Consider the following 121,896-nt stretch of genomic DNA (forward strand, 5'->3'; position numbering starts at 1 on the left):
ATCAGAGGAATCACCCCCACAGATGTGGAATGCTGAGCAGGAAGATCCTGGGCCACAGTGGGAAATATTTTAGATATTTAAAACTTAAATAGCACCCGATGGTTGGCTCATGACTGACTTTATAAGGCACTGACACCATTCTGGGAGTTGTTCCCCAAATAACTGATGGGGGTGTTTAGCACAGGGACGGATGGAAATGGCACAAATATCCAAGTTTTAGGAGCTGTTCAGAACAGGCCAGTGCTGCCCTCTGAGCAACCTGAGTGTGCTGGGGCCAGAAATGGTCCCTGAGGGATCCTGGCCCTGCCCTGAGCATTCAGTTCCTTAGAGTTTTTGGCTAAAGAGGCTCCCAGAGCCAGCTCAGGGAGCTGCTGCTGCCCCTGCCCCTGTTCCACATCCTCTGGCACCTTTCTGATGAGCTGGGAATTAACCCAGTCTTGGTAAACTGGGAATTGACCCAGCCCTGGAGAACTGGGAATGAAATCAGCCCTGGTGAACTGGGAATGAAACCAGCCCTGGGGAATCAACCCAGCCCTGGAGAACTGGGAATGAAATCAGCCCTGGTGAACTGGGAATGAAACCAGCCCTGGGGAATCAACCCAGTCCTGATGAACTGGGAATTAATCCAGCACTGGTGAACTGGGAATTAACCCAGCCTTGGTAAACTGGGAATGAAACCAGCCCTGGGGAATTGACCCAGTCTTGGTAAACTGGGAATTGACCCAGCCCTGGTGAACTGGGAATGAAATCAGCCCTGGTGAACTGAGAATGAAACCAGCCCTGGGGAATCAACCCAGTCCTGATGAACTGGGAATTAATCCAGCACTGGTGAACTGGGAATGAAATCAGCCTTGGTAAACTGGGAATGAAACCAGCCCTGGTGAATTGACCCCACCCTGATGAACTGGGAATTAAATCAGCTCTGGTGAACTGGGAATTAACCCAGCTCTGATGAACTGGGAATTAATCCAGCCCTGGGGAATCAACCCAGTCCTGATGAACTCGGAATTGCCCCAGTGCCGGTGAACTGGGAATGAACCCAGTCCTGGGGAATCAACCCAGCCCCGGTGAACTGCGAATTAAGCCATTCATGGTGAAGTGGGAATTGGCCCAGCCCTGGTGAACAGGGAATTAAATCAGTCCTGGTGAACTGGGAATGAACCCAGCCCTGATGAACTGGGAATTCCAGCCCTGGTGACCTGGGAGATGACACCTGGGAGGTGGCACAGCCCAGGTCCCACCCTGGCTCTGGGCTGGACCCGCAGGATCCCAGCCCCTGCTGCGATGAGAGGAGCTCAGGAGGAACGAGGTGTCACTGATTCTGCATCTTCACTCCTGCCCTCTTTATCAAAGTCGGTGTTTTTCTGACTAAAAGGCACTTGGATTTAAAAAGAAAAAAATTACAGGCTGCGAGGCAGGGGATTAACCCTGTCCCAGCCGCAGCAGGACGCAGAGTGTTTACATTTGGAGTTGCTGCCTGCAGTCAAATCAAACGCCTTTTGTGGGGATGATCGGTGTGATCACAGCCCCTGCACCAAGATCTCACTTTTAACCTGCAAACCTTCCTTTTCCTGCCTCCCCTCCCACGGGAATACAGAAAAAAAAATTTAAAAAAAGAAAAGAAGAGCAGTTTAGAATTTGCCCAAGCCAAACACACAGGTCAGGTGGATTAGAGCAAGCTCAGGTTGGCAAATCCCAAAGGGGAGCAGATGTTTTGTTTGGCGTCCCTTCCCGAAAATCCCACGCCATGAACATCCCATAATCCAGGGCAGACGGAGGGAGCCGGGCAGGGGACGGACGGTGGGCAAAGGCAATGCTGTGTCTTTAATTTTCTTTTCCGAGAGGGAAGCGAAGTCTGCAGAGCCATGACAGCCTCGCTTGTTCAGCCTTTAATGCGCGCTGGGTTTTCTCCAGTGGAGGGCACTCGGCGCTCCGCAAACTCCATCCTCGGCACCCGCCAGCTCCGGAGCATCATCGCTCTCTGGAAAGCCTCGGAATTAGACGAGAGCTGCCTCTCAGCACAGCTACAAAACACTTTAAACCCGACCAGCTGAATGGAATAAACCGAGCCTGCGGGGCTGCCGAGCCGGGCTCTGGCACAGCACGGGAGGCCCTGCGGAGGATGGATCGCGGTGCCCGGCCATGGCAAGAGGCAGCAGCGGCACAATGAGGGATGCCAGGCACCGCCAGAGCATCGCTCCTTCCTCCCGCAGAAGTTGGTTCGTCTCCATCGCCTGCTCCGGCTTTTCTTTCCAAAAAATCGCCACTTAACGCCGCCGCTCCTCTGATGACTTCCACAATGGCTCTCAGAGCTTAGAGTCCCTCCCTACCCCCCCCCCACACTCCCCCCATCCTTCGTCCTGTCTTCCCCACCCCCAACCCCTTCCCTTCTCCTCTTTTCCCTTCCCCTCGTCCCCCAAAAAATTCCGGCTGCTCCTCTCCGGGGAACTTTGTGGGGTTCCTGGCGGGCAGGGCTGGATGGCGGCGGGGCGAGCGGCAGCGACGTGAGGATGCTGATGGTTTAAAGAGGGGAGAGAAGGAGGCGAGGGGGAAAAAGCCGAAAAAATTTTTAAAAAGGGGGAAGAGAGAGGAGAAAACATCTGGAGGAAGGCGAAGGAGGACGCTATTGATGACAAAAGGATGGGTGAGTGAACTTTTTGTGGTTTGCTGGCTGGCACAGCTGCAGCTGTGGGGTGGATTTTGCAGCTGGATTATTCGGTGGTGGCGGCGGCGGGGAGGGGGGGGGGGGCAGCAGCCAGCGGCGCATTCCGCTGTGCCAGGTGACTCACGGCACTGAAAAATCGCCTTTTTAGCCCTTGTCCCCCCCTCCGGGCACACAAACACAGAGACACACACACCTTTCCTCCCGCAGTGGCACCCACGGGCGGCTTCCTCAAATCCCACCCCCGCACCTGCAGGGCACCTTTGGGGTCCCGACCCCCCCCCAAAAATCCCTGCCGGCTTCACATCCCCCCCCGGCACCGTTCGGGCTGGGTTTAGCACTTGGCAGGATGTGGGAAGCGAAGGGGAGCTGTTTGCTTAGGTGGGTTTTGAAGAGGCTGAAAAGATGCCCCCGGTACCTCTGCTACATCTCCAGCAGTCATTTGGCAGTCGGGGTTTTTTTGGAGTGTGACAGGTTTATTCCCCTCCTTCCTTCCTTCCCCATCCCCAACCCCCGAGTCTGTAACAGCCAGAACATATTTCTTTCTAGCTGGCTGCTGCTGGCAAAAAGAAGGAGCAAAAAAAAAAATATATAGAATTTAAATTACAAATCTACCCATTAAACTGTAAGGCATTCCAGATCAGGAATTGTTTTTGCAGGTTTAAAATTGGATTAAAGACCTGCAGCACCGGGTTGGTTCTCTGTGAGTGTGTGTGACAAATAATAAAGTGATTATTTATCAAGGAGATATGAGCCTCTGAAATATTTCCTGTTGGAAGAATGCATTTTCATTCTCAGCAAGGCTGCAACTCTGGGAGGCAGCAGCCCTAAAATTATTCCAGGCGTGCAGATGGGTGTTGGGGGTTCTGACACCCCCTCCACGCCCTCTCATAATTATTCAGGATTCCATAGATTCAATTATTACATATGTCCTCACATCCAGCGCTGCTGCATGACAAACATGACATCTTAAAGGCAAACCCTTAAAATCAGTCAGGAGAGGAGAATTGAAAGAGAAATAAAAATCCTCCTTTAAACTTTCTGGGTTTGCTGCTCTCTGGAGGTGTTGGGGTGGGTATTTTCATCATCTGCTGGATTAATTCAAATTAATAACTGTTTAGGTATTCACCTAATGAATTAAATGAAGTTTAATGGGTTAAGGTTCATTTGAAAGGAATATGTCTCCTACCTTTACCTGGCATTGGGGTCCTGTGACAGCATTCCTGGTGCACTTCTCTGCGTGGACAAACTTTGTTTCTCTGCATCTATTTCTATATTTTAGGTACATAAAACTCACGAGTTTTACTTAAACCTACTCCTAAACCCGAATCACTCAGTGCAAAAAGTAAAAACCTTCACTTAGTGCCTCGTTTTACAATAAATACAGGTTACAAAGGTGGATCCAAACTTCAGGAGAAGTAGATTTCCCTGTTTCTGAGGTAATTTTGGGGGGACTGGATTTGCAGTTGCTCTCCTTGGGGAGCACGTAGGAGCAGGAGCTCTGGCTCATTTCCTCTCCAGCACTCTGGAGCATCCAGCACAGTGACTTGACAAATATGTTTATTGTTCAGAGCTCAGCACAGAGCACTGAGGACACCCCAGCTCCTCGGAGAGCTGGAGGACAGGAGCACAGAGGGGAGGAACAGGCTCCTGGAGCTCCTGGAGAACCCTCAGGGTCATCATGGTGCTTCTCTTTCATTTCCCCACCTCAGCTGGGTCCTGAATTTGTTAATGGGGAAAATCCCAGGCTATAGGGTCAGAGAATCCTTCAGGATTTGCCCCATATCCTCCCATTTCCCACCCAACTCAGGATTTTCCATACCTGGGTCTACTCCTGGGTCAGGGGTCTGGAAATCTCAACCCTCATTCTGGAGAAGCTGCAGGCTGTACAGAGGAATTTTACCAGATTGAACAGCAGAAAGATGCTCTCTTTAACATTCAGGAGAAGCTGAACATTCTCCAACAGGGAGGCAACAGATCCAGAGGAAAAGAAGGAAAGAAAAGGCTGGAAACCTCATCCCCTGCTCCTCCTCTAACAAACTGGGTGCATGAAAAACAACCAGGGGAGTCTGGTGGTAGCGAGGGCCACCAGACGAGAGGAGGCCAGGCAGGCACTCCAAGGATGGAGATTTGCACCACAAAGAGATGAGGCAGGAGGCAAACAGGTTTGTGTCTCCCAAATCCCCAAATCCCAGCTGGGCTCAGGCTGTCCCCAGTGACGCGGTCATCTGGTCATTCATGACGTGGTCATCTGGTCATTTATCTGCAAGGTTTTCCAACCAGATGGTGATCTGCTCATTTATCTGCAAGGCTTTCTAATGGTGTGGTGACCTGGTAATTTATTTTCAAAGCTTTCCAATGGAGTGGTGATCTGGTCATTTATCTGCAAGGCTTTCCAGCAGTGTGGTGATCTGGTAATTTCTCTGCAAGGCTTTCTAATGGTGTGGTGATCTGATAATTTGTCTGCAAGGCTTTCCAACAGTGTGATAACCTGGTGATTTATTTGCAAGGTTTTCCAATGGCATGGTGATCTGGTCATTTATCTGCAAGGTTTTCCGAGAGTGTGGTAATCGGGTATTTTATCTTCAAGGCTTTCCAATGGTGTGGTGATCTGGTAATTTATTTTCAAGTCTTTCCAACAGTGTGGGGATCTGGTCATTTATCTGCAAGGCTTTCCAACGATGTGGTAATCTGATAATTTATTTCCAAGGCTTTCCAATGGCATAGTGATCTGGTAATTTATCTGCAAAGCTTTCCAGTGCTGTGGTGATCTGGTCATTTATCTGAAAGGCTTTCCGATGGTCTGGTGATCTGTTAATCTATGACGTGGTGATCTGGTTATTTATCTGCAAGGTTTTTCAACTGTGTGGTAATCTGGTAATTTGCCTGCCAGGCTTTCCAATAGTGTAGTAATCTGGTCATTTATGATGTGGTAATCTGGCCATTTATCTCCAAGCCTTTCCAAGAAAGGCGTGGTGATCTGGTCATTTATCTGCAAGCCTTTCCATCTGGTCATATATCTGCAAGGCTTTCCAATGGCATGATAACCCGGTAATTTATCTGCAAGCCTTTCCAACGGCGTGGTGATCTGGTAATTTGTCTCCAAGCCTTTCCAACAGCCCTTTTTCCCTTCGGCTCTTGCAGGTTTCCACGTGACCAAGCAGCGGGGAGGCTCCAGGGCGCTGCTGGGGCTGCTGCCCCTGGCGCTGCTGGCGGGGCTGGCGGGCGCGCAGCGAGCCTGCCCCAAGAGCTGCCGCTGCGACGGCAAGATCGTGTACTGCGAGTCGCACGCCTTCCGCGACATCCCCCACAACATCTCCAGCGGCTCCCAGGGCCTGTCCCTGCGCTACAACAGCATCCAGAAGCTCAAATCCCACCAGTTCGCCGGCCTCAACCAGCTCATATGGCTCTACCTCGACCACAACTACATCAGCTCCGTGGACGAGGACGCCTTCCAGGGGATCCGCCGGCTGAAGGAGCTGATCCTGAGCTCCAACAAAATCACCCACCTGCACAACAAGACCTTCCACCCCGTGCCCAACCTCCGCAACCTGGACCTGTCCTACAACAAGCTGCAGGTGCTGCAGGCGGAGCAGTTCAAGGGGCTCCGCAAGCTGCTGATCCTGCACCTGAGGTCCAACTCGCTGAAAACGGTGCCCATCCGCGTTTTCCAGGACTGCCGCAACCTCGACTTCCTGGATTTGGGCTACAACCGCCTGCGGAGCTTGTCCCGCAACGCCTTCGCCGGCCTGCTGAAGCTGACGGAGCTCCACTTGGAGCACAACCAGTTCTCCAAGATCAATTTCGCCCACTTCCCGCGGCTCTTCAACCTGCGCTCCATCTACCTGCAGTGGAATAGGATCCGCTCCATCAGCCAGGGCTTGACGTGGACCTGGAGTTCCTTGCACAACTTGGATTTATCGGGCAACGACATCGCGGGCGTGGAGCCCGGCACCTTCCAGTGCCTGCCCAACCTGCAGAAGCTGAACCTGGATTCCAACAAACTCACCAACATCTCCCAGGAGACCATCAACACGTGGATCTCGCTCATCTCCATCACCCTGTCCGGGAATATGTGGGAATGTACGCGGAGCATTTGCCCCCTGTTTAATTGGCTTAAGAATTTCAAGGGAAACAAGGAGAGCACCATGATCTGCGCGGGCCCCAAGCACATCCAGGGCGAGAAGGTGAGCGACGCCGTGGAAACCTACAACATCTGCGCCGAAATCCAGGTGGTGGCCACTGAGAGGTCCTACCAGGCCCCCAGAACCCCCCAGAGACCCGTGTTCATCCCCAAACCCACCGTGTCCAAACTGGAGAGCCACCAGCCGACGCCGGTGACGCCGAGCCCTTCCGCGGACATCCCGACGCCCGCGGTGGAGCCGGAATATGAGCACGTGTCCTTCCACAAGATCATCGCGGGGAGCGTGGCCCTCTTCCTCTCGGTGGCCATGATCCTGCTGGTCATCTACGTGTCCTGGAAGCGTTACCCCGCCAGCATGAAGCAGCTGCAGCAGCACACGCTGATGAAGAGGCGCAGGAAAAAGGCGCGGGAGTCAGAGAGGCAAATGAACTCCCCTTTGCAGGAATATTACGTGGACTACAAGCCAACAAACTCTGAGACCATGGATGTATCCGTTAATGGATCTGGGCCCTGCACCTACACCATCTCTGGCTCCAGGGAATGCGAGGTATGAACCATGAATCCTCCTAAAACCATTTCAGCTGCTGGGAAGGAGAGGTAAATGTTTCGAAGCTCTTGAGGTGTCTCTGAATGTGAGAAAGATTGATGAGATTTTGGGGTTTTGGGTTTTTTTTTTTCTTGCCTGCGTCGGGGTTTGCTCTGTGGAAGGTTCTCTGGTGTTAAATGACAACAGGCAGGGAAGGGATGGTGATTATTTTGAATAATTAAGACTTATTAAAAAAGCGATTAAGTTGGAGTCAACAACTGTGATAAAGGCATCTGGAGTGTTGTTGTCCTCCTGTTTGCACCCATTTGATGAGCTGTGGCTACAACAGAATCCTATTTTTAATGGACTGGTAGATGCAGAGGAGCTTAAGAGCCTTTTCTGGTTTAAAACTAAATATGGAAACCTCTTTTCTCCAGACGCCACATCAAATCTTGAGGGGTTTGTGGCCTATTTAATGATAAAGCCAAAGATTTCCTGCATTTTTGGTCTGGTCCAGGAGCAAACCAGGGGACAACAGGACTGCAGCAGGATCTTGGAGTTGTTTTCCTGGAGCCAGCAGGAACACGGAGGCTCCTCTGGACTTGAGCCTTTGTCAAACAGCATGTTTGGGTTGGGAGAAGGGGATTCTTGGAGGGTTTAATTGCATTTCAGTGATCAGTGGAGGCTTAGACAGCCCTGCTGGAGCTGATTCCCACAATCTTGATTTGACTCAGCAACATGGGGAAACGCAATCAGGAAAAGCTCTCAGCTCTCTTCTCTTCTGCTGTCCAGCTTGGCAAGGAAATTCCAAATTGCTGTGTTGCTCCACTGCTGTGGATGCAGGGGATGGGTTTGCTTGGGATGCTGCTGTTTGTTTGGAGCTGGCAAAGGAGGATTTGCACAATTCCACTGCAGTCCTGCTCACTTAATCCTGATTGTGACGTGGCACCAGGTGGGCTTGGCTTCCTTGGTTGTGGATGTTCCACCTGAGGGTGTTTCGTGTGCCTGTTGGAGTTTATTCCCCACAGGTTGTGGTTGGTTGTGGGAATTGTGAGCCCTGGATTTGGCGCCTGGGTGTGGTGAGGATGAGCAGGATGGGATCTGGATAGTTCAAACCCCGATGTTTTGAATTGAATTTTGAATTTTGAACCCAATTCTCTGACAATGTGAGAGGTTTCATATTTGGCGCCTGGAGTCCCCAGGTGGTTTTGGACTGTGGAGTTTAAGGGGAAGGAATAAAAATGCCGTGATTTGGAGTTGCTTTCTCTGGTGCAGTGCTGTCTTCAGAACAGAAAACCACTTTCCACGTGCCTGTTGGTGATGGATCAGCTCCACTCATGTGCCTGTTGGAGTTTTTGTGCAGGTTGGGGTTGGGATCTGCAGTTCTGGGATCTGGATTGTTCAAACCCAGTGTTTTGAATTGAATTTTGAATTTTGAACCCAATTCTCTGATAATGTGAGAGGTTTCATATTTGGCACCTGGAGTCCCCAGGTGGTTTTGGACTGTGGAGTTTAAGGCGAAGGAATAAAAATGCAGTGATGAGGAATAAAAATGCCATGATTTGGGGTTGCTTTCTCTGGAGCTTGTTGTCTTCAGAGCAGAAAACCACTTGCCACGTTCCTGTCATTGCTCCAGGAAAATGCAGAATTGGAGGTGTGAGGTTTGCTTTATTCACTTTTACAGCACAAGTGGAAAATGAGTGATGTTCAAGTCATTTTGAATTCCCCCTGTTTGTCACACCTGGTCTGGGAGGCTCTGCCCCCTTCACACTCAGGTTCAACACCCCTGAAGTTTCATTATCTTGAATAAATGTTGTTTAATTTGGTGGGAAACAGATGAATGTGAATGTGCACGTGGTAAATGAGAATCCAGGAAATGCCACCACCAACCCCGATGCGTTTTGGATCCCAGAACACAGGCCCGATGTTTGGCAGGCTGGAATTTGGATAATTCAGATTACAGCAGGCAATTTCAAGGTCCAGGAGGTGCTGTAACGTGGGGCCAGCCTGGTGTAATTCCCCCAGGGGTTTGTGGTTGTTACACACAGCATTAAACACCAGGGGACCCCAGCTCACCTGGATTCCAGGTGCTGTGGCAGCACCAGAACGGTTCCTGGGTTTTAATTTGGGTTAAATTACGCTGATGACAACAATTTCTGGTTTTTAACTTGGGTTAAATTAAACAACGATGGATTAATTTGGGTTAAATGAAATATTAATTAATGGACTGAGGGGGGTTTGTGGTGTAAATCAAACTGTTTGGGACACCCCAGAGCTGTCTCTAACAGGTCACTCTGTGTCCTTCTTGAGCTTCCAGTGGCTCTTTGCACACCAATAAAATCTGGAGGATGATAAAGACTTCAGGAGGTGGAAAGCAGATCATTGAAGGCACATGTAGCAACCCAAAGCCCCCACTGAAATCCTGTCTTCAGCTTGGATTTGACATTCTGCGTCTCCATAGCTACAAGGTTCCACTTGTAAGAGGAGAGATATTCAATGTACAGCACTTAAAAATGGTTTAAAAAAAAATCCCTTGTAGAGTCTTCAGCGGTGGAAAGGGTTTGTGTTTGGTGGAAGGAAAAAAAAAAATAGGAAATGGAACCTCTCTTTATTTCGTAATTTACCCGTGCTTGTGGAAAAACTATTATTTTGTGCAGGTGTGATGCAGCTCAGGCCCATCCCTCATTCCCTGTGCTCAGCCTCAGCTTTCTCCCAAAAATAGAAGCCCTCAGAGGGGAGAGGAGTGCCTGGATCCCTGTGTGAGGGCAGGCAGGCTCCAGGACTCATTGATTGATTGATTGATTTTACCTCTTTTAGCAAGATTTTCCAAAGCATTTTCTGCTTTCGTGGGTTCAACCCCTGTGCTGAGGGTCCAGGAATGGTGTGGGTTTGGGAAAAGGTGATGGATCAGCTCCATTTGGAGTGGGAAAGGGAAGGGAAAGATTGATGAGATTTTGGTTTTTTGGGGTTTGGTTTTTTGCCTGCATCGGAGTTTGCTCTGTAGAAGGTTCTCTGGTGTTAAATGACAACAGGCAGGGAAGGGATGATGATTATTTTGAATAATTAAGACTTATTAAAAAAGTGTCGGACTCTGGGGTGGGGTTTGGGGTCGGGTGAGCCAAGCTGGCACCTTCACAGGGATCAGTTGGGGTGTGGGAGCATCCAGCTCATGTTATCCATAAAACACTGATTTTCCAAGGCAGAAAAGGAGTGGAAGAATCCAGCTCATCTCATCCACAAAACACTGATTTTCCAAGGCAGAACCGGCCTGGGAATGATGCACTGAGGTATTTCCACAGCTCTTTTCTCCACAGCTTTAAAATTCCATGAGGCTTGGAGCATCCAGAGGTGGGAGCTGCTTTGTGGGGCTGCATTTCCCATTTCCCATTCCCTTTGTAGGGCTGCATTTCCCATTCCCGGCCCCAGGAATGCTCCCCTGTGCTGGGAATGGGAGCCCAAGGCAGGCTGGCTGCAGGCAGGAGTGGCTTTGGCAGCGCTGGGATTACAATCACTGACACCTGGGCTCTCTCTGCTCAGTCTCTTGGCAGGGCTGGATGAAATGACTGGATGCTCCCAATTTGGGCTCTGGCCATGCAGTTTAGCAGAGTGCTGCTCCCCCAGCCTGGGGTTTGCTTTGTGCATCTCCCTCCCTCTCATTTTCCCATTTATTTTGTGCTTTTTCTGGAGATCTGGAAGCTGTGAAAAGGGATTTCACAAAGCCAGCCACGGTGCTGTGCGTTTCGTGCGTGTCACACTCACAGAATGGCTGGGAAGGTGCTGTGGGGAGAAGGAAAATGTTTAAATGTTTCTGTCTCCTGGAAGGTCATTGCTGTCCCCTTTCCCAGGCTGGCAGGGACACAACAAACAAGAGGCAGACAGGTGAACAGATTTTCTGTGTGAACTGAGCTTTTTTGTGCGAACTGTGAGGTCGCTTTTTACACCTCTCCCTCTCCATGTCTGGCCGTACCCCACAGTGGATAAACAGCCACCTGTTTTTATTGTATATTTATTTGTTAAACTCACAGGGACGGCTCTGCTGTGCTCTCCACAGGGCTGGGTGTCACCTGCGCTCACAGCTTTTAAATCAGGCACTCAGCAAGGAAATCTGCTCCTTTCCCCTCTCTCCATTGGGAGGAGATGCATTGATAAATTGAATAAATTTACAATTTATAAATAAATAAATAAATAAATGGAGAAAATACAAATGTAATATGTATATAAATATAATAAAAATATAAATGTAATTTATAAATAAAGAAATAATTGATAAATTGAATTAAAGATACGCAGGCTTGGTGGGGCTGCTGCAGAGCTTCTGCTGAGCCTAATTTAAGGGAAATGTTGACATGCTGGTTTTTATTATTTATTTATTAAACATCATGGTGTTGACATGCTGGTTTCTCTTATTTATTTATTTATTAAACATCATGGTGCTGCTTGAAGCAAGAGGATAAACCAGAATAGTTTCTATCTCCAGAGAGGGTTGAGGGTGAGGTTCCAATTCCATTTTACATTGTAAAATGGAAATTTTACATTATGTAAATTAATTTAACATTAATGTAAAAATTTTACACTTTTAAAAACTCTTAAAAGAGCAGCGGTTGGGTTTCCTTTGGTCATCAGCTGAGCCTAATTTGAGGGAAATATTGACACGTTGGTTTTATTATTTATCTATTAAACACCATGGTCTTGACATGCTGGTTTTTATTATTTATTTATTTATTAAACACCATGGCGTTGACATGCTGGTTTTTATTGTTTATTTATTTATTAAGCACCATGGTGTTGACATGCTGGTTTTTATAATTTATTTATTTATTAAGCACCATGGTCTTGACATGCTGGTTTTTATTATTTATTTATTTATTAAGCACCATGGTCTTGACATGCTGGTTATTTATTTATTTATTTATTTATTTATTTATTTATTTATTAAACACCATGGTGCTGCTTGGAACGAGAGGATAAACCAGAACAGTTTCCAGAGAGGGTTGAGGGTGAAGTTCCAGTTGCATTTCTCTGACTCAGCATTAAAAGGGGCGCCCTGGGAGCTTTATTTCCCTTGGCATTGCAAATATAACCCCAGACTAAGGAGAGGTGTGATGGAGAGGCGCCACTGAGGCAGCAAGAAAATGCACAGGGGCAAAATTTCCCTGCGAAATTCTGTGTGTGAGAGTTCCCAAAAAGACGTTCCCAAAATGGAGCGGCCGCGTTTCCGGCGGAGCTGAGCCAGCTGTGCCTCCTGCAGCAATTGAGGGCTGCAGATTTGGGAAAAAAAAAAAAAATTGGAAAAGGAAATGCAGGAGGATGTGGAACACTTGTGAAACTCTTACTCGGTGCTTCCTCTGGCGCCTGGCTGAGAGAGGAGCTCAGCAGGAATTTGGAATTGTGGTTCAGGCCCCATCTTTGCCTGGATTTGCCCCTTGGAATTCTCAGTCTGCCCTGGTGGGAACTTCCAGCACTTGTAGAGCAGGAGGTTCTTTGTAATTTTTATTTTTCCCCATGTAAACTGTGGTTAAGATTTTCCTTTATGTTGTGTGTTGATCCAATCAAGGAGCAATTGATGGTGAAATATGGAAGAAGTGGGATTTTCCTTTATGTTATTTGTGTGTTAATCCATTTAAAAAACAATAGATGGTGAAACAAGGCAGGAATTATTTGTGTTTGGGCAGCAGCTGACAGCTCCCAGGTTTAATCACTGCATGGAAACACCAGAGGAATAATTTTTTGTGTTTGGGAGAACAAGACACAGCAAATAATCTCAGCCAGAGAGAGGAAATGAGACCTGAGGTGTGATTTCTTTGGAGGAGCTGGCCAGGGCAGTGGGGCAGCCCCAGGAATTCCCAGAATTTGGGAATTCTTTGGCAATATCCTGGGTTTGGGTGCTCCAGCTCTCAGCCCAGGGGTGGAACGGTTCAGCCCAAAGTTAGGCCAAGGTTAGGCCAAGGTTAACCCAAGGTTAAGACAAGGTTAAGCCAAGGTTAAGCCAAGGTTATGCCATGGTTAGGCCAAGGTTATGCCAAGGTTAGGCCAAGGTTAAGCCAAGGTTGTGCCTCCAGGCCACCATCCCCAGGACACTCAGTGCCAAGCAGGTCCTTCCACTCTCACCCACCCAATCCCCATTTTTCCAGGTTTTTCCACCACACCAATGCTGTCTTTGACGAAGAGACTTGAGTTCTGTGGTTTTGCTCATTTTCAGTCCGTCCTCATTAAAAAATCAGCTTTTCCTTCTGTGGGATGGCCCCTGAGAGCCCTGCTGATTCCCCCCATCCCTCACTGCCACATGTGGATTATCTTGGAACATGATGGATGCTTTAAAAGGAACCAACACGGCCGTCAAAGCCCTGCCCCGGCTCAACCAGCATTCCTAAATCATCCTGGGCCTGAAATGTGCTGCTTCTTAAATTTAGAACGACGTGATTGCCTCAAAACCTTTCCATGTGTTAATTAAATCATCATAATTGTGGTTTCTGGAGACTGACAGGTTATAAATAGTTTTCCTTCTCCCCTCATCCCGCAATAATTGGTGGGAATGATGGGCAAGCCAGGCATTGTTTAACTGTGCCTCTGACACCGCTCTTCCCGTTCCAACCCCATTTCTGGATTGTCCTGAAATAATCAGCGGTGTCATCCTCAAAGGCTGCTTAATTGCCAGGCGCTTCTCACATTGCTGGACGAGGAGAGAAGTGCTTTCCATCATTATCCCGTTAATTTAGCGGGAGGGGAGGTCAGGAGCTCCGAGGTCAGGGCAGAGGTTCCGCGTACGGGACGCTCTGAATAAACACAGAGATATTTTAGTCATGGTTTCACCCCCATCTATCCTGCCTTGTCCAAGATTTTGTGGAAATAGAACACAAAATCTCTGCTCTTGGTGTTCTGAGCTTTGTTTTCTTCTGTTGCTGCCATGGAATGGTTTGGGTGGGAAGGGACCTTAAATCCCATCCAGTGTCAGGGGCACCTCCCGCTGTCCCAGGTGGCTCCAACCTGGCCTTGGACACTTCCAGGGATCCACAGCTGCTCTGGGAATTCCATCCCAGCCAGGAATTCCTTCCCAAAATCCCATCCAAACCAGCACATGGAATCCTGGAATGGTTTTGGGTTGGAGAAGACCCCAAAGCTCATCTGGTCCAACCATGGGTCCCACAGTTTCCACTATCCCAGGTGCTTCAAGCCCCATCCAACTAGCCTGGCCTTGGGCACTTCCAGGGATCCAGGGGCAGCCACAGCTGCTCTGGGAATTCCATCCCAGCCCCTCTCCCAATATTCCTTCCCAAAATCCCATCCAAACCTGCCCATGGAATCCTGGAATGGTTTGGGTTGGAGGAGACCTCAAAGCCCATCCAGCCCCGCCATGGGTCCCACACCTCCCACTGTCCCAGGGGGCTCCAACCTGGCCTTGGGCACTTCCAGGGATCCAGGGGCAGCCACATCTCTAAATCCCTTAAAGTTTATGTCTCAGCTGCTCTCCAATAGAAGAAAATCAAAGCAAGGTCGCGTTGACTTTCATCAGAACCCGAGCACTGCAACCAGCCCTTGAACCTTTGAAGATCCCTCCTGTCTGTCCGTCCCTGCCCTCCCCTCCACTTAGAGGGGTGCCCTGCCTTTCTCTGGAGCAGGGCTGGGCTTTGGCTGCTGCTGCTGCTGCATGAAAGGCAAAAGCAGAATTGTCTGGAGCCTCGGGGGCCTCCAGCTGCGCCTGTTTTGTTCCTGCCATCAAAGCCAGCCTGAAGAGCTCTGCTTTGTCTTGGGGAGGCATTAGCACAAGGCTGTTTAGTGCCTTTTAATCCTCCATCCCATATTCAGATGCGAGACAGACTGACTTGGAGCCACTCAGGTGCTGCCTCATCCCCGGAGTGAAATCGAACGATTTCAATGGAAATTTCGCCGCCGTTTCTTCCCCCCAGAGTTATAATTTTCCTTCTCAGAGCCTCTTAAATCACACGTTGGGCTGCTGGCTTTAAAAGCCACATCAATGTCACTTGTGAAGGCAAATGAAGGCAGAGCTTGGTCGCTCTGCACTGGGAGCACAAATTGTACAAATCAGGAAAGGAAGGAGCCCACCAGCGGTTTTGAATTATGAGAAATTTGTATTTGAAAACAAAATCTATGGGTATTTTCTTTGGTGCCATTGCGTTGTTGAATATATTAAGGGCCCCAGTGTGTATAAATTCCTCAGCAATCTGAGGAATTGATTAACCTCTCTCTAGTTATGATTAGCTCCCAAATTTATTCTATTAATTTTCGAGAGTGAGGTCTGGACGCCGTTGTTTTGCTGTAAAAGGTGAGTGACTGGAATTAATGTTGCCTCAATCCGTTTTCTGTGCAGGTGATAAGGAAAAGTAGAGGAGAAATTTCATATTTCCCTGATATTTTGCCATGAGTTTCATAAAAGTATTGGTGTAGTGAAGGTGTCTCTGTCCATGGCAAGGCAATGGCACTGGGTGGGCTTTAAAGTCCTTCCCAATCCAAACAATTCCAGGATTTTCTGAGTCTACATAAAAAATGGAAGTGGAGAAGAGGAATTTCCCCACCTTGTCCATCCAGGGCCACCCAAATGACAAATTTTGCTTTTTCCACCACCACTGTTTCTAAAAGGTGCCTCCAGAGAGTCACCTGAAATCTGCCTTTTACTTCGAGCTAGAACAGCAGGTTAAATCACTACTAAGGAGAAAAACCAAGATCCAATAGGGGAGAAAAATATTATTCCCTTTGAAAGTGTGTCAGATAAAAAAAATTGAATGGATTTTTCTCCATTCCCAGCAAGAGTTAAATCCCTTTTTCACCAGGGGCTTGGGGAGTGGCAGGACAGGTTTAATCTCAGCTATGCAAAAAAAAGGAAAAGCCTTTGAGTGATTGAACTATTCCACGTTCACTCTTTTGAGTAATTATCAGTATTAACCCAAATTAGCAGCCTACAGCTCAATTCAGGTCAAAGGAAATCAAATAAATTATAAACAAAACTCATAGAAAACCCCATAACTTTACCCCTACCCCATTTTTTTTTTTGTAATTTTATGGTTTTTACTCTCAATCTCTGGCTGTTATTTTTCATCCTGATCTCATGGCCAGGTAAGACAAGGCAGGGGCTGGCCTCAATTCAAACTGAGAGCAGCAATTAATTAGTGGCTGTGTGTACATTCTGTAAGTGGTTTAAGGAGTACTGGTTAAACATTGATGAATTTTAAAGCAGGATAAGCACATAAATAAGAGGTCACATGTGATTTCTGATCATTTCTTACAGCGGTGTATTAATTTTTTATTCATTCTGGAGAGCTGTTTACAAACTGCCTGGCACCAGCTGCAGTCAGAAAGCAAATAAAGCCCTCAGAAAAGGAAAAAAACCTCAAAAAAAAAAAAATTTCCCCCCATCCAGGGGCATCAGGATGAAGAATTCAGGGAAAAGATAATGGGGTGGAGCTGAGTGGGAGCTGAGATTGAGAGCGGGGACTGTATATATAATATTATAATATATAATATTATACTATATATTATAATATATATTATTATTATTATTAACATTATATATTAATATAATAAATACTCTGAGACTGAGAGTGGGAACTGTGGGACCTCTGGGCCATTCCTCATTCTCAATCACAGAATATTTATTATATAAATATATGATATTAATAATTATTTATTAATTTTATTAATGTATTTATTATCAATAATTATAATAATAGTCGATTATATTAATATATAATGAATACTTTTAGATACAGATTTATTATTATATATATTATAATTATATATATTACGATTTAATATCATAGATATATATTTATATGATATATTATATTTAATATACGTATTATATATAATATAATACAACACAATAGTCTATTATATTAATATATAATGAATACCCTGAGATATATATTTTTATAATAAACGTATATTATAATTTTATATAATAATAAACATATATTATAATTTATTATAATATATTATATATATTTATATTATATGTTATATATAATATAATATAATATAATATAATATAATATAATATAATATAATATAATATAATATAATATAATATAATACAATGTTACATTACATTATATTATATTATATTATATTATATTATATTATATTATATTATATTATATTATATTATATTATATTATATTATATTATATTATATTATATTATATTATATATAAACTATGTAATGTATTAAAGTATAAATATAATCATAAATTTATAAATTATTATAAATATAATTAAATTATATATTATATTATATTATATTATATTATATTATATTATATTATATTAGTACAAATTATATATTGCATTAAGTTATAAACATAATTATAAATTTATAAATTATTTCTAAATTTTGGTTTACTGAAGATTTGAATTTTTGGGTGGGTTTTGGGTTTTTTTTTTCTTCCTTTCTGCAGCAGTGAAGCACAAAGTTGACCAGGGTTGGGCAAGCACCCAATGGCTTTTGGCTCTTCTGGGCTAATTCATGTTGATATAAGGAACCCTCACAGCTTCAGGACTTTATTATCCGCTGTTCAGAGGTGCTGAGAAACACTCGAAAGCCCAGAGGAGCTTCTGATTTTCTGTCAGATCAAGATTCTGACTGATCTTACCCGGCAAAATTCATCTGCTGCCTCCTGAGCTCGCCAGCCCTGCCTCGGCTCCAAAGCAGGACCCTGCAAAGTGCCAATAATTCCTCTCCTTTTAATCACCCTGTGCTTCCTCCCGGGCCCCAATTTGTGAATTTTGCTCCCCGATGAGATCAGCAGGTACCACATTGAATGGATCTGAAGGGGTGTAGTGATCCTGCTCCGAGTTATGGTAAAAAGGATTTCAACCTGAAGGCTCTGCTTAGTTAATGAGTTAATGATAATGCCTGAGCTCATTACACCTCACAGGAGCTGTACAAACATGAACTAATTAGTACCCCCAACTAATACATCCTATTATGCACTGTAATTATGCATTGCTATCAGAGCTGGAGGAATTATTCATTGAGAACAATTTACCCCACACTTTTTGCCTTTTTTTTACCCCCTTTTCCTGTCGTGGATCTGTTTGCAAAATATTCCCAGGTGTGGTTGTAGCTGCTCCAGTGGGAGTAAAATCCCTTTGGGATTCTGAGCCATCGCTTCCCCTTTTTTTTTGATCCCTGAATGGGTTGGGAGGAATCTTAAAATCATCCAGCTCCAACCCCCAGGGCTGGTTTGGGGGCTGTTGTTAATTTTGGGATTATCATTTATTTTGGGATTTTTGTTTTCTCATTTTCTGCAGGTTCAGGTGAGTCAGGCCCCCAGAGCAACCCTGAGTGGGAATTCATGGCTGAATTCTCTTGGAGGGCTTTTCCAACCCCAATAATCCCAGAAATTGTTACCAATTGTTATCAATTGTTGACTATTACTTATTTTGGGATTTTTCTTGTCCCATTTTCTGCAGGTTCAGGTGAGTCAGGCCCCACAGCATCCCCTTTACAACCCTGGGTGGGAATTCATGGCTGAATTCTCTTGGAGGGCTTTTCCAACCCCAATAATCCCAGGAAATTGTTATTGACTGTTATCAATTTTCAGGGGCAAAGTGGTGGGTAGGGAAATGCATGCAGAAAAATGGAATAAAAAATCCAAATCCCACTAAGAAGCCAATCCATTCTGGTTGTTTATTTGGAATTTAATGTAATGAAAAGCTGTATATATCTCTGTATATAATATAGATATCTATAGAGAGATATTTATCTATAAATAGGTTTCTATCAGGAGGGAAGTGCAGTCTGTCACTGCTTCTTCTGCAAATGTCTGTGCACTCAGATTTGCTGTTTAATTGTTGCTTTCCCAGCACTTTTAGGAGCAGGAGGGAGATTGGAAGTGTTTAATCTTGGAACAGACACGACCGAAGATGAGGCGTGATTGAAGAATTCTCAATAATGGCTGATTTCAATGAGAGTTATTTGGAGCTCCTCTCTGTCTTGCTGCTCAGAAATTAGGAGATAGTGAAACTGAAAGATGGGAGAAAAAAAAAATAAATCAGGAAAAAATACTTTTCTTTATAGAGAAATAAATCTGGGGGAGTCACAGACATGAGATGTCCACGGGCTGAGATTTCCTGGCTTCAAAAAGAACTGGGTAGGAACAACTGAAAATCCATTGGGTGATGCTTTCAAAATATATAAATATATTTTAGAAAACATGTAGAGATATTTTAGAGATTGTAGAGATTTTAGAAAACATGTAGAGATATTTAATGAAATGTCAGTACCTATTCAAAGAATTATTTGCAGCTTGCAATGGACGCCTCCCTGCTCATGGTAGGAGTTGGAATGAGAGGGTCTTAAAAGTTCTTTCCACCCCAAACCACTCCATGAAATGATGATTTATGATATAAAATTTCATTCTTTGAGTTTAACTTTCAAGATACGTAGAGATATTTTAGAAAACATGTAGAGATATTTTATGAAATTTCTGTACGTATTCAAAGATTTATTCCCAGTTTGTAGCGGTCAACTCCCTGCCCATGGAATGAGAAGGTCTTAAAAGTTCTTTCTACCCCAAATAACATCATGAAATGATGATTTATTATGTAAAATTTCATTCTTTGAGTTTAACTTTCAAGATATTTAAAGATATTTTAGAAAACACGCAAAGATATTTTATGAAATGTTTGTAAATATTCAAAGAACTATTCCCAGCTTGCAGTGCACACCTCCCTGCCCATGGAATGAGAAGGTCTGAAAAGTTCCTTTCCACCCCAAACCACTCCATGAAATGATTTATTATATAAAATTTCATTCTTGGAGTTTAAACCAGCCTCTGATCATGAGGAAAAAGATGATTTTTCTCATCTGGGAAATTATTTTTATTCCTCTGGCTGTCTCTTTTGGCTGCTCTGAGGGAGCTGAAAAGTGCCCGGATCTGAAATGTTCCTTTGGGTGAAACAAGGCTCTCCCTCCCCAGAAAACACCCCAAGGAGCGCATCCCTTATGGAACTCCTCTCCTGTCTGCCATATTCACACTTTTTGTTAACAGTTGCTCGGATTTTGGTCTGCTGCTCTAAAAATTCCACCCCACCATCTCCTGGATGGAGCAGAAGGCTGAGGAGGGGAAGAGCTGCAGGGGAAGTCTCTCCTTGCCTCGTTTTTTTTAAAGAAGAGGAGGTGAAAACACAAATCTGGGCTAAATGCAGCCTGTTAGTCTGGGAGAGCTCTGGGATCACTGTGGTGGGCACAGCATCCTCCAGGTAACCACAGCAACTAGGAGGGGATTCAGAAAATGCCACTTTTTTTGCCAAAAGAGGGGAAATTATAAATACCTGCTTCCCAGAACTGGTCCTTGTAGTGGTTTTAATTGTGTTCCAGTTAAAAATAAAAGAGTTGTTAAAAGGTTTTACTGAGGAAATAAAAGGAAGGACCACTCGTGTCTCAGGTAGGAATTTTTCTGATCTCTGTGTTCAGCCCATCCAGGTGTGCTTGGCTGGTTGATCTTCAAAGGATTTCCAAGAAGAAAAGTCATTAATGGAGTGGGTTTTGTGCACTTTTAGGATTAATTAAAGCAGGTCTGGTGGGGGATGCTGGGGCAGGATTCCAGTGCCTGGGAATATTCCTTCCCCAGGCCCAAGAAACAACACCTGGAATCTCCTGCCCATGAACATGGATGAGCTTCAAGGCCCCTTCCAACCCAAACCATTCCATGATTTTATGATTCTTTGATCCTTTCGATGATTCTTTGAGTGGGGTTCACTGGGGGAGATTCCAGGTGGGCTGGGGCTGCTGCTCTCGACTCTTTAGGATTTCAGCTTTTTTATTTTCATATGTTTGTAATCCTGCAGTTCTTTAGTGCATAACTCTGGACTCCACACCCAGTCTGAGCTGCTGCTCTCCCATTTTGGGCAGACACAACAATTCCTCTCCAGGATTTCAGTTTTATATTTCCATACATTTATAATCCTGCAGTTCTTTAGTGTGTAACTCCGAACTCTACACCCAGTCTGAGTTGCTGCTTCCCCATTTTGGGCAGACACAACAATTCCTCTCCAAAATTTCAGTTTTATATTTTCCATACATTTATAATTCTGCAGTTTTTCAGTGTATAACCTCAAACTCCACACTCAGTCTGAGCTCCTGCTCTCCCATTTGGGGCAGATACAAAAATTCCCCTCCAAAATTTCAGTTTTGGGCAGACACAACAATTCCTCTCCAGGCCTGGCAACCAAGGACACCTCACTGCCTCAGGGCTCAGAAATTAAACAAAAGTGAGTTGGGGGCAGCAAACTTGGGGTAAATTACTTCATTACCCGAAGCTTTAATTAGATTAACCCCCAATATTCAAATGGACCACACTATTAAAGCATGAAAATCCCTTTGTCCATTTTGGGTGTAGCCCCTGAGGGATTTCTCTGCTTTAAAAGTACCTGAAGGCCCTTCAATAAATAAAATGCTTTTTATTGCCTTGATTCTGTCTGCCTCTGTTTTTAGGCAGTCCCAAAAAGGCATCACTCTCCTGCATCCCAGCCCAGCTGCTCTGGCTCCGTGTCCCTGGAGATGATGTTCCTAAATGCCTGTTTCCCTGACAACCACAGCCTAACAAATGATTGGTCAATTGATAAATATTTTTAGGATCGAGCACAGTTTATAACCTGCTGCCAAATTTCCCAAGGAATGGGATACTGGAGAGCTGAGCCTCAGCTTTGCACTGACTCTCCAGGCCTGTCTAAACCTAAATTTCCTTTTTTTTGGTGGTTTTGTGCTTCTTGGAGCCATCAAAGCCAAGTGGGTGCTAATTAATGCCAAATAAAAACCAGCCTGGATTCTCAGAGATGCCACGGCTGGCTCCTTTCTCCCCCCAGAATTATCCAAGGGATGTCACAAAGGGCTGCTCCAAACCTCCATCTCGGTTTCTGTGGTTGAGATTATCCTAAGGTATTAAAAAGTGTTTTTTTCCCTGCCCTATGACCAAAGAAGTTGAGATTCATCAGTTCTGCTTTTCAAGGTTTATTTTTCTTAATCCATTTTTATGACATGTTTATTAAAATATTTATAATTTTACTATATTATAAATTATTAAAATATATTGTAAAACAATATATTATAAAATAATAATATATAATATATTTTAATAATATAATATAATATAATATAATATAATATAATATAATATAATATAATATAATATAATATAATATAATATAATATAATATAATATAATATAATATAATATAATATATATTTATAATATATAATAATATTTATAATTATATATTATTTATTAATAGATTTAGTATATTTATTTAAAATAATATATTTATTTTCTCCTATCTATCCCATTCTTTCTCTGACCTGCTGAGATCTGTCCAGCAGGTCGGGTTGTGGCACAGCCCCAGCCATTGGGTTGGTGTTAACTTTTTATGCTAAAAATTACCTGTACTTTATTTACAATAATTTTCTATTTACAATAATTTTACTTTTTACAATAACTTTATTTTTACGATAATTTTCCAATACCTATCACCTGTGTTTTACTGTGGAATTTTCAGGCAATCCCAACAAGGCAAGAGACGAGGATCTGACTCCATGTTTTAGAAGGCTGATTTATTATTTTATGATATATATTATATTGAAACTATACTAAAAGAATAGAAGAAAGGATTTCATCAGAAGGCTGGCTAAGGATAGAAATGGAATGATAACGAGGTTTGTGACTTGGACTCTCTGTCTGAGCCAGCTGACTGTGATTGGCCATTAATTAGAAATACCCAACATGGGTCAAGCACAGATGCACCTGTTGCATTCCACAGCAGCAGATAATCAATGTTTTTCTTTTCCTCTGAGGCCTCTCAGCTTCTCAGGAGGAAAAATCCTGAAGAAAGGATTTTTCATTAAACGTGTCTGTGACACCTTTCACGTCAGGATTCTGAGCAGAGGCTCCTCTCCCTTTGAAGGCCTCGTCTGGGTGTGTTTTTCAGGGATGGATTGAAATCAGGCACCCAAGAAGTTTTTGCTGCCGGTTTGAAGTGAGCCAGGATTCCATTTGAAGCGAGCAGAGGAGCAGCAATAGTCCAGCAGGGAATTCCGTGAAGGGAATTTGTGTGGAAGGGAATTGATTTCCTGCCCGTCCTCCACTCACAGAGAGAATTCTTGCTGGTTCTGAAACAGCAGCCAATACCTGTGGGGTGAGCTCAGCTGCGTTTGCCTCTTTTAGATGAAGAGACACAAAAGTTTCTTTTATTTCCCTGAAATCTGCTCTGAAGGCGGCACTGGAGCAGCCCGTGGCTGGGGACATAAATCTTCATTTGCATGGAGAGTCCTGGAGCGCCAAAGCCAAAACTCTGGAGCTGCTCTGGTGATAAATGAGGTACATTTGGGGAGCTGGAGGAGCAAGTTAACATGTTTACCTCCCAAAAATGTGTCCTGGATGCAATTCCTCATTGCTGACTGCAGCTGCTGGCCAGAGCATCATTTCTGCGTGTTCCCGTTGCTGTTGGAGCTCACATTCCATTGATTTCATTGCAGATTCTGTTTTATTCCCTCGCTCTGTTATCAGGCAAACATCACTAAAAGGATGAACATTTACAAACTCAGAGCACAAACCAGCACAAAAGCATCTGTCTTAAGTGGGAGAGAGCGGAATAATGTGCGTGACAACAACAAAAAGAGATTTGTCTTGCTGAGAGCTGGGCCGACTCTCATTTGCCGTGTGGGGAAATTATGGCAGAGATTGTGTTAACACTGCAGGGCCCTGCCTCAGATCAAATCACAGAACACAAAAATAACCCCGGAGCTGCCACCAACAGCAGAACCCAGGGGACCTGAGCGCACAGAGCAGGACAGAGGGAATGGCTTCAACCTGAGAGAGAAATAATTGAATATTGGGAGGGAATTGGGGATGGAATTCCCAGAGGATCCCTTAAGTGTCCAAAGCCGGGTTGGATGGGGCTTGGAGCACCCTGGGATAGTGGAAGGTGTCTGTGGGAATTCAGGAATTCAGGACATCCCTCTGGCTGTCCTGGATTGCTCAAACCTCTTCCAAGGAGCTCAGAGATCCTGACACAGAGCCCAAAACCCCTGTGACTTTGGTTATGACCCATGGAAAAAATTACAAACCTTACATGAGGATCTGCAAGCCGCGAAAGTTTAAGTAGAATGATAGTGAATTTATCACAGGGTGAAAAATAGATTTTTGGGGTTTTTTAGAATGGGGGTTCAGGGGGCAAGATGTAGGAATCTGGGTGTGTCCAGCCTTTCTCCTTCTTCTTCTTCTTCTTGGCCTCCATCTTCTGCTGTGATGTTGGCACTTTTGGATTGGTTTAGAGTAGAGACAAATTGTCTAACATAGGTGATAGGTATTGAGAAGATATTGTAAATATTGTACATGTGATTTTTAGTATAAAAGGATAACACCATCCCAAGGACAGGCAGTGTGCCTCTGTCTGTCTGTCCTGCTAAGCTGACCTCAGCAGGACAGGAGAAAGAATTTTATAGATAAGGAACAACAAAAAACCTTGAGACTGAGAAATGAAGAGCTCTGACTCCTTCTTCAACTTCCAGGCTGGGAAAAGAGATTTTCTAACACATCTCGGGGTCACTCTGAGCAGCAGAAGTCCTGAGAGGTGTCCAGAGGTTGGAACTGGTCCTTTCCAACCCAAACCATTCCATGGTTCCATGATTCTCAAACCCAAACCATTCTGTGACTCCATGATTCACAGATTTGGAAATTAAGGCCTCCAGCCGTTGGAACTGGTTGTTTCCAACCCAAACAATTCCATGACTCCACAGTTCTGCAGATGAAGGTGTCCAGAGGTTCAAACTGGCCCTTTCCAACCCAAACCATTCCATGATTCCACGATTCTCAAACCCAAACCATTCTATGACACCACAATTCTGCAGATGAAGGTGTCCAGGGCTTGGAACTGCTCCTTTCCAACCCAAACCATTCCGGAACCCTCATGATTCTCAGATTTGGAGATGGCACCAAGCTGGAGCAGGTGTGGATCTTCTGGAGGGCTCAGCAGAGGGACCTGGACAGGCAGGAGGGAGATGAGGGTTTCCCCCTGCAGAGTCATTAATTATTTATGTTCCAGCTCTTGTCATTAGCGCTCGCTCTTGACTCGGGTTTCTCTTTAATCCAGATCAAAAACCGGAGTTCAAAACCTGCTCTGAGGGAATTTATTTAGACTTGAAAAGAATGTGAAGCTGCACAACAATTTTTATTTTTTTTTTTTTTTAGCAGCGACTTCACGCTTTTCCCTTCTCCCGTCTTTTCCTGCTGCTCCTTGACCAGAATTTGTGGTTCCTCTCACAGCTCTGTGTTCAAGACTTGACCCCAGAGCCTTGTCATTGCTGTGTCCCCAAAAGCCACCCTAAATCCACTCAAACCCATCTGGTAGATGAAACATTCCTTGTTTTTCCCCAGCTCTGTGTGCAGTCCTTTCCACGGGACAAAAAGAGGCGTGAAATTCATGTTCTGTCAGGAAGATAATGATGAGCATCCTGTTTCCCCAGCTCTGAACCAGAGCTCTCCGAGGCTGAGGGCAATGAATAACATGAATAAAATAAATAAATAAATAAGATATTATCTGAGCCGCTGTTCCTCTGTGGCAGCAGGGACTGCAGCCAAGGCTTCACCTCAGCTGAATGAAGAGGCCAAAATCCTCAAGGGTTTTTGGAGAGAGGCTTCAGGATTTAGGCCTTGGGTATTTTAATTCTCTCAGATTTAGGCCTCAGGTATTTTAATTCTCTCAGTTTTAGTCATTTTCAGGTATTTTAATTTTCTGTGTTGCTATTAAAACAGAGCTCTGGAGCACAGATTTGGTGGGGTGGTGGCTCTGAGGGGTTAAATCCCTTTATGTCCTTTGTGATCCCATTTCTTTTCCACCTTGGGGTTCTGCCTGTATTGGTTTTTGATAAGTTTTGTTCTAAGCTTGAGCCAAATTATCTCGTATTAATTACATCAGACACCTTTAAAAAAAAAAAAAAAAAACAAACCAAGGGAAAAACGAGCCCAAACATCCCAAACCTACTGGAGAACATGGAGGTGTCCCAGAGAGAGAAACGGAACCACTTGAGCCCAAATTTCCCTCAACCCTCCCAATCCTTGGTGACCCCAAGAACCTGCACAGGCACGGGGGCTAAATCACCCCATAATGGCCCCCACAAAAATATAATTTGTGATAAATGTATTATTTATTATAGATACCATTGGCATAGTTATTATTTTGTGCTATAGTTTATCAACATTGCAGGACTCTGCTCAAACAGGCAAATCACCCCATAATGACCCCCCAAAAATGATATTATTTTATAAATGTATAATTTATTAGAGATACAATTGGCATAGTGGTTATTTTGTGTTATAGTTTATCAACATGGCAGGACTCTGCTAGAACAGGCAAATCACCCCACAATGGCCCCCACAAATCTATAATTTGTGATAAATGTATCATTTATTATAGATACAATTAGCATAGTTATTATTTTGTGCTATAGTTTATCAACATTGCAAGACTCTACTAAAACAGGCAAATCACCCTATAAAATTATAATTTTTTATAAATGTATAATTTATTTTAGATATAATTGACATCATTGTTATTTTGTGTTATACTTTATCAACATGGCAGGACTCTGCTAAAACAGGCAAATCACCCCACAATGGCCCCCACAAAATTATAATTTGTGATAAATGTATAATTTATTTTAGATATAATTGGTGTAGTCATTATTTTGTGCTACAGTTTATAAACATTGCAGGACTCTGCGCTGGTGGGCCCTGCAGAATTCCAGGGTCTTTGCAAAGAGGAAGGTGGAGAGGAATTCCACCAGGGAAGAGGCAGAAGGTGTTGGGGAGATGGTTCTGTGCCAGTGCAGGCTCTGGATTCGGTTCCTTCTCCCAGCCTGGGGGAGGAGAGCTGTTAAAAGCACACAAATTGTAAATTCCTGCCGAGAACACTGAGAATTCCTTTTCTCTTTAAAAGCAGAAAAAACCCCAGCGAGGAGGCCCCTCTGTAAATCTGAGCTGATGGGGGAGTTCCAGGAGCTGCAGATGTGCAGATCCAGCCTGGGGATGGCCTTGGGAACACCATCATCATCATCATCATCATCATCATTCCTGCCAGAACTTTCCCTGCTCACAGCTCTGCTCTCGGGGATGGGCAGAAAGAAACCCTGAGACAGGTTTGGGAGAAATCTGTTCAGCACCATCCTCCAGCTCCATGGGCTGAGCTTTCCATATGTTCTGACTCTGAAATGAGAAGAGGCTCCGAGAGAGGATTTATCACAGTTAATTGGGAATATCCAAGCTCGCAAAACGCTGCAAAATGTTGGGGTTTTGCTCCTGGAATCTTCTTTAGGCCCAATGTAATTTGGTTTTTTTTCACTCAAAGTATTCAGGAGGAATAAGTGATTTATTTAATGCCATTTAATGGATTGCAAAGGAATTTTTTTAAATTTTTTTTTCCCATAGGGGTCTTGAGGTCCTTTTGAAGGTTGAAGTGAATTAAATCAGCTCTCAGAATTACCCTTCCCTCTTCACTCCCCGAGAAAGCCATCTGAGCAGAAGCAGAGCAGGTTTTCTATTCTGGAAGAAAAAGATCTGCTGTTCAGCTCCCTGGGAAGATCTGCAGATCTGTCCCGTGGTGCCACGGAGCTGCAGCATCAAAGGGAATTTTCCACATGGATCAAAGCACCAGGAAGTTTTGACCACACGGTGCAGATTGAGGTTTTCAGCCCTCCTTTAATTAATGATGGAGATAAAAGGTGGGATGGGAAATCCACTTAAGCAAGAGGAAATAATTAGTCAGAGAAATCAGGGATGTCCTGAGTGGGAAGGGAGCCACAGGGATCATCAAGGTCAAGTCCTGGCTCCAATTAATCCAAAGGAAATGAAAAAAATGTGTGACAGCTGGAATTTTGGTTTGGGGAGGAGCCTTCTCTTTCCAGAGCAGTGGAAATAAAAAAAAAATTATAGGAAAACTAAGAAAAAGAAAATTTGATTTTATAGGGCAATTTAAAAAAAATTAAAATGAAAAAAAAAAATTTATAGGAAAATTCAGAATTCTGATGGCATCCAGAAGGAAAAGTGGTGACTCAGGGAATGTCTTCCAGCACTTGGAGTTATCCAAGTGGGAGAGGAAATTGTGTGTGTATTTTGGGACCGATAATGCCCTGTGGGTGTCTGACCTTCTCCAAAAGGGCTAAAAATGTTTAAATTTGTTGGGAAAATTGCTGAGCTCCCTGAGCTGGCAGCTTGCAGTGCTGATGTTCTCCCCAAGGTGTTGTGAAGCAATGCTGGGGAATTCTGGGCCCATGCCCAGCCCTGCAAGTATTATATTATTATATTATTATATTATTATATTATTGTATTTATATTATATTATATTATATTATATTATATTATATTATATTATATTATATTATATTATATTACATTACATTATATTATGCTATATTATTATAATATAATTTTTATTTTATTTATTTATTTATAATTTATGTATTTTAATATATAATAATGATATTATTATACAGTAATAATATATTATAATCTATATAGTATAATATAATATAACATAATATAATATATATATTATAATATAATATAATATAATATAACGTAATATAATATTGATTTACCATGATTTTCCCCTCAGTTTCCCCTTGATTTCCCCTTGATTTCCCCCTCAGTTTCCCCTTGATAAATATATTATATTTATTTATATCCATATATAAAATACAGGAATATATATATATTATACATCTGAAATTGTATTTACATCACATAGATATGAAATTATTCACATTGCATGACATATTCCATGTTTAATATGCAAAATTGCCGGGGTGGGGTTGCTGTGGAGCTGTTTGAAGTCCAGCTCATGGATAAACCACTCCCTCCTGGGGAGAAATGGAAATTGTTAAACTGGAAATTCCCCCCAGGACAGCTTCCCTGGCGTGAGGGTGACAAGGACACCAAACCCAGGGGACTTTGTGCCATCCCTGGTGTGGCACAGGGACAGCCTGTACTCCCAGGAATTATTGCTGATTCCTCAGAGGCGCCAGAGAAGCTGAGGAGATAATTCCCTGTGAATGATCAGGGAATGGGATTGCAGGAATATTTCTGACTTCTTCAAAACCCTTCATCAAAGAGGATTTTTTAAATATTTTTTTCTTTCCCTCGTTAAGTTATTTAAATAAATTACCTGGAGTTTTGAGGCAGGGACTGAAGTTGTGTCTGGCTTCAGACAGAGGCAGTGCCTGGGGGGGAATAATCTGATTATTGAATTAATTCTTTCCACTCCTTTGCCCCAGTTTGTCCCCAGTTTTACCAGGGCTGGAGGGCTGGGATTGATCCCTTCTCACCCCCTAAACACAGCAACAGCAGGATGGGGGTAAAACCAGCTGTGGCTGCCCAAAATTTCTTTTTAAAGAGGTTTTTTTTTTAAGTTGTTCTGTGTGACTGGAGCTCAGGCATGGATCTGGAATGAGGGAATTTGCTCCTTTCCAGCCCAGCACACAAAGCCATTCCTAACTCAGCAATAAATTAAAGATGAGGCTTTGCTGTCACAGCAGCTCAGCACCAGGGACAGCTCCCGCTCCCGGCCTCTGGAATATTCAACAAATTCCAGCTGCTAATTGTGGTCAATCATTCAGACAACAGCACCGAGGGGGTGAAAAGTCCAGACAGCTCCATAAAGGCTCTGCATGCTCTGATTTGCTGTAAAAATGGGAATTTGTCGGGTCTCCCATGAACTGAATGGAACTTGGGATGCTCTGGATTAAGGACGGCTCTCCGGGATGCAGGAAAAGCATCCCAGAGAACCCAAATTTCACTTCACAGCACAAAGAATAATGGAACCTTTCGAGGAGCTGAAGGAAACATTCAAAACAAAAGCTTTTTTTCAGCTTATGTAACATAAAGTCATTCCTTGGAGCTCACGACTCCGAGATGGCTTCGAGATCCAGAGCACCAAGGGGTGAAATAAATGAATTTTCAAATGGCAGTTTTGTGGCTAATGAGGATATTCAGGGTTAGAATTCTGGATTTTTGGTGGAGATGCAAATTCTTAAGTTCAAGGACTCAAACTGAGTGAAAGAAATGCATTTTCAAAGGGCAGCTGTGTGGTTAATGAGGATATTCAGGGTTAGAATTCTGGATTTTTGGTGGGGATGCAAAATCTTAAATTCAAGGACATAAACAAATGATCCAAGACTGGTTGGAAATGTTGAGTAGTGTTGGAGTTACCTCCCCTATTAATGATACCTGTGGATTTATACCTGCACTGCTCCTGTGCTCCTCTCTGGTGTTCAGATTCATTTTCTCTCCTCTGATCCCATTAAAGTCACAATCCAAGAGCTCAAAGCCTGGGATTTGTCCTCTCATGGATTTTTTGGGCAAGGGAAAGCCGGGCAGTTTGTGTCACACTAAATGTCACTGCCAGAAGAGGAAATCACACACCCCCTGGAAATGCAGATTTTTATCAATCTGTATTTTATCAGCTTGGGATGAAACTCTGGAGTTTTTCCTGATGTTCTCCAAAATGCACAGCTGGGATGGAGTGGTGTAGAATGGAACCATGGAATTCCAGAGGGGTTTGGGTTGGAGGGACCTTAAATCCCATCCAGTCCTTGCCATGGGCAGGAGAACTTCTCACTGAAAACCTCCCAGCACACCGAAACTCCAGGGATGCGGATTTTATCCATTAAATAAATGTTTGCAGGACTCTGAGTTCAGGACTCCTGGATGGATATGGGATAACACAACAACAATTTGTACTCACCGTGACGCTGGCAACAAAAATAAAATAAAATAAAATAAAATAAAATAAAATAAAATAAAATAAAATAAAATAAAATAAAATAAAATAAAATAAAATAAAATAAAATAATAAAATACCTGAACAAGGGCCAGTTTTGAGCATCAAAGGAATAACTGGTTTTGGGCTCTCAAAAATGCCATCCCAACACACTCTGAGGGCAAGCACTGAACTGCTCACTTATTATAGAGCATTAGTCACTCCAGCACACCTCCAACCTTGCTTTTTGTTCTTTTCATTTCTTCTGCACCAGCTTATTTTTAGAGGGCCGCGCTCAGATTCATGCGCAGCAACGCAAAGCCTAAAATACCAACCTTTAAATTAATTCTATTTCCCTCCCCAGCCCCCCCTTTCTCCAGCAAAAACAACTAAAATTACAGTGCCTGGCAGATCCCAGGCTCTGCCTCTCCCCACCCTCTGCTTTTCATGGAGGAAAAATCTCTGCAGTCCACGTGCGGCAGCTGGGCCGGGCCAATTCCACCTGATGGCGCTGGAAAAACTCTCATTTCTGCTGAGCTCCCAAGTTTGGGGACAATTCCTCCGGATGAGTGGCTGGGAACGTGAGGAGGAGCTGAAGGGGTTCAGTCCTGGAGGTTGAAGTTGATTGGGATCTCTTCTGGTGGCCCCAACTGGGAGTTCTGGGCCACATTTTCAATTTCCGCCAGGTTCTGAAGATCTCTGGGTGCTCTCTGCTGGTGCATCTCTTTGGAAAAATCTCCTGAGTTCCCTGCAGTTGAAACCTGAGTTTCTGGGCAGATATGGAGGAACAATCCTGGTTTTCCTGAATTCATGTGCTGGAAACGCTTCATAGAGGTGCAATCCTGTTTTTCCTGAATTTCTGTGCTGGAAACCCCTCATGGAGGCACAATCCTGTTTTTCCTGAATTTGTTTGCTGGAAACCCCTCATGAAGGCACAATCCTGTTTTTCCTGAATTTGTTTGCTGGAAACCCGTCATGGAGGCACAACCCTGTTTTTCCTGAATTCATGTGCTGGAAACACTTCATTCTCCCAACCAGACAGAAAACCCAGGACTTTGACCCCAAATTTCTGCAAGAAGCTGCTTAGAAGAGGCTCTGTTTGTCCTGGGAATATTTCTCTGCGTCAGCTCACTCTGCACTTCAATATAAAACCACAAAAATGGTTTTTGGGGCTGTGGCTGCGACACAAACCTGCCCTGGGACAGAGCCGGGGGCACCAGGATTTGGGGTGTGGAGGAGCACACAGAGAGTCACAAAAGGGGTTCCTGGTATCCATCCTGACCTCACCTGGTGATTCCAAACCTTCAGGAATCCTTCTCCTCAGGGATTTGGGGTGTCTGAGCCCCTGATCCCATGTGGGTGATTCTATTCCTTCAGAAATTTTCCTCCTCAGGAATACAGGGTGTTTGAGCCCCTGACTTTGTGTGGGTGATTCCAAACCTTCATAAATCCTTCTCCTTGGGGTTCTGGAGAAGGATTTCTGAAGGTGTGAGCCCCTGATCTCATGTGGGTGATTCCAAACCTTCAGAAATCCTCCTCCCCAGGGATCCAGGTTGTTTGAGCCCCTGATCCCACGTGGGTGATTCCAAACCTTCAGAAATCCTTCTCTCAGGGATCTGGGGCGTCTGAGCCCCTGACTCTATTCCTTCAGAAATCCTCCTCCTCGGTAATCCAGGGTGCCTGAGCCCCTGATCCCACGTGGGTGATTCTATCCCTTCAGAAACCCTTCAGAAGTGGGGATAATAATGTTGATTTTGGCCATGAAGCGCTGTGACAGCGACAGCGACAGCGCCAGGCCGTCCTTGTGATGGGGAAGATGAGAATTCCCTCCCCTCTCATCCATCAGGGCAGGCTCAGACAGGCAGCTGAACTTTAGGAACAGACTTTCCATCACCCCAGGGCCCAGCTGGTGGCAGCTGCAGGTGCTTGGATGTGCCAGGGACAGGAATGGGACAGCTCCAAACACACAACGAGACAGGATCATGGTGCAGAGCAAAAAGAGCCCCCAATTAAAGAGAATTCTCCAATTAAATCCCACCCTGCTCATGCTCCCCAGGAATATCAGATGCCATTGGGCTCCACCATGCGTTCCTTTTTTTTATAATTTTTTTTTTTCCTTTTCCCTTGGTTTTTTTCCCCTCTCCCCAAGCCTGCTGCCTGGTAACCGCAGTATTTTTGGGACTGATTCTTTTGCTAATTGCTCACCAGAAATAGCACCTAAGTTTGGCAGAGCTTTCAGGAGAAGAATGAAGGCTTTTCGTGCTGGGGGGGGAGAAAACTCTGATATGCATAAAACTTGCACAAAAAACCCGGTTTGTTCGTCTTGCTGAAAATTCCCTGCTCAGACAGGGTGAATGTGATGCTGACAAGTGGGAAAGGGCCCGGAAAAGCCAGGATGGTTTAGGGAGGTTAAAGTTCCAAAAATCCTCTTTTCGACCTTAAAAAGGAGTTGGGGCTGGAGGCAGAGGCTGTGCAGGACCCAGGGATGTTTGTGCTCCTGCTGGGAACGTTTGGGATGGTGAGGGAGCAAAAAGGGATGGGAGGTTTGGGATGTCCCCAGTGTTTGACAAGGGCTGTGCAGGGGTGAAGGGGCCTGAGGGCTCGTTCCAGGGCATGGAAATGTGGGATTTCTGTGCTTGCTGGACCTGCTGCAGCTCCTGCTGGAATTTGGGATGTTCCTCACTCCACGTCCTGGCTGAGAGCCTGTCCTGCTTTGGGAGGGGACAGCAGGAGCTGCAGGGCTTCTGTGCCTTTTTTGGGGAAGGAATTCCTGGCTGGGAGGCTGGGAGGAGCTGGGATGGAATTCCCAGAGCATCTGGGATCCCTGGAAGTGCCCAAGGCCAGGTTGGAGCCACCTGGGGCAGTGGGAGTCATGGAACCGGTTGGGCTTTGAGATCCCTCCAACCCAAACCATTCCAGGATTCCATGGACAGGTTTGGATGGGATTTTGGGAAGAAATATTGGGAGAGGGGTTGGGATGGAATTCCCAGAGCAGCTGTGGATGCCCCTGGATCCCTGGCAGTGCCAAGGCCAGGCTGGAGCCACCTGGGAGAGTGGGAGGTGTCCCTGCCATGGCAGGAGTGGCACTGGATGAGATTTAAGGTCCCTCCCCACCCAAACCATTGCAGGATCCCATAAATATATAAATTATGAACCTGCACCTGTTTCTTTCTGGGTTTGTGTGAAAAACAAAAGCAATCATTATGCAGGGACCAAATCCCAGAGGTTTTCCTGGGGAGCAGCTTCTCCTGCTTTTCCTCACTGATCTCCTGTCATTAGATGAGCTGCAGCATTGAAATTAAATTAAAATTTTGATGTTTTCACCACTCCCTGATGGCCACCAGTCCTTCCAGGCCATGGGAAGAGCTGGAACCCCTGGGATGCTGGAGGTGGACACAGCAGCACCGGTTGTTGGGAAGCTCCTGGAATTAGATGGGATTAAAACCTCCAGGCTTCTGTGAGAGCCAATCACTCAGCAGGGGATGCTGTAATTATTTTGTACAGCAGGCTGATATAAAATGTCGCCTTTTTTAAAATTTTTTTTTCTGACTCACATATTTTTTTTATGGCAACAGCAGAAAAAAAAGAAAGCAGATAATGCCCAGAGAGGGGAAGCTGGAAACAAACCAGCTCAACGCTGGAGCAGCTGAAAATGAGCATTTAAAGTAAAAATCAGGAGGAAAAGGAACAACTGGAGTTCTTTTTGTGTCGTGTTGTGACTGAGAACAAATGAAAAGACCACAGAACTTGTCCAAGGGTCCCCTAATTAACGTGGCATCAAGTGGCACAATTCAGTCCTGAAGCCTTTTCTCATGTTAATTTTTTTTTACTCCTGAAGTATTTTTTTCATGTCTGGATGGTTTTTTCCAAGGAGCCTGGGATTATCATGAGTGCCTCTCTTAGCGTGGCAGGTTCCTGTTGGCAGCTGTTTGGATGGTGCTAATCCACCTCAGCAGCTGCTTTATTATTTCAGGCTGTTCTGAGGGTTAAATTTATTCATTCATCTGCTTTTGTTGTTATTTGTTGGACAATTAAAACCTCCAGAGAATGAGAACTCCTGGAATTATATCCTGGACACAACTGGAGAGTCCCTGCTTGGAAGGATTTGAAATTGCAGCCAGTCAGGAAACTCAAATTTTGAGAAAAGCAGTTTTTCATAAATTCAAACTTCTCATTACTCAGAGTGGCACCTTTAATTGTCCCAGACTCTTGTTAATGAACCACAGCAGAGGATGAGATTGGAATGAGACTCTTTCCAAGTCTCTCATTCTCTATTTGGGTAAAACTTGCAGCCCTCCTGCCGTGCCAGCTGTGGTTCTGCTGGAGCAGGGACCCTGCACAAGCGTGGAATTTTCCTCTGGAGCTCCAGGGCTGCTGGAGATGGGCCTGGAATTCCTCTGGGAATGCAGAGGAGGAGAAAGATGCTCCTCTGGGAATGTAGTGGGCAAAGGCTGCTGGGGTGTCCCAAAGCTCAGATTGTATCCTGGTAGGAATGTTTGAAACCTCAGATTGTATCCGGGTAGGAATGCTTGAAACCTCAGATTGTATCCTGGTAGGAAGGTTTGAAACCTCAGATTGTATCCAAGTAAGAATGCTTGGCTCCTCCCCCTGGGCGGAGCATCTCCCCATGGGATGATGGGATTTTATCAGCCATGCAGGGACACTCAAACCCATGAACTGAAGATAATTAATAGTTAATGGTCTATTAACAGAAGATACTTAATAATTAATGGGCTATTGATAGAATATATCCTGGAGGGAGGATTGGGTGTGAAGAGATAAATAAAACTGCCCAATGAACAGAAGAGAACGTCCCCGCCTCTAACAGATTAAATAAAATACACATTTATTTTACAATCCAGGACACCTCACCACCCAACCACCTCCACAGGCCCTGAGCCTGAAAAACAAACATTCCTTGGAATTGTTCCCAAATAATTTGCCAAATAACTTGCCATAAGAGGAGTCCCTGTCCCTGAGGTGGCTCACACAGAGCCCTGAGGGATTTCGCAGGGGGTTTTCAAAACACGCCCAAAATCCCCATAATTATCCCAATAATTATGCTGATAATTATCCCGAAATCCTCTCCCCTGTGTCAGGTCACTGAGGGAAAGCTCGAATTTACTCTGCAGAGCTGTCAGGTGCTGGAATCTTTGTGGCACTCTCGGCCATCTGGGCTGCTGTAAATCTCCCAGCAGCACAATTCCCCATTGGGAAATTCTGATTATTGCTCAGCCCTCCCTGATGAGGCACCAGCACAGGCACAGCCCTCTGGGGAAGGTGAAGAGCAGGATCCTTGGGAAGATAAACACAACAAAACCCCTTCCCCCAGAGATAATTTAATCTTTCTTAATTGCTGATTGATTGGATGGACCCCCTAAAAAATGTGGCACCTTCACAGCCCTTCCCACCCCTCACTTTAATTTGCACTCTCCCAAATTTCAAACACATTCTCAAGGTGACTCCATGGAATTTATTATTTTTTTTTCCCTCTTTTCCCTCTTCACACATGAGAAGCAGAGGAGTGATGGGAGGCCTGAAATGCAGCAAGTGCTAAACAGATTGGGATTTCTTTTTTGAAGCCATAATAGGGAAATGTTATTAGTGGGAAAATGAAATGCTTGACGTTGGCACTTTCTGGCAGCACAGAGAAGATTTTGGTGGGGGAAGATTCTTTGCAAGGTATTAATGTCACCTAATCAGCTTCTGCAGGGAGACAGGGATGGCATAAATCCTCCCAGGACCTTCCAGCTGGGGAGTTCAAAGTGCTTTTCACACTGAAAAGTTTCGGGAAGTCTTTTGAAAAGCAAAGATTTCTGAGGGCAATCCTAAGTTTTCATGGAGCAGATGAGGGAAGTTGTTCCTCTTCAAGGCAGGATTTAGGGTAATGTTGAATTTTAGGGCTGTTCTGAGATCCTGAGCGAGCCCAGTGGGGTTTGGGTGATGAAATTCAGTGAGACGTTGATGGGATTTTAATGGAAATTAATCAGGGAATCCTGACCTGGGGGTTATCCTGAAAAATGGAGGGGAAAAGGGATGTTCCAGACCCAGCGACTGCTGGAATGTGTCTGCCTGGGGATGGTGGCACTGGGTCACACTGGGAGAGGCTCCATCCTTCTCTGCAGCCATGGCACAGAGCCGAGAAATGGCACAGGAGGCTCAGGATGGTCCTGCAGGAAGGATTTGGGCAGGAAAGTCAGGATTTGGGCAGGATTCAGGTGAGCTGGAATAGTTGCTCTGACCAACATACAGAGAAAATAAAGGAAAAACATTCATAAAAATGGTAAAAATGCTAAAAAACAGCACAGGAGGCTCGGGATGGAGCTGCAGGAAGGATTTGGGCAGGATTCAGGTGTAATAGCTGAGCTGGAATAGTTGCCCCAACCAACAAAAAGATAATTAAGGAAAAACATTAATAAAAAATGGTAAAGATGCTCATTTCAGACTAATAGTTGATTATAATTAATACAATTTTAATGCTAAAAATAGGAATTTGGGGATCAAAATGAAGCAAATTAAGGAAAATTAGACAAATTAACCTGGGCAGCTGTGTCTTGAGTGAGGATGGTGAACAAAATAAATAAACAGCCCTCAAACAGTGCAAGTTTTGGGGCTTTTGCAGCACAAACCACAACAGGAAACCCCAATTTCCTGAGGCCACCCTGTGGATCACAGGCCTGGGACAGAGAAGGATTGGAAAAAGAGGGAAGATTTTGCATTTGTAGGACTTTGATATCCTCAGGCAACTCCTTTTTGCTCCTGCCTGGAGTTGTTGGAACCAGGGAGTCTGGGGAGTCGTTTCCATGATTTTCTGAGCGATGTTTCCATGGGAGACAGACCCTGCACAGGTGAGGGAGCGGGGAAATCGCAGCCAGATGGGATTGGGAGGGAATGCAAATATCTCCATAACATCAAGGACTGGAGTGTTTGAGCACCTGGGAGATGATGGAAAAATAATAACCCATTTTCCAGGGAAAACAACTTTGATTTGCTCGGAGGCTGTGTCTGACTGGAGCAGGAATTGGAAAACCCAGCCTTGGAAAACTCGGTTCTATCTCCAGCCCATCAGTGCTGCTCAGCTCATTGCAATTCCCATTTTCCTGCTCAGAAATGGTGCTACAGCCCCCAGGTTCCTTCGTGTGGCACCTGAAGTGTAAAATTGTCATAATTTCTGCTTATTTTTGGAGTTCTGGGTCACTGCCTGCCCCCTTCTCCCTGAAAACCCTCAAGGAAAGATGTTAAAATTCTGACTCCAACAAAATTCCTGCTGTAAATATCAGCAGGTCTGAAGGATTCACCTCTCCTTCCTAAGAGAGCTGGATAAATATAAATTTTGACATAGAAAAAGGAAACGTTTTCTTCCCTGTCTCAGGAGGTTTGATGAGTGCATTATGCTGCAGAGAGAGGATTTCCCATGGAATGCATTCCTGGAACTCTGGATCACCAGGTGCTTCTGGTGGATGAAAGATTCCCCTTTCCTTTCCTTTCCTTTCCTTTCCTTTCCTTTCCTTTCCTTTCCTTTCCTTTCCTTTCCTTTCCTTTCCTTTCCTTTCCTTTCCTTTCCTTTCCTTTCCTTTCCTTCCTTTCCTTTCCTTTCCTTTCCTTTCCTTTCCTTTCCTTTTCCTTTCCTTTCCTTTCCTTTCCTTTCCTTTCCTTTCCTTTCCTTTCCTTTCCTTTTCCTTTCCTTTCCTTTCCTTTCCTTTCCTTTCCTTTCCTTTCCTTTCCTTTCCTTTCCTTTCCTCCTGTGGTTGGACCTTGGTTGTGGAGATTCATCCAAGGGATAAAACAATCAGTTCTTCATTTCAGGAATAATGAGAAAATCTGGGAAACACCAGCTCCTTTCTCTGGATACAAAATTCCATCCATGCTCTGGCGTAGGAACTGAAAGATTATGAGGAGAATAATTCAAAATAGATGGAATTTTCCAGGGAGCAGGCAGAGGGATTGAAAGAGATGAGCATTAAGGAGCCAAACAGCAGCAAGGAAAGATAATTTTGAGCCATTATGCACCGGATTTTCCAAAGAGAAAAGTATCTCCAGGATAACAACCACTGAAAGCAAAGGGGGCTTGCGTGTTTTAAATCTTATAATTCCACCCTGGATTTTCAAAGGAGTTTAGCATGTGGAATGCTGATGAGAGCCTAGCAGAAAATGAAACGAGGTGGGGGGGAAAAAGGAAGTTATTTTTCCTCTCTCTGCTGAAAAGTTTTGATGAGAATGAAAAGCATTTTGGGTTTGGATTTCGGTTTGCTTAAATTTAGGGAAACACGGGGAGGAGCAGGGGATTGTAGAAGAAGAATTCTGAATAAAAAGGTTTGGAAGAGCAAAGGCATCAAGGGGTTTGTGCTTGGTGCCAGGGCAGGGCCCAGAGCCTTGACTGGGGCCACCATGAGAATTGTATATTTGAATTAACCTCAATCACTTGGTTTTAAAATTTTAAAAGTTTAATAGTAATAAAATGGTTATAAAAATAGCAATATAATTAGAGTAATGATCATTTGGACAATTTGGATTAGGACAATATGAGACAATAAAAACAAAGTGTTAGGGACAGTCCAGGTGCCTCTTTCTGGGCAAAATAAGCCTGAAAAAGGACCCACATTAACAGAGGATTAAACCTTAAAAACAACAGCCTGTTGCATATTCATACACCTCATGCATGATGCATAAATTCCATTCAAACACAGGATTCTGTCTGGGCAGTGTCAGCTTCTTCCTCTGAATCCTGACGGTGTCTTCAGGGCTGAGCTAGGCAAGAAGAAGTTTGGTTCTTCTGATAAGAGAGCAATAAATTCATTTTCTCTGAAAGATTCAGGTATCTGAATCTGCTGTAGCTGCTATCTCGGTGCGAGTCCTTTCTTTAGAAAAAAGCATCCTATATAGCATTGTTTCTATTTTAACATTTTGTTATAACCTAAAACTGTATTTAACACACTACTTAAGAGAATTAATACAGCATCACTTTCTAACACAACACATATAATATTAATTTTAATATTTGCGAATAGCCAATCATAAAACAGGCATTTTTCACACCCCAAACCACCCCACTCTGCACGGCCAAGGAGCTGCTGGGAGCCATCCCAGGGATTTCATGGCAATGTGTTCCGCAGGGAAGGATCCCTGGCTGTGAGGAGCCTGCGAGGCTCAGCACACGTCAATATTTCAGCAAACAAGATTAACATTCCACAGTGCACATCCCCACAAGTACAGGCTGCACCTGAATAATAAAAAAAAAATATAAAAAAAATAAGGCAAACCCATTCCCAGCTGTACAAGTTTGCAAAGCGAGCATTGTGTCCCAATTATTCCAAAGAAAGAGGAAAGCGGCAAAAAAAAAAAAAAAAAAAAAAAATTATCAGAGCTTTGCCCTCCTGGTTATTAACATTCCTTGCTGAAATGTGAGCGGGATCATGTTAAAACTATTACATTAATATTCCCCAGAGAGCTCGGGCTGTAATTTTAGCTTCTCTTTCTCACTCTCCCTCGTTGTGCCCTGTGAGTCAACACCGGGAGGATGGCTGGCAATCAGCTCCCACAATTATCCTGGATTGGAATTGTTAACCGTGCCTTCCACTAATAGAACTGCAAATGAAAAGGATCCTTTTCACTGGAATTTACTGGCTGATGGCTCCTGCAGAGGGCAAAGAGGACAAGTGGGATTTCCTCTGCTCCTCTGAGGGTGGGAAAGGAGGGGAGCAAAGAGCAAGGGGCCCCAAACCAAAGCCAGGGGGACCAGGGGGCTCGGGGAGATCCAAATGGGACACAGAGGTTCTCCAGGCTGGGAAATTATTAAAATTTCGGAATTATTTGTGTTGGAAGGGACCTTAAACTCACCCAGTGCCACCTCCCACTGTTCCATGTGGATCCAACCAGGCCTCGGGGCACTGCCAGGGATCCAGATCCAAATGGGACACAGTGGTTCTGCAGTCTGGGCAATTGTTGGAATTCTGGAATTGTTTGGGTTGGAAGGGGCCTTAAAAGTCGCCCAGTGCCACCCCTGCCATGGGCAGGGGACACCTCCCACTGTCCCTGGTGGCTCCAACCAGGCCTTGGCACTGCCAAGGATCCAGGGGTAGCCACAGCTCCTCTGGGAATTCCATCCCAGCCCCTCTCCCAATATTTCTTCCCAAAATTCCATCCAAACCTGCCCATGGAATCCTGGAATGATTTGGGTTGGAGGAGACTCCAAAGCCCATCCATTCCCACACCTCCCACTGTCCCAGGTGGCTCCAATCTGGCCTTGGACACTTCCAGGGATCCACAGCTCCTCTGGGAATTCCATCCCAAACCCTCCTCACCCTGAGGTGAGAATTTCTTCCCAAAATCTCATCTAAACATGGAACTGTGGAATGATTTGGGGTGGAGGAGACCTCAAAGCCCATCCAGCCCCACCATGGGTCCCACAATTTCCACAGATTCAGGTTGCTCCAGCCTGGTCTTGGGCACTTCCAGGGATTCACAGCTGCTCTGGGAATTCCATCCCAGCCCCTCTCCACGCTCAAACCAGGAATTCCTTCCCAATGTCCCACCCATCCCTGCCCTCTGGCAGTGGGAATCACATGAGACAGAAAATGGGTTCCCATTCCACTGGGGTGATCACTCCATCAGGCTACAGTGGACAGAGATCCATTAAAAGTTTTAAAAACACCTGCTGGGATAGAAAAAACCTGCTTGAAGGGTGTGTCAGCTTTCCCTCATTTGTGTCAAATTAATTAATTTAATTAATTAAGCCATTCAGGTTTGATTGAGGCACCCAGAAAACAACGGTGCCTCCCCTTCCCTCAGCACAAAAAATCTTCTCTGCATAAATAATGGAATTCATGCCGACTCCTCCTTTTTTGCCTCTCTGGGATTTCATGCCTGGCTGCTGCTCCTTTGGCTACTTTAAACTTTTTTCAAATTTGGGTTTTAAAACTCTCTTTGCTACCATTTGCTTCCTCAGGAGTTATGTACACAGGATAAGCTGCTCACTCCTTTGCAGTGGCATAAATAGACTGAGGATTTAAAATCTCGTTCTCAAGGAGGTTTTTTCCAAGCCTACCACTCATTTTTTTGGCTGTTTTGCTGAATTCACCCCAATTTCCAAACCCCTGTGTGGATTGCAGCACAAAGCTGGACATCTCAGCCGCGTAATTCTGGGTCTCCAAACAGGTGTAAAGGTCGAGGAGCAGCTCAGGATTTATATTTCACACCCCGCTTTCTCCTCAGATAAACCCATTCCCTGTTCCTGCCTGTGCCACTGCAATTCCTCCCTGCTTTTTTTCAGGAAGCTGCCGTGCGAAATCCTTGACAAAATAACCCAGTATTGGCTTTTCTTGTCCAGTGCTTTGACCATTCCAAAGGAAAATCCCTCTGTGGGACCTCGCAGGGTCTCAGGGATTTGTTTTATTTATGGGAGCAATTTGTCTCTAATGAGAGCTCTGCCTTCCAGTTCAGGAAGGAGCCAAACGAGCCCAAGGACCTGGATTTCTGCAGTGAGTCAAGAATTGATTTCAAATATTCTTTCAACATCCAAGAATGTTTATTTTTTGCAGGAGGATGAGTCAATACCATCAGCTGATGTGCAGGGAAGGGGAAAAGAAAGGGAAAAAAAAGGAGAGGAGGCCCAAATGGCTGAATGGATAATGGACTTTCTGCCTGAGTGATAATGACTTTAAACCTGCCCTGATCCCAGTGGCCAGAATTCATTCCCAGCAGCAGCTGGGAATGGTTTGTAGGGATGTTTTTAGGGCTGGTTTTTAGGGAAGTTAAACAATATCCATCCCAAACTCCAGCTCCGTCAGCACCACACGAGCCCAGTTTTGGGCTCTAACCTCAACTTTTCCACACCCTCCAAAGCTGCCCTTCCTTCCTTCCTTTCTTTTGCTCCTTGGTGAAATTCACAGTTTTGGGCTCTAACCTCAACACAAGCACACTTTTGGGCTCTAACCTCACTTTTTCCACACCTGCAGACCCAACAAACCCTCCAAAGCTGCCCTTCCCTCCTTTCTTCTGCTTTTTGGTGAGATTCACCACACAAGCCCAGTTTTGGGTCCTAACCTCAACTTTTCCACACCTTCAGACCCAAAACACCCTCCAAACCTTCCCCTCCCTCCTTTCTTCTGCTTTTTGGTGAAATTCACCACACAAGCCCAGTCTTGTGTTCTAACCTCACTTTTCCACACCCTCCAAACCCGCCCTTCCCTCCTCTCCTCCGCTCCTTGGCGCAATTCATCCGCCCCACGGAAATCTGACGGATTTAATTGGTTTGGAACGGAGAATTGTGGTGTGGGCAGAGTTCTGGTCACTGAGCGAGTTCCTCAGCATGCACCAAACATCCCCCGGGGTTTAGTTTGAAGTTCATGCTTAAATACCTGGCAGATGGAGGCAGCCAGGTCAAGCAGATGCCGGACTCGGGGCCCCTTGTGGGACTCGTGGTGCTCATCCAGGCTGAAAGGAAACGTTTTGCAGGGCAAGTGGTGAAAGCCCCAGGGTGCTGTCAGGGTTCAGGAGGTTCATCTGGGTTGTTTTCTGCGCTAAAAAAAGGGCATTGCTTGCACTGCTCGTTGCTCTAATACAAATCTTTCCAGGCAGAGGGATGGAAATGGGGGTTGGATGGGGCTGGGGAGATGGGCAGAGGTGATTTGCTGTCCTTCGAGCCAGGGATTCGAGGGGAAAGTCAGGAAAGGCTCTGCCTGGTGTTGTCAAAATTCATTATTTACCAATCCTTTCTATCAGGATTAATAGTCAAACACAGGACTGCTCCTGCCTGATCCCTGGTGGATTTTTGTGATGGTGTTCACAGGGGTCTGAGGATGAGGGAAGAGACGAGGATCTGACTCCGTGTTTCAGAAGGCTGATTTATTATTTTATGATATATATTACATTAAAACTATACTAAAAGAAGAGAAGAAAGGATTTCATCAGAAGGCCAGCTAAGAATAGAAAAAGAAGGAATGATAACAAAGGCTTGTGGCTTGGACAGCTGGGCTGTGATTGGCCATTAATTAGAAACAACCAACATCGGCTAATCACAGATGCACCTGTTGCATTCCACAGCAGCAGATAACCATTGTTTACATTTTGTTCCTGAGGCCTCCCAGCTTCTCAGGAGGAAAAAAATCCTAAGGAACGGATTTTTCATAAAATCCTTTCCTTTGCATAAAATCCAGATTCTGCCCCCTCCAGTGAAACAGTGAAATCAGGGACATTCAGCCGCATTTCAGTGTCACAGCACTTTGAGCTTTGTATGGTGGGATGCTTTTAAAACACACCTTTCTCATGGCATTTAAAATGTCATTTTTTTCCAACCAGGGGCAGAAACCAAGAGAGGCAAAAACATTCCCAGGTGATCCCAAAATTTTGGAGCCTGGTTTTCAGCCCAGCCTCTTTTTGTCCTGACATCCAGGTGGAACAAGGGCGTGGAGCTCTCAGTGATGAGATGGCAATTTATGACACTGAATTAATTCCAGACAAACTCCTTAATTTCAAAGAAAAGTGATCATTTTGCAGAGAATTCCAAGGATTGTGGTAATTTGGTGAAAGGAATGAGGAATCCTGCCCAAAATCCAACAACCCAGCAGTTGAGAACCTCCAGGTTTGGTTGAGCTTCCAACGCGAACTTTGTAAGCAGGATAAGAACCCTAATGAAGAATAGTCCCTAAATCCTGGAATAAAAGGGGGAAAGGGACTTATGGGAGGGAAATTACAGAAAATAGGTTGGAAATAACCAACTCAGCTGCAATAAAAAGTGAGGGGAAGGGGTGGAATCCCCTGCAAAGAGAAGCAGAGCTCAAGCGCCTCATCAAAGCCAACGGCCAATTATGAGGTTGGAACAAATGAGGATAAAACAGCGGATCTTGAAACTGCTCCAAAGGCAGGCAGAGGAGCCTGATGCTTTCCATAATTGATTTCAAGGCTCGGATGGGGAATTCTGTGAATTAGAGGAACATCAATTGTGCTGTTTCCTTAATAATTTAGACGAGCTGCTCCTTTGATGAGCACGTTCCCAGCAGCTGTGGCAACAGCTCTGAGGGCAAACACAGGCTGGGGGAGAGGCCTGACACCAGGAGGGAAAGGATGCGCTTTTTGCAGGAGTTTTGGGAGGAAATCAAAGGAAAATTCAAGGGTTCGGAGTCCATTATTTGGTCGTTTGTGTGCAGATGGTTCCTCAATTATTTTATGGCTTCTTGGACCTGCAGGAGACGCACACGGGGATTCGGGATCCAGCTGGGCATTGCCAATAATATCCACCTTTCCCTGATGAATCTCAAAGTATTTCACAACAAAAGCAGGGCTGTTTTCCTTGCCTAAAAAAAACAAAACAAAACAAAACCACATCGAGGCATGGATTGATTTGATTTCAGCCGCAAACATCAAGTGTCCCTCCTTGGCCAAAAAACACCTACTCCTAATTTGTGGCGATGATTTAATTTATCTCTTAAAGCAGCACAAAAATGACTGGTTTCCCCATAAAGTGATAAATTCAGATGACAACACCCTGAGAATATGTGAGCAGGCGATACCAGGGATGTGCTTAATTGAAACATTGGTGCCAGCAGTTGGATATTTCAAATATTTAGTCCCAAAATAGCCATTTTCAGAGCTGTATTTATTAAAAGCACAGGTTTAAGGCCTAAATTTTTGTACCCCTCTTTGCTGTAATTCAGGAGCAGCTGACACACAAGGGTGTCAAAAGAATTGACAGTTACAGATATCCCCAAATTCCAAATTCCAAGTGTCTCATTTCTGGAAGAATTGGAAACTTTAGGGTCAATTTTGAAATCCCAGATTTTCAGACATCTTGCTGAACAAAAGTTCAGAATTTCAAGTTTGGGGTGAGTCAGTTTGGGGTTCTTATTTTCATTTTTTCTTTTTCAATAAAACAGAAGCTCTGAGAAACAAAGCAAAAAAATTGAGTTTTTATCAGACAACATTGCAGAATATGAAACCCATCCATACTGTGGCCAGCACTTCTAATTGTGCTGGGTTTTCCAATAAATTATTTCACAAATTAACCAAAAAAAAACCCCAAAACAACCCAAATCCTTTGGCTATCACCCCCTGCAACCCAGCTCAATATCCAGCCTCTCGTTGCCATAGCTGCAGCTCAGGAAAATGCATTTTTCTCCCAGATTTATAAACAGACACTGCAACAGTGGAGCTCACACAAAATCCAGTGGATCCCAGCAGGTCACAAATGTCCCGGATGCCCCAGGTGACAAATGAAGATTTACAAGCCATGAGAGTTTAAGTAGAATGATAGTGAATTTTGGGTGAAAAAGTAGAATTTTGGGGTTTTTAGAATGGGGGTTCAGAAGCCAAGATGGAGGGATTTGGGTGTGGGAAAGTTTAGTTTATCTGGTTGTCTCCCTCTGACCAGAATGTCAGCAACCACAGTTTGGGATGGGTTTTAAACTTTTCCCCTCACTTTTTGTGCTGGCCTCAATTTTAGCCATCCCAGAAATGCTGGAGGAGGTCATGGATGGTGAACTTGGATCGCCAGGCTTTGAGGTTCAGGAGGACGCAGTCATTATTTTAAGTTTATATTTTTAATTATTTCAATTTTTATTTTTAATTATTTTAAATTTTTGTGTAAATAGAGCTCTTCCCTGTGAACAAAAGGGATGGACTGGGACACAGTCATTATTTTAATTTTTAAATATTTTAAATTTTTTGTGTTAAAAGAGCTCTTCCCTGTGAACAAAAGAGATGGAGAGGGACACAGTCATTATTTTAATTTTTAATTTTTAAATGTTTTAATTTTTTGTGTAAATAGAGCTCTTCCCTGTGAACAAAAGGGATGGACTGGGACACAGTCATTATTTTAAGTTTATATTTTTAAATGTTTTAATATTTTGTGTAAATATAGCTCTTCCCTGTGAACAAAAGGGATGGAGAGGGACACAGTCATTATTTTAATTTTTAAATATTTTAAATTTTTTGTGTTAAAAGAGCTCTTCCCTGTGAACAAAAGGGATGGACAGGGACACAGTCGTTATTTTATTTTTTTATTTTTAAATATTTTAAATTTTTGTGTAAATAGAGCTCTTCCCTGTGAACCAAAGGTTGGGTTGGACAATGACACAGAAAGCAGCAATAACTCATCAGGATCAGCCCCACGTTCCCCCAGGAGGATGAACCCTGGATAATCTGATCTGCCAGGAGTGCAGAGCAGCTCCCACTCACTGCAGGAGCTTTGGGAATTCTGGATTTTCAGCCTGAAACCTCCAGAAAGCCTTTGCTGCTCCAGCAGGTTTGTTCCTATGGAAGCAAATGGGTAAATGGTGGAAAAACCCCAAATGGCATTTTTAATTTAGTTGATAGAAGGGAATTAAATAGTCGAAAACATTTCCAAAGTGTGTTTTTTGCTCTGGAGTTGTCTCAGGAGAACTGAGACGAGGATTTTAAAGATACAAGTGCTCACAAACTGGGGGTACGATTTTCTTATTAATTCAAACACAGATTCCCTTCCTCACACCCCATTTTTTTGCATCCTTTGCTCCACAGAACTCCCAGAGAAGTTTGTTTTCCAAAAGAATCCAGTTCAGACACAGGATCACATTTTATGTGTGGTGTTTTGCCCTCTCCCATGCCAGGAATGATGCTGAGGTTGGAGCAGGAAGGACAAACAGGAGGCACAGGGTGAAGGAGCCATCACTCCCTTTAATCCTCATCAGATCCCACTGATTCATTTATTAATATTACATATTAATATTACATTATACATATTATAGATTATATAAAAATATATATTAATACTATATTAATAATATATTTTAATTAATTAAATTATATATCAGCTATAATATATTAATACAATGTAATGTAATGTAATATAATATAATATAATATAATATAATATAATATAATATATATTATATTATATATTATATATTATATATTATATATTATATATTATATATTATATATTATATATTATATATTATATATTATATATTATATATTATATTATCTATTATCTATTAATATTATATATAATACCATTAATTAATTAATTAATATTATATATTAAAAATAGCCTTCCCATTATGTGAATTTGCTTTCTTTTCATGGAGGACATAAAAATAAATGCTTACCAAAAGCTAGTTAACAGCTATATGTTTTACATGAAGAAAAGTATAAATTTGAATTCATAACAGCTTTTTAAGCAAACAGAAAAAAGCCAATTTTTATATAACTAAAATGCTCTGGGAGAAGGATCAGACCCCACTGATCCCCCTTGTTTTCTCCATTTCTTTCCCCCTCTTTTTAAAAAATTAATGAGCCATAAGGCCAAGGCTGATAATGAGCTGTTTATTGGCAGGATCACGGGTTGAGGGTGGAATCTGTTGGTGTTGTTAAAGAAAAATGTTTCTATTCTGGAGCATCATAAAATGCTGGGCTTCAACAGCACCTTTTGTGTGGTCAGGGATGGATTTATTAACAGGCTGTGCTCTGGATCTTCTTAACAACAGGTTGATTTATTTAGGCTTAGGCTTGGTTCAGTTTCAGCCCTGCCTTGTGCTTTATTTTTGGGCAAGCTCAGAAAAAAATCTCAGGACAAAAAATCCGTGTTTGTTGTTCCCAGGAGCTGGTGATTTCTGATTTAACTCTTCACCAACTCCTGGTTTTTGCTGGGGATTAATTTCTGTTTATAATGAACATGTCATCACTTAAGTGGATGAAAAAGTTGCTGCTGGCATTAAGCTCCAGGAATCGAGGGTGAGGGGCAGAATAACCTCAATCCAGCTCAGAAATGACAAATTAAGAACCAATATTAGCAAAGAGAACTCTTTAATGCCTGCGTGGCAGCTCTTAGTGAAATTGTGATGCAAATCTGATGGTGGAATCCAGCACAATGTTATTTATGTGAAGAAACAGAGCTCAATTTCATCTGCACAGGAGGGGTGAGGTTGTTTTCCTCAATTTTTCCTGAATTTCTCCTGTTGATGTCTCAGTTTGCAGGGGGAGAACTCAAACCAGCTCTTTGCTCACCTGTGATGTGAGATTTGCACCAGTGATTTACACCCGCCAGAATAAACAAAACCCAGGGAAGTTCCAGAATAAAGAAATTTTCTTCCATAAACTGAAATCCTGCAAGATTTAAAGGATGGAACATTTCAGAATGGGAGACTCAGTGACAGACGGAGGCTTTGGGGCAGCACCTCCTTTAGTCCAGGCCATGTTTGTGCCAAAAATTCAGAGTTCCAGGAGGGTTTTTCAAAAGCATATTTCAACAAAATAGCAGTGTGCCTTGCAGTGTGTTAATTTAATGCCAGCCTTTTAATTTCTGCTGTGAGTGGAAGCTCAAAGTGTAATCTCCTGGTTCTGGAAAGGAGAGCAGAAGAATGTTGAATATCTCTCAGCTGCTCTCTCCCAAACTCCAAACCTGCTGCAGCTCTGCAGTGACACAGAAAGGAGCTGCTTTCATTAGGCTCCGATATTGTCATAACGAGGTGCTGCTGATTCATGGGGATAATTACATTGTTCTTTCAGCCTTTTGTGTGGCAGAGAGAGCACAGAGCTGGAAACGCCTGGAATAACCTCCAGGAGTGCTCTGAATTGTCTGTCTGTCCTCTGGGGACAAGGTGGCACCTCCCAGGGCACACACAGCACATGTGTGCCCTGATTTATTAAGATTTTCTAAACCTTTTCATGTTTACATTCTTGTGATGAACTTTCTCACACACTTTCTGTAAATAACTCATTGTTTTGCATTCTTTTATAGAAGAGGAGAAATTTGATGGACTGTTGGTTTGTCCAGTGTCATTGGAGAGGTGGCACGGTCACTTTTGGAAATCTATAAATGCTGGAGTCAGAAATTAAACTTCTCTTTTCTACCTTGTAAAATTCCCAGAGTTCTGGGAATTCCAGAGGGTGCAAACAGGGGCAGAGCTCTGGGAATTCCAGGAGGTGGAAGCATGGACAGAGCTCTGGGAATTCCAGGAGGATGCAAACATGGGGCAGAGCTCTGGGAATTTCAGGGGCTGGAAACACGGACAGATCTCTGGAAATTACAGGAGAAGGAGGCACAGGCAAAGCTCTGTGAATCGCAGAGGGTGGAAGCATGAACAGAGCTCTGTGAATTCCAGGAGGATGCAAACACAGAGCTCTGTGAATTCCAAAAGATTGGAAATATGGACAGAGCTCTGTGAATTCCAGAGGCTGGAAGAACAGACAGAGCCCTGTGAATTCCAGGAGGATGCAAACATTGTGAATTCCAGAGGCTGAAGATGTGGACAGAGCCCTGTGAATTCTAGGGCCTGGAGTAGCACAGGCAGAGCCCTGTGAATTCCAGCAGGGCTCTGTGAATTCCAGGAGGTGCAAACACAGGCAGAGCCCTGTGAATTCCAGAGTCTGGAAGCACAGGCAAAGCTCTGAATTCCAGAGTCTGGAAGCAGAGCCAGCCCGTGGTTTCCATGCCCAGAGGGCTCCCCTGGAGCTGGAGCAGGGACAGAGCAGGGATGGAGCAGGGATGGAGCAGGGATGGAGCAGGGATGGAGGCCGCTGGCACTGCAGGCCCTCAGCAGCAGCAGCTCCGGTGCCAGAGGCCAGGGCACGAGGCCTCCCCTGGAAACGCCGAGCCTCAACCTTGGCAACCACATCCATAATTCAAGGGCTGGCACGGCTGGGCCTCAGCGAAATGTGAACAGCAAGGTCAGCCCTGCAACTGAGACACTCGGCCCTGGAATTGAGATACTCAGCCCTGGAAGAGAGAGTTCAGCTCCAGAATTCAGGATTTCAGCTCCAGAATTGAGGATTTCAACCCTGGAATTGAGGATTTCAGCTCCGGAACTGAGGATTTCCAGCCCTGGAATTCAGGATTTCAGCTCCAGAATTGAGGGTTTCAGCCCTGGAATTGAGGATTTTGGTCCTGGAAGTGAGCCCCATGAGCCCTGGAATTGAATATTTCAGCCCAGGGATTGAGACACTCAGCCCTGGAATTGAGGATTTCAGCTCCAGGATTCAGGATTTCAGCTCCAGAAGTGAGGATTTACACCCTAGAATTGAGACACTCAGCCCTGGAATTGAGACACTCAGCCCTGGAAGAGAGATTTCAGCCCTGGAATTGAGGATTTCCACTCCAAAATTCAGAGATTTCAGCCCTGGGATTGAGCCCCTCAGGTCTGGAATTCAGCCTCTGTCCTGGAATAGAGAACCTCTGCTCTAGAATTGAGTTTTTCATCCCTGGAACTGAATATTTCAACCCTGGCATTGAGCCCCTCAAACCTGGCTTGGCCCTGATTGGCCAAGAAGTCAAAACAATTCCCAGAAATCAATGAGACAATCAGCTGTTGGATAAACAATCTCCAAAGCAGCAAAACACAGGAGAAGCAAATGAGAAAATTATTGTTTTAATTTTTCTCTGAGGCTTCTCAGCTTCCCTGGAGAAAATCCTGGGCAAAGAGGATTTTTCCAGAAAATGTGACTGTGGCACCACCTGAGTGAAATTTGTGGTGATTCAGCAACTGCTGCACATGGAGTTGAGCTGTACTCCAGGTTGGGAATTACTACATCCCTCCTACTCCTGCACCAGAGCTGCAGGTAGTTTAGAAAACAACCATTAGTGCTCGTATTTATCTAAATATGCATTTGTCTCTCGTAAAACCCTTTCATGAGGGGCCAAGCGCTTCTTCCCCAAGACTTTGTTCTCCAGAACCTGCTTGCACAAATCACCATAATGCCCCAAACATGCTGCAAACACAAACGAGATTGATATGAAAGAGTTCAGTGAGCAGCACTTGGAACGGGGTCCATAATGGGCTTTTTAATTAAATGAATTTAGTCATTTCATCGAGGCAGTTCTCATTACTGGGCCAATATTGAGCTGACCATTTCCTTCTAATTGCATTGTGTTTTCTCTCCGAGAGGCTCTGGTTTGGGGTTGATTTGAATGGATTGATGTGTGATTGTGTCCTGACACCTGGTGCACGCCGAGGAGGTGAAGCAGCTCTGATTTCCTAAATAAAGCTGTTAAATATTCCGTGGAGCTCAGGAGAGTTATTCACTGCAGCCTGCCCTGGCTGGCCACATCCACACTGCCCTGCTGCAGTGTTTATATAACTCCACATATTTACATTTCCTTGCCCAGCAGAGTGAATTTTATTAAATCCTTTGTTTTCCCACTCGAAAGATGAGATCTGTTCTCTGGTGCGTGTGGGAGACTTCAAGGGGATGTGGATTTCCTACCAGAACTCTGAAAAAATTTTCCTTCTTTCCCCACTTTCCCACATATTTTTTCTTTGACTGATTTAACAGAATCATAATTCTCAGAAAATTGTTTTTCCTTCTTTTTCCAGACTCCTTCTGTCCTATTTCTTAATATTCAAAGAGAAATATTGATTGTCCTTGGATCAAACCTGTGAAACAGCCAAGGAGTGACCTGGAAAAGAGGATAAACTCTTGGGAGACTGGGAATGTTTGAGGAACTCTGATTTCAGCACACCAAATAATGCAAATAATAATAATAATGAAAATAATAATGAAAAAATAATGAAAATAATAATAATGAAAATAGTAATAATAATTATCATAATAATAATAATAATAATTATTTTTATTATGAGTTCTTTAACTCATAAGTTATTTAACTCATTACTCTAATTCATAAGTCTAATAATAATAATAATAATAATAATAATAATAATAATTCTGAGTTTTCTCCTGCAGCCCCTGCCCTTTCACAAGGAAATTAAATATTTCCGTCCCTTTCCATCTTCTTTGCTGCTCTGCTTTAATGGGGAATCTCACTTTGGAAATTCAGTGAGAGCAGCGCACAAAGAGTTCTTGCTGAAGCTTGAATTTCTTATTTTTTTTTCACCCAAAGATAGTGGTGTTATCAACTCACCAGGGTCAAGCTTACTGTAATCCTCTGCTCCAAGATCCCATTCGAGCAAAACTCTTTTACCAAAGTTAATGGAACATTTTGTGAGGGTTTTAATCCTGTTTTGAGGAGGAGGGCTCTGATCCCAGGCACCAAATCACTGCAGGAGCTGGGAGCAGGTCTTGGAACGTTGGTTCCATCTGGATTTTGGGTGGTTTTGTTGTCAGGAGTCAAACACAATCGGCCTCCAGAGGGTGAGGGCTTCAAACAGTTAAAGCTCTGCTTTACCCACACAGCTGCACAAGTGCTTTGATAGGAGCAGCTAAAAATGTCAAAGCACAATTTAAAAATGTTAATTAAGTTTCAATCTTTGTGGACAACATTGTTAATCACAGTAAGTGAGTAAAGCAGCAACCCTTGGGTGTTCTCACTGTCACTTCCTATTGAGCAGCAGCTCGTTCCCACTGCTGTCACTTCAGCTTACTCCAGTCTGCCCAGTAAAAATCCCTTTATACTGGTTTGGTAGCCAGGAACTTCTGCTAAATGCTCAGCAGCAGTTGGGAAGTTCAATCTTCATCATTTTCCCCTTTTTTGTTCTGAGTTTGGATCATCACTGTGGCTCTGGGGGTGTCTGTGGAGGTTCAGAGTTTTACACAAGGAGCTGCTCTGGAGGAGGGGTCATGGTGCTGATCCAGGGATGAGCTCAGCTCTGGGGCTGGGGGTGGCTGAGGAGCTGGGGCGGGGGCACTGGTGGCATCAAACTGGGCAGGGGGACACTGGTGACACTCAGATTGGACACTGATGTCAGATCAGACATGTGGGCACTGGTTTTTTCTCAGATTGAGCAGGTGGGCACTGGTGTCACTCAGGCTGGGAACTGGTGTCACTCAGATTGGGTAGATGGTCACTGGTTTATCTCAGGTTGGGCACTGGTGGCACTCAGGTTGGACAGGTGGGTACTGGCGTCACCTCCTTCCTGCACGGGTTTGCCATCCTATCCTCAGATAATTTTCCCATCCCTTTCCATTCCCTCATGTATTGGAATAATTTTTCCATCCCCTCATGGATGGGGATCATTTTCCAGATTTAGATCCAGATTCAGATACAGATTCAGATCCATATTTAGATCCAGATCCAATCCAGATTTAGATCCAGATCCAGACTCAGATCCAGATTTAGATCCAGATTCAGATCCAGGTTTAGATTCAGATCCACATTCAGAGTCACGTTCAGATCCACATTCAGATCCAGATTTAGATCCAGATTTAGATTCAGATCCATATTCAAATTCTGATTCAGATCCACATTCAGATCCAGATCCAAATTTAGATCCCAATTTAGATCCAGATCCAAATTCAGATCCATATTTAGATCCAGATCCGGATTTAGATCCAGATTTGGATCCCAATTTAGATCCAGATCCAGATTTGGATTCAGATTCAGATCCACGTTCAGAGTCACATTCAGATCCAGATTCAGATCCAGATTTAGATCCAGATCCACATTCAGATGCAGATTCAGACCCACATTCCGATCCAGTGGGACCAAAGCTGCGGTGAGCCCTGGAACCTGCTGCTCCCCTGGGATGCCCAGGAAATTCATTATAAGAATCTCTTCTTGCAACTTTTTGCTTTCCTCTTCTGCGAGCAAGTTGTTGAAAGCTGTCTGGACAGGGGCCTTTAATTAACAATTTTTTGCCTCAATCAACTGCCTTCCACATCTGGGAGCTCCGAGGTGAATCAGCTTTAATTAAATGTTCTCCACACTTCCAGAAGATGCCAAAGCATCCTGGTGCAGATATTGAAGATGGGATTTCCAAAATCCCACTTGGCTGATCTCCTCTGCCTGCAGTTGACAATTCTCAGTGGTCTGGATGTTGTTTGTTGATCTTGCTCTAAATTAAATTGCTGCCCCATGTGATGCTCAGGCAAATGGGCAGGGAGGGAGCTCAAAAATCCCAATTCTGATCCTTCTCACCCACTCCTTTCTTCTCTTTATACAATCATTATTCAGTGAATTGAAAGAAAAAAGAAAATATAGACTCGGGGAGAACAAACAGGGAATTCCTCCCAGCTTCTGAAAGTGCAGAATTAAGAAAAAAAATACAAAATGCAGAGCTGGTAAATTCTGAGCCAGAAGTCAAAGGCTTCATGCAGATGCTACAACAAAGTTAAAGGATCTTTTATAGGAATCAAATGGAACAATTCCTCTGTGATGTTTCTGTTCACCAGTGAGGGTGGGAAGAGGGTTCCCTTCAGGCCATGGCCTTCCCCTTCTCTCTATAAAGGTCCCTGGGTGGGAAATAAATGAGATTTTTGGCCTAACCAGAAATTTTAAGCACAGTGGGTGCTTCAGAAAGTGGTGTTTCATCCATTTGGAGCTTTCAGTGCCTGGAATTACCCTGTAGCAGGCAGTGGGTGGTGCAAGAAAATAAAGCTGTTTGCTTTGTGCTTCTGATTGGGCGGAAACGCAAATAATGTGGTGCTGAGAACACTCCAAACTGCATTGAAATGAAGTTATTTGGTATGAAACGCTGAAATTATGGGGAGTGAAACCTCAAAGGTTTTGTTACGGTGTTCAAAAGCCACAAAGGAAGTGGGGTGAGGAATTAAAATCAATAGATGAGGCACCAGATAATGAGGGAGGTTCTGCTCAGAGCTGGATGTTCTCCATCACCCCCCTTGACCAGAATTACTGAAAACACAACAAAAATAGGGCTGGGGAAAAGCTGAACTCCTCTGGGGAGCTCAAAACCCCCAGGGATGCAGTGGAGGAGCCAAAGCTGTGTCTGGGGGAATTCAAAGCAGCCCTTGGGGATGGAGGGAGAGATGTTCCTCTCTGTCCTGCATTCCAGCCCCTGGTGATGGATAAGGAGAGCTGGGATCTGGTGAAAACTTGTGAAAATCAGGTTTGTGGAGCAGGGAGGTGTGACGGTGTTCACAGGGGTCTGAGGATGAGGGAAGAGACGAGGATCTGACTCCATGTTTCAGAGGGCTTGATTTATTATTTTATGATATATATTACATTAAAACTGTACTAAAAGAATAGAAGAAAGGATTTCATCAGAAGGCTGGCTAAGAAGAGAAAAAGAAAGGATGAATAACAAAGGTTTGCGTCTCTGACAGAGGGTTCCATGGGCAGGAACACCTTCCTCTATCCCAGGGTGCTCCAAAGCCTGTCCAGCCTGGTCTTGGACACTTGCAGGGATCCAGGGGCAGTCACGGCAAAATGGGCAAAATGATGTGAAAGAACTAGTAGGAATGGAAATTATATTTCTAATATTATATATATATATATATGTGTGTGTGTGTGTGTGTGTATATTTTATATATATATATATATAATATATACATATATACACACACACACATATATACATATATACATATATATATATTATATATACATATATACACACACACACACACATATATATACATATATACATATATATACATATATATTTCTAATAAATATAATTCATTAGAATATACATATTCTGATAAATATAATTTGTTAGAAATATAATATAATCTATTATTTGCTTTCTATTATATTAACATAATATAAAATAATGTATATAGTTTCTATAATGTTAAAAATTATATTTCTAATATTATATATAAATACACATGTACACATAGATATACACACATATATATGAACACATACATATATATACATATATATACATATATATATATATATACACATATATATATACATATATATACACACATATATATACATATATATACACATATATATATACATATATATATACATATATATATGTATATATACAATATATAATTTTAAATAATATATTAATATATATAATAATTATAACTCTATTATTATGGAATTATAATGCCTAGGACTGATGCTTTCTTGCAGCTCCTGGCAGCCTGCCTTGATTTAGGGCGCTCCCACCCTGCTGGTGGGACCATCCCCCACAATTTCTGCTGCAGAAGCCCCACCTTTGCGGGATCTTTAAGGACTGAGCACAAACATCACCCCGGTTTTGTCCTTTACAACACAGAGCTCCCTAAATTGTGGCTCATGGAGAACTGGCTGCTCCCACCAGATCAGCTGCTCCTCCTGGTTCTCCCCACCACCACCACCACCACCACATCCATTGGGTTTTTCTCAGATGTTTTCTAAGTTCTCTGTCACCTGATCATCCACAGGAGGAGGCTGTGAAAGGAGAGAAGGAACAGAATTATCCCCAGTGAGACCACAGCCAGGTCCAGGAGGGGAAACTTCCCACTAAGAGTGTGCATTGTGCCTAGAAAAATTACTGAAATCTTCTTCTAATCCTCCTCAAAGCTCAATCTCTTAATCTTTCTGACAGTGGAACTGACTAATCACCTGAATAGGATTTAAGGCCGCCGAGACACTGACAAGGTTTTAAGCTGGGAATAATTTGCAGGGGTTTTGTTTGGTTTGGCTGCTCTTAATTGTCCAGCAAAGCTTCCCTTTCTCATTTCTTGATTTATCTTTTCTTCCCCCTGGAAGCAGAAATTAGAAAGGCAAAAAAGCTGTTATGGTGTTAATTACAAGTGCAACAGCTGGAAAACTGTTTAGGAGATAAAAATCACTCCAGACTTCGTGATCATGTGGATTTTTGAGGGCTGTTTTTAGCTAGTTTTAGTTAGTTTTGCATAACAAATACAAGTCTGGAACCTCAGGCTACTGCACTTGAGTCTCCTTCCCCATTTGGGAAAAGAGTTTCCTGCTTGTAACACATTTAATCTCTTCCTTAGGAGATGATGAATTTTGAATTGTCATTGTATTTTTTTTTTTTCTTCCTGGGTTTGGTTTTTTCCCTTTTCTCAGCAACAGAGCTGTGTTTTCACCTGGGCACCCTCAGCAGAAAACCTGTTGGAATCCCAGGTGTTGCTGGACCTGTGGGATCTCCACAAAAATGTGTTTGGATCTCTGGCTCTAGGGCAAGGAATAAATTGCAAAATTTCTATATTGAGTCCCCTTTACAATAGGAAAGAGTGGAAACAGGCCCCCAAAAATCCACCTAATGAAGCTTTTTTAATGACTTAAAAATGATCTCAGATAATTTCAGATCTCCTCCTGAAAGCGTGTGGGAGCTGGACAATCTTGATTACATCATGCCCTTGGAAATGGTGTTAAAATGTGCAATTACTGACACCAAAACACACTTGGCTGGCTGTCTCAAACATTATTCCCGAGCTGGTTTATTTAATTTTATGTCGCTCCTTTCTTGCCAGAGTAAACAACTCCCCAGGATATTTGGAAGAAAGCTGAAAATACCTCGAGTTGAGGTTTTTTTTCTGAATTTCCTGCACCTTCCCTCAGATACCTGGCCCCTTTTTTCTTCCCTCCAGCACCCAGGCCCTTCCTGCAGCTCCTGTCAGCCCTTCCCAGCTGAACAGAATAATTTCCCCTCCTCGGCTGACAGCAGCTGTCATTAGGGAAATTGCGGGGCCAAACTCTGACAGGATTCTCACAACTGGGGGGAGTTGAGCTTCTCACAGGCTCCGAGGAGCCCGGGCTCTTCAGCACATTCTTGTCACTCGGAACATGAGCTCATCTCCTCCCCAGGAGGAGCTGGCAGATGAGAAAATTATTTCTGACAGATCTGAAACGGCGCCGGTGACATCCTCCAACAATAAAATCTCTGCCAGGGGCTGGGTGGGGGGAAGAGAGGGGAAGAATGGTCTAATGAAAAAAAATTGTGGTTAAAAAACAATAAAACTAAACGGGTGAGCGCTTAAATGGAAGGGTTTTCAGCTCCTTGTTTAGGATTCTTTGCTCTTCCATGGGTTAAATGTTCACGGCTGTAATGATCCAGGGATTGGGAGCCCCCTGGTTGAAGGATGTTCCTCAGGATTGAAGGAACATCCTCCTTGGAGCTGGAGCTGGGTCCTTTCAGCAGGAGGTGTTTGGACATCAGGGATTCGTGGCAGCAGCAGAAATGTGTGGTATTTACCCTGGAACTGCCTGGCAGTCTGGAATGCTATGGAGATTAGGATTTGATGGGATTTTGGGAAGGAATTCCTGCTTTTGAGGGTGATGGAATTTCCAGAGCAGCTGTGGATCCCTGGAAGTGTCCAAGGCCAGGCTGGAGCCACCTGGGACATGGGGAGCTGTGGGACCCATGGTGGGACCAGAGGAGCTTTGGGGTCTCCTCCAACCCAAAACCATTCCAGGATTCCATGGGCAGGTTTGGATGGGATTTTGGGAAGGAATATTGGGAGAGGGGCTGGGATGGAATTCCCAGAGCAGCTGTGGCTGCCCCTGGATCCCTGGGAGTGTCCAAGGCCAGGTTGGAGCCACCTGGGACAGTGGGAGGTGTCCCTGTCACTGGATGGGATTTAAGATCTTTCCAACCCAAGCCATTCCACATTTCTATGCCAGTTCTGTTTCTCACCCTCCAAAAACGCTCCTTATGTACCCTTTATTTTCATCAACTTTATTCAGGTTTTTATTTTTAAAGAATAATTCACATTCAGTGCAGAATGGTGATAAAGTGCAAAACTCATCAATTATTCAGGCTATTTATGCAGATTTTAAAGTCAGAGCCATTATGTGGCTTTCTCCCTTTCAAGAGAAACTGAAAAGAAATTTAAGAGGAGAAGAACGTTTTCCTGAGCTGGGGTTGGAGTTCAGCTCTCTGGGATTGTTCTGTGTTTTTGAGTTGTTTGGGTTTGCTGTGTGTTTTCCAACCCCCTTTAGAGAAGTCAATAAGGAGGTGACTCAGACAGAGCTGGGAGAGCACCAAAACCCACAGGATTTGGGTAATCTGAGTATTCCTGGTGTCTGCCACAGCGGGCAGAGCACAAAACAGGGACACAACAGCCACCAGTTGAATTCCCAGCTTGGATTTTCCCTGAAGTGACTTTATCTCCTCTTAATTTCCTTGTAAACTACTATTATTATTATTATTATTATTATTATTATTATTATTATTATTATTATTATTATTATTATTATTATTACTATTATTATTTTCCCATTGTAAAGGTGTCCACTGAGTTAATTTAACCACCACTCAATCAGTTGATGGGGATTGGTAAAAAATACTTATTTTGGGGTTTACAATGCTTATAATGGGTTTCAATGTGTCCAAAATCTTGGATTTATTTATTCCAAAATAAATCCAAGATTTTGGACCCATTTAAACCCATTTTTCTCATCAAAAACCTGTTTTAATACTTATAATGGGTTTAAATGCGTCCAAAGTCTTGGATTTATTTATTCCAAAATAAATCCAAGATTTTGGACCCGCTTAAACCCATTTTTCTCATTAAAAACCTGTTTTATCTCAGGATCTCTGTTTCATTTCCAAGCTTCTGCCTGGCCAGTGTCTTGCACTAAACCTTTTGCTCACTGGCACTCCCTTTTCCTGGGGAAATTTCTGGACACAAGGGAATAATGTGGGAGGAAGCAAATCCTGAATTTCTTCTTTTTTAGCGGCATCCCCCTGAGCCAGGCATGGAGTGGCTGCATTCTGGGGCCACTTAAGCATTTCCCACATAATCTGGATTTTTTTTTTTTTTTTGTTAATTTTTGTCGTATCCTGATGCCACAGAAAGCTCAGGTTGCAAATCTCTGATCCGAGGCAATAAAATGATGACTCCAACGAGTTGTCGGCAAATTTTTGAGGGAAATTTGGCTAAAACTCAATTAAATCACAAAAGGGATAAAGCACTGGGGATGGCTATTTAAAATCTGCCCTGTGATGCCTCTGGCTGTGTTAGGAGCTGCTGTCACTTGTCGGCCAATGTAAGATTTTAATGGTTAAATGCTGCCTTTGTCCGTGGGGACAGCAATGAACTCCTTAAATCAAGAGGCTAATTAATTCTCCTGACAGGCTCTGCAAGCTCTCAATTGAGATTTTAGCCCTCACAGAGATGGGATTTGACAGCTTGCATGTGGCTTCTCCCACCTCCCCTTGCAAAGCTAGGACTTGCTGAGTCGGACTCAACAAATCCCCGGAACAACTTGAAAGTTTGATTTTTTTTTTTTTTTTCTTATTTTTATTCTAAGTTTGAAAGTTTTAACTCCTAGGGAATTCCTTATATTTTGTGTGCCCAATGGAGCTGGGCTGGGAGAGCTGAATGGGTTCACCTGGAGAAGGGAAGGAGCAAGGAGAGCTTCCAGAACATTCCAGGACCTGAAGGTGCTTCAGGAAAGCTGGAGAGGGACTGGGGGCAAAGGATGGAGGGACAGGACACAGGGAATGGCTTCAGACTGGAAAGGGGAGATTTAAATGGGATTTTGGGAAGGAATTCCTGGCTTTGAGGGTGGTCAGGGGCTGGTATGGAATTCCCAGAGGAGCTGGGATCTATGGAAGTGCCCAAGGCCAGGTTGGAGCACCCTGGTCTGTGGAAATTGTGGGACCCATGGTGGGACTGGATGGGCTTTGAGGTCTCCTCCAACCCAAACCATTCCAGGATTCCATGGGCAGGTTTGGATGGGATTTGGAGAAGGAATATTGGGAGAACTATTGGGAGAGGGGCTGGGATGGAATTCCCAGAGAAGCTGTGGCTGCCCCTGGATCCCTGGGAGTGCCCAAGGCCAGGTTGGAGCAGCCTGGGACAGTGAGAGGTGTCCCATGGTGGGACTGGATGGGATTTAAGGTCCTTCCTACCCAAGTAATTCCAGGGTTTTGTGATTCCAAGGGCAGCTGAAGGAATGGATTTGCTCAGGAACATTTTCTTCAAAGCTCTGTGGCAGAAGTTGTGTTCTGTGAGGGAGGATGGGCTGTGCTGGGCGAGGCTAACGAGGATGAGGTTAATTATCTCCCGTGGTCCAGCCTGTGCCCCCAGCACAGGGATCAGGCTGGGAACGGGAATTTGGAATTTGCCAGGTGAGCTTTAAGGGCCCTTCAGCGCAGCAAATGTCAGTGGCAGAGAGCAAACCGTGATTTGGTAAAGTAAATATGGACAAGAAATGTGTGACTTCTCCCCTGCAGGGCCAGCCTCTGAGAGCTCAGATTTATCGGGGCTTTTATTGTCGCTTTTCATTCCCCTCGCTGCCTCCCCCACACCCTGCTCAGCAACTCCGCAAAGTGACTCAGGTTCAGTTAATATTAATTTTAATATTAATATTGTCATTTCATTTTCCATATGGAGACAACAATCCTTTCTTTTCCTTGTCCCTTTTTATTCTACACTTGTGACTCTTTAGTCTTCGACTTTTTAGGAAATAACTTGGATGTGACAATCCAGGTGTGGTGAATTGGGAAGGAAGGGACTCTGTTCAGTGAGAGACTCTAAAATTTATCATTTATAATCCCAGAATAATTTATAATTTAGAATCCCAGAATCCCAGAACAGTTTGGGCTGGGACTTAAAACCATAAAACTTAAATCTTAAAACCCATTTCGTTCTCCCCATGCCACAGGCAGGGACACCTTCCACCAGAGCCCCACCCAATAAATTTAAGTTTCAGAGATAAAACTGGATTATTTTGCAAGAGGAGCTGAGTTTTGGGAGTGGGCAGGATGAGTCAATCCCTTTGCTCAGGAAGGGGATCTGGGGGGCTCAGCAACTCTGCACTCATCACATCAAAGTGACTCAGGTTCAGTCAATATTAATTTTAATATTAATATCGCCATTTCACTTTCCATATGGAGACAACAATCCTTTCTTTTCCTTGTCCCTTTTTATTCTACACTTGTGGCTCTTTAATCTTCGATTTTTTAGGCAATAAATTGCGTGTGACAATCCAGGTGTGGTGAATTGGGAAGGAAGGAGCTCCATATTCAGTTCCATATTCAGTTCAGTGAGGGACTCTAGAATTTATAATTTATAATCCCAGAATAATTTATAATTTATCATTTATATTCCCAGAACAGTTTGAGTTGGGACAAATCCTAAAACTCATCTCGTTCTCCCCATGCCATGGGCAGGGACACCTTCCACCAGGGCCCCACCCAATAAATTTAAGTTTAAGAGATAAAATCGGATTATTTTGCAAGAGGAGCTGAGTTTTGGGAGGAGGCAGGATGAGTCAATCGATTTTTAAGGGAATAAATTGCACGTGACAATCCCGGTGTGGTGAATTGGGAACAGCAGTTTTCCTGGGAGAGAATTTCCATTTTTGGAGGGCAGCTCTTGCTGGGACGTATTTCCATGCATTCCCTGGTCTGGTTTTTGGCATTTGTGTTGGGAATATCAGCTCTGGGTCACGGAATCAGCTCTGTGCTGTGTCCATGTCCCCACAGGGACATGGTGAGGGTGAGAAATGGAGCAGGGCAGGGGTTCTGCTGGAAATGCTGAGCTGGATCGCTGGGAATGACTGATGGAAACACATTTCACCTGCAGGAAGGCTTCACTCAGCCACACTGCTGACTCAAACGCTCTGTTACAAAGTGAGGCCAACAGCAATCAGCTTATTCATAAGTTAAATATTCTCTGGAGCCATAAATCTCTGCAGGTTAAAGCACCCGAGCTCCGAGCTCGAGACAGATTTGAAATTCTCCCTGGCACCAGTGGATGGAGTTTGATGGAAAGGTCACTTGTCAGGATTGGGGATTGTTCTGAGGGGAGCAGGTGTTTTATCATGGAGATTTGCTGTGCACTCCTGATTTACACCGAGAGGCGGACAGGGAGGGGAGGCAGCTGGGGAGGAGCAGTGAGAACAGAGAGTGGAGGGAATCAGGCAGGAAGGAGCCAGAGGCTGGCGGAGGTTAAGGAAGCTGAGCCGGCTGTGGTAAACTCCGAGTTAAACTCAGTGCTGATCCCTCTGTCAGCTCAGGCCTCGGTGCTCAGGGCGGCAGAGGAAAATCCAGGAGTGAGACTGAGGTCCTGTCTTGTCCTGTCCTGTCCTGTCCTATACTGTCTTGTCCCCAGCCTCCAGCACCTCACCCTGTCTACCAGGGCTGGCTCTGGAGCACCACCAGCCTGAGGAGCTCCACCAGCCTCTGGATCTCTACCAGACTCTGGATCTCCACTGGCCTCAGGAGCTCCACTGGGCTCAGGAGCTCCACCAGCTTCTGGAGCTCCACCAGCTTCTGGAGCTTCAGCAGTTTCTGGAGCTCCACCATCCTCTGGAGCTCCACCAGCCTCTGGAGCTGCAATGGCCTCTGGAGCTCCACCAGCCTCAAGAGCTGTACCAGTCTCTGGAGCTCCACCAGCCTCTGGAGTTCCACCAGCCCCTGGAGGTCCAACAGCTTCTGGAGCTCCACGAGATTCAGGACCTGCACCGGCCTCTGGAGCTCCACCGGTCCCTGGAGCTTCACCGGCCCCTGAAGCTCCACCGGCCTCTAGACCTCCACCAGCCCCTGGAGCTCCACCAACCTCAGGAGATCCACTGGCCTCTGGACCTCCACCAACCACTGGAGCTCCACCGGTCTCCAGAGCTCCACTGGCCTCTGGAGCTCCACCAACCACTGGAGCTCCATCAGCCTCAGGAGTTCCACCAGCCTCAGGAGCTACACTGGCTGCTGGAGCTCCACCGGCCTCAGGAGCTCCTCCAGCATCTGGAGCTCCACAAGTCTCAGGAGTTCCACTGACCTCAGGAGCTCCACCAGACTCTAGAGCTCCACCAGCCTCAGGAGCTCCACCACCCTCTGGAGCTCCATTTGTATTTATATTTCTATATATATTTTTAATATTTATTTATATTTAATATATTAAGATTTAATTTTATATTAAAATTTCTTTTAATTCATATTAAAGCCTCCTCATAAATTTGACGTTAAAAATAGTCATTTTTATTCCCTTAATTTTGTCTGCCCTCTGTTCTTAGAAATTTTCATTCCCTCAATTTTGTCCGACTCCGTTTTTCGGCAGTCCCAAAAGGCATCAGGACGAGCCCTGCTGTTCCCACATTTCCCATTCCCATCCCCTCTCGAGGTTTTCCTCAGAGCACAACAGCAGCAGAACCTCCTTCCCCACTGATATTTCCAGTTTTTCTCCACGAGTATCCTCCAACCCTATTCCCACTCCTGTGGATTGTTGCAATTCCCCGGTGGCAGACTCCCTCTGCAGAGTTTCCAATGTAAAGAATCGGATGATTAAATATTTGACAAGTGCATTCAGCACTGAAATACTAATAAATTGCATTATCTCTGGGGGCAGAGGGTTATTTTTTTGTCATTTTAACAGCAGAATAATGATGCTTTTGGAAGGTTACAGCTTCGCTGCCTGTAGGAGCAAGCGAATCTTCCTTTCTTTTCAATAAGATTTTAATATAATTTGCAACCATTGTTAACTTGTCATATTCTTCCTTCCCCCCTTAAAAAAAAACCCCTCAATTCCTTTAAAATCTCTGTCTCCATATGAGCCTCGTACTTTTAAAACTTGATTTCCTGACATTGAGCAGAGGAGAATTCCAGATTCGTTATGGCAAGAAGAAGAAGAAATCTTTAAATTGGCACTGGAGGAATCTCTGGTGCCATTTGTTGGCTTTTGAAAGGAATCAGCTCATTTTGAGTTCCAAACATGAATTTCCTTTTTCCACCCACCTGTGGCAGGTTCAGGTTGGTGTTTGGATGTCCTGCTCACGGTTTTCGTGCTCCAAAATTTCCCCTCTGATTATTCCATCTCCCAGACCAAAGGGTTTTCCCAGGACCAATAAATATTTGGATGATTTAGGAACTTTATCCCAAGAGGTTTTCCCATGATCAAGAAATATTTGGATGATTTAGGAACTTTATCCCTCCACCCTGTATTTTTTTCCCCCTTGGCTAATCAGTTTGGGATGGGGAGGCGATATTTAAACGAGCAGAAAATCATTAGATGATTTACAAAACGCTGGAACCCCGCGACGAGACCGTGAGGGCTTCTTTTGGAGTAGAAAATGATTTAATTATTCCTCGCCCTTCCAAACATTCGTCTTGCTAAAAAATTAAAATGGTTTTTGCCAGGCAGAAAATTGGGCCCCGTGTTAATATTTGTTGTAAATGAACAAATGGCAGAGCATCAGTGGGTTCCTCTGCTGGGCTGAAAAAAAACAAAAATAAAATGAAATATATTCTTGAGTTTCTTTAATACACAACAGTTTTTCAAGGCTAATCAGGATATTCTCTAAGCCTGCTTGGGCTTTATATTTCAATTTAGGCACGGCTGTGTTTGTGTCTGGTGGAATTATTTTCCCTTTCCTTCCTCTTTTGGCGCTGAATTTGTTGGAATATTTGCATCGGTGTCAGGGAGGTGTCACCAGAGAGGTGACACTGTGTGCTGTCCCCTGTTTTCCAGGGTGTTTTCCTGAGATTTGGTGCTCCAAGGATGTGAAATTGGTGCTCCTTTGCCAGAATTTTGTATCCAGAAACATCAGAGAGCAATAACAAACCTCCAGCTGCTTAAAAACCTAAAATCAGGTGGTTGTGCATGAAGGATTAATGGGTTTTTAAATCATAAATTGATTCAAAATTTAATTTTAAATCAATTAATTATTTGATTTAAATTGAATTTTTAAATTATAAATTGCCCAAAGATCAATGATCAGAATCTGGGTGATTTCTGCTCTAAACCTGTGGGATTTTGCTGTCAGGGGCCAAAAGAAATAATTAGGAAAAGACCTAAAACCAGGTGGTTGTGCATGAAGGGTAAATGGGTTTTGGCAAATTTTTTTAATAATAAATTTTAAAAAATTAAATAATAAATTAAAATTTTAATCATAAATTAAAAATCATTAAAATTATTTTTAATCATAAATTGCCTAAAATTCAATGGGATCTGATGGGTGATTTCTCCAAACCTGTGGGATTTTGCTGTCAGCCATGGGATGGGCAGCAAGCAGAAATGTGCATCATTCCCTAAGGACAGAATTTATCTCCAGGGGTCAAAATACATAATTAGGAACCTTTTGCACCTCGTTTCATTCCTGTTTTTCCTTTTCCCTTGGTGTGGCATTGTCCCCTGGGTGGCCCCGGGTTCAGGCTGAGGACAGTGGGATAATCAGCGGGCTCACAGATTCCATTTGTCTGCTTGCAAAGCCAGAAGGAACCTCCAGATAATCCACTTTAGGCTCCTCTCTCCCTGCAATATTTCGCTGGTTAACCCTGGATGCAGCCCTGAGCTCTTCCCCAAACTGCTTCTGACTTCCCACACCCCATCATCCAATCAGTTATTCCATATTTTTCCAGAAAAGAGATAAAACCGGCAGCTAAAACTTAAATTTGGGACGTTCCACCAAAAATAAGGTGTCCATGGAGTATTTCTCCTCTCTCCCTGCAATATTTCCCTGGTTAACCCTGGATGCAGCCCTGAGCTCTTCCCCAAGCTCCTCCTGACTTCCCACAGCATCCAATCAATTATTCCTTATTTTTTTTCCAAAAAAAAAAAAGAGAAAAAACCAGTGGCTAAAACTTAAACTGGGGACATTCCACCAAAAATAAAGTGTTTATGGAGTGTTTCCATTGTGTTGCTCCTGGCTTGTGTTCTCCACTCTGTTATTTCCAGGCACCTGAACCTGAGCCTGTTCTGACCTCAGGTACCATGAGCAGGTGATTCTGTGAGGGGAAGCAGAAAATCCAAATCTGAGCCAGAAAATCCAAATCTGAACCAGAAAACCCAAATCTGAACCAGAAATGGCTCCAAAGCCAGGTTGGATGGGGCTTGGAGAAACCAGCTGTGGTGCAGTGTCCCTTCCCATGGCAGGGGGATTGGAGATTGAGGATGGGAAATGTCCTGGCCCTGCACACTGTGTTGGACTCAGAGGTGGCACCATTTCTGATCTGCTCCTCTTATTTGAGGGGGTTTTTTTCACTGATTTTGTGGTTTCTGTGGTGAGCAGAGATCACCAAGCCTGGTTAGAGTTCTCCACTCTGTACCTTAACCTGAGCCTGACTGTTGTGACCTCAGGCATCCTGAGCAGGGGATGATGTGTGGGGAAGCAGAAAATCCAAATCTGAACCAGAAAATCCAAATCTGAGCCAGAAATGGCTCCAAAGCCAGGTTGGATGAGGTTTGGAGCAGCCAGCTCTGGTGCAGTGTCCCTTCCCATGGTAGATGATTTGGTGGGATTGGGTGGGATTGAAGGTCCCTTCCAGCCCAAAGCATTCCATGGTTCCACTGACAAGGCTGGGAGAGAACCTGAGTTGGTGATTTTCCCTTTTTCTCCATCTCTCTGGCTCTGAGCTCTGGAGCAGCCATCCTGTGGGGATGAACTTGCAGAATGAAGCATTCTTGAGAGTTTTATTTGCTGCTTTTGTGGTTTTCTGTGGTGAGCAGAGATCACCAAGCCTGGTTTGAGTTCTCCACTCTGTACCTTAACCTGAGCCTGACTGTCGTGACCTCAGGCATCCTGAGCAGGTGATGATGTGTGGGGAAGCAGAAAATCCAAATCTGAACCAGAAAATCCAAATCTGAACCAGAAAGGGCTCCAACGTCAGGTTGGATAAGTTTTGGAGCAGCCAGCTCTGTTCCAGTGTCCCTTCCCATGGTAGATGATTTGGTGGGATTGGGTGGGATTGAAGGTCCCTTCCAGCCCAAAGAATTCCATGGTTCCAGTGACAAGAAGAGCAGCTGAGTTGGTGATTTTCCCTTTTTTTCCCCCCCATCTCTCTGGCTCTGAGCTCTGGAGCAGCCATCCTGTGGGGATGAACTCCACGTGTCCATGTCCTTCCCGAAGTTCCCGGCTTGTTTGTTTTGTTCCCCTGTCAGAAGGATCACAGCGGTGCCTCTGCCGGGGCTCTGACAGCCACCACAGCTCTGATAGCAGAACTATTTTAAGCTGCTCCCTAACAAGAGCCCTGTGAAACTGCAAGGTTGTGTGAAAGAGAGCGAGGGAGCTCCGCGGAGCTGTGCAGTGAATTATTAACTGCTGCTCCTGGCCCAACATGACAAATAAAATTCCGCTGCACGAAGACGCTCGGCTGTGTCGGGCGCTGATTCGGGGAGATGTCGAACAAATGGCTCCTGGATCAGCTCACAATCTTTCTTAATCTGTCTGCCTGATCAGTGAACCTGAATGCAGGAAGAGCCACCAAGCAAAATTAGCATTTGCCTTCTGTCATTAGCTGTGCTTTCTTAATAAGGGGCTCGGAAGCCTTTGCTGATATAAATGGATGAAACAGACACACATGAATTTCAGATAAATTTATTTCAGTTCCCTGAATCAGCTCCAGAGGTGCAGAGCAGATCCTCATCTCAGTGCTGGTGGGGTTTGGCTCACTGGGGGCTTTTTTGGGCTGAAATTGAGATTTCCCTCCCTGGCACTGCTGTGATTCCCTCATTGTTTCCCGGGCAAAGTCTCCTTGGTTTTGTCCACTCCCAAATGGCTCCTGGATCAGCTCACAATCTTTGTTAATCTGTCTGCCCGATCAGTGAACTTGAATGCAGGAAGAGCCACCAAGCAAAATTAGCATTTGCCTTCTGTCATTAGCTGTGCTTTCTTAATAAGGGGCTCGGAAGCCTTTGCTGATATAAATGGATGAAACCGACACATGTGAATATCAGATAAATTTATTTCAGTTCCCTGAAATTTATTTCAGTTCAGCCTCAGAAAATAAATGTAAATTATCTGAATGTTTGGAATGTGGGCTGGAGGTTGCTCATCAACAGGTTCATCTTTGATTGGTTCCATGTAAATTGTTTTTAATTAATGGCCAATCACAGTCCAGCTGTGTCAGGACTCTGGTCTGTCATTGGTTTTTATTATTTTTTTTTTTAATGCTTCTGATGTCTCTTTTCTCTTTCTTTAGTATAGTTTTAGTATATAATTTTCATATAATATAATATAATGTAATATAATGTAATTTAATAATATAATGTAATGCAATATAATGTGATATAATATGATATAATGTAGTATAATACGATGTAATGTAATGTAATGTAATATAATGTAATATAATGTAATATAATGTAATATAATATAATGTATAATGATATATAATAGTACATAATATAGTGATATATAATAATATATAATAAATTAATCTATAATGTGATATAATGCAATAATACTATATAATACGATATATAATATCAACCTTCTGATAACTTGGAGTCCATTCTCATCTCCCACCTCATCCTAGGGACCCCCAACACCCCAACATTTGGTGACCCCACCAGGTGAGCTCCTGCTGGAGGCACCCAGAGGTTGGGGCTGCCCAAAGATCCCCCGTGTCTGGCTGCTCCCAGCCCCTCCATCCTGGGTATTTTTAGTCCCTGCTATTCCTGGCTGCCTTTACATAATCTCACTTTTTATTTCCCTGCGAAAGGAGATTACTCTGGGTAGCAACAACTGACGCCAGCACAGATCAAATGCTGAAAATAGTTCCCAGAAATGTCAGGAATGATGCTCGGAGGGAGCATGGAGAAAGTCCTGCATTTATCTAACTCTGGATAATCTCCCCCAGAGCAGTTTTGGTTCAACAATCTGATTTGGGATTGTTTTTCCACATTTCCCATTGTTTTCAAAACACTGTGGGGCCCTCGTGCTGTGGGAGGTCTCTGAGAAGTAATTTGGGTGTCAGACGCCTGTGTAAGAGAATTTCACGTGAGATAGGAACAAGAAAGGATGGCAGAAAATTGAATTTTTACATGAAATGATGAATTTGGGTGGTTTCTTGCTTTTCTGAAGCTCAGAGTTCCACTGCTAAGCCCAGACATGGAAATTGTGTGTTCCTTCTTGGGCAGCCCAAGCAGCAAGTTTTTATATTTTTATTTATATATTTATATTTTCTTAATTTTATTTTAATTTTTTAATTTTTTATTTCTATCTATTCATTCTCCTGGACACCTTTTAGCCTCACTAAAACCAATGGAATTCTCTTTAATTCCATTGACATCCCTGGGAAAACTGACTAAAAATCTGATGGGATTAAAGCACAAACCTGTCCAATCAAAAGGGATCCAACAGGAGCACAAAAAAACTCCTGGGATTAGGAATTTTCAGGGCTTATTTCCCCCAGATCAGGAATTTCCAGGATTTGTTTCCCTTGCATTAGGAATTTCCAGGATCTGTTTCCCTTGGATCAGGAATTTCCAGCACTTGTTTCCCTGGGATTGGGAATTTTCAGAAATTCTTTCCCTTGGATCAGAAATTTTCAGGATTTGTTCTCCTTGGATTGGGAATTTCCAGGATTTGTTTCCATTGGATTGGGAATTTTCAGGACTTTACCTTGGATGAGGGATTTTCAGCACTTGTTTACCTTGGATTGGGAATTTTCAGGATTTGTTTCCCTTGGATTGGGAATTTTCAGGATTTGTTTGCAAGCAGTCTTTGGGCTGCAGAAACTGAGTATGAAAATGGTAGTGAGGATTTTCAGGGCTGCATTTCATGGTGTTCATCCCAATTTTTTTCTGGAAACTGCTGGATGGGGCAGAGGGTAAAGGGACTTTGTGGTGCCCACAACAGAATTTTCTTTTTCATTTCAGTGGGGCTGGATTCATAAATTGGAGCCATGGCAGGAGGTGAGGGATTGGGGCCTTGAGGGAAGTATTTATGTGGGAAAATGGGAATAATTTCTCATTTTTGGGGGTTTTTTTTGGCAGGGAATGGAATGAACACGAGGTCCCAGGGAGGTTCTTTGTGGAGCAGTGATGGTCACTGGCACTCCAGAGCTGCTTTGGAATTGTTGTTCTGCCCATATGCCACCCCAAAAATTGATATTCCGCATTATGTAACCACCCCCAGATTAACTTGGGGGAATATTTGTCTGCTAGAGAAGCAGCTCGTCCGTGGATGGCAGAAACAAATGTGTTTCCTCAATTTTCCATGTTTAAAAGGGGAAAAAAAAAAAAATCCCCCCACACACCTCCCTCTGCCCAAGAGCTGAGATCAGATTTAATTTAGAGCAAATACTTGAACTTTAATTATGAGCACTCATCCAGGACATTGCAGAGCGGGTCCTAATAATGAAGAGAAAATAATTAAAAATTAATAAAGGAAATATGGAAGACATTGTAGACGCCTTTCTTTCCCATACAATTAATAAATCTGCTTTGAACGACCTGAAAGAGGGGAATAATTATCTCAGCCAGGTAATTGCTGAGTGAGGGAGGGAGGGAAATGTCTACTTGGATTTTAGGAAAGGAACAATTTCCATCGTTTTCCTAAAATCCAGGTGGGTGAGAAGGCAAAGGGTATTATATTATATTATATTATATTATATTACATTACATTACATTACATTACATTACATTACATTACATTACATTATATTATATTATATTATATTATATTATATCATTACATTACATTACATCACATTATTATATTATTACATTCTTATATTAAAATAAAATTATATACTAAAACTATACTAAAATAATAGAGAAAGGAGACATCAGAAAGCTAAAAAGGAATGAATAATAAAATCTTGTGGCTGACCACAGAGTCTGACACAGCTGGACTGGGATTGATCATTAAGAAAAAACAATTCACATGGGACCAATCAAAATTGCACCTGCAAAAAAAGTTATATTTATATTTATATTTATATTTATATTTATATTTATATTTATATTTATATTTATATTTATAGTTATAGTTATAGTTATAGTTATAGTTATAGTTATAGTTATAGTTATAGTTATATTTTAAAATATTTTATATAGATTTATATAGATTTTAATATATCTTTTATCTATTTATGTATTTATATTTATATATATAATATATATATTTATATTTTATTTTTATATTTATAATTATTATCCCAAAATCCAGCAGAGCACAGGGAATTCAGTTCAGCAGTTATCCCAGGGGCTCCCAGGGTGTGCCAAACTCCCAGATTGCAGGGATAATTACAGACAATTACATTGTTTCAAGAGAGGGATGTCAAAGAGCCCTTAAAATGATCAATGATGACTTTTAAGATTAAACTCCAGCTCTTTCCATCATTTCTGTGAGACATTTTAAGGTCATCATCTCTCTCTCTCTGATTCCACACCCCTGCAGTCAAGGTGAGACCTGGGGGTGGCCAAACCTTCCTGTGACCTGGTGGCTCTCACAGGTGTTGAGGGTTACTCAAGTTACTCAAATTCCTCAAAGTTACCCAAATTACTCAGATTTTCCTTTTCAGAGTTACCCAAATTTCCCTTTTTTAGCAGAAATGTGTCACCATCCCGCCTGGCTCTTTGGGAGCTGATGCAAATATTGGCATTGTCCTTGGCTGGAGCTCTCAGATCTGGATTCTGACCCAGAGTGAGTCCAGGAAAGTTTGGAATTCTAAAATATCAATGAAAAAAATGGGATTTTCAGTGCAGACTCTGCAGCTGTCACCGTGCTGAGCCAATTCAGCCATGGCTGTGCTATTCCTGAATTTCCAGCAGAGACAGAATCCGGGAGTTCAGCACCCAAAGCAACGTGACAACAGCGAAATCATCTTTGCTTTGTCTGTAAAACAGAAAACCAAATGCAAAATCATTCCCTGTCCGTGGCAGGGGGTTGGATCCAGATGAGCATCGAGGTCTTTTCCAACCCAAACCATTTTGGATTTTAATTCCAAAGCCAATCCCAGGTGTTCCAATTCCAGAGGTCCTTTCCAACCCAAACCTTTCTGGATTTTAATTCCAAAGCCAGTCTCAGGTGTTCCAATTCCAAAAGTCATTTCCTACCCAAACCATTCCGGATTTTAATTCCAACCCAAACCATTCTGGATTTTAATTCCAACCCAAACCATTCTGGATTTTAATTCCAAAGCCAATCCCAGGTGTTCTAATTCCAAAGGTCCTTTCCAACCCAAACCATTACGGATTTTAATTCCAACTCAAACCATTCTGGATTTTAATTCCAACCCAAACCATTCCGGATTTGAATTCCAACCCAAACCATTCTGGATTTTAATTCCAAAGCCAGTCCCAGGAGTTGTGTGTCTAATGTGGAAATTGAAGCCATTTTTCTGTGCCTCCCATCTTCTGTAGGGAATCACGGCAGAACCTTTCCTTCTCCCAGCTGTTGGGATATTGAATTAATTAAATTAATTAAATCATCTGTGTCCTGGTGAATCCCAGCTGTGGGACAGGATCTGCTGCTGAGTTTTCCACTCCAGAAGGGTGGACACAGCGATGTCCTGATGCCTCAGCTTCTCCTCCCCTTCCTCTGGCATCTCCAAAACATCTGGAAAGCAAATTCAGCAAGAATTGGGAGCGTTGGCAGCTTGAAAATCTATTTTTCTAAATATATATGATAGATTCTTCCAAATAGGATTGTTAGGCATGGAAAAAAAAAAAAAAAAACCTGCTACAAAATTCCCTGAGCTTTTTGCCTTTTATTTAGTGGAGCATGACCCAAATCTGCAGTTTTTCATGGCAAATGGATTTGGATCCTGAGCAGCGCCCCTGGGTGTGCACAGAGCTTTGTTGTTCTTGCTCGTGGCATTCTGTTTGTTTTGATGTGGAAATTTCTGGCAAATTGTTTCCATCTCCGAGTAGGGGTGGGTTTTTTTAAACACAATAAAAAGGAAATCGTTGCCACCTTCAGCTGTGGAGCTGCCTGGGAGATGAGTGTTGTTATTCCTAATTAATGTATTGAGAAACAACATGAAGTGGCTTGTCTGTGATTGTTCATTAAGTCACTGGCAAAAGCCCGGAATAAAATCAGGAGATATTGAATTTGCATCCATCGCCCTTCCAACAGCTCATTCTGTTTAATTATTTCTTTCTTTTTAAGGGGGGTCTTCTGAATATCTGGAAAAATCAGTTTATTTGGTGGCACTGGCATTGTGGCACCTGAGATGGGAAAGGGACAAACCCATGGAAATCTTGGTAAAAATGCCGATTTTGGTTCAGGAGTCCTGGAAAGGGAACAGGAGATGGAGAAAGTGAAAATTTCCATGGGCTGTGGTGATGTTTGTGTTCAAGTTCCCACTTGGCCTGTTCAGTGTTTAATTTCTCTCTCCATTAGTGCATCAAGCCCCTTTGCAGCTGTTTATATTTCCCAAGAATAAAAATGAATGATGCCTTTAAATGCCAGATGGGGACATAAACCATCCTATTAATTAGAAAAGTCACTATTAATTGAATAATACAAATGATTAATAATTGTCCAGCTTTCCAAATTAAAATTCCTATCCCAGCTCATTGATTTTGTTTTGTGGTTTATTTTGGTTTTTTTTTTTTAAGTGCCCACCTCGAACCATTAAAATTAAAATTAACATTGTCATTATTAACTTGTAGCTATTAGAGCTGCTGCTAATGCTTGTTTTTTTTTTTAATATTCCCTGAAAATACTTCAGGCAGCATTGCTGTCTAGACATTATCATTTTCTATTCCATCCCAAATTGTTCCCAGTGTGGTTTCTGGTTGGAATATCAGGCTGGAAGAAATACCATGAAATGAAACAGAAATTTATCTACAGGATCTTGTCAGAGCAAGAATTCTCTCAGCTGCCACAGACAGGGTGGATTTGCCTATAAATTACATTTTTTTTTGTGGCCATAAAAATCTGACGTGTTCGGCATCGGTCAAATTCAAGTCATTTGAGTTGTTGTTATTATTAAGAATTTTAGTTTATTTTTAAGGTTTAATTTTTAAGAATTCCACTGTGGGTTTAGAGTATTACCAGGTATCCCAAAAAAATCCCATTTTAACTACCCTCCCTGCCCAGTTCAGCTCAAGAGAGGTGGGAGGATCTGGGGCTTAAGAGAGAAAGGCAAAAATTTTATGTTTTTAATGGAATTCTGGGATCAACAGCTGTCCCACAGGACACAGAGAAAATCTCCTGAATTTCTGATCAATTCAGGACAGCTGAAACTCCCAAGACCTGGAATTTTAAACTAAAAGTAAAGACAGCAAAAAACCCCAAAATTTGCAGATCCCTGAAGGGGTGGATGGGAGGAATGAAGGACTGAGGAAGGAGCTGAGGATTTTTTCCTGGTTTTAAGCTGGGAATAAACTCCTCCCTATGTCCCCTAAATCCATCATTGGAGAGGAATTTACGTTTCCAGGGGCTGATTTAATCTTTCACTCCATTTCCTGATTCTCTGCAGCGTTTGTGTCTTTTTTATCTTAATCCTTAACCCAGCTAATGGAGAGGTTTGGGGTGACAAAGCAGAATTTGCAGAGTTTATGACACCTGGATTTAAATTCATCCAGAGCATCCTCCAAACATCGAGGCAGCCTTGGGAATCTGGGAAGCACAGGCAAGATCCAGTGTGGAAATGGAAGCCAGCCTTAAAAACCCTGTAAAAACACAGAAATAAATTTCCCTGATTTATTTAAAGTGTGAAGAGGTCAGAATTTAAGTGTCTCTTTAAGCAGAAAAACAAACAAGCACAACAAGCAGGGCCCAGTTTCAGGTGGATTTAACATGCCAGTGGACAGGGGAATTTTTAATAGCTAATCTTCCCCTGCCAGCTCATGGGAAATATCAATCTATTAGGCAGGATTCAAGTGCTGAATTTTTAATGCACTTTTAGTGATTAAAGAGTTCTTTTTCCTCCACTCTTTGAAAGGGATGGCAGTGGCTTTAAAGAGCAGTTTAAAGTCAGAACAACAATGGGGAATTAATAACTGGATTTGTCCATATTTCTCTCCAGGAGGGAGGGGCTGGGCATATTTGCATCCAAGTTTTCCATTCAGAGCACTGGGGGAAAGAGAAAATCCTCATTTTGGGAGCAGCAAATGAGCCAGAGATGCTGGAGAGGGATCCTGTGACTTTTTTGGCTCAGGGAGAGTGGGTGGGAGTTGGGAGGGGAGCGCGGAGAACGGGGATGGGAACTAAATTAATGGGGATTATTTGTGCCAATGGACATGGAACCAAGGGGTCTTGGTGTCACTGAGGGGAAAATGGGGATGGGAACTAAATTAATGGGGATTATTTGTGCCAACGGATGGGATTTGGTGTCACTGAGGGGAAAATGTGGATGGGCAAAGCTTTAATGAGGATTATTCATGCCAATGGACATGGAACTATGGGGTTTTGGTGTCACTGAGGGGAAAATGGGGATGGGACAGTTTTAATGGCGGTGGGCACAGCATTAATGGGGTGGGCACGAAATTAATGTGATTATTTGTGCCAATTGATGGAGTCTTGGTGTCACTGAGGGGAAAATGTGGATGGGCACAAAATTAATGGGGATTATTTGTGCCAATGGACATGGAGCTGTGGGGTTTTGGTGTCACTGAAGGGAAAATAGGGATGGGCACAGAATCAATGGGGATTATTTGTGCCATGGATAGGATCTTGGTGTCACTGAGGGCAAAATGGGGATGGGCACAGCGTTCTGTGTATTTTTTTTTTTTTTAGTTGTTTTTAAAGCCAGGATGACCTGAATTTTACACGTTTAATGAAACTCTGGGTTCTCATTTAATGAAAGTTTGGAGCCACCAGGGACAGTGGGAGATGTCCCTGCCCATGGCTGGATGGGATTTAAGGTCCTTCCCGCCCAAACCATCCCAGGATCCTGTGAAATCTGATTTTTCAAAGTAACTCTGGCACACAACACATTCTTGTATTGAGATTTGTCTTTTGGATTGGCAGCTGGCAGGTCCCTAAAAATGAAATTTTCAGCTCACTACTTACACCAGTATTGCTTGAAAATGTCACTGCTGCCTGGGACTGGTGGCTGTTCCATTCATTTTCTTCATTACAGAGGGATTTTCATTCCCAAAATTGACCAAATCACTCTTGTCTCTTTGACAAGACTTCATTTTTCTCCTGCTTTCTACCTACTGGCTCATATTCCCCCAGCTGGCAGATTTTGAACCTTTATTTATCCCCCTCTCTTCTCCAGCCTCTCACCATCTTATTCCATATGTTTATTATCTTTTTCCATCCCCAAGCTGTGAATAATTTTGAGGGAGATCAGGCAGCTGCCTGGGAATCAGCTGGTTGGCAGCAGCCTGGTGCTGGAGGAGTCCCTGGGTTAGCTCACAATCGCTGCTGAAGGATTTTGGAGAGCACAAAATAAAAAAAAACCCACATCCTTTCCCAGCAGTGCCGATCCCAAACTTGTCAGAATTACCAGCTGCTAGTGGTAAAAAAAAAAAAAAAAACTGAAAAATAGTGAATTAAAAGAAAAAAAAATCACAATGTTCTGTGTATTTATCTGCGCTTTTTTTAGTTGTTTTTAATGCCAGGATGAGCTGAATTTTATGTGTTTAATGAAACTCTGGGTTCTTATTTAATGAAAGGATTAAAATTAGGAATATTGTCACTGTAATCATGGGAATTTATCAGTGAATGGATCAGATTTGCTTTCTGAGGGTGCTTTAGGAAATTCAGGTCCTGAATTAGGAATGGGGGCTCAGTGGGAACAAATCCCAATCCCAGTCCTGTTTTATTTCTGCTATTTCTCCCTCACCTCTGCCTCCTTTATTTCTGTGGTCCCCATGCTGTGCCTGAACCACTGAGGTAAAATCAGATCTCAAATCTCCTTTGCTGGGTCCAAATTTCCTATTAAAAGTCAGATTATTCCTGCTCTCCTGAGGGAACTGGGAGCACATTGCCAATCCACACATTTTGGGGTGGAGATGATCCAGGCAGGACTCCAAATTACAGTTCCTGGCATTTCTCTTTGAGGAGCTGAGAAATTGTTCCAAAAAACCCCAAAGTACAGCATGAATTCCATGCAGTTTGTTCCTTCAGCTTTTCCAAGGGAAGCTGCACAGGCATGGAAATAATTTGTGTTTGATTTTTTCCCTGCTCACCCAAGGGTTCAAACAGGCAGCAGGCAAAGCAAATCTCTCTCTGTCTGTAAATAATCCCTGAAATATTTTGATGGAAGACGAGGACGAAGAGTTATTAGCTGGGTTTAATAGCAAGGAATTATGAAAATCTCTGTGAATCTGCAGCAAAATAAAAAGCCTTGGTGCTGGCAGGGGTTTGAGCAATCCAGGACAGAGTCCAGGACACCTGTGACTTTGATTTAGCCCTTGGAAAAAATTATCAACCTTATATGAGGATCTGCAAGCCATGAAAGTTTGAGTAGAATGAGAGTGAACTTATCACAGGGTGAAAAATAGAATTTTTGGGGGATTTTTAGAATGGGGGTTCAGGCACAAGATGGAGGAATCTGGACATGTCCTGTCCTTCTGCTTGTTCTTGGCTTCCATCTCCTGCTGTAATGTTGGCACTTTTGGATTGAGTTAGTGTAGAAGCTCACTATCTAACATAGGTGATAGGTTTTGGGAAGTTATTGTAAATAATTTACATATAGTTTTTAGTATAAAAAGATAACACCACCCTGAGGGTGTCAGTGTGCCTCTGTCTGTCCTGCTGAGCAGATCTTGGCTGGACAGGAGAAAGAATTTTATAGATAAGAAACAATAAACAACCTTGAGACCGAGAACTGAAGAGCTCTGACTCCTTCTTCAGGCTGGGAAAAGAGAATTTCTAACACATCTTGGGGTCACTGTGAGCAGCAGAAGTCCTGAGAGAGCTCCAGCCACACAGGAGCCAGGTCTCACATGGAATTTCTGAGGGCTGATCCCAAATCCAGCAGCTGCTCAGGATTTGCTTTGCACTCACACCTCTGGCGGTTTGAAGCTGCTGGAGAAACATCAAAGATAAACACAAAAACCTAAAGCTTGATTAAGCACATGAAAAGCTGCTGTTAAATTGGGCCTCTGGCTTTCCTTGTGAATCCTTTTTTTATTTTCCCACTTGCCTTTTCTTTCATTTCTTTTTTCTTTTTTCGCTTCAGCGGGATTTGTGCGGGGAATGTGACCTGGGGATGATCATAAGGAGTGCAAAGGGCTCCTTCACTCCCTCACACCTCTCTGTGGACTTCTCACAAGTCTGGTGAGGATAAATATCACTCCAGACACTTTCTTCAAGGAAATTTAGCTCAGATCCTTAACCCAGCATCATCTCAACAAGTGTGCTGAGGGCTCAGGATCTTGGATCTCTTACACACTTTGGATGTGATGGATTTCATCTTTATTTACAAGGGTGAAAAATTAAAAAGCCCTCGGTGAAATGAAGGGTTTCCTGTGGAGGTATTTGAGGCAAAAATTACAATTAAATAGGTGGAAAATTACCTGAGCCAGCTTGTGCTGGGATAAAATTCAGAAGCAAGTGTTAAAAGTGTGCATGAACAGGAAAGGATGAGGAGACTCCAAAGGGAATCCGTGTAAAAGGATCAAATTCACCTCTGGAGCAGCTCCAAGGAATCTCAGCTCTCCCAGAGCAGCAGATGTGCTGCCAGGGTTATGGAAAAGGTGTTTATCTAATCTTTGCACTCACAAATTGTTATTTATATGGGAGGAATGCTGAGGTGTCCTGGGACCGTGGCCCTGTTGTGTGGATGATGTTCAGGCCCTGCTCGGAGCAGCCCAGAGATAAGGAGTGCTATCAGCCAGGGAGGTGATGGATCCTGCTAGAAACAAGGGCATCAAGCCTGGTTTAGCATTTTAATTGGGTGTGGGCATGGCTTCAGCACACTGGAGCCTGTCCCTATGCCATGGAGCCTTTTCTTGTGCCATTCAGCATTCTCCTGTGTCCTGGGGCCTGTCCCTGTGTCCTGGAGCATTTTCCTGTGCCATGGAGCTGTCCCTGTGTCCTGGAGCTGTCCCTGTGTCCTGGAGCCCATCCCTGGGTGCTGGATCCTGTCCCTGTGCCCTGAAGCTGTCTCTGGGTGCTGTTCCTCTGTCCTGGAGCCTGTCCCTGTGTCCTAGGGCCTGTCCCTGTGTCCTAGGGCCTGTCCCTCTGTCCTGAAACCTGTCCCTGTGCCATGGAGCCTTTTCTTGTGCCATGGAACATTTTCCTGTGTCCTGGTTCCTGTCCCTCTGTCCTGGAGCCCATCCCTGGGTGCTGGATCCGGTCCCTGTGTCCTAAAGTCTGTCCCTGTGTCATGGAGCCTGTCCCTGTGTCCTGATGCCTGAGTTATCCCAGGGAGAGGAGAGGTTTGAGCTCAGGACACCTGAGCTAAAGCTGCTCCTTCCCTGCCAGGGACTTCTTGGTGTCCTGTCCCAGCCCTGGAGGTGGCCAGGGAAGGCCTGGAGGTGGCACTCAGTGCTCTGGGCTGGGTGACAAGCTGGGGTCTGGTCATAGCTTGGACTCGAGGGTCTGGGAGGGCTTTTCCCACCTCAGGGACTCTGGGGTTCTGTGGATGCATCTCCTTCCCTCTGCTGTCACCTTGTTTTTGTCTGGGGTTACTCCAGCGTAAGGTGTCCCTGCATTTTTATAAGAAAGTCCATTTTCTGATCCTGCTGAAAGAAGGAAAATTGGTTTTGCCTATTCAGGTAGAAAGTCTTGGCATTGTGGTGGAGTGGGGACATTTCTTGAGCAAGAACCCAGAGCTGAGCAGACCACAAGTCTGAATTCCTGCTCTGCTTTGGAGATTTTTAAGACTGAATTAAAGGAGGGGGAAAATATTTCTAAAAAATAAGAATCCATGAATTAAAGGCTTAAAAATTGATACTGCTTTGAATCAAAGATATTTCCATCCTGTCTGTTAATGGCAGTGGCTCAGGATCAATTAATAGAACACAAGGCCTTTGTTTATAATGCTCTGATTTCTTCCCATCCGGAATTGTTCATAATACAGAGTTTAAAAATAAACTCTGACTTTCAAAAGAGCCTGACAGTTGTCAGTCTCAGCTAAATTAAAATTATCCTGACACCTCATGATTTCCACCCTGCTCATCCCTCATTATCTCCATGAGTTGAGGGCTCACTTACAGGAGTTTTAAAGATGACTAAAGTGAGGTGCAGAGGGAGAGAAACTTCCAAGTTTCCAGATTTTTGAAGGGTTGTAATTACATAAATCCCAACATTTCCCAAGTGGAAGTTATTCCCAAGGGAATAACTTGAACAGAAGGGCCTGGGTGAGGGATCCAAATCAAAGCCTTGGGTACAAAAAACCCAAATTTGGTCCCTCAGCTCAGGTGGGTGATGGAGAGACTGAGCTGCTCCTCTCATGGAAATGCCATTTTAACACCCTTTAAATGCATTTGGGTTTGCCAGCATAAATTCATGCCTTTGAAATGGCAAAGGAAAACTGTGCAAGTGTGGATGCAGAGAAACTTCTGTTAACATTAGGAACTGGGAAAGAAAGCTATTAATAGATCCAGCCAGTGATGCTAAACAGAGGGAGAAATGTAAATTCAAACTACTGCTTTTCACTGGAAGGAGCCAGGATGGAAAATAAATCCCAGATTTCCACTGGGACACTGTTCAGATTCACCCTAATCTTCCCAAATGAGCAGAAGGTGGGGAAGGAAATCCTTTTTGCGCATTCAAATTTTTTAAAAAAATCCTTTTTGTGCATTGAAATAAACAGAGAGAACCTGACCTCCAGCACAACCCCAAAATGAATGAGTAGGGGGAAAATCCTCATGGAATGGGAGGTGGGAATGTTGAGCCAAGGGAATGGGGGGCTCAGGGGATGGAGGGGTGCAGTGGGTGCTGCACAGAGCAGCTCCACGCTGATTAACTGCCTTGCATAATTCATGCTCCTCCTTATTTAATCACTCTGGAGTTGCCCTGCTCTCGCTGGCAGTTGCTAGATTGCTTTATTAAATTTAGGCTGTGTTGAAGGAAATTTATTTTTGTGTATTCCTGCTTCATAATTTTTTTTTTCTCCTTTAAATGCTGTCACATAAATTAGGGTGGTATCAATGAATCTGCATGAGGAGCTTTGCTGTTTAGTTCTGGGGCCAGAATCCCCTAAATCATGTGTGACACCTGTATTATAACTTACTTCTCACTATTCTTCTCCATGATGGATTTACTTCCCAGCTTCCTTCTCATTTCTATCAGGCAAAGGAATTCAAACTGGGAAACAAAGGAGGAAAAAAATGGAAATCTGGGTTTTGTCTCTGTATTCAGAAAGGTGAAAAAGATCTGTTCAATCACATCATGACGTCAAATAGTGACATCTTTTTATTTCCCATTCCCAGAGGAGAAAGGTGTTTTTTGTGGGAGTTGGTTAGAGGGGGCTAAGTCCAGAAGAGGACTAAATATTATAATTAAATGTGTTGGGTTGGAAAATAAATAAAAATTCACCAAATTCCACCCTGTGCCATGGGCAGGGACACCTCCCTCTATCCCAGGGTGCTCCAGCCTGGCCTTGGGCACTTCCAGGGATCCAGGGGCAGCCACAGCAAATCTGGGAATTCCATCCCAGCCCCTCATCACCCTCAGAGGAAGGAATTCCATCCCATTATCCCACCCAAACCTGCCTCTGGCACTGGAAGCCATTCCAAGAGGAATGTCCTGGACATTCCCTCTTGTCCAGGCCCTCATCCAAAGGGGCTTCCTGTAAGGAGGAGTAAACTCTGATAATTCAAGCTCAGAAAACAGAAATTCTTTCCTCTGTTTTTAGTCACTCCCTTGTGTCATTTAGTGCCAAAACCTCATGAATGCAGTGAAGTCAAGCAGATGAATTTTGGAGAAATGCTGTCATTGATAAAAATTCCTTTGGATGAGGGCCTGGACTTTCCTGCTGCTCAAGGTTGGAACCTGCTCTGTAAATCCACTCAGTTTCTCTTTTACAAACTTTCAGCTGATACCATTTCTTGTTACACAGACTTTAAGTGGCACATTAAGTGGTTTAAACAGTAAAAAATTACCAGATGTACATTTGTGACCACAGAAATAAAAAATTAAATACCCAACACCACCACTCTTAGGCCCAGACACATTTGAACGGCTGAAAAGTCAACCTGTGTTTGATTTTTTAGGACAGACAACTCTTTAAAAGCCCACTATTCACTGGAAAGAAGCATTTTTCTTCATAAAATAAACATCAATCCTGATTTAGATGCAAGCAGAAAATATTTCCCTCAAAAGTCCTCACCAGAAGCAAAATATTTCCAGAATTGGTGCCTATTCATCAATAAGTGCTGATGTGGACATAATACAGGGTTGGATTGAATTTCCTCCTTGTTATTTGTCTGCAGCTCCTTGATTTATGAATTTATCCACACATATGTGGAGCCATCCTTCAGCTGCTTGAAAACTACCCCATGGAAGTGTTTTTAATGGAAAATTGTTTTCCCCGTTATTCATCTCATTGCTGGGATCTGCTTCCAGTGGTAAAATTAGATTTCCTCCAATAATTCTTTTCAGGCAGCTGTCAACATCCTCCTGATTCTGCTTTTCTCTGCCAAATTTACATTCTTCCTTAGGAAAATAAATCTCCCACGGGTTATAGGATTTTTTTTTTTTATCTCCAAAGCTATCCCTTGGATATACATGAGCGCATGGCTGTATCACTGTAAATCCTCCATAAAATGGAAAAAAGCAGTGGAAATTAGAGCTTTTTAATGAGAAAATTAACTCCACACTGGTTACTTAAGGATTTTTTTTTTCCCCATCTGTTTTATTAAACATCCGAAGCGGAACGGGCCTAATCTTCCCAGATTAAAGTTGCACGAATTTGAGGAGTGGAGTACATGCAAATATTCTTTTGTAGTCTTGCTAAAATACTGTAATCCTCAGAAAAAAAGGGGGAATTAGATTGGTAATAAGGAGATTCTGTGTCCTGCTGGAGTTTAGGATGCCCAGGGGATCCCTGGAAGTGTCCAAGGCCAGGTTGGAGCCACCTGGGACAGTGGGAGGTGGCCCTGCCATGGCAGGGGTGGCACTGGGTGGGCTTTGAGGACAGTTCCATTCCAAACCATTCTGGAATTCTGTGATTTGTGGCAAAACTCTTCCTGTGAGCTCCCCAAAAACTGGGGAGTGGAGTCACAACTTCCCAGACCCGGTGAGGAATTTGCTGTCATGGGGTGCTTGACCTCAGGTGCGGGACTCTTGTGCTCTCTTGGAAAACCGATGGACAAAGCTCATGGATAGTCTGTCTGGAATGGGGTTCTCCAGAAAATCAGAATTCCAGAATGGGAATTCCACTGTCCCAGGGTGCTCTGAGCCCTATCCAGCCTGGCCTTGTGGGATGGGTTGGGACAGGATCCATAGGATGGGACGGGATCCATGTGATGGGATGGGATGGGATCCATGTGATGGGATGGGATGGGATGGGATCCAGGCTCTGATTCCACACTGAAATTCCACGCTGATGTTTTCCACTGTTCCTTGTAAGCCTGGACCTCAAAAGTCCATTTCTAGCACAGATTTTGAGAGAAGCAAACCAAGGGTTCCCTTTTCTGTCCCTCTGTCCTGGGGCTTCAGCAGAGCCTGGTCACTGCCCTTTCTCCACCCAGGAGTACAGAGGTGTCAGGATTTGGGTAGGATTAGGGCTTTTTTGGGGAAGAAGCCACTGAGAAGCTCTGTAATTTGGTTATTGCCTCTCTGACTATCAGAACACACTGGGCTGGCTGTTTTTTTCCTGCCAGAGCTGCAAACAGCTCCTTGTTCTCATCCCTCCCTCCCTTCCGTGCCCACTCCTTACATAAACCCCTCTCCAAACACTCTCCCGACAAAAATTGCCTCCCAAATTACAGCGGCGGTGTCACGGAAAGTTTCATTTCTGCCTTGTGCTGGTGCTGCGAGGAACAAAGAGTGTCAGATCCCATTGCACTCCCCCAGCAGAGCGTTCTGAGCTCGGGCTCTGCGTGCAGCGGGCGCAGAGCAGCTCTGGGAGCAGCAGCAGTGACAGGTACACGGTGACACTTTAATAGTGCCTGATAAATCACTGTCATCTGCTCCCAGGGGCACTGGGAGCTGCAGGGAACACATTTCCCTGCTGTCCTGCTCTCCCTCTTGGTTCCCTGCCTGTCACTGCCCTGCTCATTCGGGGTTATGCCCACCCAGCTCAGGATGTGGGGCTGCGGTTCTTCTACAATTGGCCCCTAAAAATTCATTTCTGAGCAAAGGAAGAGAAGGAATTTGGAAAATGTCATGGCTTTCACACTTTTCAGCTGGGGATGTTTAGGCTGGAGAAGAGGAGGCTCAGAGGTGCCCTTATTGCTCTCTGCAACTTCCTGAAGGGAGGCTGGAGACAGGTGGGGTTGGTCTCTGACAGAACCAGAAGACACAGCCTCAAGTTATGGCAGGGAAGGTATCACAGAATCCCAGAATCCCAGAATCCCAGAATTGCAGAATCACAGAATCCCAGAATCCCAGAATCACAAAATCCCAGAATCCCAGAATCCCAGAATGATGAGGTTGGAAGAGACCTCTGAGATCATCGAGTCCAACCTGTGCCCCAACACCTCAACCAGACCATAGCACCCAGTGCCATGTCCAGGCTTTTTATAAACACATCCAGAGATGGTGATTCCACCACCTCCCTGGGAAGAGCATCCCAGTACTTTATTATTCTTTTGGTGAAATTTTTTTTCCTAATATCCAACCTATTGGTCTCTCCCACCGGGCAGCGCTGACAGAACCAGAGGACACAGCCTCAAGCTATGTCAGGGAAGGGATAGGTTGGATATTAGGAAAAAATTTTATCCCAGTGATCCAACTGGCAATCCTTTAATGAGGATCATGGAATCACAGAATATTCCAAGTTGGGAGGAACCCACAACCCTTGAGTGAACAACCCATCCAGGGATCAATCCATGGGAAAATGGAGCCAGGGAAATCCACTGGGGTGCACTGGATTTGTGGATTTGAGAGCTGTGCTTGCCTCTTTAATGCCTTTTTCTAGGAAGAGAAAATGAAGCAGAGCCACCTCAAACCCTCACAGGTTCTGAATTTCAAGCATCTGTTCTTCTGAGATTGTCTCAAGGTGCTTTCTAAATATTTGGAATTGGGATATAAGAAAAATTGAATTCTCCTGAAGAGTTTGCAAATCTGAACGGTCCCGATAAGGAGAGGATTAAAGGAAAGTTGTTTGAACAAACCAAGATGGAATGATGAAGGTCTTTTTGGCACAGCGACTGTGCTGCCAGGAGAATAGAATCCAGATCTCTGGAATTAATTAATATTAATTCATTATTTGTGTAATATAAATCATGTAATTACCATGTGCAATTTCCGTTTCAAACTCGGTTAATTTATCATTTTATGTCCTTGTAAACTATGGCTGAATCCAGCAGCTCATTTTTATCTTTTTGTTAATTAATTCTTCTCCAACATAACTCCGGGTTTGTTTTCTACCTGGCATTGACAGTCAGGCATTCAGGTATGGGCTGGGCTACCAAAATGGGATCTGAGGGACTCAACCCATGGATTCCTGGCTGTCCAAGTGGTTCCTGCAGGGAAAACTGGGAGTATCCATGAAGCCACACCACATCCCTGTGTGCTCATGGATTCATCCATTTCCCTCATTTCCCAGCTTTGCTCCAGCCTCTGCTCCATAAAACAGGGCCTGGTAAGGGTGGGATCACTTTTTGTAAACCGTGGTTGAATCTGGCAGCTCATTTTTATCTTTTTGTTAATTAATTCTTCTCCAACGTAACTCCGGGTTTGTTTTCTACCTGACATGGACAGTCAGGCATTCAGGTTTGGGTTGTGCTACCAAAATGGGATCTGAGGGACTCAATCCATGGATTCCTGGCTGTCCAAGTGGTTCCTGCAGGAAAACTGGGAGTATCCCACAGCACGGCCCTGTGTGCTCATGGGTTCATCCATTTCCTTCCTCTCCCGATTTCCCAGTTTTGCTCCAGCCTCTGCTCCATAAAACGGGGCCTGGAAAGGGTTGGGATAACTTTTTCCTGTTAATCTTCCCTCTGAGGATGGCTGAATGTTCTGAGAGGAGGCTGAAGTGATGAAGGTGGGGTTTGATGATGGTTTTCCTCACAGGGAGTACCTGGTGTCCCCGCCGAGCATCACCTGCAGGGCACAGCTTTGTGCCAGCCTGGGGAGTGGGTTTGGGTGGGTTTGGAAAGGAATTCCTCCCTCTGAGGGTGATGAGGGGCAGGGATGGAATTCCCAGATTTGCTGTGGCTGCCCCTGCATCCCTGGAAATGCCCAAGGCCAGGTTTGAACAGGGTTGGAGAATCCTGGGATAGAGGGAGGTGTCCATGGCAGGAATGGCTGTGAAGTCCCTCCAACCCAAACCATCCCATTTTTTTTTAATAAACTGATGTTTTTTCATCATTTTCCTTCCCCCAGCTTTCTCTCCTGGTGAGATTCTTGGGGTATCCTGTGCAGGGACAGAATCTGGACTTTGCTAATCCCTGTGGGTTATTCCATGATATCCCACGATTCCTTCCTTTCGTCCTGCCATGAAATCCATCCCCCATGACCTTACAGAGCTCTGAGCACAGCTTGGGGTTTGATCTCCATGAAAATAAGAGCAGCTGATGATTTATTTCATTCCAAACTCACATTTTTTAATTAGCTGTCTACTACCAGCAATATTTCATCACCCCATCCATTGACAAGGAGACAGTCAAAGCTGTATTTTTAGTTTTTGTGCTTTGCATTTTTCCCCCCAGATGCTCATCCTTTCTTTTTTTTTTTTCCTAATGTAAAGCTATTAATTAATGAGAGACAATCATTCACACGGTGCCAGTGGCTGTCAGGAACTAACAAATGCCAGTTGAAAACAAAGTGAAATAACAGAACTGGGAGCACAGAGAGGTGGCAGCAGAAGGAGGGAGATGAGAGGAGTTAATTGCTGGACTTCCAAACATCCAGGGAAAGGAGGTGTTGGAAAAGTTTACAGTTAATGATGTCCAAGAAATTAACTCCAAATGCTAAAGCTGGGAGGGAAATATTGTGAAATTTGAATGGAATTATGACATTTGAATGGAATTATGAAAGAAGGCAGGATGAGGACTGGGAAAAGGGATGGTGGGACAGGACGGAGTTGCTGGGGGACGTTTTTTGGAGCCCTGGATCTCCTGCTCCATTTGCAGCCTCCCCTGGGCCCTGCTGAGCTGTGCTGAGAGGTTTTGCTGTCAGAGCTGCTGCTGGGGACAGGGTGACCATGGCTGGGTGTCCCCAGGGACAGGAGGGCAGTGGTGGCATGTCACAGGGGGCAGCGGTGACAGCTCTGTCCTGGTTCCTTCCTGTTGGAGCAACAAAGTCACAGAAAGAGAGAACGAACTCTCTGAGGGTTAAATAAAAGCTGGAGCAGAGCAGGGGCTGGGGCTCAGCCATTGAGGAGTTAAATAAAAGTTAAATAAAAGGATTTATTTATTTATTTATTTATAATCCTGCAGTTCTTGAGTGTGTAACTCTGAGCTCCACACTCACTGGGAGCTGCTGCTCTCCCATTTTGGGCAGACACGGCAATTCCTCTCCAAAATTTCAAGTTTTATATTTTCCATACATTTATAATCCTGCAGTTCTTTAGTCCATAACTCCAAACTCCACACTCAGTCTGAGCTACTGCTCTCCCATTTTGGGCAGACACAACAATTCCTCTCCAGGCCTGGAAACCAAGGACACCTCACTGCCTCAGGGCCCAGAGATGGAAACAAAAGTGAGTTTGGGGCAGCAAACTTGGGGTAAATGGCTTCATTACCTGAAGCTGTATATGGAATATTAACCCCAATATGTAAATGGACCAAAAAGTGTAAAAACCCGTGACTCATTTTCCATTTTAGGGTGTAGTACCTGGGGAGGCTTTGTCAGCCCTAAATGCACCTGAAGGCCTTTCAATAAATAGAAATGCTTTTCATTCCCTTAATTTTGTCTGCCCTCTGTTTTTAGGCAGTCCCAAAAAGGCATCAAGGGACGGCCTGACCCAGAGACATCCCCTCCTCCTGCTGCCCTGGCCTCCTGACTGCTCCAGAGCTGCAGCAACCCAGAAGTTCTCCCGCACAGGCTCTCTCCCTTTGAAAAGAGACATCAGAGCCCTGCGATGCCTTTTTCATCTCACAGCACGATAATGTTCTCCATCAATCTCTGCTCCAACCCTCCCAGTACTAAAGAGAATCAAAAAATGCCCCTTGATTTCCACAGTGAGCTCTGGACCAAGCCTCTGCTTTTTACCAAAATTTTCGATGTGAGGAGGGGAAAATGAGCTGAATATTAACAGAGAGCTCAGAGGCAGAGCTGCAGCAGGGCCCCCGAGGAATTCATTATCTGGGTTTTGGGATCCCATGCTCTGCGGGGTCAGCTATTTATAGGATCTGAGAGCCGAGCTGGTGATCATTAGGTGCTTTGAATAAATTACAAGGTGTCGGTTGGAGGTGGGTGTGGTGTTGGAGGGGTCGGTAATTAAAGCTGTTTCTGGGTTAATGTTTTATCTGATCATCTGTGACGGTGTCCACAGAGGATGAGGGAAGAGACGAGAATGTTGACTCCATGTTTCAGAAGGCTTGATTTATTATTTTCTGATATATGATCAATATATATAATAAATATATATTTATATATAATATTATACTATAATAATATAAATATATATTATATATTATATATTATATATTATATATTATATATTATATATTATATATTATATATTATATATTATATGTTATATTATATTATATTATACTATACTATATTATATATTTTGTATATTATTATATTATTATAATATATAAATTATAATATATATTATAATAAATTATATATTTTATTATATCTATTATAATATTAATTTATAATAATATTTATTATTTTATGATATGATATGATATATATTATGATATATTATTTTCTTATATGACGTTTAAACTATACTAAAAGAATAGAAGGAAAGGTTTCATCAGAAATAAGAATAGAAAGGAATGATAACAAAAGCTTCTGTCTTGGACAGAGAGTCTGAGCCAGCTGTGATTGGCCATTAATTAGAAACAGCCACATGAGACCAATCACAGATGCACCTGTTGCATTCCACAGCAGCAGATAATCATTGTTTACATTTTGTTCCTGAGGCCTCTCAGCTTCTCAGGAGGACAAATCTTAAGGAAAGGATTTTTCATGAAAAGGTGTCTGCGACATTCATCCAGCCATGGAATCAATTCATAGCCAAGTTCCCTTTTTAACACGCTTGCACTACACATCCCTGAGGTTTTGATAAGCACCTTCCAAGGATGTCTGGATTTTTTTTTTATGGATTCCTTCTCGTGATGACAATTTTGATGCATTTTAGCCATCCTGAAAGCAGATCCTTTCCCCACCACTGGCACATTATTTGCTGTTCCATCCCATGTCAGCTCATCCTCGTTCAGCATCCCTCATGAGAAGTCTTTTGGAAGTTTACTTTAGGCTTGACATTCCAAATGTTATTTATTGCATTGTCTAGCAGAGTTGTCTCTCCCTCCATGCGACCTTTCGAGATAATTTCAGAGCTGAGCCTCCAGCCCTCAGAATGTCTGGGATGGTGGCCGCAGCTCCCAGAACTTTTTTGCCCAGATAATAACAGCATTTTCTATTCCAAAAAATGAGTGCAAGGAGTCGTCAACCTCTCATTTACAGCCTCCTCCTCACTGCACTGCAGAGCAAATCCACAGAGGAAGGCACGAAATGGTTTCTGCTGCAGCAGAACAAGCCCCGTGGACACTGAGATTCCTTCTCCAATATCACTTCCCAACCCCAAGCCATCCCAAAGAGCTTTCCCGAGTCAAATTACCAATTTATGGCCCTGTGCAAAGGCAGAATGATGTACCAGCTGTAATTGTCTCACTGTGTCTGCTAAGTAGTTGCAAATCTGATCTCTCATTTATTCCTCCCAGCTCGTTCAGCATTCCGCGGCGCTGAGTGCGCTCTGATTTAATTTACCACAGGATCTTCCCCTGGATATTCCAAACCAGGTGCCTGCTCTGGCTTTATCTCTGCTCCTGCCTTTTCTCCCTCAACTCTGGTCAGGTTTAAACCAGGAACCTCATTTTTTCCCTGGATATTCCAAACCAGGTGCTTACCCTGGCTTTCTTCGTGCTCCCTCCTTTTCTCCCTCAACTCTGGTGAAGTTTAACCCAGGAACCTCTTTTCCCAATGATATTTGCTTTATTTCTGCCCCCTCCTTTTCTCCATCAATTCTGGTGAGGTTTAAACCAGGAACCTCCTTCTCCCAATGATATTTCCTTTATTTCTGCTCCCTCCTTTTCTCTCCTGGCTCTAGTGAGATTTAAATCAGGAACGTCTTTCCCCCAATGATATTTGCTTTATTTCTGCTCCTGCCTTTTCTCACTCAACTCTGGTGAGGTCAGGTTTAAACCAGGAACTTCTTTCTCCCAGTGATATTTGCTTTATTTCAATGTTTTCATGGAGATCTTTGTGGTGGACTTTGGATTGACCCGAAACATTGGAATTTTTGGGGTGCACACTGCACTGACCCCAAACATTGGAATCCTTGTGGTGGACTTTGGATTGACCCAAAACATTGGGATTTTTATGGTTGACTTTGGATTGAACCCAAAACATTGGGATCTTTGTGGTGGACTTTGGATTGACCCAAAACATCGAGATTTTTGTGGTGGACACTGCACTGACCCCAAACACTGGGATCTTTGTGATGGACACCGCAATGACCCCAAACATTGGGATTTTTGTGGTAGATGATGCCCCAGATCAAACACTGACACCACAACTCTGCAGGCCATTAATGAATTCCCAGGGTTGGAAGCAGAATGATTGAAGGAACCTTGTGCCATTCCCCATGAAATTACCCTTTACCCCTTCCTTTGATGAGCTAGAAATGTTCTTTCCTTTTCTTTTGAGGTAGGCTTGCTCTTTTCTTGCTTGTTGATGCAGCTGGGAGGATCAATAAGTTTGTCTCTTTTCTCGTGTCTCTGCTTGTCCTCAATTACATTTGATGGGAGTTTGAGCAGGGAGTGTTGAGCTGCAGCTCTTGGTACTTCTCTGGCAGAAACCTGAATAATTTGGGGCAATTTACTGAATGTTTTCGTGCATTGGGTACCTATTTTTAAGCAAAGATAATGAGAATTTTGTTCTACCTGTCTGTGTTGTCTCCTAATCCCTGTTCTGACCTTGCCTGGGGCCAACATTTCCGTAACATTCAGGCTGCAATGTAAACAATTCTGTTCCCACTGTACTTCTGTTTACCCATGTGGCTTAGGGGGACTTTTTTTTTTATTGAAAACCCTTTAATTGTGTTTGTTCAGACAGGAATTATCTGTGCCATGGCATTCAAGGCAGCATGTTGTTCTCTTGTCTTTCTTTCCTGGCCTAAATAAAAGGTGGGACAGGCAGAAGCACCAAAGCATTGCTACAGCTGCCTCTCACCTTGAAACCACAGGGGAAACCCATAAATTCCAAATATTGGATTTAAGGTTTTGAAGATTCTTTGATAGAAATACTACCAAAGGAGAGGCACCCTTGGGATTTACACCACGTTTGGATTTAATTATTCTTAGGGAAGCATTATGTCCTGCCAAGGCGTTTGTCCTTTGCTGTCAGGGCTGCAAGCACCAATTTCAGTGTTCAGAGAGGACCCAAAATGGTCTGAAAATGAGAAATTGTGGCTGGGATTATTGTAATTGCTGGTGTCGTGAAAAAAGCTCATCCCATTCTGGATGCTCCAAATGCTCACCCAGAATTGCACATGGGCAACATCTTCTTTGGGTTTGTGTCGGCAAAAAATGGGATTTTGTTTGTGAAAATACAGAAAATTTTGCAGAAGGGTCAGGAGGTGACACGGGGAAGAGAGAGGAGGTGACACAGGTGGAAAGAGGCAGCTCCATCCCAGGGAAACCTCTGGATAGAACCAGGAATGCTCCAAAAGCATCAGGAACCTTCAGAATGATCAGGATTTTGTGTGTGCCTGGTCCGAGCCTCTCAGAGGCACTGGGGGGAATTGGGAGGCTCAGCTCCCATTAATTTTAATGAAAATTTAGCACCCAAATGCCCCTGGGTAGTTTTGAAAAATCTTCCCTTTTAGTGGGAGGCATAAAAGGGAGCGTTTTGAATGAGCTGAATTGTGTGAGGAGTTCGTTAGTGCTGGAGATGATAAAAAATGCTCTTCCAGACAATTAATTATCTCCTGAGCCGTTCCAGAGGTGACATCTCCTTCCTGCCTCGGAGCACTTTGTTGTTGGCCTGGAGCTGGGGAGTTTATGCTCCTTTTTAACTCCTTAGCCCACTTCATATATCTCAGGAAGTTCTCAGGAGCCGTAAAAACGTCTCACGGTCGTTTAAGTCCCACAGCTTTATCAATATTGGTATTTAGGAAGAAAGGAACAACTCTTAATTGTTTTCCTGTGCTCTGCCATGAGCTGCAGCTCTCATTAACTCTGCCGGGGACCTCCTGGAGCAGGAATTTCCTCTGGGATGTTTATTCCTGTTAACAGTGGTTTTTTAGGGGTTCTCAGGCAGCAGAATTTCAGGAGACATGCTCGTGGTGTTCAGAGTTTTCTATCCACAAAGGTTTATAAAAACTCAAATTTTCTCTCTGCACAAATAAAATCGAGGCAGGATCTGAGGCACAGTTCCAAAAGGACAATTCCTTTTGGTTTTGTTCCTTTTATTCCTGAGGGATTTTGTTTTTGGAATTGTGCTTGGATGGGACACACACAGAGTCAGGGAATTGTTGGAGCTGGAACAACCTCCAAGACCACCAATCCAACTTTTGAATCCCACCACATTGGAAAGTCCCACACCGTGAAGTGCCTGCTCCACTCCCTTTTTAACCCTTCCAGGGACCCCAAACATCCCAGGTACCCTGGTATCATAACAATATTCTGGTATCATAACATCATAACATCATCTGTTCCTGGCATCATAATAATATTCTATGGATCATTCCCTGCTTCCAGGCTGATAACTGAATTTGAAAAACACCTTGGATGGGATAATTCCGTATTTTTCTGTAAATGTCCTCCTCAAGCTCACATGAAGTTGAGTTCCAATATCCTGCTCTTGACTGGGAGCTTGTTACAGGGAGATTTCCCAATTCCACCCCAATTCCTCTCCTTCCCTTCTCACCACTGTCCATAAATAAACTTCCCCAGCCTCTGTTTTGCATTCCCCACTTCCAGGCTGATAACTGAATTTGAAAAACACCTTGGATGGCATAATTCTGTATTTTTTTGTAAATGTCCTCCTCAAGCTCACATGAAGTTGAGTTCCAATATCTTGCTCTTGAGTGGGAGCTTGTTACAGAGAGATTTCCCAATTCCACCCCAATTCCTCTCCATCCCTTCTCACCGCTCTCCACAAATAAACTTCCCCAGCTTCTGTTTTGCATCCTGGGGGTATCATTCCCTTCTGTCTCCAGGATCACTTACCCAGGGGTGGGATGATGGGAGCCAGGAGCTCGTGCAGAGCCCTGGAGGATGTGTGCGGTGCACCTGCCTTGCTAATTACCACATGCCAGCTTTAATTGCACGACTGCAGCAATGGGATCACACCACTTCCCCTGACATGTTGTGACTGGAACAGCCCACGTCGTATTCCTCAGCTACCTGTTGCCCCAAAATGAAATATTTGTCTTCCCTGACACAAATTATAATTATCCCAAGGAACCTGGAGCTTCTTCCTCCTCCCTTCCCCCTCTTTTTGTCTTCCTAATTATCACTGTGGCTCCCAATGGAAGTGGTTGGTATAGCTGCTCATTAGCCAAATACTTTCTTCAGCAATTATCAGAAATTTAGGGAGCCAATTTGGAAAAAAACACCGCGGAGTTTTGCCTTTGGAAAATTCTCAGGTGCAGCCCCAGCTCTGTTGGTGTAACTGTGAGAAGCTGCACTGATGTAGCTGCATTCCCTTGAAGCAGAGACAAATTTAGCTCTCGTTTAAAACCCGGACACCAAATTTTATTGATTGATATTGAAGCTATAAATTGAGCCTGGCTTTAGCAGGCCTGAGCCTACCCAGCACCAGGAGCTTTCCACGGAGAGAGGAGATTTACACAGGCCCAGGATCCTGATTGAAATCCTGTGACCTTTCATTATTTTGTGCTGAAGTAATTTCAGCTCGGCCCTGACAAGCCCAGGCGATCAAACCCAGCCTCCAGCCCCCATCAGAACACCAGGGAACACATTTCGTGTGAGCCCGGAATTTTTGTGGAGCTCTTGAGGCTCAGCTTCGTGTTCATATCTGAGGTGAAAGGTCTCAGAACTTGCAACTCAGTGAAAATTGTGGCAACCTTGCCATTTCACAGTGTCAGGCACTGAAATACGAAGAACAAAACCGAATATTCTGAGACGACAACCCCAGCGGTGCCAGGAGGTAGCTCAGGTTGGGACGATGTTTCCCACAGGAATGAAGGATTGCAGATGGATTTGGGGAGGTTCTATCCCCAAATCTTTTCATCTTTTTAACCCTTTAGATCTTTTTATCCATCTTTTCGCGGGGGCAGAGGGTGCACAGCTGGCACAGGCCCTGGGCAACCAAGGGGGATGATGATGGGGACATTGATGGTGGCAATGATGGGGACAATGACGGGTGAGGATGAGGGTGATGGTGATGATGGAGACAATGAGGATGATGATGGGGACGATGATGGAGATGTTGCTGGTGACAGTGTTGGGGACGTTGATGGTGACAATGATGGATGAGGATGAGGGTGGTGGAAATGATGGGGACAATGAGGATGAAGGCGGTGACATTGATGGTGACAACAATGGTTGAGGATGAGGCTGGCGGCCATGATGGGGACAATGGGGATGGTGACATTGATGGTGACAATGATGGGGGAGGATGAGGGTGGTGGAAATGATGGGGACAATGAGGATGACGATGGTGACATTGATGGTGACAACAATGGTTGAGGATGAGGCTGGCGGCCATGATGGGGACAATGGGGATGGTGACATTGATGGTGACAATGATGGGTGAGGATGAGAGTGGTGGCAATGATGGGGACAATGAAGATGATGATGGTGACATTGATGGTGACAATGATGGTGACATTGATGGTGACAATGATGGGTGAGGATGAGGGTGGTGGCAATGATGGGGACAATGAGGATGATGGGGACATTGAGGATGAGATATCCAAGAAAAGGGCGATGGAGATCCAACCAAAAGCTTGGGTTTGGTTCCATTCAGGACAGTGGAACTTTGCCATCTCCAGGTGTCTCCATGTTCTGGTGCTTCCAGAAGGATCTTGCCAGAATTTGGATTTCCAGTCCCACACCAGCCACGAGAGCTAAAGAGGGGTCAGTCAGCACAATTCCAGTCCTGGAGGAGTGGAGGGGACACAGACTTTGGAAAACAAAGAGTTGCAGGAGTTAAGCTGAGGGCGTGAGGAGCTGGCTGAGCTCCCAGCTTTGTCACCGTTTTTGGGTGACCTTGGCCGAGTCACACCATCTCTCTTTACCTGAGAGCCGTGTGTGGGAGTGATGATGTCTCCCTGGGCAATGCCTTTCCTGCTGCATTCTGCTGCTCTGGTGTCTGGGATCGCAGGTGTTTCTGGAAATTCGGGGACATTACAGGATGGATTGTCCCATCCTACGTGCGTCTGGGAGAGCAGAGCTCCATAAATACAGAAATAATCACCCCAAAGCCTGCCGGATCCCTTCCTCCGCGCTGCAATCCTGGCAGATGTGCTCTCAGCAAGATTCCCCCACATTCCGCGGCCGAGCAGAACGCGGGATGATGGCGGGGAAAACAAAAGAAGAAGATTAATTAGGCTGTCATTGTGTGGAATTGGGTTTGGGGACGGCGGGCGCGCTCCGCAGCCTGCACGGAGCTGGGGCATTTTTTTAATTAGATGAACGGAGAAGAGGAAAGCAGCCAGGTCGTGAGGGGCAGGGGTGTTGTTATAAGGCATGAAATAACTACACAAAATAACTCAACATGGACACGCTGCTGTTCTTGAGGTAAAAAGGGAAGTTTATTTTCTGATTCCAACATTTATAGATTTCCAAAAGTGACGGTGGATTGGAGGGTGACAGTGCCACCTCTCCAATGACACTGGGCAAAACAACAGTCCATCAAATTTTTCCTCTCGCATAAAAGAATGTAAAACAATAAGTTATTTACATAAAGTGTGTGAGAAAGTTTGTTACAAGAATGTGAACATCAGAAGGCTTAGAAAATCTTTAAAAATCAGGGCAACATGGGTGTCGCTATAGAACACGAAATAAAATAACCTGGACACTGGAACTGCAAGGTAAAAAGAAGGGAAGTTTATTTCCTGACTCCAACATTTATAGATTTCCAAAAGTGACAGTGAATTGGAGAGTGAAGTGCCCAAGGCCAGGCTGGAGCCACCTGGGACAGTGGGAAATGTCCCTGTCCATGGCAGGGGTGGCACTCGGTGACTTTGAGGTCCTTTCCCACCCAAACCATTCCCTCCCAGCTGTGGGGTCACCTTCCTTCATAAAAACCAACCCCAAACACCCCAAAACCCTCAAACAACCCCAAAAACCCCCAGACAACCCCAAAACCCCCAAACAACCCCAAAACCCCCAGACAATCCCAGCTGCTTTCATGTTCATGGGCACTCAAATTTTAAACTGGGCTTGGAGAGCTTAAGGCAGGTCTGACAACCAGACCCAGGTTTAGAAGCCACAGAGACGCTTTTTGAATCCTTATCCCAATTTTGTCCCTCAGTAAATAAATTGTTTTAAAGCTGAAATCTTAAAATCACTCAGGCTTTCAGTGACTGCCTTGGATTTTTTTTTATTTTTTATTCTCCCCAGCCAGAAAGCCAAATTATACAGGTTATATCCCATGTAATTCCTTTTCTGGCTCTATCTTATCTCCAGCTCTTAGCTGATGTGATTGAAAAACTCTGCCATTCCACGACATAAATCCCAATAAAGCCCCAAAGGCCGGCCAGGAGCAGGTCCAGTCTCTTTAAAGTCTAAATGTTTTTATGTCTTGATTTATTTTTTAATTAATTCTTTTTAATGAAAGGAAGGGAAAAAACTCAAATTGCACCTCTTGATGAACAACAGTGTGGGAAGTGGGGAGGAGAGAAAAGCATTTGGATGCATTTGGATCTGGAGCTGTTGTATTTTACAGCCACCTAAAATACCCAAATTTTCCTGTTTATTTGTCACGTTCTTCTTTTATTTGTCAGGTTTTTAGACTTCAAATTCTTTGTGGCTCAAGTGCCTGAATTCCCAAAGTTCTCTCCCTATTTTCAGCAGAGCAACAAAAGGGAAAAAAAAGTTTACTTGGTTTCTGGGTAAAGCTCTAAATAGGGGTGGAAATATGGGAAATTTTTGGTTCATCTGCTGCCTGAGCTGTCTCTGTGGGATGAAATTATTGAGGGACACAGCAGGGATGGAAGTGCTCACTATTTGTTTATTTGGGGTTTTAATGCTCCCAAACCACATTTCAAATTTAATTTTTAGGTGGGACACTGAGAGTTACACAGGTTCTCCTCTGAGGCTGAAATGTTCCTTGTAAGCTGCTCAGTGGGATTCTCCAGGATGGAAAAATGCTGGATTAAAAAATTTTTAAAATTAAGTTAATTTAAATTTTTAAAATTAAACAAATTAATTTAAATTTTAAAAATTAAAAAATTCTGGATACAGATTGGTGTTTAAGGTCTGCAGGTTCACAGAATTACCAAGATTGGAAGAGACCTTCAAGATCTTCCAGTTACCCCAGCAGCTCCAGCACCAGCCCTAAAAATTCTCCCCAAGTGCCACATCCAGAGACACTGACCCCACCAATTTCATGGGGAAAATTTTTCCAAGGCCTGACACCTTTTCCACTGGAAAATCCATTTCCAAAATCCAACCTGAGCCTCCCCGTCACAGTTTGGGGCCATTTCCTCTCTTTCTGTCACTTGAAACCAACCCCACCTCACCTCAAAATCCTCTCAGAGAGCTGAAACTTCCCCCAGATTTCAAAAATAAGCAAATCTCCCCCAACATGTTTATTAAGGATGTTTTGGAGGCAGAACTGCCTTGGCCTGAGCTGGATATAATTTTTGCTGGCATGACAAGTTGAGATTAGAGCTGGCGTGCCGTGGGCAGGATTTAGTGCTTCATCTCTTTGTATTCACCTCAGTCAATAAGGCAGGAAATTTATTTACTGCCCAGAGTGAGTTTAGTGCCTGTCTGGAGCGTTGTTTCAGCAGCTGGAAATGGCAGCACATCCATGGATCTGCTCTGGAATGAATGGCTTTCGATGCCCCAGGAGAAGGATGAACAAACCTGTTTGTGCTGTATTGACAGAGAGATGAATTTCCCCTCCGAGTTGAATCCCATGGATTTTGATGATTTTTTTTCCTTGAGAAAGTTTTCCTGTTTGATTGTTGTTGGAAGATGGGGTTTAAAATAATTCAATTTTTTTTTAGATCTTGGGGTCATTAACAGGCAAAATTGGAACCGGCACTTGAGGGGAAAGTTGTTCCCATGTGGAAAGAATGAGGGAAACCTGTCTGGGGGGAAAAGACAGAAATTTGGGCAAAACCATTTGGATTTTTGCTTTTTCCAGGCCAGGGGAGCACAGGGCCCTGCTGTCTCCCAGCACAGCTCTGGTTTTTCCATGTTGACCTGGGAAAACTTTTGGCTTCCATCCCACTCCACCACAGGGTGTGGAATTCCGTGTTGGGCTGGAATTCATGGCTGGAATTTCACCTGGGCTGGTGAAAGATGTGAAAAGGGAAAATCCCTGGGTCTGCCCCTTCTTTCCTTTCTCTCAGGTGATTTTACCCCTGGGAAAACTCATGGAATTTGTCCATCCATGAGTTTCTCCTGTCCTGCCCATTCCAGGCCCATTGTTCTCCTTCCCAGCCACTTGAAGCCCACAGTGAAGTGGAAAAAGTTCATCATTGCCCAAGTCTTAATTGAAGAGATTTAAATCTTGCAGCACTCTTTAGGATATCCATAATATATTATGTATTAATATATTAATGAATACATAAAATAATTATACTTTAACACATAAGCTTAAAAATAAATAGGTTAATTAAGGACGTGTAATGAGCCATTTAGAGCAGAAAATGGGTGTCACTGAGAGCTTTGTCTGGGTGTTGAGTTGGGAGATGGCCTGGGGGCTCAGGAAATGGCCAGTCTGAGGGGAAAACTTGCAGTGTTTTTGTGACTTGTGAATGATTCCTGGGATCACACAAGGTGGGAAAGAATCCAAATTCTGGAATGCTTGGGGTGGCACCAGGGTGAAGAAGGGCTGGGGGCAGCCAGGTGGAATCAGCCTGGGTGTGAACAGAACCTTTTTATTGGAAAGCAATCCCTCCTTAGTAAGCCAAAAGTGGAGGGAAAAAAAAATCAGCAATTCCTCTTTCTGCTCCAGTGAAGCTCCTGATGCCCTGGGAAGTTGGAGAGACTTTTTCCTTTGCTTAACACAAAAAAACAAAAAAGAAAAAGAAAAAGAAAAAAGTTAATTGGAAATGACAAGAGGAAAATGATCCAGCTGAATGCTTTGATAAGCAATCAAGGCTTAATAGATTAGAAAATATAATTAATTACTTAATTATGCTCAAAGTGGTTGTTGTTGGGAGATTGTTCAGCGAAAAGCCATTGCTGGGTGGGAGGATGTGCCCCTGGAATGAACATTGGGCTGCAGGGAGCCTTTGGGGGGAGCAGACAAGTTGTTCCACGCTCAGATTCCACAAATCCCAAAAGGTTTTTACAAGGAGGAGCTTCCCCAGAGGGTGCTTGGATTGAAAAATCAGGGATTTGAGGTGTAGGAAACCCCCTGGATGAGACCACCCTGAGCTCCATCTGGGTTGTCATTCCCTGGAAAACAACATCCCAATGATTAAAGGATGCTGAGGCTGCTCATCTTGGCTTTTGGGCTGTGTGATGTGGCCCTGCCATCTGGAACATGTTCTGGTCATTTCTGTGCTGCCTGAGCCTCACAACAGCTCCTTGATTTAAGCAGGAATCACTGAACCCTTTAATGATTTGGAGCACAGATTCAAAATGGCCTTGAATTTTTAAGTATTACCCCCTCAAATTTCACCCTGCTCCTTTTAATTTCAGGAGATTTCTGAAAAAAAAAAAAAGAATCATTCTGACATTCTTCAAATTTCACCCTGCTCCTTTTAATTTCAGGAGATTTCTGGAAAAAAAAGAATAATTCTGATATTCCTCAAATTTTACCCTGCTCCTTTTAATTTCAGGGGAGTTCTGAAAAAAAAGAATAATTCTGATATTCCAAAAATGCACTGCACATTTTTCTGTCCTGGCCATATTTCCCTGGAAGAGCCTGTGAGCTCCTAATGGTGGCAGTAACTTTTCCATAGGTTGAAATAGGTGACTGGTTCGGGTTTATTTCCTGAAAAACACATTTCCCATCTATGCAGTAAATGAACTAAAGGCAGCTATGAGGAACTGTTTACTCACCAGCTTTAGCTACAGAAGAGGAGAAATTCCTTTAGAATTGCGCAATAAAACTTCAGGAGCACCAAATTAGTCGTGTTTTGCCTCATTGACACAGAGCGGTTTCCAGCCAAAGTTTTTCTTGGGAAGCTTTCCTTGCCTGGCTCAGGAATCCCGCTTAAATCTCCCTCCAAGTGAGCTGCAGCAAAGTCCAACGTGGGCAATTCCTTCCCGCTCCCCATTGCTGGGTTGGGGATAGAGGAATGGATTTTCCCTGGAGGGGTTCAGGCTGTGGAGGAGGCAGCAGAAATCTCAGGGAAATCTTGGATTCCATGAGCTGAGATCCCGTCCCTGGGAGAAGGAGGAGGATTGATGGATCCAGTCCTGGGAGAAGGATTGATGGATCCATCCCTGGATTCCATGAGCTGAGATCCCGTCCCTGGGAGAAGGAGGAGGATTGATGGATCCAATCCTGGGAGAAGGATTGATGGATCCATCCCTGGATTCCATGAGCTGAGATCCACCCTTGGGAGAAGGAGGAGGATTGATGGATCCAATCCTGGGAGAAGGATTGATGGATCCATCCCTGGATTCCATGAGCTGAGATCCACCCTTGGGAGAAGAACTGATGGGTCCAATCCTGGGAGAAGGATTGGTGGATCCACTCTGGGATAAGGATTGGTGGATCCACCCTGGATCCCATGACCTGAAATCCATCCCTGGGAGAAGGATTGATGGATCCCATGAGCTGGATTCCATGAGCTGAGATCCATCTCCAGGAGAAGGATTCATGGATCCATCCCTGGGAGAAGGATTGATGGATCCATCTCTGGATCTCATGAGCTGAGATCCATCCTTGGGAGAAGGATTGATGGATCCACCCTGGGAGAAGGATTGATGGATACACCCTGGATTTCATGAGCTGAGACCCATCCTTGGCTCCCATGAGCTGAGATCCATCTCCACGAGAAGGATTGATGGATCCACCCTGGATCCCAAGAGCTGAGATCCATCCCTGGGAAAAGGATTGATGGATCCACCCCTGGGGATTCCATGAGCTGAGATCCATCCCTGGGAGAAGAAGGACTGATAGATCCATGCCTGGATCCCATGACTTGAAATCCACAGTTGGGAGAAGGGTTGACGGATCCACTCCTGGATTCCATGAGCTGAGATCCATCCCTGGATCCCAAGAACTGAAATCCACCCTTGGGAGAAGGACTGATGGATCCACTCCCAGAAAATCCACTCCATGAGCTGAGATCCATCCCTGGGAGAAGGAGAAGGATTGATGGATCCGTCTCTGGATTCCATTAGTTGAGATCCTTCCCTGGGAGAAGGATTGATGGATCCACCCCTGGGGGTTCCATGAGCTCAGATCCATGTGTGAGAGAAGGAGGAGGATTGATGGATCCTTCCCTGGGAGAAGGACTGGTGGATCCACCCCTGGTTCCCATGGCACCAGCAGGAAAAGAGCTGCTCAAAAACGTTGCTCTCATTCCCAGACCCACATTTGCTGCTCCCTGAGCTCTGCTGGGGCTGTTGCTTGGAAAGGTATCCAAGGATCCCAGCCTTTGGAAAGGCTTCACATAAATCCTGTTCCACTCACATTTACCTGCCAATCTCCATTAGTTCTCAAACCTAAAATCTCTTTTGAGCTTGTTGAGGGTGCTTGGGCTGCAGTTCCTTTGCTCATTTTTTATTTCCTTGAATTTGGATCAAGCGCTGGCTGGAAGAATTCAGGAAAAAGAGCAGAAACCTCATTCCCAAGATGTGGATTTATTTGTAAAAGATGGAGAGTGTTAATCTGGGGTGCAGACGTGGGAAGGGGCTCTGAGAGGGACGCAGGGAGACCCAGGTGAAGGAGCTGGGGGACAGCTGGGAGGTTTGGGATCTGACAACATCAAAAGAACACAAATTAACAGGAAGCAGCTTTGGTGGGAGGCAAACAGTTGGTGGGAACGAGCTGAGCTTGGTGAGGTCAGATCTGCCTTTGAAGATGAGAGCTCAGCTCCTGCAGCTGTGCTCCAAACCCTCCCAAAACCTCCTGCTGCTGGATTCTGGCATGGACAGCACAGCTAAAAGGGGTTTTAGGCACGAAATTACCAAATCTGCACTTAATTGCATCATCCTGGGGGTGTTCAGCCTGGAGAAAAGGACACTCAGGGGTGCTTTATTTTATATTTAATATATTTGTTTCATATTTATTTATATATGTATTTAATTATATATTAATTATATCTGTATGTTATTATGTTAATAATAATAATTTAATATTAATTATATTAAATATATTACTTAATAATATGAATATATTTATTTTATTTATTTATTTTATATTTAATATCTTTATACTTTTATTTATTCTATATTAAAATAAAAAAATTATAAATTTTTATAAAATAAAATTGTGTTGGCTTGCAGAAACAATTTAATGATTTCACTTTTCTGAACTGGAGGAGTTTTTCAAATGGATTTGATGGGCCTTGATTTGCAACACTGGGGCAAGAATTTGAGATCCTGAGGGTTCTAAAGCTCCTTCTGGTCTTTTGTCACTGTGGTCCTTGAGTGACTGCACTGGGGTCACCATCCAGGGATTCCATTAGCATCGGCCTCAGCCAAAAATCCAGCAGGAAACTCAGGGAAACACAGAAATATTAAATACAGGAAAGATTTATTTTGATTTTATCTCTTTCATGCTGGAGGAGCATCAAGGCTCCGTTGTGGTGCTGCTGAGGGGTGCTGGGAGCCGGTTTGGTGTCAGTCCTGGCAGTGGGGATGTGGGGACACCATGTGTGTGACCGTGTTCACAGGGGTCTCAGGTTGAGGGAAGAGACGAGGATCTGATTCCGTGTTTCAGAAGGCTTGATTTATTATTTTACAATATATATTACATTAAAACTATACTAAAAGAATGAAAGAAAAGGTTCTCATCAGAAGGCTTAGCTGAGAATAGAAAGGAGTGAACACAAAGGTTTGTGGCTCGCAGAAAGTCCAAGCCAGCTGACTGTGATGGGCTGTTAATTAGAAACAGCCACATGAGACCAATCACAGATGCACCTGTTGCATTCCACAGCAGCAGGTAATCAATGTTCACATTTGTTTGTTCCTGAGGCCTCTCAGCTTCTCAGGAGGACAAACCTTAAGGACAGGATTTTTCATGAAAAGATGTCTGCGACATTCATCCAGCCGTGGAATCAGTTCATAGCCAAGTTCCCTTTTTAACACGCTTGCACTACACACCCCTGAGGTTTTGATAAGCACCTTCCAAGGATGTTTGGATTTTTTTTTTATGGATTCCTTCTTGTGATATATTACATTAAAGCTATACTAAAAGAATAGAAGAAAGGATTTCATCAGAAGGCCAGCTAAGAATAGAAAGGAATGATAACAAAGATTTGTGGCTTGGACAGAGATTCTGAGCCAGCTGACTGTGATTGGCCATTAATTAGAAACAAACACATGAGACCAATCACAGATGCACCTGTTGCATTCCCACAGCAGCAGATAACCATTGTTTACATTTTGTTCCTGAGGCCTCCCAGCTTCTCACGAGGTAAAACCCCAAGGAAAGGATTTTTCATAAAAGATGTCTGCAACACCGTGTACCCACCACCAACTCCTGTTCTCCACAGATCTGCTCCTCCTGGGCTGCCTCCACTCCCCAGCACACACACACACACAGAGCTGCCACGGCCACATGACAGGGGGAGTCATTTGGGGATAAAAGCTCTGTATTCATGTGTTTAGCTCGTGGAAAAATCTGTCCCTCAATCTGTGCGAGATCTTTTTTTCTTGTTTGCTATTTTCCTTTCTCCCACCCTTCATCTGTCACTCCTGTCTGGAGCACAAGCTCTGCAGGGCAAGGGCTCGCAAGCATCGAGTACCAGGAGCAGCTCCAGCTCTTGTCGAGGCCTCTGGGCACAGCAAACAGCAGATTTTGGATGATGAGAGGTTTATTTATCTTCAGATTTCTCCTCCCAGTGTTTGGAGGGGATAGCACCTGGATTTTACTGGTGAAGCAATCTTTGGATGATTGTTCCAGGTGGGTGTAGAGACAGGAAAGGGAAAGAAATTCCTCACTGTGAGGGTGAGGATGGGCTGGGATGGAATTCCCAGATTTGCTGTGGCTGCCCCTGGATCCCTGGAAGTGCCCAAGTCCAGGCTGGACAAGACCTGGAGCAGCCTCATCGAGGATCCCTGAGTTTATTGGGATTTTCTTTTTCCAGTGAACCCGTTTGATTGAATCTTCTTGCAATCCAGGTCTAATTTTCAAAGTTCCCTTTGCTTTTGCCAACTCACTTTCTGTAAATAACTTATTGGTTTGCATTCTTGTATAGAGAAAGAAAATTTGATGGACTGTTGGTTTGTCCAGTGTCATTGGAGGGGTGGCGCTGTCACCCTGTCACAGACACATTTCATGAAAAATCTTTTTGTTGGGATTTTTTCTCCTGAGAAGCTGAGAGGCTTCAGAAATGAAATGTAAACAATGGTTATCTGCTGCTGTGGAATGCAACAGGTGCATCTGTGATTGGTCTCATGTGGTTGTTTCTAATTAATGGCCCATCACAGTCAGCTGGGTCAGACTCTCTGGTCAGTCACAAGATTTTATTATCATTCCATTCCTTTCTATTCCTTGCTACCTTTCTGATGAAATCCTTTCTTCTATTCTTTAGTATAGTTTTAATATATCATTTTCTTTTAAAATAATATATATCATAAAATAATAAATCAGCTTTTGAAACATGGACTCAATATTCTCACCTCTTCCCTCATCCTGGGACCCCTGAGAACACCACATTCACCCTCCAATCCACTGTCACTTTTGCAAATCGATAAATGTGGGAGTCAGGAGATAAAGTTCCCTTTTCCACCTCGAGAACTGCAGCAGTGTTTGTGTTGTTTCGAGTCGTGCAGTGACTCAGGTGCTCTGCAGCCCTCTCCTGGCTGCATCCAAGAGCACTCAGCTGGGCGGGGAAATCGCTTCCTTCCCTCTGGATGGGACTGAACTCTGCTTTTCCAGAGAAATTCTCACATCTCTGTGTGCAAAGGGCAGATTTGGCTCCTGGCAGCTGCTCCAGGGGCATCCTGACACCCGGGGATGATCTGTCCTGGACAGGAGTGTATTCATGTATAGTAATGCAAGCTTGGAGATCTCTAAAGCCAATGGTTTAGAAATCTCTTATTGGTCCATTCTGTCTGGGATATTTGCTTGCTATGCAGGCTGGGCAGTGGGGAAAAGAAGAAAATTAATCAGGTGTGTGTATATATATATATATATATATTTAAAATTATATATAAATATATATATAAAATGTATATGTATGTATATATATTAATATATATGTGTATGTATATATATGTATATTTTTATATTTTCCTAATATATGTATACATACATATATATTATTATATGTGTGTTTTAAAATATATTACATATATAAATATATATGTATATATATATTTATATATACCTATATATTTTAATATATACTTTATATATATATTTCTCCTCTATCTCTCTCACTTTCCCTCCATCTCTCTCATTTCTCCTCTATCTCTCTCCTTTCTCCATCTCTCTCCTTTTTCCTCCATCTCTCTCATTTCTCCTCCTCTCATCCCTTCCTTTGACATCCATTTTCTGTAAAGAATGACCCCTTGAGATGACTGAAAAACCCCAGATTATCTGCTCTCTTAGGCCAGCATTGAGCATTGAATTTCAAATTATGGACTTTGTCCTCTTAGAGTTTACTGGGGTTGCAGGAGCTGGATATCATTTATATTTTTAATATTGCCATATTAAATGGAATTGGTGCCAGTTAAAAATGTGCCAATTACAAATGTGGTTCTAAGCAATTTTTTGATCAAAATGGGTCGAGATTCACCTGATTGCAGCCAAAATATTTTGGGTCTAGGATAAATAGGTAACAATGCAGGAAAATTTCCCTTTTTTTAATCCCTTTCTTCTCACACTGGTGTTTTTTGATCCCCAGTGTTTTGTTTATATCCTCTCATATCTTTAGGACAAAATATTTTGCAATTTGAGCCGTGTTCCCCCTGCTTTAGGAAACACAGTTTTTGTTCTCTTGATGCACAGGATCAATGCACAACTTGAAACAGTATTTAAAAACCTTTGGAGAAGCCATCAATTCCTGGAGAGCTCTTTTGCAGCCCATCAATTCTGGGCAGATCTAATGAAAAGCAGAGTTTGAATATGAGACAGAGACTTATTCCCCTCATTCTGCAGCTCCTTCATCTGTCACCGTGGCAGCAGCAGGATCAGATGTTCCTATTAAATCCTGGATTTATTTGTTGGGACTAATGGAGGGAGCAGTTGCCATCTTTTGGATCACCACATGGAAGAGCAACTGTACCTTTTCCTTTATTGCCATAATTCTATTTTTTTTTTTTTTTTTTTTTTTGAAGAATGTGCCCCATTCCCTACATGATGTTCTGGAATACCATGGAAGGTCCAGCTCCGTGGAATTTTGGGGCTGAAACGGCAGGAATTCAGCAAGCTGGGAGTGCTGAGGGTCTGGGGGAGTCATTATGGGATTCTTGACCCTTTTTCTGCTCTTTGTGGCACCTTTGGCCTGGCCTGAGAGGTTGAGTTCAAACTTAATTCAGTCTGCAGCTCTGCCATGAGTGAGGAGCACAAATCCCTGGGGAAAAATGAGCTTTAAGTGTCTAAACAAAAGCTGAGCTAACTAAAATTTTGTAAAGTCTGTGCTGCAGGCCCAAAATTCCATGAAGCTGGGCCTTCCAGGCAGGCCCTGGAATACCATGGAAGGTCCAGGTCCATGGAATTTTGGGGCTGAAACAGCAGGAATTCAGCAAGCTGGGAGTGCTGGAGGTCAGAAGAAGGCTCTGGAGGAGTCATTATGGGATTTTTGACCCTTTTTCTGCTTTTTCTTTGTGATCCTTTGGGCTGGAGGCGCCTTAGGCCTGGCCTGAGAGGTTGAGCTCAAACCCAATTCAGTCTGCAGCTCTGCCATGAGTGAGGAGCACAAATTCCTGGGGAAAAAATTGAGCTTTAAGTGAATAAATAAAAGATGTGCTGACTAAAATTTTGGAAAGTCTGTGCACCCAAAGATATGGAGAGACTCCCAATGGGGTTTTTCTACCTGTGGATAAGGAACTACTCCAAAGGACTGTGCTGTGTTTGAGGGACTCGTTCTTTGTTTCATCCCCAGGCTTCCATCCCTATCGACTTCCAGAGGAAACAATCCCAGGAGCACTCAAAGCAATTATTAATGGCTTTCTAATTAGAATATCTAGATGATTTGTTTATTTGATCAGCCCTCCAAGGCAGAAAATCAAAGGTTCCTGTGCATCTCATGCCGAGTTTTTCATCAGTGGGGCTTTTCTTCAGGAGCCAGACACGTCATAAAAAAACAGATCAAGCCATTTAAAAGAAATATTTTGCCCAAGGAACAATAACAAGGCTTAGAAGGCTTTTTCTTCTTTCTGGGAGTTTCCTTTAGGGAAACCTTTTCATTTCCTGATTGAAAGATCAAATCTGCCCATGGAGGGAGCAGTGGGGTGTGGATGATTTTTCTCCTGATCTCTAGAAAAACACACTCAGCTAAAGAGTCCGTGGAGAGGTTCTGCTTTAAAGGGGAAGGCATTTGTGTGATTGGAGAGAAGGATTAGGAATTTATCTGTAGGGAAGGCGAGGAAATCTTCAAGTTCAGTTCACAGTGTCAGTGGAACTGTCAGTGTGATGTTACAGGGCTTTAAAACCTGGGATGCACTCGGCAAGGGCGACCCAATAAATCATAAAAGTTCTCTCTTTGCTGCACCCAGGCTGGCCTGAGGATGGTTTAGAAGTCGGTGAATGCTTTCATCTCAAATTAGAAATTAATAGCTGTATTTTAATTCTGTTTGTATTAAATTGACCAATTCTATGCAGTATTATATAATCCCATAGATTCCTAAATTGCTTATTACCAAGATGTGCAATTTCTTAGGTTAATGTGCCTCTAATCACATCTAACACAATGATGTTTGTTTAATTCCTGTAGTTACTAATTATCAGTTGGCTTTTTATGAGCTACAAATGGACTTCTAAGAGGATCTGGAGAAGGAACTGGGGGCTGCAGCATCTTTGTCCCATGCAGAGAAAATGTTTCTCTACATTTTTCATACCAAGACCTCTCTTCTGTCAGTCCATGCCAATTTTGGGGTCCCATTCCCATAGAAATACAAGAATTAACAAGATTAATTATAATTTCGTAGAATGATAATTTTGTAGAATTTAGGATCCAAATCTGCCACATCCCCATGGAATGCCAGCCCTTGGTGGATGTTCAGCAGGTTGTCCTGGATTTCCTGCAGAAAACCAACAGATAGTTGGTGGGTTTTTTTCTGGAACTCCTGATTTTGGGGCAGTGGCTCAATGCCCTGTGGGACCTTTTCTCCAGCCTGAGGCTGCCAACTCCTCCCTCAACCCTGAGGACAGCTGAAAAGACCATGGATGTGATTTGGGAGGAAAGAAGAGAGAATCTAGGATGGATTCTGTCTACAGTGGGAAGTAAATTGGAAATTTACTGAAATTGCAGGAGACTGACTGTGGGAATTGCACCTCCAAGCCCAGCTTTTGGGGTTACCCGAAATTCAGGGAGATTCTGGCCTAACAGAGGCACCAAGCCCAGTGGGATCTGCAACTCTCAGAAATCCTGGGCTAATTAAGGACCTTGAAGACCTTCACCTAAAACTGCAAAACTGCAGCTGGTAGATTTCCTTTTGCTTCTTTCCTGAGCTGCTCAGGTGCCACAGGGCCCAGCTCAGTGACAGCAGAGCTCACCAACCCTCCTCAGAGCCAAGCACGCGCTAAATGTTTTAATAAACGAGATTTTGGATTCTTTTGTTTTAATCAATGAGAATTACCTGAGGAAACATGAACTGCAGAACAAAAGGCCTGCTCCAAACAGCAGCCAGGCACTTTTGTGTCTGTTCCAAGTGGAAGCAGAGCACGCAGACCTGCTCATATTTCAGCGCTGAGCTCAGCGCCCGCGCTTGTCCTTCGGAATGTGTTTGATGGGAATGTTTGATGGGGCATTTTCCTGAATAGGGATATTTTTCTGCTCTGCCTCCAAAGGGATGTTCCAGGGCCGTTGCCTGTGATTTTTCAGCGGCATGAAATGCGCTGGAATTGTTTATCCCAGCTCTGTCTGCCTAATGTGCCCAATCAATCTGTCTCTGAGGTGAAGCCGCGTGCTCCGCTAATCACCGCGCTACCACAGAACATCTTGCTTATTTTTACTCTAAATTATGATCGGCTTGGAAATGAACTCTGAATTTGATTTATCAACAGCTCCGATGCTAATTCACCAATGAAGTCATGGTGCTCTGAGACTAAATATTTGCGCTAATGAGAAAACATCGCTTCCACGTTTTGTAACTCCGAGTTTCCACAGCTCCTGAAGTTGTGGGTAATTAATTCATCGAATCATTAACTGGGCAAGCATTTCCACAAGAATCAGTTTACCTGGATTACAGATTACCAGCAAATGTCAAACCAGATGACGTTGAGCTACCAGGGAATATTCATGCTGTTTAAAGGAGGAAATGTATCCCTCTAATTCACCAATGAAGTCATGGTGCTCTGAGACTAAATATTAGCATTAAAGAGAAAATCGCTGCCACATTTTGTAACCCTGAGTTTTCACAGCTCCTAAAGTTGGGTGTAATTAATTCATGGAATCATTAACTGGGCAAGCACCTCCACAAGAATCAGTTTACCAGCAAATGTCAAACCAGATGATGTTCAGCTACCAGGAATATTCATGCTGAGTTTTTATTGTTTAAAAAGGGAAATGTGTCCCCCTAATTCACCAATGAAGTCATGATGCTAAATATTAGCGCTAATGAGAAAACATCGCTGCCATGTTTAGCAACTCTGAATTTCCACAGCTCCTAAAGTTGTGTGTAATTAATTCATCTAATCATTAACTGGGCAAGCATTTCCACAAGAATCAGTTTACCTGGATTAGAGATTACCAGCAAATGTCAAACCAGATGATGTTCAACTACCAGGCAATGTTCATGCTGTGTTTTTATTGTTTAAAAAGGGAAATGTGTCCCCTGCAGGGCAGGGCTGGTTGTGCCCTGGCAGTCTCCATCAGCAGGGACAGAGCAGGTGTTGAGATTTCAAACCAGGGTGTTCCTCCTCTTGGAAAACAGAGGCACCAGAATGGAAGGAGTTGAGCTGCAGTGTCTGAACAGTGCCTGGATAAAGCCCAGGTGTCCAGACTGAGGCAGCTGAGACAGCCTGGGACTCAGAAATGCATCATTTTCCCTGCCAGGATCCGGGTTTAGGCTCCTTCTGGAGCAGTCATTTGTCTGCGGCTCCAGTGACAGCGTCAGCCTTTGCACCGTCTCCTTTCAGGGATAAAACAAACTCCACTCCATCCAAACTTCTCCCCAGAGACTGCTGGGCTTGCCAGTCCTTCCATAGATTCCATTTCCCTGTCTCCTGTTGGGAATTTTGGCACTGAGTCACCCAGACAGCCACGGCCATTCCTGAGCCTCCACAAGGACTTTTCCTGCTCTGCAGGATGATGGATGCTGAGGGAAAATGAGCACAAAGAACAAACTCATCGTATTTCCAGCACAATTCAGACCTGTTCCCAAAATCTGGGTGGCCAAAGTTTGATTTAAAAAACTCCAGGGAATTGTTTCAACCTGAGAATGGGTGATTTCATCTGGTTGAAGTGAGTCAGGGAGGTCGTGCCTGCCGGATCCCCTCCACAGATTCCATCCCTGTCTCCTATTGGGAATTCTGGCAGTGTTGGGAATTCTGGCACTGAGTCACCCAGACAGCCACGGCCATTCCTGAGTCTCCAAAAGGAGTTTTCCTGCTCTGCAGGATGATGGATGCTGAGAAATCCATCCTCCAAAATGAGCACAAAGAACAAACTCATCATATTTCCAACAAAATACAACCTGTTCCCAAAACCTGGGCAGCCGAAGTTTGATTTAACAAACTCCAGGGAATCGTTTCAAGCTGAGAATGGGTGATTTCATCTGATTGAAGTGAAGGAAAGAGGTCGTGCCTGCCTGATGCCCTGCAATGAGGCTGCTGCTGTGAGCACAGAGGGAAATACCCGAGCAGGAGCTGCAGCTGGGCACAGAAGTTGATATTTCCCTCCTGGAATTGCTTGGTAGGGAGGTGTCACATCCTGGAGATCATGTTGGGCTGGATTCCAGCTTGTCTGAGGTGTCCTGTTGGGAGGCAGAGCAAGGAATTAAGAATGTGTGAGTGTTTAACAACACAGGAGAGGTGAGAGAGAGAGAGAAAAGCACTCTGGAAATGAGGTCACTCAGCATCACTCAGACCCCAGTCCAAATCCTTGAAAGCTCCCTGAATCTAGTGGGAATATGGAGAGGTTGCATCCCTGTAATACTTCTGTGCTTCCCATGTTCCAGAATAAGGATTTTTATTGATGTTTGGCTAAAAATCTAGGTTTTGATGGCTGCACCTACAACAAACAGAAGTCCAGGCTGAATTCTAAACTCTGAGTATTTTTAATAGAACTTTTATATGTGGTAATCACACTCCCAGACATTTTCAACCTAAGTAAAGCTGATGGAATTCAGTGTTATGTCAAAGAAACATAAAAGACAAAGAATGCAGATTGCAGTGTGGGTCCCTGCATTTGCATGTTTGGATGCCTGAGGGTTGAGCTGAACATCAGTGGAGGCTGTCAGAGGACAGGTGGGCAGGGCATGCTGGAAAACACCTTTGAATGCGGGCCAGAATCAACCTGAATTTTGGGTAACACCATCTGGAATTTTGGGTAACGCCTTTTCAATACAGAACAGAATCAACCTGAATTTTGGGTAACACCTTTTCATGCGGGCTTGAATGAACCTGAATTTTGGGTGACACCATTTTGATGCCAGCCAGAATCAACCTGAATTTTGGGTAACACCATTTTGAATTTTGGGTAACACCTTTTCAGTGCAGGCCGGAATTTCCATGAATTTTGGTTAACACCTTTTCATTTAGGCCCAAATCAACCTGAATTTCAGGTAACACCTTTCAGTGCAGAACAGATTCTCCCTAAATTTTGGTTAACACCTTTTCGTTCAGGCCAGAATCTCCTTAAATTTCAGGTAACAGCTTTTCAATGGCGGCCTGAATGAACCTGAGTTTTGGGTAGCACCTTTTTGATGTAGGCCCAAATCAACCTGGATTTTGGGTAACACCATTTGGAATTTTGGGTAACACCTTTTCAATGCAGAACAGAATCAACCTGAATTTTGGGTAGCAGCTTTTCATTCAAGCCAGAATCTCCCTAAATTTCAGGTAAAAGCTTTTCAATGCAGGCCCAAATCAACCTGAATTTTGGGTAGCACCATTTTGATGCAGGCCAGATTCTCCCTAAATTCCAGGTAACACCTTTTCATGCAGGCCAGATTCTCCCTGAATTTTGGTTAACACCTTTTCTTGTAGGCCAGAATCTCCCTGAATTTTGGTTAACACCTTTTTTATATAGGCCACATTCTCCCTCAATTTCAGGTAACACCCTTTCAATGCAGGCCAGAATCAACCTGAATTTTGGTTAACACCTTTTCATTCAGGCCAGAATCTCCCTGAATTTTGGGCATCTCCAGCTGCTCCAGCTGTTTTTGAGGGGAGCACTTGTGCTGCAGCAAAGCTACTGAGCTGGGAACCTCTCCAGTGTCACTTGGGCTTTGACAAGGAGGATTTGCATTCCTTAAACTCCCACCGCTAAACCTTTTGTCTTCCTCCTGTAGCTGGGGATTTGTGTAAATTGTGCTCCTCGCAGGAGCCCTGTTTGAAGTGTGTGGCTGCTTGGGTGCAACATTTATTACATTTAGAGTGGAGATCTGTGGGATGTGGGCTTGAGAAATCAGTACTGGGAAACTAATCCAGGCCTAAACTTGCTGAAAACTTCCACCTCTCACAGGGGAACAACTCCAGGTTTTGCTTAATTAGCTGGTTGCAATTTTCGATAGAATAATGAAATAATTTTGGATAGAACAATGAAATCTCCATGGAATGGTTTGGGCGGGAAAAGACCTCAAAGCCCATCGAGTGCAACCCCTGCCATGACAAGGACATGTCCCAGTGTCCCAAGGTTCTTCAACCTGGACTTGGACATTTCCAGGGATCCAGGGCAGCCCCAGATCCCCTGGGAATTCCATCCCAGCCCCTCTCCACCCTCCCAGGGAAGGATGAGAGTTCTACCATAAGGTCCAAACCCAAAATGTTCATTGTGTGTCTGATTCTGGGGCTCGTTCTCCTGCTGATTTCTGTTTTCCTGCTGCAAAAATTTTCAGGGCTTCAGGTAAGAATTGAGCAGTGCTGGTTTTAGAAATGAAAAGGGAAATGAAAAGAGAAAAATTAAAGAGAAAATTTTCAGAAAATGCTGTGCAGGATCACAACAAATCAGAGCATTGTGACTGCCCCATCTCTGGCAGTGCCCAAGGCCAGGTTGGAGCCACCTGGGACAGTGGAAAATGTCCCTGCCCATGGCACTGGATGGACTTTAAGGTCCTTTTCAACCCAAACCATTCCATGATTCCATTTTAAATCCCCCCAGGGATGGAGACTCCAGCCCCACGATCCCAGGGCTGTATTTATTTGTCTGGATTTTTTTAAATTTTACCTGACTGGAATTTGTTCTGATTTTTTTTTTAATTTTTTGTCTTCTTGGAGGCCAAAGCAGCTGAACAGGCCCAGCTCAGGTCACAGCTGGGTTGTTTCAGTCTCTGCACAAACAGTCCTCACCTCAAAGAGCTCCAGACTCCAAGGACAAGCAGGGGCAGGGCTGAAGCTTCTCATTTTACAGCTCATAAAATGACTTGTGCAAGGTTATATCTGAGCATCTCAGGTATTAGTTCCATAGCAGGAGTGGGGAAAAAAAAATAAATTACCTCAGAACCTAGAACAAAAACACTTCTAAAATTAATTCTCTGCAACTTAGATGATATTGAACGTGTTTTGTTGATCTCTGGATCTGTAAAAATAGAATAGTAACAGCTTTCTGTGCTGTGAACAGCATCCCCAGTGTTTTCCATCATTTTCCTGGATGAGTGCTGGCACAATTGTCCCCAAAACTGCAGCAAGGCTGTGTCCTGGAAAGGCTTTTTGGGGGCTCAGGTGTCACCTGGAGTCACCTCAGAGTAAATAAAAACTGAGCCCTTGTGTGTCCCAGCAAATGCAGAGCTGTTTTCCAGGCAAGGACAGGTTTTAGTGCATTTTTTATTATCACCTCCAGTTTTTGGGCCTTTGTGCATGCTGCCTTCAGAGGGTGGGTGCTGATGGCAGATCTGTGCAGGTGTGCTCATCCTGTGTCCATTGGGTGTTATCCCATCCCTGCAGGAATTTTTACACAAACAGCCACGATGTCTAAGCTTAATTAACAACAGAAATAAAAACTATATCTCTATAACAGAGTCACTTTAACACCACGCACATAAAATCCATTTCCATATTTGCAAAAAGCCAATATTATAATATATAGATCTGAAATATATAGATATTTCAGGTTATAAATATAAATATAAATACACATTTAACTGTAAATGTAAATGTAAATGTAAATGTAATATATCTTAAATATATATATATTTCAGAAATATATATCTGAAATATATATCTATATTTCAGATAATAAATATAAATATAATGTATATTAAATATATATATTTCAGATAATGATGATAAATATAATATATCTTAAATATATATATATTTCAGATATATATATCTGAAATAAAAACTATATCTCTATAACAAAGTCACTTTAACACCACGCACATAAAATCTATTTTAATATTTCTGATGAGTCAATATTATAATATATATCTGAAATATATATATATTTCAGATAATAAATATAATATATCTTAAATATATATATTTCAGATAATAAATATAAATATAGTATAACTGAAATATATATATATTTCAGATATATATATCTGACATAAAAACTATATCTCTATAACAAAGTTATTTAACACCACACACATAAGATCCATTTTCATATTTGCAAAAAGCCAATATTATAATATATATCTGAATATTATAATATATATCTGAAATAGATATATATTTCAGATAATAAATATAACTATAATATACCTTAAATAGATATCTATTTCAGATACATATATATCTGAAATAAAAACTATATCTCTGTAACAAAGTCCCTTGAACACCACGCACAGAAAATCCGTGTTAATATTTGCAAAAAGCCAACATTATAATTTATATCTGCAACACCCTGCCTCAGTTTGGAGCCTGCAGCCCGGCCTCAGGTGCTCAATGAGCTGTGTGTTATTGCAGCCAGGACCTCCATCCCTCAGCTCTCCGGAACACAAACAGTCCTTGGCTTTTATGGGATCATAAAAAGCTGCCTTAAAGCTGAGACAGGGACTGGCACGGATATTGCTCTATCCAGGGGAGATCCGTGTTCCTGTGGCTCCACAAGTGAGCTCAGTTGTCCCATCAAATTCCACCCGGCAGCTTGTCCTCTGCGTCCCTGCCACTCAGCTGCCGCGTCAAATCAAATCTGCAGCTGAATTCCAGCTCTTGGAAGGGTTTTTGGGATCTCTCCAGCCTTCTGCAGGGGATCCACATCAAGAGGAACTCTGACCCTGCAAAGTTTCCCAATTAGTTTTAACGCCTTTGCTTTTTCCATGCTGGTTTTTGGGGGATGAAGTGCACGGAGCAATGAAAATTTGGGAGAAATTAGCTCTGCTGGTCTTCACTTAAAGTTCAGCCTGGAAAATCAAAAGGCATTTGTTCCAAGATTGGATTATGTGTAGGATATCTGCAGCTATAATGAGCTCAGGTTTGCTGGCAGCGTTAGAATCAACTCTCGCCTCTCTCTCTCTCCTGCCACATGTGTTTTTCTCCCTCAGAGCATATTTCTTTCGACTTGATCAGCTCATCTCTTGCAGATGATAAAATTATCTGCAAAGATTTGTATCTGATGTTGTGCCATAAATCATATTTAGTCGTAGGATTAACATTTGCAAGCGTGGAATATTTATGGAAGGGGGAGAAAAAAAAAAGAAGAAAAAAAGCAAAAAAAGCAGGTGGGGGGCTGGCAGTTTCTGAGGATTTACATAAGGAAGAGTTGGCATTCAGGGTTTGGAAATCCATTTGTACAAGGTGTGGATGTGCTCAGCTCTGGTGAGCAGCAGTGGAGCTGCTTTTACAGGGTTTATCTTGGGGAGGTTGTGAGATAAAGGACGCGGGGAACCGTGACCTTGGGTGAGCAGCTTTGTCCTGGAAGCAAGAAACAGATGTTCCAGCTGTGCTGGCACCACCCCTGCTGCCAGCTGCCTCTGCCTTTCACATTCCCAGGCTGCTCTGGAAACACTCAGCACCTTTCCAGGCGCTTTTGGAAGCTGCTGGGTTTACAAACCCCTTGGTTTGTTTTTTCAGAGCTGGGTCATCCAGAAGAGCCAGAACGGAGCAGTTTGAGCATCTGCCCACAAACTGGGGAAAGGGAGAGAGGGAGGGAGGGAGAGCAGCTCCCTCTGCTCTGGCTCCAGCACTGCCAGGCAGGATGCATCCAGGAGGGGGGACACTCATGGAATCCAGGAATTGTTTGGGGTTGGAGGGACCTTAAAATCATCCCATTCCAGCGCCACCATGGGTCCCACACTTTCCACTGTCCCAGGTGGCTCCAACCTGGCCTTGGGCACTGCCAGAGATCTCAAGCTCCTCTGGGAATTCCATCCCAGCCCCTCTCCCAATATTTCTTCCCAAAATCCCATCCAAACCAGCCCAGGGAATCCTGGAATGGTTTGGGGTTGGAGGAGACCTCAAAGCCCATCCAGCCCCACCATGGGTCCCACACCTTCCATAGACCAGGGTGCTCCAGACTGGCCTTGGGCACTTCCAGGGATCCAGGGGCAGCCACAGCTGCTCTGGGAAGTCCATCCCAGGATGTAATTCCATCCCAATATCCCTCAGGCAGTGCAAAACCACTGTCCATATAAAAAATCCTTCTCCCTCCCTTTTATCACTCTAAGAGAGGCTCTCAGATCCCCCTGGAGCATTTCCTCCTCCCACAGCTCTCCCAGCCTGGCAGTGCTGCCCCAGAGGGACCTGAAGGTGCTGCAGGGAGCTGGGAGCCCTCAGGGCTTTCTCCTGTGGGCTGATCCCAGGGGGGTTGAGGCCGTGTTGGGATTTCTGGTGACTGAGGCCGCATTGGGATTTCTGGTGACTGGGGCCGCGTTGGGATTTCTGGTGACTGGGGCCGCGTTGGGATTTCTGGTGACTGAGGCCACGTTGGGATTTCTGGTGACTGGGGCCACGTTGGGATTTCTGGTGACCGGGGCCGCGTTGGGATTTCTGGTGACTGGGGCCGCGTTGGGATTTCTGGTGACTGAGGCTGTGTTGGGATTTCTGGTGATTGAGGCCGCGTTGTGATTTCTGGTGACTGGGGCCGCGTTGGGATTTCTGGTGACTGGGGCCGCGTTGGGATTTCTGGTGATGCTGCACCACCACGATGCTCATCTGCTGCTCTTTGCTCCCGTTCCTCATGCAGGTCCCTCACCACATGAAGACCTTACCCTACTACAGCTACGACCAGCCCGTGATCGGCTACTGCCAGGCCCACAAGCCCCTCCACGTCAACAAGGGCTACGAGACGGTGTCCAGGGAGCCGGCGGAGCCCTCCACGCTGGACCTGGGCCGCGAGCACAGCTTCATCGCCACCATCGCGCGCTCCGCCGCCCCCGCCATCTACATCGAGAGAATACCCAACTAACGTTGGCCAACCGCCTCTTGGGGACAGCTCTGGGAGGGACCTTTGGTCCTGCGGGAGACCAGGCAAGGTTGTTCCAACGCCGCCGTTCCAGCGGGGAAACGCTCCCGAGGGCAAGGAGGTGGCGGCGCGGAACTCGCGGCGCGGAGAAACTTCAGGATTTTTTCCCTTCGCTTTAAACTTTCAAACAAATTCCTCGGTGTAAATATTAAAGAGAGAGAGAGAGAGAGAGATTGTCGAGTTCTTATTAAAAAGAACGACAGCGACGGCGGCGACAACAAATAGATTTCACTCTAGCTACATAAAGGGATGGATTAAGAGTTTTGTTTGTATATTTGATTTTTCTACATTGCACGGTTCCAGGGAAGGAGAACCACAGGTAAAAAATAAATGGGGTGGGGAGGGCGAGGCTCTGGGGAGGGTCAGCCATGTTCCCTTATTAAGTGTTTATTACAAAGATCCGTTGACTATTTTTGTTCTTTTTAAACCAACAAAATATAGCTCTATATTTTCTTTTTTTCCTTTCAGGGGTTGGGTTATTTTTTGGGGGGGGTTGTTTTTTAAGTGGTTGAGCATTAATATTTCAACCTTCAGACATGGGCATTAAAGCTTATGTTGAACCAAAAGGACCTTGGCAATTGATGCAGCAGAAACAAAGAAACTCGGGTGCATGTACATTTAAGACACAGGCTGTACACTATGGAGGGGGCTTTTGATTTTTTTTATCTTCATTGTGCTTCATTGTTGACACTCTAATTCCTTTTTGGGCTCTAAAACAAAAAAAAACGGGGAAATACTGCAATGGAATCACAACTCAGATTTCCAGGCCAGTGGTGCTTGTTAAACAAAATTCGTGGACGTTTGGGAACCAAAATGGAAGCGAAGTGCTTGAAATGGATCAGAAGGAGAATCTTTTAAAGAGCATTTAGTGCAACTCACTGGCTGACACAATTTCTAAAACACGGCAGAATGTGTAACGTTGTTTTTTTGGTTTGGGTTTTGGTTTTGTTTTTTTATTAATTATTATGATCAGTTAGTTTTTGTGTAGTTTTTATCAATAAAATGACAACAACAAACAAACAGAAAAAAAAAAAAAGAAGTGGTGGAAAAAAAAAATAAACATATTATTTTGTGGTTGGGACACCACAGCCACGGTACTGTTTGAATGATTTCTCTGGGTGTGTGACACGGGGACAATGCTGGGTCCTGTTCCTCCCCTCTTGGAAAGAAATCAGGGAATTGTTCTGAATTTAAACAACCTGAGTCTGAAGAAGCTCAGTTTATTTGGTTTGGCTAAAAAAAGAGGTGGTTTGGGGGCTAGGGGAGGGGAAAAAAGGGAAAACAACGTTTTTTTTAAACTAAAAGTTGGGTTTTTAATCAGAAGGAAGGTTTTTCATCTGCAAAATTGAGCTGGAGCTAAACCAGCTCTGATTAGAACACAAGGGACGAGTTTTTATCTGGAGGGGGAATTAACACATTGACAAAGTTTAGGCAGAATGAATTTGGTATTTATTTGGGTGAGTTATGCAAAATCTTGGCCACAAGGCTTAATGAATTCCTGCAAGTGCTGAGTGCTGTCTCACAGACACACTGTTCTATTGTGTCCTGCGTTTCTCACCTGGAAAACTGATTTATTTTTCCCTGGAAGGCAGGGAAGGATGGGGATGGATGTGCTGGGCTAGGCAGGGAAACGTGGACACAGAGAATGAACCCGAAGCACGGAAGGTAATGCATTTAGAATTAAGTGTTGGGCAGGAAATGAAAAGAAAATGAAGTGAAAATCCAGGTGAGGAGTTTCCAGATCAGATCTCCTGAGATCTGTCAACCTTGGCAGAGCCATGGATGGAGGGAAAAAGCAACGAGTTTAAAACACTGACCCAAGAAGTTGAAAATGGAAGAGCTCCCAGATATTCCTGTCAGCTCCAGGTCAGCAGGAGGATGCATTCCAAAAAATATCCAGAGTGGAACAAAAAATATCCAGAGTGGAGCAACAAAAAATATCCAGAAAAAATATTCCAAAAAATATCCAGAGTCGAAGAACAAAAAATATCCAGAAAAAAATATTCCAAAAAAAATCCAGAGTGGAACAACATTCCCGTGCTCCTGAAGGATGAGGATGGAAATATTTTTATTTTAAGGATCGTTAACAGCAATTTAATAATCCTGGTGTCATTTTTGAGAGGATCACTCTGCGTCTGCCAGGACTGAAAAGGGAAATGTCACCCAGAAATATTTCTTGTCTTGGTTTGTTTTTTTTCCTTAGCCCCTCCACCTGCTGGGCATGTGGATATTGGAGAATATATTGTTTATTTTTTTAAATTTCATTTATAATCATCTTGAATGCAACTTCCTCCTGTGCTCTGGGAAAAGCTACTGAAAGAGAAGGTAAAATTAAACAAACTCCCCCTTCTTTATTTCCTTATTTCAAAATAACCTAATTTTAGCA

General features: G+C 43.7%; 1 protein-coding gene across 2 annotated transcripts; it reads left to right on the forward strand.

The window, feature by feature from the left end:
- The first annotated feature begins 1,531 nt into the window (after positions 1-1,531).
- On the forward strand, positions 1,532-120,619 carry LRRTM4 (leucine rich repeat transmembrane neuronal 4). 2 transcript variants are annotated; one of them, XM_058042525.1, is made up of 3 exons: positions 1,532-2,644; positions 5,807-7,403; positions 119,232-119,318. In XM_058042525.1, the coding sequence occupies exons 1-2, from the start codon at positions 2,641-2,643 to the stop codon at positions 7,357-7,359; spliced, it is 1,557 nt and encodes a 518-aa protein (XP_057898508.1). In that variant the 5' UTR covers positions 1,532-2,640; the 3' UTR covers positions 7,360-7,403; positions 119,232-119,318. The 2 variants fall into 2 exon arrangements, with proteins under 2 accessions (XP_057898508.1, XP_057898507.1); XM_058042524.1 differs by having other exon boundaries at positions 1,536-2,644; positions 5,807-7,353; positions 119,232-120,619.
- The last annotated feature ends 1,277 nt before the right edge of the window (positions 120,620-121,896 follow it).

The sequence above is a fragment of the Melospiza georgiana genome, chromosome 31, assembly GCF_028018845.1.
Source record: "Melospiza georgiana isolate bMelGeo1 chromosome 31, bMelGeo1.pri, whole genome shotgun sequence".
NCBI classification, from domain to species: Eukaryota; Metazoa; Chordata; class Aves; order Passeriformes; family Passerellidae; genus Melospiza; species Melospiza georgiana.

Excerpts from the sequence above, each read along its gene's own strand:
- LRRTM4 (XM_058042524.1), top strand. Across the intron at positions 7,354-119,231 it reads CTGGCTCCAGGGAATGCGAG|GTCCCTCACCACATGAAGAC; the intron begins GTATGAACCATG and ends TTCCTCATGCAG.